At 48.0% G+C, this 143434-nt stretch overlaps 1 protein-coding gene across 5 annotated transcripts; it reads left to right on the top strand.

The window, feature by feature from the left end:
• The first annotated feature begins 32353 nt into the window (after positions 1–32353).
• RGS9 (regulator of G protein signaling 9) lies at positions 32354–101217 on the top strand. Of its 5 annotated transcripts, XM_027625656.2 has the most exons (20): positions 32652–32728; positions 33678–33773; positions 42698–42794; positions 45074–45124; positions 46375–46481; positions 46686–46737; positions 47001–47059; positions 48451–48527; positions 54363–54444; positions 60791–60862; positions 68614–68643; positions 69369–69430; positions 71327–71440; positions 74490–74605; positions 78535–78622; positions 80479–80617; positions 82983–83068; positions 85292–85409; positions 94437–94915; positions 96471–101217. In XM_027625656.2, exons 3-20 carry the CDS (start codon positions 42719–42721, stop codon positions 96619–96621), a joined length of 1959 nt encoding a protein of 652 aa, XP_027481457.1. In that variant the 5' UTR covers positions 32652–32728; positions 33678–33773; positions 42698–42718; the 3' UTR covers positions 96622–101217. The 5 variants fall into 5 exon arrangements, with proteins under 5 accessions (XP_027481454.2, XP_027481453.2, XP_027481459.2 ...); XM_027625653.2 differs by lacking the exon at positions 33678–33773 and having other exon boundaries at positions 32354–32728; positions 60791–60853; XM_027625652.2 differs by lacking the exon at positions 33678–33773 and having other exon boundaries at positions 32354–32728.
• Positions 101218–143434: the final 42217 nt, after the last annotated feature.

Below are 143434 nucleotides of genomic sequence, written 5' to 3'. Positions count from 1 at the left end.
GAGGGCTGGTGTGTGGGAGACCTGCAGAGGGAGTGCCAAGTTCAAGGAGGGGCTGACCCAAATCTGACGGTAGCCTGGGATTGTACAGACCAGGTTTCGCAGCTGGGGTTTTCCTCAGTTTCTCTTCATCAGTGGCAGGTGGAATTGCCCCGCCTGGGTGCTGTGAGGGTGCACCTGCTGGCGGGAGGGCTCAAAGAGGCTGTGGAGAAGTTGGTTCATTCCACCGACCTGGAGTCCAGGCCCAGTGGAGTGAGACGTGTGGCCAGGGAAGGCCTGGAGTGAGAGGCGCTTGAGAGAGCACGAGGGAAGGAGTGGGAAGGTCTGGAGGCAGCTCACGTGGCCAGGAGCTGAAACCCAGGTTTCGAAGGAGGCGTATTTCTGGGTGAGGACAAGGTCCAGGGTGTGGCTCTGAGCGGGGGTGGCTGAAGTGAAGGGGCAGCCAAGGTCCTTGGGAATTCATGAGACTGGGACATCGGATGGGTCACCTGGGGAGGGGGGAGGATGAAGTCACACAACCTGAAGAGGAAAGGCAGAATACAGGGGAGGAGCCTGGAGGCTGCTATCTGGCGAAATGAGCCCCAGAGGAGGAGGGCTTCTAGCTTGGGGAGGGGTGGTGGTGGGAGGAAGCAGGAAGCCGCTGCTCTGGGCACGAGGGAGGCGGTAGGGGAGAAGCTAGGGAGGGGGTGCCCTCGGGGGGGGGGGGCCTCGGAGTTCCCCAGGCAGGCAGAGTTCTGCAGGGAGAGGCACTGAGGGGGGACGGAGGGGAGTTTGTTTAGGAAGGGGGCTTCCGGAGGGTGGCAGAGATGGGGAGGGAGGTGGGTCCTGGACAAGTGTGCAATGCAGGGGCAGGGTGAGGCCTGTGAGGAAGTCGTTGGAGCCCCTGGCTATGCCCCTGGGGATGCTTGCCCTCCAGAGGGGATGTGGCGCTCCCGCTCCCTCCCGGCACCAGGGGCCAAAGAAGAGGAAGGAAATGCGACTCTGACGGGGGCTGCAGGGAGACGTTCCCGAAGGGGGGCTTCAGGGCTGCAGCGACTGCAAAGGATGTGGAGGAGGAGATTCAGGCAGAGGGAGAGACCAGAGCCCAAAGCAGGTTCAACACGTGCCCAGGAAAAAAAGCAAGTCACCTGAACTGACTATAGAACAGGGTCTCAGGGAGTGTTGATGCGGGTCAGCCTTGGAATGCCAGGAGCAGGGCTGTGGTCCTTCTGTGGGAGGCAACTGGGAGTCACGGAAGAGTTTGGAAGAAGGGATGCTAGCATGCTAGCAATCCTTGAGGAAGATAAATTCTCAGGGTTTGAATCAAAAACAAGCCCTCGGAAGGGAGACAGAGGAGGCAAAAGGGCAGCTTCTGTTTCCAAGGCGGAGGTGCCAGCTAGTGTTACTGGGGCAAGAGAAAGCGAGCGGGGAGGGCGGGGAAGGGAGGCAGAGAAGCTGAGTTTCCACCCACGTGGGAGCAGAGAGAAATAAGAGGGAGGGGAATGGGGTCGGGAATGAGCCTGTCCACCTACAGAAAGGGAAACCTGTGGATGTCAAAATCCTCACAGGTGCTCCCGCTTTCATTTCCTTTGCTTATCCAAGATCAGTCACCTTCCTGCGCTCTTCCAGAAGGAGCCTTCCCTGGGAAAGCCAGAGGCAGAAAGCAGCTGGGCGGAACTCTGGAAAACCCCTCGCTTTGGAAAGTCACAGTAGGACAGACACACTGGCTCGAGCTCCCCCATCAGTTCCTCAGGAAAGAGGCTGTCTTCTTCTAGAAGCAGAAGGAAGGGCTGAAGATCCGGAAGACTGAGTCTGTGCCTGTCACAGAAACACTAGGGACACTGAAACCCTGGAGGCGGGGAGACGTTGGTAGCCAGAGTCCCCTGGGGTCATCAGGCTGGTGTTCATCTGGGCCGAAGTAGCCGGGTGCAGAGTGTGGAGTGTTCACTCTGGAACCAGCCTGCTTGGGGGTGGGGGTGGGGGGGAACCTCAGCTCTGCTACTCACTGTTCAAGGCTTCCTGACCTGAGCTAGTTATTCAAAGCCTTTTTGACTCAGTTTCCTCATCTGTAAAATGGGGTTCATAATTGTAGCTTTCTCATAGGGCCACAATGGAGGAAGAAAACTTCAGGCAGGGAGAACAAACTTTCCCTACCATTGGGCTACCCCAAGTCTCTCGTGTCTTCACTCCACAGACATTGATACCAAGCTTACAGGGGGGATTTGCAATGCAGTATAAGAGTTATGTATTGGGGCGCCTGGGTGGCTCAGTCGGTGAAGCATCTGCCTTGGGCTCAGGTCATGATCCCAGAGTCCTGGGATCGAGTCCCACATCGGGCTCCCTGCTCGGCAGGGAGTCTGCTTCTCCCTCTCCCTCCGCCCCTCCCCCTGCTCTCTCTCTCTCTCAAATAAATAAAAATATTTTTAAAAAAAGAATTATGTATTAACTTCGGGACTTTGGGGCTGGACTCTCAGGTTCAAATCCCACCTCTGCGACTTCCTAGTTCTGTGCCTGTCCCACCAGCTCTGGATGCTCACCCGAGCAATGGGGACTGGGTCCCAGGACCTCACTCTGGAGGTTGTCAGGAAGATGAAGTGAGGGGTCTTGAAAATACTGATGATAGTGCCTGGCTCATAACAGGTTGATGTTACGGACATCTGTTCTTGCAGTCACTAGTATTCGGAAGGCCTTGAGCGGGTTTTGAAGGAGGAGCTACGGTTTCAGCACTCCAGGGACAGAAAGACCCTCTTGTCACCTTAGGTAAAGTGATTGCGATGACATTTCTGTGCACCCAAGGATGGGCGACAAAGTCAAGGGACAGCAGGGCCTCTCCAGGGCTGGACCTGAACAGACAGAAACTGAGGTTCCTTGGACCACTTGGTCCCTCATTTCTGTTCTCTGCATGTCTTTCTGAATCTCATTCTTCTCTCATGGGTTGATTGAAAGCCTGCTCTAGGCCAGGCGTGGTGCCAAGGGCTGGCTCTAGCTTCAGAATAGAAGAAGCAAGCTCTTGCCCTCAGGGGGCTGACAGTCCTGTTAGGAAGACAGACAGCATGGAGAGAAGCACATAATTATCTACCATGCTGTAGTGTGTGTCAGAATTTTCTTCCCTCTAAATGCTGGATAATATGCTGCTGTTTGTGTAGACCCCATTTTATCTATCTGTTCATCCATTGATGGACACGTGGGTTGCTTCCACCTTTGGGCTATTGTGACCGAAGCCGTTATGAATGTGGGTGTACAAATCCAACCCTTTCCTTTAACAAGTAAAAAAAAAATACACACACACACACACACACACACACACACATATATATGTATATATATATATTTAAGGAAAGTGGACCCAGAAGAGACATAATGGAAGGACCTAAACCAGTCTTGGGGGTAGGAGTCAGGGAATATTTTTTGCCGGAGGAAGTCACCTATTGGCTGGAACCCAAAGGATGAAAAGCTAACCAGGTAAAAGGTAAGTGAGGAAGAATTTCAGCCACATGTGACAGTCCTGTGGCAGAAGGAGGCTTGGGTTTTCCAGAAGTGGAAAAGGGGCCAGTGTGGCAGGGGCATAAAGATGAGGAGAGGGACACGGGATGGGTCTAGGGGTCATGTAGCACTCATTACAAATAGGCTTCTTCCTAAGAGCTACGGTGAACAACTGATGCCCTCAAAGCAGAAGGGTGAAATCTCTAACATTAAAAATAATCACTCTGGTCACCACGAGTGGAAAAAATTGGAAGCTAGAAGTAGGTGTGGGAGCAGGAATGAATGTGACCCAGTTAGGCACCATTGTAGTTGCCCAAGCAAGAGAAGCTGGTAGCTTGGATTTAGCTGGTGGCAGGAGAGATGATAGAAGTAGGTTCTGAAAGGAACACTAAGGAGACAGTCAACATCACTTGATTGATCAGATCTCAGGAGTAAGGGACGAAGAGGTATCTGTTCCACTCCCAGGCTTAGGGGATGAACAAGTGGGTGGGTGTTGGTCTTATTTGCTGAGATAGGGAGCAGTCAAGGAAGCACAGGTTTAAGATGCATGGGGATTATTCACTTACTTTTGGACATCACAAAGTTGAGACTCCCAAATGACATGTGGGGTCAAGGTGAAGCCGTGTAAACAACATAGGGCATGGGGTTCTCAGAAGAAAGGTCTTGTGTGACATTAGGTATGGCCGGACAGGCAGACTGGACCATGTTGATGATAACAAAAGTAGCCATCAATAAGTAATAGCTATTACTGTGATCTTCATTTATAGTTGGTGACAATGAAACACGGAGAGGCTATGAGATTTACCTCGGCTCAAACAACTCATATATAATAATGCTGGGAGTGTAAGCCCAGGCAGTCAGGCAATAGCATCTGTCTGTTTGTTCTGTGATCCTGGGGTGCTAGAAGAGTGGTGTGTGCCTGGCCCAAACTTTTCCTTTTATAAATGAAAAAAATGAAGAATAAGTCACTTGCCCCAGGCCACCCTGGCTAGCTATAGCAGCCTTGGGACCAGAATCCACGTCTCCTGCCGCCCAGTATGTCCCTTTTCATTTCAAGACATTCAAACCCCTTTTCCCAGATTAGGTATTATTAAATTTTTAAAAAAATTGCTTTTCTCTCTTTCTAAACTTTTGGTAGTGAGCATGCCTATTGACAGTGGAAAAAAAGAGACTTGTTAAAGCAAGGACATCAATATTATTTAGCAGAACCCTGCTAAACCTGGCTCTGGTTTAAGGGAGGCACATTTGTGGTGTTTTATGGGGAAGAGGTTCAGAAGATGGCACAGTCTTGTCATATTTGCCTTTGACAATTTCGGGCAAGGGTTTCCGGGAAATTTTCTCCCTGGACCCATTGTGGGAACTCCACTCCTTAAGACGGAAAGAATGGAAGGGAGACTTTCCTAATTATAGGATGGCATGCTGGGGATGATCAGGAGGTCTTACTTAGGTCAGGTTATTCTGAAATCCCTGAAGTCCCCATCCCTCCCTCCCTCCTTGCCTCCCTTCCTCACCCACCTCAGCTGGAGATGATGGAGGTGCAGGGAGGAGAGAGGAGATCCAGGCTTGCAGAATGAGACATCCTTCTACTTTCAAGCTAAGCGGATCGATTCAGATGGACAGAAGTACTCTGATCAATTGTCTTGTAAGGAGAGCAAGATGTTTATCAAAGTCAAATACATTTCCCCCGGACTGTCATCCCTTTAGCAGGTATCATGGACTAAAATAAAACAATGTGGGTTTGATTTCAATAGACTTACTTATCTTGAAGAGTGTTCAGATCGCTCATTTTTTCCTTTCTCCCCTCCTTGTGCCGTTCATCAAAGCCACCTCCCACTCATCATTTCATAGATTATTTATTTGTATCTCAAGTCACTTCAAAAAAGCTGTGGCTTACCAAAAGAAAAAAGTCCAGACGATAAAACCAAAGGTATGTGAACTCAATTAGGAAAACAGAGTGGGGAAAAAATTAAATGTTAATTCCTGTCGCTCCAAGGGAGGGTAATGCCAGATTGGGAGCGTTCTGCTGGTCAGGATGTGAAAGGAAACATGATACACATCTCTCTTGATCAGGGAAAAGGAAACACTGTGGGGTTTTTTTGTTTTTTGTTTTTTGTTTTTTTGTTTTTTGGAGAAGACTAAATTTATGTTGGTACTACACTTTGAAATTTCTCCTAGGATACATAGTAGGGGAACAGGATGGGCAATATCTGGACAACAGTTTTTGGATCAAATCATAATTTTTTCAAAAAGAAATTCACATGGCTAGTTCTTATGATGACTTTTGATAGGAGTTAGAAATCCTGATACTGGAGTTTAGCCCAGAGATGCTGATTCAGCGTGGGCATTTGATCAACTTTTGAAAGCGCCCCGGGGTTAAGCTCAGGCTGCTGAGAACTTTTGGGTGCAAATGTGATTTTCTAATGTAGTAGCCATTCTTTTGCATCTTTGTTTGAAAACGTAAACAGTGTGTCATCAATGTTGTCATCCAATCATTCTGATTTTTAATGTATTTTGGGTGAATCCTATGACATTCAACTAGACATTTTTTTTTAAAGATTTTATTTATTTATTTGAGAGAGAGGGAATGAGAGACAGAGAGCACAAGAGGGAGGAGGGTCAGAGGGAGAAGCAGACTCCCCGCTGAGCAGGGAGCCCGATGCGGGACTCGATCCTGGGACTCCAGGATCATGACCTGAGCCGAAGACAGTCGCTTAACAAACTGAGCCACCCAGGCGCCCTTCAACTAGACATTTAACCCCTATGCCTACACTGATGATTAAGGGTGACACAATCATTCAGATATGAATCCACTTAAGTTAGCTCTCATTTGATTGACTGATTGATTGATTGACTTATACCCCATCTCTTTTCACAATTAAGTCAATGCAGCATACAGAAGATGCATAATAGGGCATCTGGGTGGCTCAGTCTTTAAGTGTCTGCCTTCGGCTCGGGTCATGATCCTGGGGTCCCGGGATGGAGTCCCACGTTGGGCTCCCTGCTCGGCGGGAAGCCTGCTTCTCCCTCTCCCACTCTCCCTGCTTGTGTTCCCTCTCTCGCTGTCTCTCTCTCTGTTAAAAAATAAATTAAAAAATCTTAAAAAAAAAAAGAAGATGCACAATATACAATGGTGAATTATAAATTAAAAATTGGGACAAGGAAAACAAATTAAATATGGAGTCAAGACCAGGGTGGATATAGGGTGAGGTTGGCCAGAAGGAAGATATGATGGCAATAAAGTCCTTCTATTGTTACAACTTGGCTGCTATTTGCTTAGAGCTTCCTGGAAGAGAGGAAGCAAAGTTCACTTTTTTTCCCTCTGGTCCACAAATGTCTGGCTGAAACACAACTATACTGTGTTTCCATCACTCTCCTAATCTGTAGCCACCACCTCCACCAAAAACTAAGGATGATATCATTTGCTCTTTGTGACCCAACAATAGCCACCCAAGGCTTCAACTTCTAAGTTCTAAGAGCTCTGGGGGTTTCTCCGCATTGCTCTGCGCTGCTTTTGTTCTCAGATCTACCCCAGGCTCCCACTGCCTGCTTCAGGCTTGTCTCCTTCATACTTTCAGCTCACCTAACGCTTTACCTCCGCACGGGCCTGATTCGTCCTGGGGGCTTCTCTTCAGATCTGACCATGTCTACTAGTCTACTAGCTGGCTCAAGTGGCCATTTCGGAGAGTGCTAATCTTGTTCCCCAGGTCATCATTTTATATGTGGCCATGTTACAGTTTGCTGGCCAGCCTCTGGACTGGTGGCCTGGATCAGGTACTGTCTCTGATCAGTTAACCATGGGTCAGGTAACACGGTCCAGCCAAGGTGGGGGTGGGGGTGGGGCTGTGGAGGGAGCCGTGGGTGAAACAGTTTTCCCTGCAATGAGATGCAAGTATGGCAAGTGATCAAAGACTTCATCTATTCATCTGGGAGAGGGATTGAGCATAAGCTTGGGAACACTGGTTGCCCTCCTGGCCCTGTTACATCAGATTACAAAATAGACACTTTTGTCTTTATGAAAAATCTTCTCTGCTGAGTGGCTCAAGTCATTCTCTTTGGAAGTATGTTAAAGGCCCTGCAGTGAACATTCTTTTTATTTATTTATTTTTAAAGATTTATTTATTTATTTCGGGGGTGGTGAGCATGGAGCCTGACACGGGGCTTGATCTCAAGACCCTGAGATCACAACCTGAGCCGAAACCAAGAGTCCGATGCCTAACCCACTCTGCCACCCAGGCGCCCCAACAATCCTTTAAAAATATCCTAGGCAAGGGCGCCTGGGTGGCTCAGTCGGTTAAGCGGCTGCCTTCGGCTCAGGTCATAATCCCAGGGTCCTGGGACGGAGCCCCGCATCGGGCTCCCTGCTTGGCGGGGAGCCTGCTTCTCCCTCTCCCTCTGCCTGCCTCTCTGCCTACTTGTTCTCTCTCTGTATCTCTCTGCCAAATAAATAAATAAAATCTTAAAAAAAATAAAAAAAAATATCCTAGGCATATGGATTTCTGAGTGTGTTTCACTATAATCCCTTCCTTGCCTTTTCAAAAAATGTCATATTGATTTATAGTCTGTGGAACAAGTCTCTTTAGACCCTTGCCACTCAGATGGAGGTCATCAACTGGCAGCCTGTTGGAAATGCAGAATCTCAGCCTCACACCTAAATAAGAATCTGCATTTAAACAAGATCCTCAGGGGACTAGTGTGGGCATTAACGCCTGAGAAGCACCTTGTAGAGCAAACTTTGGGAAGCAAAGTGTCTTGCCTGAAGTCCCCCCATGGGTCAGGAATAGATCTGTGATCAGAATCCAGGTCCTGAGCCCTGGTCATATTCTCTCTCTGATGCCCCATGACGTCTCCCACAGCTAGGAAGTGAGGTGGCTTGATTAGAGTGTTTGTTAGAAGAGTAAATTAACATGAGATTAGGGTGATCATGTAATTTATCATCCAAACGTGGTCACTTTGAGACCACAGGAGGAACTATTTCAGGAGAAGAGATGCCAAGTGACATAGGTGGTCATTCTACAGACCTAAAGGTTTTTCTAGTTTACAGTTCATAACTGCTAACTAACCTAAACAACATAAATATCCAAAACTAGATGATCTTAAAGTTCTAACTTTTAAATAAAACCCAGTTCTCAAGTAAACACACACACACACACACACACACACACACACACACACACAGTCTCACTATAATAGATAAATCATGACTTAACATAATCAAGAGAAAAGGGAGCCCAAATCAACAAAATAGAGTGGAGAAACATTTAAAAGGATTCTGTAATTATTTCACCAAAACCCATTCCAGTTAAGTTGAAAACCTGGGTGATATGAGTGCTTTCCCTGCTGTCTGTCATACACCAATGCAGTGGCCTCACTGGGGCTGGGAGCTATAGAGCTCATGGCTTTTTGTCAAGTCATTTCCCTGTGAGTCAACAACCAGACTTCAGAATTTGGTTTCTGAAACCGTTTTCCAGCACTTTAAGTCAGAGCTAAGATATCTGGGTAGCTTGGGAGGAACTTGGTTCTTCCACCAGGATGGGAAGCAGATTATCTGCAGAACTGGTCTCTGAGCGTGCCTCTTCGGGCAAATGCCCACCTGTCGTCTTGTGACAGCAGCTTCAGGGGCCACGCCCCAGCTGGCCGGCTCTAGCAACGAAACACAGACTAGGGTTTGACCTTGAGAATCCCGAGTCTCAGATCTTGGAGGTCTCATTCTGTCAGAGATTGGTTAATTCTATCCCCTCCCTTTACAGATGAAGAAATTGAGAAGAGGGGAAGGAAGGTAACTGCCAAGTTGAGCCTAATTTCATTTCAAGTTCTGTGTTTACTACTACACTCTCTTTAAGGATATTAATATTAATAATAGTAACAAGTGATAGCTAGTCATTTGTTTACTCCTTCATCTCCCCTTAAAACCCCTATGAGGCAGACAGTCATTACATCATCCCCATTTTACAGAAACTGAAGCACAGAGGGGTTAAGTACCTTGCCCAAAGACACACAGCTAGTTAGTAAATACCAGAGTTGAGACTTGACTCCAAGTAATCTGATTCCAGGGTCTACATACACCCTTACCTCCATTTTCTACTACAAGAGTTCTCATATTATTCTGAGATGACATATATCTCTGATTATGTATATAAGGGAGCCACCAGGCATGGTAATTTTAAAGAAAGTGTCCCAAGAGATGAGAGAAACTATGGTTTACCTGATATTCTCCACGTGTCAGTCACTATTCTAAGTGCTTTTACATGCATTAGCTCAGTAATCTTAAAACCAAGTCGTCCCCATCCCCCCCCCCAAAAAAACACAAAGAGGAGGGTGCTCTAGCCTCACTGATCAGATGGAGAAAATGAAGTCCAGAAAGTTTCCATAACTTGCTTGAGATGCTAAAGCTAGGGGAAATCCAGGGTTCACAGCCAGCCCACCTGGCAGGTGAGCATCACACTTCACTGCCAGTTACCTGGGCTCTTCATTCTGACCTCAAAGCTCTTGAGAGACAGGTGTCATTTCTCACTACTCAGTCGCTTTTCTCCAATTGGATAAAGAACTGACGCTCAGAAAGTTGAAGCAACTTGCTGAGGGCCACACAGTGACTCGGTGGCAGCCTAGCCAGGGATCCAAACCCCACGGTATGCTGTCTTCACTTCCCCAGGTTTTAGGGATGCGGTCCAAGCCTTGCTCTCTGCGACAGATGCGCCCACTCGCGGCGCGCCAGCCACAAGCCGGTCTCACCTGAGGCTCCGCGGGGTCCCACCCGGGCCAAACACCGCCCCCGGGCGGCAGGTGGGCGCAAGCGCAGCGCATGCTAATGAGCCCGCGGCGCGGCGCGCCGATTGGCTGGCGCGGATGCCAGCGGCTTTCCCGGGGCGGGGGCCGAGGCCGAGGAAAGGGGCGCCGCAGGCAGCAGCCGCCCCCGCGCCGCGCTCCGGGCCGCCCTCTTCCCCCCGGGACGACAGGGCGTGTGCGGGGCGCGCGGGAGCCTTCGCCGGGGGCTTCCCCTGCTGCGGTCCGCTCGAGTTCTGGTTCGGCGTTCGTCGCGGGTCCAGGATGACGATCCGACACCAAGGCCAACAGTACAGGCCGAGGATGGCATTTCTGCAGAAGGTGAGCGCGGTCCGGTGCCCTGGGCCCTGGGAGGTGCGCGGGGTCCCAACTCTGGGAAGTGTCCGCGGAGATGCTGGGGAGGCGCGGGGCGTGTGGCCGGGAGGGGAGGGCTTCCCTGTGGTCTTCAGTGACTGATGTGTATTGTAATAACAACATTATCTGTTCAGGTTTCCAAGCTTCCCGCTGGTCCTGAACAATCAGCAGAGGTTGGGCGGAATGTTGGAAGGTGAAGAGCTTCATATGCGCTCAGGTGGGACTGTTCCGAGGGTGTTCTACACCCTTTCTCCCAGGGTTCCCACTAACTCCGGTGATCCACAGGGTAACCTGCACGTGAATGCCCCCTGTGTGGCCCTCCTGCCTTCCCCGGGCTCACTTCCCCAGCTACCTACTGCTGCTTCCTGGGGTCAGCCCTCTCACCAACACTCAGAGGTCCCATAATTATCCCCATTTTACAGGTAAGGAAACAGGTTGTTAAGGACCAAGACTGGAAGAACTGGTGTGATACAGTGAAGCTGGTCTCATTACAACAGTAAAAACATAAAGTGTGCAGCCTGCAGTGGGTCGGAGTTTCCAATTCTGTGTGAGGAGTAGGGGAGGGCACCCCCAGTCCAGAGAGCCTTGAGGCTGAGCTTAAGGGACTTCTGCCGGAGAAGGGCAGAAGGAAGACCCAGGTGGTGGGGGTGGCGTGTGCCAGAGCCGAGGGGTGTGTGTGTCTGGGGTTGGAGGCGGGTTGTTGCTATTGCTGAGCTTATTATACGGGGGAGTGTGAGGCTGGACAGGCAAGCAAGGACAGATCATACAGATCTGTGCCTTTCAGAGGTGGCCTGATTTCCCCCAGAAGGAGCCACAGAGGAATTTGGAGCAGGTGAGTGATGTGGTCAGATTCAAGTTCAAGATCAAGGTCGAAAGGCCAGTCTGATATGAGCCAGGGGAAAGATGGGATGTCTTCTTTTCCCTGAGCTAAGAGAATTCACCCAAGTCCTTTTGTGCTCACTACAACTCTAGCTGCCTAGGAAGTGACACACTTATCAAGGGTTGGGAGAAAGGTTACTGGTCAGAAGGTTGCTTCTTTCTCCTCCAGCTGCCATGCCTCCATCTTACTCTTGGGTAGCCAGGCCCACCAGCCCTGCCGCCACCATCTCTGATTTCGGTTGCAGGGCCTGATGACTGGCACCCCACCAGGGAGGGCTCCTAGGCTTGCTTAAGATGTGGCAGAAAGAGGGGCACCTGCGTGGCTCAGCTGGTTAAGCTACTGACTCTTGATTTCAGCTCAGGTCATGATCTCAGGGTCATGAGACTGAGCCCCACGTCGGGCTCCGTGCCGTCCACACAGCGGACAGAAGAGCGTGGCTAGGCGGCCTGCTATGGCCGCCGGCACCCACAGGGCTCTGTTCTGATTCCAGCCTGTCTCCTGTGTCCCAGCAGCTCCGTCCAGCTAGGGGTGAGGGGGACAAAACGTTCCTCCAGGCCTCTAAAATGTTTGTCTCTTCAACTTAGGGAGACAGTTGGGCCTGGGCAAGGACTACAAGGAGTAGGGATCTTAAGGAGGCTTGGATGGATTTAGAATTGCTCGTGTCATCTCTATATCCCTCCATGTGGCACACATGGAGCATCTGCCGTGTTTCAGACATCGTTAGATACTGGGATAGCAACGACATTCAAGACATGGTCCCTGCCTGCAGACGGCTTCTAGTCTAGTAGGGGGAGACAGCCACACACACCAATCCAGTGGCTCATCACAGGTGCCACGAGACACCTGGAGGGTAGAGGAAGTGCCACAGTGTGCACATTCACTCTATCCTGGGTGCAGTATCATGAAAGGATTCTGGAAGAGTCTGTGGTGCTTTAGCTGGCTCTTGAAGGGCGCGAGGGTGTTCTTGAGGCAGATGGGGTGTCAGAAGAAGGCGAGACATGGGAGCGGGAGGACATGCATTTAGTTGTGGATTTACTGCGTGTCAGTCATTGACCAGAGTCGGATGGTGATGGCCAACAGGCAGTTCCATTTCCAGAAGGAGGTTCTGGAATACTTGAGAAAGGTTCTCGGTGATTGTTGAGAATGAAACAGAAATGAGGACTTTTTGAGGCTGGACACAAGCTAGCGTGGCGTGTGGGACTTGCGCATATAGACTGTGATTCGCAGCCGTGGAGTTGGGGCGTGAGTCCCTATGGTGAAGAGAGTGCAGTGTTTTGGGATCCTATTACATCTTTGCACAACAAAGGATATGATTAGTATGGTCCCCAGGAAGCCCTCTCTGCTTTACTGGAATGCTCTGTTCCCTGACATCTTATGGAGAGTGACAGCCACTTAATGGGAGGAGAAACCATTTAGCCATTCTGACGGGTGTGAGGTGGTATCTCATTGAGGTTTTGATTTGGATTTCCCTGATGCCGAGCGATGTGGAGCACTTTCTCCTGTGTCTGTTGGCCATTTGGATGTCTTCTTTGGAAAAATGTCTGTTCATGTCGTCTGCCCATTTCTTGATTGGATTATTTGTTCTTTGGGTGTTGAGTTTGATAAGTTCTTTATAGATTTTGGATACTAGCCCTTTATCTGATATGTCATTTGCAAATATTGTCTCCCATTCTGTTGGTTGTCTTTTGGTTTTGTGGACTGTTTCTTTTAACGCTATTGCTTTTGAAGTGCTTGTAGTGATGGTCTGGGATTCTCTGAAGTGCTCGATGTCATACCTCAGTCAGCGGGACTCTGAGAAGGGAAACGCTAGGCTTGTTGTGGGGTCAGAGAGGCCAAGGATGACTTCTTTCTTGCATCATTTGTTTGTGGCCTCAGGAATTAGTCGTGGAGAAGTCAGGATTCTAGAGAGCCAGGAGGCTGTGGTCTGGACAACACTGTTTGTGTGTGTGTGTGTATGTGTGTGTGTGTTGGCAGTGCCAGAGTCGGGAAGGGCCAGGGGGTCTTCACTGTGTCTAATGAAAAAAGGTACCTCAGGAGGGATGCACACAGAACACAAAGATGGGGGGGCAGAGAAATGCCCCAACAATACCCTTTCTGGAGAGCTTTAAAATCAAGGTGTGCTTTCTCTTGTTGGTGGGCAGTGTTCACTGAAGATGAGGAGATGGCCAAGATCACCTCTCTGAGACTTTAGGAGTCAGTCCTATGTTTTGCGCGTCAGATTTATTATGACTCCTTTTTTAGGGAACCACTTAAGTGAATTTACATTGGAAAAGGTCAAAGGAAAATGATTCTGGACCCTAATGGAAAGACTCTTGTCTTAGTCTGTTCAGGCCGCTGTAACAAAATGCCACAGCCTGGGTAGCTTATAACCAACAGAAATTTATTTCTCCTGGTTCTGGAGGCTGGAAGTCTGAGATGCCAGTTTGGTCGGGGCTGGTGAGAACCCCCTTCCCACTCCCATACTTTGTGTGGCGTCCTCACATGGTGGATGGGGCGAGGGAGCTTTCTAGGGTCTCTTTTATAATAAGGGCACTAATCTCATTGACGAAGACTTTATGGAAGTAAAACTAGTGAATCACCGAAGTAGTAATTAGTAAAAGTTGATTGTGCCCACGCCAAAGAGATAGTTTGCAAACAGGGAGCTCTCAGACCAAAGCGTGGAATGAGGCTCAGGGACATATTGTTCTAAAACAGCTTAGAATGCGTGAAGGCAGTGATTTTTTCTTTACAGTGATTGGTTATATCAAAAATTTCATAAATGATAAGGAAGTTGACAGTGCTTACCTCACACCAACCTGGGGAAACAGTTCACATGTTGTTTGTAATTTCCAGAGGCATAAACAAGAAATGACCCAGGTCAAGTTAGCCTTGCAAAAAAGCTAAAACAACCTTTGTTTGTATGACTAAACTTTTTTTTTTTTTGCCTCAGGAATTTTCAAGGCTGGTCTTCATTTGTTTTGGATTTTAACAGTTTCCACGTATGACGGTTGGGGGGACACAAATATTCTGAGCATAGCAGCTCCTGAAGGATATACATGGCACACACCACACACACACACACACACACACACACACACACACACACACACACACACACACACACACACACACACACTTCTCTCCCCAGCAAGACCTCCCTTTATACAAAGTGTGACCTTCCTGCTGGCAAGAAATCGGCCTCTTTTATCCCTGGGGTGTTTAAAAATAGTTCTTATTGATCCGCTTTGAAGGTTAGTTTCAAATTCTTCATAGACTGGTTATTTTTTTTTTTTAAACTCAAAGGGAAAGAAAGGAACCTGCTGATATTTTTATCAGAGAAGTTTAAATTTCTAACTGACCCAGTGGGTAAAACTCCTCTATCTGCTGCTTAGAACCCCCCTCCCCCCGCCCGCCCTCTCCCCAGACTCTACCAAGAAGACGGCCGTTTCATCCAGTGAAATACAGTATTTTTGGTAAAAGTTATTTATAACCTGAGAACTTATGAGTGAAAGGGGGAAGTATTCAGCCGTGTCATTAGAAACCAACTCCAGCTTGACTGTGTGTGTGTGTGTGTGTGTGTGTGTGTGTGTGTGTGTGTGTGTGTGTGTGTTGGGGAAGAATGCACCTCTGGCTGGCCCCACGAGGAGGGACCCCCACAGCCTGTGGCTCCCCAGCCCCCCATGTCCAGGACAAGCAGCCTCCTTCCAGCCCTCCCACTCCCTTGTTCTGTGGGTGCCTGGTTGACCCAGCAGCCAAGATGCTGCCACCCTTCTGGAGCCATCTGTGAGCCAAGAAAGCGTCCCTGCAGATGAAGCATGCAGTGAGTTTCGCACAAGGAGCCCGGGGTGCCCCCTGGGCCCCCAGCCCTTCCCACAGCTGGCTATGTGCCTGGCACTGTGTCTGGAATGGTTTCAACTGACAATGCACCTGATTCCAGCCCGTTTCTCAGGATGGTGGTTCAGCTGCAAATACTGGTTTAGCAACAGAAGGAAATAGGCATCTCCCCACCCCCCCCCACTTCCCCCCCCACCCCCAGCCCCTCGCATTGATTTAGGACATTTTTCCACACTCCTTCCATCTTTGGGAAGTTGGGGCCTTCCAGCCTCAGGAGCAGGCTGGCTGAGTAGGGGATGGCAGGTAGAATTTCTCCAATTCAGGGCTTCCCTGCCCGATTCTTCTCCTCCAACGCAGCCAGGTCGGGGTACCTGCCTTTCTCTCTCCCCGGCCGCATCACGGGCTCCCTTCAAAGTCCACTTCCTCCGGGAAGCATTCCCTGACCATCCTGATCATCCCTGCTCCCGCTGAGGTCCTGCGCAGTTTGGATCTGTGCGGTCCGTGTGGGGCACACTTTATCCTGTGCTTGGCGTTGATCTCTGGCTGTGTCCTGCTACTCCAGCTCCTGGAAGACAAAGATTATGTTGTTTCTTTTTAGCAATCGTAGAAGTGGATCCATAAGAAGGATTCAGTTACATTTCTCTCTCTGGATTAGGTTGTCTAGCTACATTTTTCTTTTTTTTTAAAAGATTTTATTTATTTATTTGAGAGAGAGAGAGAATGAGAGATAGAGAGCACGAGAGGGAAGAGGGTCAGAGGGAGAAGCAGACTCCCCGCTGAGGAGGGAGCCCGATGCGGGACTCGATCCCGGGACTCCAGGATCATGACCTGAGCCGAAGGCAGTCGCTTAACCAGCTGAGCCACCCAGGCGCCCAAGCTACGTTTTTCTTATGTAGCTTTGCTGGCTGGTCCCTGAAGGGCAGATTGTGACGATAACTTCTATGGCTGGCACCCCACCCCAGCTGTCTCGGCTCCTATGTTGCTTTAGAGAGTATCTGTTTCATAGTCAATGTTTTCATTTGCTCTTCACAACTACCCTTTTAAATAGATGGGACAGGAATTATATTTTTTTCCCTCAGTGGATAAAAATACTGAGATTCAGAGCGGTTAAATGACGGTCCCAGGGTCACAGAGCTGACCCTGAAAGCTTCTCTTTTGCAGGGAAGACCCGTGGTCCCATTGGGACCGCAGGTACATTCATGCACCGATAGGGCCTTGTGAACTCAGGGCTCGTACAATGTTGCGTAGAGTTAGGATGAATTGCGGGAAAATAGCTGCCACAGGGGCACCTGGGTGGCTCAGTCGTTAAGCGTCTGCCTTTGGCTCAGGTCATGATCCCAGGGTCCTGGGGTCGAGCCCTGCACCGGGGCTTCCTGCTCCGTGGAGAGTCTGCTCCTCCCTCTGCCTGTCACTTCCCCCTGCTTGTGCTCACCCTCTCTCAAATAAATAAACATCTTTTTTAAAAAAATAGCTACTGCAGGATTGAAACAGTTAAATCGAGAGGGAGCCGTGGCTGGCAGGGGTCCTCCAGGTGGAGATGTGTCAGGCCAGACCCAGCGGCTATGGGGACGGTGAGGAGGACCGCGTTCGGGGGCAAGGCAAGCCCTCTGTCTTACTGTAGTAACCTGCACCAACCCTGATATTTCCCGCCTCCCTCCCTCCCTCCCTCCCTCCCTCTGCTTTGGCTGTGCGCACCTCCTGGGATGCCCCCCTCCCGCCTCCCTCACTGGAGCTCCAGGCTGAGCCTGGATGTCCACGTGTCTCGTGGATGCTTCTGGGCACCTGTTCCAGCAGCGCAGCACACACTGAAGTCTTGCTCTTCCCAAACAGGCATTTGGGTTTCCTATTTTGGACCCTGATGCCTCCATCTGCTTGGCAGGGAGGCTGGAAACCCTGGAATCCTGTTCTCTTTCCCTCACCAAGTTGTCCCTGGTGTCCGAGGACAAGGGTCCACACCTGCAAGTGCTTCCAGCCTCCGCTCCGTCTTGTCCTCGCTGCTGCTGCCCGGACCGCCGCTGGGACCAGCTCACGGGGCCCCCACCTCGGCACGCCCCCGTTCTCCTTACCGTCTATCAAACAAGGCAAACCATGATGCTCCTTCCTGAGAGCTCCCAGGGGCCTGGTGCTGCGGGCTGAATTGAGTCCCCCCCCCAGGGTCCCATGTTCAAGTCCTCACCACCAGGACCTTGGAATGGGACTGTATTCAGACGTTATCTTAGTCTACTCGGGCTGGCAAAATAAAATCCCACAGACTGGGGGAGCTTCAACAGCAGAAATGTCCTGTCTCCCCATTCTGGAGGCTGGAGATCAAGGTGTTGGCAAGGTGGGTTTCATCCTGACAGCCCTCTCCTTAGCTTGTAGGCAGAGGCCACCTGGCTGGGTCCACATGAGACCCCTCTGTGCATGCCCCGGGGGGCAGAGGGAGGCGGGGATTGGGGGGGGGCTCTCCGGTCTCTTCTTGTAACTAATCCTATCTGAGTAAGGCCCCATTCTTCTGATCTCATTTAACCTTAATTACTTCCTTCCGGAAAGGCCCCATCTCTAAATACAGTCAAACTGGGGATTAGAGCTTCAACATCTGAGTGGGGAGTGGGGAGGTCACAAACATTGAGTTCCTAACAGAGACAGAACCTTCAAAGAGGTGATTAAGTTAAAATGAGGCCATTAGGGTGGGGCCTCATCCAATGTGACTGGTGTCCCTGTAAGAAGAGGAGATTAAGACAGAGAGAACCAGGGACACTAGGCAGAGGGATGGCCACCTGCCAGCCAAGGAGAGAGGCCTGGAAGAAACCCACTCTGCGGGCACCCTGATCTCAGACTTCCCAGCCTCCAGAACCCAGAGAAAATGAATTTCTAAGTCACCCTGTCAATGGTATTTTGCTCCGGCAGCCAGAACAGACCAATACACATATGAAATGACATTTGTGGTCTTCTGGGTCCTGGATCCCTCTGCTTCTTCCCCACGCACACCATGCCCTCGTATGCTCTCGGGCCTTTGCACACATTTGCTCCTTGGTCTGGAATGCCCCTTTTCTCTGTGGCGAGGCAATACATTCTCACTGAGTAGCCCCCGTGCTCTCCTGTTAGAACCAGGGGCCACAAGCAGACGCGATGTGTGTGGCTCCCAGGCTGAAAGCAGTGAAAAGTACGTGTGTACACCCCACACTGTTCTCTTCCCCTGCATCGAGATCAGGAAAGCAGGGGCCAGTAGTCAGGACCAGGGATGGTAGCAGCCTGGATCTCAGAGTCAGGACACTGAGGGAATGCCTTGGAAGGGAGCCCCTGGAATTCACATTTGCATAAGAGAAATCAATGTTTGTTGTGTTAAGCTTTCAATTCCACAGTGCAGTCCTGACTAATACAGCCTCATTTTCTGCCCAAATCCCCCTCTAAGTCCCCGTTTAAATGCTACCTCTTTTTTTTTTTTTTTTAGATTTTATTATTTATTTGAGAGAGCGAGAGAGCAAGCACAAGTGGGGGGTGAGGTGGGAGGAGGGGCAGAGGGAGATGCAGACTCCCTGCTGAGCTAAGCAGGGAGCCCGATGGGGTGATTAGATCCCAGGATCCCTGGATCATGACCTGAGCAGAAGGCAGACGTTTGACTGGCTGAGCCACCCAGGTACCCTGCTACCTCTTTCTTTAAAAGCTTTCCAGAATCAACCCATGCCCAGTCAGAACTAATCACTTTCCTTTGTACTTTGACATCATGTGTACCTTATGTCTATCTGACAGTGCTTAGTATCCTGGCTGGTTTATGTACCTGTAGAGTTAGGGACACGGAATGATTAAGAGGATGAATTCTGGAACTGGACTGACTGGGTTCACATCTCACATCTCAGCCCTGCCATTTATCAGCAATGGGACCCTTGGTGAGGACCTCGGTTCCTATCTGTCCGTCTGGTACCTACCAGAGTACCTGCTACAATGATTAATCATTCAGTAGTACCTGCTTGTTAGCCTCCTTCTGTTTTGTCTTGCAGATTGAAGAATTAGTAAAAGACACACAGAGCCAGAGATGGGGACCAAAGTGTAAAGCCAGAGGGTCCCGTGATTACAGAATCAAGGGCCCTTGTAACATAACGGGTGGTATAATCTATGGCACAGGCCAGGGCCAGCATAGACTACAGTTCCCTACGAATTAATTCAAACTGGAGGAACAGAACTCAGGGGGAGGGAGGAAGGAAAGATGAATTCAGTGTCACTTTTTGAAATCACTTTCCCTGAAGTCATCATTTTATGCGTCTATCAAGAGACAGGCATACCTTGGAGATATTGTGGGGTTGATTCCTGACCACTGTAATAAAGCAAACATTGCAATAAAGTGAGTCAAATGAATTTTTTGGTTTCCCGGTGTATGTAAAAGTTATGTGTACACTATACTGTGGTCTAGTAAATGTGCAAGAGCATTATGTTTGAATACACAATGTACGTATCTTAATTAAAAATACTTTATTTAAAAAGACTTTATTGCTAAAACATGCTAACTCTCATCTGAGTTTTCAGTGAGTTGGTAATCACTGATCACAGATCACTGTAACAAATATAATAATAATGCAGAAGTTTATGGGGCGCCTGGGTGGCTCAGTCGGTTAAGCGTCTGCCTTTGGTTTGGGTCATGATCTCAGGGTCCTGGCATCCAGCCCCTTGTCGGGCTCCCTGCTCCGCGGGGAGTCTGCTTCTCCCTCTCCCGCTCCCTCCGTGTGCTCTCTCTCTCTCAAATAAATAAATAAATAAAATCTTAAAAGAAAAAGTATGAAACATTGTGAGAATAACGGCTGTGACCCAGAGACATGAAGTGAGCAGGGAGGCCACCAACCTTCAATTTGTGAAAAACACAGTATCTGTGAAGTGAATAGAGTACAGCACAACAAAACAAGGTATGTCGGAAGTTTTATGAATTTTTTTTCTACTGTGATGAATTACCTTGATTGATTTTTAGAATATTGAATCATCCTTGCATTCCTGGAATAAAACCTAGTTGGATGCTTGATTTTTAAAATTTTTTTTTTAAAAAGAGTTTATTTATTTTTAAAGATTTAATTTATTGATTTGAGAGAGAATGCGCACGCACGGGCAGGGGGAGGGGCAGAGGGAGAAGCAAGCTCCTCCACTGAGCAGGGAGCCTGACATGGGGCTCGATCCCAGGACCCTGAGATCATGACCGGAGTTGAAGTCAGACACTCAACCAATGGAGCCACCCAGGTGCCCCCGGATGCTTGGTTTTATTTGCTAATATTTCATTAAAGATTTTGCATCTAATTCATGAATGGGGGCTTTTTGTTTTTTGTTTTCTTTCCTGACACCAATCAATTCCCCAGTTTTCTGACACCAGCTGGGTGTCTAACAATTCAATTCAGTTCTGAAACTACCTGCAGTTAGTGTCAGACTCCACAGGTTTACGATCTCAGTCCTACAGGACTGTCCCCACTTTAGATGCCAGTCCAAGTCCCAGGTCACCAGTACTTCCGATGACTGGCTATCAATTAAGGCTTCTATATAAACTTTTAAGATTCTGGTGGGTGGATGAGATTTACTCGTCTTACGGCCACCCGTGGCAAGCCTTGCTTATTAGACCTACTACCTACTAATCTGGGGTTTGCCTTTTCCTTTGGTCTCTCCTTGCCTTCTGTGTATGGGGAACAGTTCCAGATTTCACCCAGGAAGCTCCCAAGATTTTGAACCAACAACAGGGCCAATAGGAACTTAAATTTCAGAAAGAGATCAAATATATAGAATGGAATCAATCATCAATAGAAAGGACAAAGAGACTATCTATAAAGATCCCACATCCAAACTTGGTGACCTGGCTGCAACTTCAGGGAGGCACAGCTGGATAGAGGCTGTGAACAGAAAAGCTTAAACCAAGTTAATTGCATTAAACTCTAGCTTGAGAAAATACGGGGAGAGCATTTCTGAAAGGGATATTAAAACAGGGAATTTTTATCTTGTCTCTAGCACCACAGGAGAGAGTGCCTTTTACTCATGAAAATAAATATCTAGCCAATCTGACAGGTGTTTCTGTAGAGTGAAGACACCAGATGCCATTAAACTTGGATATCATTCTCCTTGTTGATTTCATGCTATTTGTCTTCAATACAACATACCATAGTATAACAATCTGGCCTCCCATGTAGATCTTCCTTCAAGAAGGAACACACTGTTGGCAAATAAAATTATCCAGATGACTGAAAATTATATTTTTCACTAGAAAGGAATTAACTCACACTCTAGGTTTATACATTAGTCCCATTGAGTTTGGTTAGCATTAGTGTGTCTTCTGGAGCCTTCTGCTTATCTCTGTGCAAAGTAATGAAACTAGGTTTCTGGCCCTACACACTGCAACAAGGGCACTCCAACTTATTCTCACCCTCATCTTTAGGTAGGTTTTGCTAGAAACCACAAATTCAGTAACATACTAGGAAGTTACTTCAAAGCTCTCCCTGACAGAGGTTTGGGCCAAACATGTGAAACTACCTCATGAAGAGCTTCTGTTGTTACTTCAGTAACTAAGCAATCCTGAGCAAATTTCAAGACAATCCTTGTATTACGTTTTATTCTGTTAGGGCAAGTTTCCAGTGAATGTCACTTAATGTCATACGTACAAACTCACATGGTTTTTAGCTACATTCTATTTAAAGTAGGTCCTTCTAGGAGTCCATAAACAGATTTGCTCCGTTTGTCATTAAGAAGTCTTAACTGTAGAATTTCTGTTGGGAACAATTCATGTCCCCCCCCCCCCCAAATAATTGTTCCATTGGTTTATAATTGTATATTGATAATATTTGCTCAATAATGAGGTATTATCTACTGTCCATGACATGTAAGAGGAAAGGCAAGGAGCATTTATTTCCTATTCCAAATGTTACATGGTTTGTAGTACTTTGTTAATTATGGACCATTTTCTCAAACGCAACTATCCTTACTGAAATCCAGTCAGATGATTTTCAAAAAAGTACTTTCTGAAATGTCTTTTGAGAAGTGAGAGTGCCTTCTGAGTAGGTCTGCGCCCAGGTGAATGATTTCTTTGTCAGTATTTCCCAAAATTTGTTCTGGGAAAAACCGCACTGGAGAGATATTAATAGGGTGTTACTCAAAAGTTTCTGTGGTCAAAATGCTTGAGACACACCAGGCTAAACAAAGTTAGACAAGTTCCCTTACTGCAGGGCTTCTCAGAACAATTTACTGTTCTGGACGCCTGGGTGGCTCAGTCGGTTAAGCCTCTGCCTTCAGCTCAGGTCATGATCCCGGGTCCTGGGATGGAGTTCCGCATTGGGCTCCTTGCTCGGCGGGGAGCCTGCTTCTCCCCTGCCTGCCACTCCCCCTGCTTGTTCTCTCTCTCCCTCTGACAAATAAAATCTAAAAAAAAAAAAAAAATTTAGTGTTCTATTATTAACTGTGCTAAGAGACCATAGTTCAAATCCAAACTTATTTGTCCATTGTGCTAAACACATTATGTGAAGTATTCCACAATCTAGTAAAATAGTTTCATCAAAGAACCCATACCACTGTACAATCACACACAGGAGATGGCAGACATCATCCTCACTTTATTTTTTAGAATTAATTACTTTTTATCCTCACTTAAAATCAAGGACAATCGAGTTCAAATGTTTAGGCAGTCGGCCTGTTGCAAGAAGAGAAAGAACCAGGCCTGTATCCCGCAAGTAATCTGCAATGGCGAGCGTCCCATTTCCCCTTGGTAAGTGGCAGTAACATGTCCTAAGAGGTCTTTCTTTATTCCAAGCCTTCACCCTCCTCTCCCACAGGGAGGGTATTCCGACCTCCTTCCAAATTGCCCTCTGCGTACTCCCCCTTTACCCCGTTCTTCCCGGGCCACGGTTCCTCATGGTTCGACCCAAGCCAGGATCCTGTCTCCCGTATCTGGCCACAATGGAATACTAAGGCACTTATTTTTGTTTTAGTTACTTAGCTGTTTTAAATGGACAAGGGGGTCGTTCTCTCTGATACACGGGAACGAACCCTAAACTATGTATTTTTCAGTTAGGGTGTCGCCATTATTTTCTACAAGCCAGACGGCCTCGAGAAGGCATCAAAAAGAAACAAGTCCACAGCTCTGGGTATTCGAGGGGCCGATCCCGAGGCATCACTTCGGGGAGGGAGGCCCCGACGCCACGGCTTCAGGGTGGCCCCTCCGGGAAGCCTTCCTCCCCGCCCTCCAGACACGCGACGTGCGGGACCCTCCGAGCTGGCGCCCCGCGGCCCCGGGCCTGCCTTCTGGGGCCTGCGCCCACCTCGCTGGCGTACCAGAGCCCGCGGCACAAGACAGCACCCAGCTCACCCCCTCCTACCCGCCGCACCGCGTCCGCTGCGGCAGAGCCGGAAGTGGCCCTCAGCGGAAGTCTGTCTTCCGAGAGTCGCGTTTCCTCTCTAGGAGCTTGGAGGTATCATCACCTCTATGATCTGGCCCCGGGCGGCGGTATGGCGGGACGGAAAGGGGGGTGCCGAGCCCGCGGGGTAGAGCGTCCATCTGTGTCTTTGGGACACCCTACTGCCCTTTTTTATGTGTTCATCTGGCAGCACTAGTGGCAGAGAGTTGGGAATTGCCATAAATGGAGATACGGACTCACAATGGGGCACCCCCGAGTTCTCAACAGTGTTCTAGCTGTTTTTTTTTTTTTAAGAGTGCACTTAATTAATTAATTATTTACTAATAATTAATTTACAACCCAGAGATCAAGAGTGGCATGTTTTTATTAGCGGATGCGCACGTACCTTTTTTATTGGCATGAAGTCTAACTTTTAAAACAGTAACACAGGTGAAGGGACCCTGAATAATTTTTTTTTAAAAAAAGGCTTTACATAGGAAGTACCTTTTGAACTTGAACCCCAGGCAGGGGCTGGACCTGCTGCTCCTCTCTTCTCGGAGACCCAGCCCTTTTGTCCTCTAACACTGCAGGGATGAGTGGGCACACCTGTCCTTCCCCTCACCCCTAGGGCCCCACCTGGCTCATCTGTTGATTCAAAGGTTCGTGTTAACCCTCTTATTTGGATTTTCTGCTCTAAAAGGAGAAAGGGAAGACTATGCAAATATACATACAGAATCTAGTAAAATTAGAATTGTCTGGGTTTATTTTTAAAAAAGATTTTATTTGAGAGAGAGAGAGAGTGTAGGGGCAGGGGGAGAGAAAGAGGCTGACTCCCCGCTGAGCAGGGAGCCCAAGGCGGGGCTTGATCCCAGGACCCCAGATCAGGACTCCAGGGGAAGGCAGACGCCTAACTGACTGAGTCACCCCAGGTGCCCCAGAATCGTCTAGGTTCAAATCTAATAGCATCTAACACAAATAAAGGCATGGTGAATTAAGTTCATTCCGGGTAAACAGGATGTAAAGAGGCAATCCTGTTGAAAAACTACTTGGCATTCTACATCAAGAGCCATTTAATGTGTTTTAGGTTCTGATCAGTGAGATACCATCTGTGGAAAATTCATCCCAAGCAGATAATCCAAGAGAAAGGAAGAGCTGCACTCCTGAAGTGATTCTGCAGTGGACAACTGCTGATTTTGCTTGCCCAACAACCAGTCTTCTTCTTTTCTGATTTTAACACTACGATTTTTCTGTGGGAAAACACCTAAGCCTCAGTCTACTTCTGGGGTGGGCACGTGACCCAGGTCTGGCCAATCAGGATATCCCAGCCTGGCCGGAGGTAAGGTAAGGCTCGAAGTCAGAACCGGGCTGCCAGGTTCCCAGTTCTGGTTCTGCGGCTTAGTAGGTTCATGGACTTCAGCTTGTTATTTATCTACTGCGTCTCATTTTCTCATTTGTTGAATGGGGATATGGATGATAGACGTCTGCTTCATAGCGTTGTGGTGGGGACTAATGAGTGAAGCTGGTGTACTAATGCTTGTTAGGTACGACTGTTACCATTGTTTGCCTCCAAGCAAACTCTTACCACCCTTCCTTTTTTAGTTTTCCTTTGCCTTCCACATACTGCAATGTCATCTACTGCATGATCCCAGAATTATATTTTATATCTTTCCTTCCCACTGGAAATACCCTGAAGGCAGGACTGTATTTTATTCTTTATACCAGAGGTGCTTAAGCAGTACCCACCCCAGAAAAGGTGCTCAATAAGGCTTAGTTGGACAAAACTGAACACTTTCCAATACAGAACGGAGAAATCAGGAACAGTTCATGAAAATGTAATAAATGCTAGACGCTGAAAGGGAAGTAGAGAAAACCACATGAAGTCAGAAAAATTTCCTTACAAAAAATGGTCTGATTCCTAGGAATTACAGATTCCATCTTTTCTTGGTCAGGGACTTGTTCTCATATAATGGGCAGATGAGTTCCAGCAATAATAGACTGCTACCTAAGGCGGACTTTGTGAATTATTGTTTCCTTTTCCTGATTTAGGGACACATCTCTTCCCTTGGAGATTGTCAGGAGAAATGACCATTGCCTTTAGAGAGGTCAAATCCATCCTCAGGATATCAGATACCACCCTGTAAACCCAATACTCATATGCAAAATTCACACAGATAATACAAAGTGGACAGGGAGCTTAAGGGGGGAAGGCTTCATTAGGGGCACGGAAGGGGTTGATCAGGCCAGCCAGGAAACCTTTCTCATGGGTGAATGCCTAATCTCTGATGGTGACACTGGGTGAGTAATAGCAGCATCCATTTCTCTGCCATATGGCCTTGGAGTCATACCCATCTGAGACTCAAAAATTCTTAGAGTTGGAAGAGATGAACAGGTTAGTTTACCACTAAGTGTACTGTAGATCTCATCTTCAACATCTTAGACCATGAACACTCCAATGTCATCCAGTTTCCTGGTCCAAGAGATAACCTATTAAGTTTATGGGACAGTTCTGGTTGCTAGAAAGTTTTCCCACTGAGTCCTAATGTCGAAAACTGACCTCTGTGCTCTGGGAGCTGAAATGTAACAGGAAGACAGAGTTTGGGGATAAAGAGGAACGATAGTTTTATGACTTTGCTAGGCAAAGGAAAATGTAGCAGGCTAATGCCTTCAAAACTGCAGACCCATCCTTTCAGATGTTGCCTTTCCTAGGGAAACCAAGGGAAAAGCAGAAGGGGCAGGGACTTTGAAAAATCCCTTGTTTTGGAAAGCCTTAAGCAAGACGTTTGCTCTCTGCTGCTCTCTGGTCTCTTCACGAAAGGCAGTGATGGTGGCTGGCAGCAGGAAGAGGGGCTGGGGACCTGGGCTGTCGTGCCTGAGCCACCCACACAGGCAGGGGGAGAGCCTGGCTGTCAGTAGAGGACCCCAGGCTGCATGCATTTGGTTTCAGAATCCTCGAAGGATGGGCACAGCAGGTCTGACAATAGAAAGGGACTTCAGTGAGATTAAGGCTACTGGGGTGCACCAAGTGATACATTTTCCTGGGGTCTCTTCTCCTAAAGTGGGTCTTTCTTGCCTCTCACTCCCACCCCTCTTGATCACTTGCAGGAATGGTTGGGGGTGTGTAGATGGTAGCACTCAGCAGTTTTTAAAATTTATTTATTTATTTATTTATTTATAAGATTTTATTTATTTATTTGAGAGAGAGAGAGAATGAGAGATAGAGAGCATGAGAGGGAAGAGGGTCAGAGGGAGAAGCAGACTCCCCGCCGAGCAGGGAGCCCGATGCGGGACTCGATCCCGGGACTCCAGGATCATGACCTGAGCCGAAGGCAGTCGCCTAACCAACTGAGCCACCCAGGCGCCCTAAATTTATTTATTTTTTTAAAATTTCAGTTCAGTTTAGTGCATATATAGTGTATTATTCATTTCAGGGTTAGAATTCAGTGATTCATCAGTTGCATAGAACACCCAGTGCTCATTCCTTCACGTGCCCTCCTTAATGCTCACCACCCCGTTACCCCCTCCTCCCACCCTCTCCCCCCCCCCCAGCAACCCTCAGCTTGTTTCCTAGAGTTAAGAGTCTCTTATGGTTGGCCTCCCTCTCTGTTTTTAATCTTATTTTATTTTTCTTTTCCTTCCCCTATGTTCACCTATTTTGTTTCTTAAATTCCACATATGAGTGAAATCATATGGGCACTCAGCACCTTTGAATGTCTGTTACATGGAATCCCATTTTTGGGGTGGCTGGTTTAAGTTCACAGGGGCGTTGCTTTGCAGGGAGCACTAAATCCCACTCCGTCTACCTTGGGGCTGATGGAGATTTATTCTACCTAGAATACTAAAATCATATGATTTTAAAATAGAGGACTTCTGAATTCATCAAATTTGATACTTTTTTTTAAAGATTTATTTATTTATTTGAGAGAGAGAGAGAGTACATGAGAGGGCGGAGGGTCAGAGGGAGAAGTAGACTCCCCACTGAGCAGGGAGCCCGATGCGGGACTCGATCCCGGGACTCCAGGATCATGACCTGAGCTGAAGGCAGTCGCTTAACCAACTGAGCCACCCAGGTACCCAATACTTTCTTATTACTAATAAGAAACTAGTGACTCGGAGAGATTAGGTGACTTGGTTAGAGATTAGGTGACTTGATCCAACTAATTCATAGTGACAGAAAAGGGACAGGTGGTTGCCTAGGGACAGCAGGGGGAGGGATCACAAAGGACACTTCTGGGGGTTCCCTATCTTGATCATGGGTGCGTTTTCACAGGTGTATACATATATCAAAACTTATAAAATTGTACACTTTAAATACAGTGCTTTTTGGTGTATGTCAATTACACCTCAATAAAGCTGTCTCAAAAAATCACACATCCTGTGAGAACTAGAGCAGGGCCCAGAACACACATCTTGTGCCTTGAGGCCTTCACACCTCCCCTTAGCCCCAACACTGTCTTAAAACCAAAGCCAACTTCAAGTTGTGAAAAATGCCTTTTCTCTTAATGTCATTTTAAAAAATTCCACAGTTCCAAATTTTCTATAATGTAAAATAATAACACCCTTCACCAGAAAGTAGCAGATGTCATTCGAGAAAGTTCCAGTGTGACCTGGTCCGTAGATAGACCGCAGGGTACCCCACAGAGTTGGGGGGGCAGGGCAATGTGTGGTTTTGTTCTGTTTACCTGTTTATCTCTGGTGATCCTCGTGAAAAGTATGATCTCTGGATGCATCCAGACAATGTAATTTAGGATAAAAAAGGATAAAGGATGGGGTCTTCATAGGACTGTACTTTGTGATGTACTGTACTTTTGATGGCCCCTAGTGGGCCAAGATAATTTCTGAGAAATCCCTGGATGAGGAAGAGGCAGGGAACCTCCCAGAAAGGTTCCAAGTCCTTTTTCTTTTTTCACTCTCCCAGACTGAACAGCCAGGGTCACCAGGTGTGGCCAGCTTGCTGAGGTCTAACATAGCTTCTTTGTGGAGAAGGTGAAAGTACGGTGAGAAGGGGGTGTGTGCCTCACCTGCACTTCGCTTTATTACGGAACCAGAGCTGACCAGTGGGTGCACCAAGAGATTCTGTCCCTCTGGCCCGGTATGCTCACTGTGGGAAAATAAGGCCCTCTAGTCTTCCTACAGAATACATTTTCATGAGCGATTGCCTCTCTAGCAGGTGCTAGGAAGAAACATTCATGCATGGAAGAGTTTTTTTCTCTAAATGAGCATAGGATTGCACATGTAATACACACTCGTAACAAATTCAAACAAGACAAAATTATATGAAATGCAAACAAGGGGTAGAAAAGAGCAGTGGCCCGGGAAGTCATATGAGTTCGACGTGACTTCTGTCTGAGTCAGGGAGACAACTGTGTAGGTAGGGAGGTGCTGTTACTGAGCTGTTCAAAGTGCTTGGGGACACAGGATCAACTCTGAGAAAGATCCTCTGGGCTTCTGCGTTATCAAAGACATTTAACACGTCATGCTGCTTCTTTATGGTTTACCTACTCTGTGTCCCTCCCACCTCTCGAATCCTTTGCCCTTGTCTGCGTGGTTCTGTGCTCCAGGAAGCTGACCCTAACAGGTGCATTACCCAGGCTCCACTGCCCCCGGCTTCTGGTCAGAACTGAGCAATGGGAGGCACCAGGAGGAGAGCAGGTCAGAGTATTTATTCCTCTGGCATCCTATCTAGCCATGGCTGTGTCCCTCCAAGATGACAGCCCTGCAAGGCAGCCCCCTCCATCAAGGCTCTGGCCCCCCAGCCCTTTGTTTCTGGATAATAGCAGTGGTTTCCATGGTTGTCAATCTCTGGGTGCCTCGACCTCTTTTAGGGGTTCCCTTAATCCTGCCCCACCTCTAAGAAGACCCTTTGTGAAGTCTCTGCCTGGAAGTGGTCTGATATACCCATCATGTGGGAATGAACTGTTGAAGATTCTGTCTCCCCTCCCAGTCTGGGAGCTGGGAGCCTGGCTTTCTAAAGTCTTACCTCCTCAGCACTGAGCGCAGTGAACTGAACTAAACTGTTGAGCTGGCCAGGGACATTTTACTGAGAGATGACCTTAGACCTGGGTTTTTAAGGACACTGCGGTATGGATGACCACGTCATTGTGCCTGGACAAGGTTTATCCTACAGGGGACAAGGTTAAGGCCCATGTCGATTACACTGAATAGTATCCAGGGCAACATGACCCATCTAGGGTCTGAATGACACCCTCTTGTTAATGAGGAGGAGGCCTTTGATGACAATAGTGACAATGATGATGATGGAATGCTCACTTACCTGAGTCCTGGGAGGATTTCAGTTTTGTATCACATCCCTCTACCATGCTGCAAGATAATATTTGCTTTTGGGAGTCAATCCTTTTGTTGAGGTATGGTTTACAGACCGTGCCATGCTCCAATTTTAAGAGTACAGTTGGATGAGTTTTGACAAACTTATTTACCTGTGTTACCACCATTCTCATTGAGATACAGAACATTTCTATCACTCCAGAAAGTTCCTTTACACCTCTTTCCATTTAATCCCTGACCCAAAGCCAACCATTGTCTGATTCCTGCCCACCTCCCTCTATCCAGTCTCCTGAGACCTTGTGTCCAATGCACTCCTTGCCACCCCCCCTCAAATGATGCTAATCCTTGCCTCTATGCATATTCTTTTGCTGTTCTCTAATGTGCCTGCGGCAATCCCTTTTTCCTTTAGGACTCCTCTTCCAGGAAGTCTCCCTGATTTTCTCTTCCACTTGGGCTAGATAAGGTGCCTTTCTACAAAGTTCTGTGTTGCATTGACTGGATCTCCATGATATATAGATTCGAATTATAACATATTTTTGTTCAAGTATTCTTCTCCCCCATGAACCTGTGAGCTCCTCGAGACAGGGACTGGGTCATATACTGCTCTAGCACAATGCCTGGCATGCAATAGTTTGTTGTTTAAATGAATAGGCAAATTAAATCAATTCTATTTTTCAGGACACTGTCACTAAAGTCTTGACACCACATTATGTTTTAAGCCCCTTTGGTTGCAAGAAACAAGGACTGAAGTTACTTGAGAGGATTTGTAGAGATGCACGTGCCCTTGGAAAGGCAGGGAGCCAGGTTAGCTCTAGGGACCTCACGGCCCCTCCTCTGCTCTCAGCCTATTTAGTTTCTTTGCTTCTTTTTTCCAATGGGCTTCCTCTGCTCAACTTTCATTTCTGTTGCCTTGTAACTTCACCTTCACGTGGCCTCAGCTTCCTCTGGCCCTGACTTTACCTCTGTCCGGCTCAAGTTGACTTTTGTGAAGGTAATAGTCTAGCAAGCTCATCTAAGCTTTTCAGATCCATATCATGGCCACAGCCTGAGCAGGGAGTGGCTGCCGGCTCACATCTTCAGCATCCCTGGTCCAATGAGCTAAGGGAGGGTGGGTCCCACAAAGCAAGGTTGCTCCGTGGGCAGGGCCTGATAGAAGGGAAGGAGAAGACATTGGCAGGCATTATGGGGTCTCTCCTATCTGATTATTAAGCAAGATCTCATGTATTTTTCCTGTTTTTGCTCCTGAACAATTTAAGTTTTCTCATCCTTGATTTTATGTAGGAAAGCCACTTTTCTCTTTTCCGCTTAGGGTTTATAGAATCAAGGAATGTTGAAGCTGGAAAATAATTCATAGTTCATCTGCTCCAGCATATCTCAATGTGTGTTCTACATAAGTCCAGGCCCAAAAGACACTCTATTAAAAAAAAAGTCATATTTGGATATGGGTATTCCAGCACTTTTCTTGGGTTGTAGTTCACACTAGGAACAGAGTTCACAGTGGCCTGGTTTGTTTCGTAGGATCTCTGGTCTTCTGCATGGATGGACACCTACTGGGTCCTGGATTCTCCAAAGCAAAAGGGAGTGGTGGGCCACTCTCAGAGGGGACCAGCCATGAAGCCCTTGAAATTGTTTGCAAACTTGAGTCAGTGTTGTGTGACTGTGTGTGTTGTGTGTATATGTGCATGCATGTGCCCATGAGCATGTTTCCTGAGAAAGTGTCTATAGCTTTCATTTTACAGGTATGACCAAAAATATGGATAAGAACCATGCTTTAAAGGGACATTGATTGGTGTGCCTTTCTGAGCCAAACCCCTCATTGTTCTCCTTCCAACTCAAACATTTTGTCTGCCACAATCGATCGCCATCCAGCTAGTATGAAAAAATAAGATGCTTCACAGACAAAGAGTCTCGCTGATTACTTAGTAAGGTCATTTTTCATTTTCTAGATATGAAAACACTAAGGACCAGAGAAGGAAAATATAACTTGCTTAAATCAGGCAGCTGGCCCAGTAGTGACTGCATCTTTCCTGTCTCCCTTCCTCCCTCGCTCCCTCCCTCCCTGCCTCCCTTCCTTCCCCTCCTTCATTAACCAACACCTCACCAATCCACTTATGATTTGTTTCCCTAGACATTGCTAAACATTTGCTGAGGACCGAGCACTGTGTTATACATTTCCCCATTAAATGATATAGCAACCCATCTGTTGGATATGACCATCCCATTTTTCATTTTTACCTTTCAGGTAAGGAAATTGAGGCTTAGAATTTAAGAAACTTGCCCAAGTTTGCCCAGCTAGCTAGTGGCAAAGCTGGGAAGGGAAAGACCATTTTTCCCACCACGCTCATTAGTGAGGTTGCTTTGTCTCACTTCTGCACATAACAGACTTCTGCCCCAGGTGAAAAGGCCACTATCTGCGACAGATGCGCCCACTCGCGGCGCGCTAGCCACAAGCCGGTCTCACCTGAGGCTCTGCGGGGTCCCACCCGGGCCAAACACCGCCCCCGGGCGGCAGGTGGGCGCAAGCGCAGCGCATGCTAATGAGCCCGCGGCGCGGCGCGCCGATTGGCTGGCGCGGATGCCAGCGGCTTTCCCGGGGCGGGGGCCGAGGCCGAGGAAAGGGGCGCCGCAGGCAGCAGCCGCCCCCGCCCCGCGCTCGGGGCCGCCCTCTTCCCCCCGGGACGACAGGGCGTGTGCGGGGCGCGCGGGAGCCTTCGCCGGGGGCTTCCCCTGCTGCGGTCCGCTCGAGTTCTGGTTCGGCGTTCGTCGCGGGTCCAGGATGACGATCCGACACCAAGGCCAACAGTACAGGCCGAGGATGGCATTTCTGCAGAAGGTGAGCGCGGTCCGGTGCCCTGGGCCCTGGGAGGTGCGCGGGGTCCCAACTCTGGGAAGTGTCCGCGGAGATGCTGGGGAGGCGCGGGGCGTGTGGCCGGGAGGGGAGGGCATCCCTGTGGTCCATTAGTGCTGCTTGGTGTTATTAAATGACTTACTTGACCTGTGTGTGTGTGTGTGTTAAAGACTAAAATGATTAGGTTTCCACGTAACCTGTTTGTAGTGGAGAATCTGAAGCAGGGGCGATGGTCCGCTGGAAACTGGAAAACAACCTGTTACTCTGGAGAGGAAGGTGCCGGAAAGCATTTTAGCCGAGGCTGTGTCAGATTACAGACAGAATCCTGATATTATCATAAGGTTCCCAGATGTTGAATTAACTTTTTTTTTTTTTTTTTTTTTGCTGTTTTTCGAATCCCACATTGCAGTATTTCTAAGTTGGAGTGTGTGTGGTGTGTACACATAGACCACAAAAACGGTGTGATTTGTAGGATAAAGGGACACCCTGCTCCCAGAGCCCCTAGATTCCTCATTCAAGTATGTGTACTTGTGTATCTCGGGTCTGTCTGTGTTGGCAGAAGTCAGAGTCTTTCCCTTCCATTGCAAAGGCTTTCTCAGACCATGTGGCCAGGCACCGGGTATCCATCCCGTGGACACTTGGGATGTGGCATGTACCTTGTGGGGTTATGTGTTGGGTTCCGACTGGCTCCTTTTTGTTCTGGACTTTTGAGATAAACAGTGTCAGAGGAGATGGACAAAGGATTAGGTCCCAGGTCACTTGCCCAGCCTTCATCCCTTCTACAGCCGTATTTCACAGTGCAGTGTCAACCCTTTTAGGCTTATCTTGTTGAGTAGAATTAGCTGAATGCTTTGTGACAGTTAAGAGCCCGCTTTGAGCCCTTGGAGCTCAGCAGATTGCTGTAGTTGGTGACCAACTGTCCTGATTTGACCAGGACTTCCAGTGCTAAAACCTGGGCAGTGCCAGACATGATGGAGACAGTCAGTCAACACGTGGACCGCCTACTTCAAGAAGCTGGTGCATATTCCAGGTAGTAGAGGTGTGAGGCTCATCCATAAAAAGAATCCTCAGAGCCTGTATCGCAGACACCAGCTCCTAAAAGCAGAAGAAACCACCGAAGTCTGATATCTGAAAGCCATAAATCATCTTCCAGGATTCTCCTAGGCAGCTCTGGCTTGGTGGCTCAGAGAGCAATGGTCTGGAGACATTCTGTTTTCTGAATCTCGACACTCTATTCCATCATGACTGTTATCTGGTAGATTTTCCTGTCTTCACCTGGCCTTCTGGCTGGTGTCTGGGTTTCCAGCCTCCCTCCACACCCCCCAGCCTGCTTACCTCCACAGTATGCTTCATAAACGCATTGATTTTCTTTCTTAAGCTAACGCTGATCTCCTCAGCCTAAAACCCTCCGCGGGCTTCCCATGTTCATGGGATCAAGTACAACCTGCTCAGCCCAGGCACTTGGGATCCTGCATTGACCCATCTCTCTTTCCCTCCCACCGACCTGACCTCCAGGGAAACAAAACAAAGCAGCCACAGTCCTGTGCCCTTTCATACCTCAGGCTCCTTTCCTGGGAAAGCCCTTTCTGCCCTTCTCACCTGCCAACTTCCCACTCTTCCGCTGTGAAGGCCGGTTCTCCCCAGCCCCTGGAGCTGAGCCACTTCCTTCGCTGCCCCACAGACTGCCCACACCCCCAGGACTTCTCTTTCCCTTTGCCTTGTGGGGAGGGACCTGCCTGTCTGTGTGTTCTGAGGTCCCCAGTCAAGTCCCACCCAGAGCTCCTTAGAGCAGGTCTCAAGAGCCCTGCCAGGGGGTCCTTCACGATGAGCCGGCTGAACTAGATGTCCGGCCTTCTGGAGAAGGACCCAGACCAAAGGAATGTGGACATGGGTGCAGTGTCATTCACTACTCAAGGAATATTCAGTTAAATGTTCAGTGACTATAAAGTGTGCTCTGTCCCCATAGTGGGGGCGTACTTGCATTATCCCAACCGGTCCACAAGTCAGACATTATCATCACCATTTACAGAGAAGGAAACTGAAGGTCAGAGAGGTGACCTGCCCCAGTCATATAGCCACTAAGGGGTGGAACCAGGAAAAATACAGGACTGACCGTCATCTGTTGCCAAAATGCGATACTATGCTATGAGCTTGGGGCAGAGAGGAGGCTGTGGGAAGGCCTGACTTAAGTGCATGGGGGATGTGGAGCCGAGAGCCGAAGGATAAGGGGGGGTTCTAGGCAGAGAGAAAGAGAAGGATGTTCCAGGCAGAGGGAACGGCATGTGCTCAGTGTGTGTGTGACGCACGGTGGATGGCCCCCTATGGCTGCCACACGTGTGGGTTCCTGTACCGGGGCTGGCCCGTCCCCTCTGTGATGTCCAGATCACCATCCCCGCCAGTACCAGTCGCCGCTGCCCTTGGGAAACACCAGGGCATTGACTTTCGTGGTGCCACATGGAGAAGCCTTCTGTTAGATGCTGTGCTTCCTGGTGTGGCTTCTGGCGTCTGCTTTTGCTTGGGAAGGGAGTGCAGAAACAGAAATATTAGGAGGTGTGGGCAGAGCAGGATATCTCTTGCTTGTATCCTTCTTTCATTCAACACAAATACATAATCGTGCACTTATGTGCTGGGCACCGTGCCAGGGGCTGGGGACCCTGTGGGGATTAAGATACAGACCCTTCCCCCCAGAGCTTAGAGTCGAACAGAGAAAGACAGATGCATAACTAAGGAGAGAAGTGGTCTCAAGATCGTGGCAGACCTTGTTAGAGGAGATACACACACACAAAGGTACGCATCTACAGGTCGCACAAAGTGGGGGATGGTCAGTTCTGCCTGGGGTGAGGGGGTCAGGTCACAAGGGGGGTTGTAACGGAGTTGAGGTACAAGAAATTAGTTTTCTTTGCCAGGAGGATGGGAAGATGAGCAGATACAAAGAGGCAGATACAAAACAGACGTGTCAAACAGCACGCTGGTGTGGGAGAGCCATCAGGGGCTGGGTTAGCAGGAGGTGGTTGGGTGCTAAGGCTGCTAGTTAAGAAGGGCCCAGACCTGGGGGCTTTGGACGTCGTGCTGAGGAGTTGGATGCTTTCTGTGTTCAGTGAGAAGCCGTTTGAGGTTTTAAAATGAGTCGGTTTACGTGCTAGAAGGATGATTCTGGTTCGAGGGTCCGAGTGCTTCTCCACACTGGCTGCACTTATAAATAGATCGATATCAAGTTTCCCGTCCTTAGAGTTTCTGATTTACTTACCAGGTAGTTAAGTCACTCAGTGCCGCCGAGCCCAGGCATTGGTGTTTTTAAAAAAGCTTCTGGGGGATTTGACTGTTCAGCTGAGCCGAAAGATCCTGGGGACGTTTGGCAAGATCTGGAGACATTTGGGGTTGTCACATCTGGGGACGAGGGTGCTGCTGGTGTCCAGAGGGTAAAGAAAGGCAGGGGTCCTGCTAGCCATCCCTCAATGCACAGGAGAGCTGGCCCCACAGCGAGGAAGGGTCTGGGCCCTAATGTCAGTAGTGTTGCGGTTGGGGACCCTGGGCTGGAGGACGACACACTGGGGGCTGGAGACGTGCCCGTTGAAAGGCAGATGCCAGGAAGGCAGAGCCTGATGGTCCAGAGAGGAGGTTCAAGGGGCCCATGAGGCAGGATTTAGTGGGGCAGGTAAGACACACCTCAGAAACAAAAGCAGAGTCAACAGAAGTTGGCTGCTGTTGTCTGGGGCCATCTAGAATGCATCCTGGGCCTTTGACCAAGGTGGGAAGAGCAGCAGAACTTGGGGAAAGACCCCTGAGTCCCGATGAGGGCACGGGGCTCACGAGGGTGTGCAAGACGGCGGAGTGACGCGGTGGGGCGTCAGCTGGCCTCTGTGTGGCCCTGCTGGCTAGCGGGGGCACCTTCCTGTCTGTTCGCAAAACGACCCGGTGGTTCTGGGTCACTCTGCCCCTCTTTGTGTAGAGGAGGACTGATTATTATCATCCCCCTGGGAGCCTTCTCCGGCTGGAAGGAAAATTCCAGGCTCGGAGATCTTGCACAGCGAGTGACAGCTCCTTAATGTGAGGAGCGGTGTGGGCGCGGAGGGTGGGATGTCGGGGCGTCAAAGCCATCGTGGCCTCTCCTCTGGGATGTCGGGGTTCCCTGGCACGCCTGCAGTCACATCACAGCACGTTGGCTTCTGAGAGAGGGGATGTGGGGCCAGCACGCCCCACCCCCGCCCCGTCCCCCAACACAGGGTCCCAGGCGGCCCAGCACCCCCTGGCCGTGAGCCATGTATTTGTGCCTGGGAAGGAGATTTGGCTGAGTCTGGTTGGGAGTGGGCCTTGACATTTGATGGTGGGGAACCGGCCTCTGCCTCATCTTCCGGGGACGCCCACGGGACACCAGGGGGAGGTGTGAGAGTTGGCAGCCTTTTGGAGTAGAAAGGCCAGGGCTTCTCGCTGGCTCTCCGGAGAACTTGGAAACGGTTGGGATTCTCTTGGAGTGGATGAGAGAATGCAGAGTCTACTCTTTTTTTGGGGGGCCGCCATGACAAAGTACCATAGGCTCTGTGGCTTCAACAACAGATATTCATTTCCTCACAGCTCTGGAGGCTCGACATCCAAGAGCAGGTGTCGGCAGGGCTGGTTTCCTCGGAGGCGTCGCTCCTTGGCTCGCCGATGGCCGTCTTCGCCCCGTGTCCTCATATGGCCTTCCCTCCGTACGTGCCCATGTCCTAATCTCTTCTTATGAGGACACAGTCGTATTGCATCAGGGCCCTCCTAATGACCTCATTTTACCTTAATGGCCACTTTAAGACCCTCTCCCCAAATACACTCACATTCGGAGGTACTGGGGATTAAGGCTTCAACATACAAATTTTGGGGGGACACAGTTCAGCCCATAACAGAGTCTTTCATTGTCTCCTTGGGTGACTGGGGAGACCCCGCAGAGGAATTTATCTGAGGAATGTTCTAAGGAAAATTGATTGGAACTGCACTGGGCTGAACGCCCTCAAAATGTTCTCGAGGTTCATGTGATGCTCCCTCCTCCCACCGGCCCTTCTTTTCTGTGAACGGTGACACACCTGCTGGAGAGAAATGTGACTCCCCTCATTGTGTTTTTAAAATAACTCTCATTATTCCTCCCCTGAAGATTATTTTCAAACTCTTTATAACTGGATTTTTTTTTTTTTTCCTTAACATGAAGAGAAGGAATCCAATCCGCTGACTTTCTCTCGGAGGAACTCAGATTTTTCACTCATAAGGCAATTTCTCTTTCTTCTCCAATATCTGGGCCCCCTGTTTCTATGAAACATGGCTGTTTCATCCAAAAATTATTTTGAACAAATATGGGATTTCATCTGGCAGCTAATGTGGGAAAGGGGAGGCCGAAGCCCGCACCTCAGAAAATCAGTCACTTCTTGGAGTAGCCTATAAATTTGCGGAAGGAGTGCCTCCCGCCATCTGTTGCTTCTTGGTCCACCGTGTGGAGAAGTGCTGGGCTCGCCCCTTTGCTCCCTTACTGCTGGAAGCTCTAGGCTGACCCAGTGGCCAAGACGCTACCAGGCCCTGACCCTGCAGAAGGCCAAGGATGGCAGCTCTGAATGGAGCCAAAATGGATAGTTTCTGTTCCCGAACAATCTGTGAGCTGAGAAAGTGTCTGGGCAGGTGCAGCCTGCCCTCAGGCTTGTTCCCCTGCGTGGCCCTTCACCTCCAGTGAAGCTGGGTCAGTCTCTGTCGATCCTTCTTTTTAAAATTGTATTTTATTGTGCTAAGAACACTTACTGAATCTACCCCCTTACGTTATGAGGTGTACAGACCATGTGGCAGAGCAGATCTCTAGAGCTTCTTCACCTTGCTTAGCTGAAACCTGATGCTTGTTGGTTGGCAACGCCCCCCGTGTCCCTTCCCCCAGCCCCTGGCACCACCATCCCAACTCTTTGATTCTGTGAACTTAGGTATGCCACGTAAGTGGGATCATGCAGTCCTTCTGTGACGGGCTTATTGCCCTTAGCAAAATGTTCTCCATAGCAGAATGTTCTCTGGGTTCATCCTTATTGATGCAGAGTTTCCTTCTTTTTAAAGGCTGACCAGTGTTCCATTGTGTGTCTCTGTCACATTTTCCTTATTCATTTGTTGACAGACATTCAGGCTGTTTGCACGTCTTGGCTGCCATGAACATGACAGGGCTAATATCTCTTTGAGATCCTGATTTCAAGCATTTTCAGTATACACCCAGGAGTGGGATTGCTGGTCATTCTGTTTTTAATTTTTGGAGGAACCTTCGTACTGGTTTGCATAGCAGCTGCACCATCTTGCATTCCCACCAGCGATGCACAAGGGTTCCAAGTTCGATCTCTTCACTTTCCTGCGTAGAGAAGCCCAGGGCCTCCTCAGACCATCTGTCCTCCCTCTGTACCCCCTTAGAGTACAGCCCCATCCCCACAATCTAGGAAGATCCTGTTCACTCTCCATGAACATTTTCTGGAGATCTTCTCAGCCATCCTTCTCGTCTCTTGGTTCCTATTGTAGTTAGCACCTTCCCCTTTATTTGGTGCCTAATTCAGCCTGCACTTGCTATCTACTAAATAGCCTGTGCATAGCACCATACTAAGTGCTCTTCACGCTTAATCTCAGATAATCTTCGTGACATCCGTCTGGTGATAGAGGTACTATTGTCATCTCTATTTTACAGAGAAATGAGTCCTAGTGAAATTTAGCAATTTACTTAGCTTCTACATTGAGCAGGGATTTGAACTGGGCTTTTTCTGCACCCAGATCTCTAGCATGTATCTTAGTTAACTTTTTATTTTCATATAAATATCTTCCCAGTCCTCTGTGGACTAGGCGAATGTATTTTACCTTGCTGTATCACCCCCCACAGTGCAGCACACTTAATCATGCTCAATAAATACCTGTATTTGAACAGCGAGGAGAGCAGGGTTTTTATTTGCAGGCATCTAAACACAGCCTGCATGCAAAGTTTCAAAGATGCATTAGTTATACAAAAGCTACTAATATTAATGATTCCAACCATAACCACTAACATGAATCTCTCCTAATAAAGTATATATCTTTTTTTTTAAAAAAAGATTTTATTTATTTGAGAGAGAGAGAGAGAGAGGGAGAGAGGGATGGGAGGGAGAGGCAGAGGGAGAGGGAGAAGCAGACTCCCCGCTGAGCAGGGAGCCCAACACGGGGCTCCATACCTGGACCTCAGGATCACAACCTGAGCTGAAGGCAGACACTTAACCGACGGAGCCACCCAGGCGCCCTGATAAAGTATATATCTTTATGAGTATATAACATGTCTGTCCTTGTAAAACATTTTTACACAATTAATGAGATTCTAAGAGATTGCAAGAGTGTGTTAATTACCTGGGCATAGACTATCGCTGTCCCCATTTTATGGTAGAGAAAGGACATTCAGAAAGGTCCAGTGAAATCCCACAGTTAGTTAGAGAAAGGAAGCCCCATGGAGCTGTGAGAACCGTGGGTTTCTTTTCTTTGTACCACAGCCACCATGCAATGTCTGAAGGACTGGTAATTGTAAAGGGCTCTATGGAGCGCGGGAGTGTTATTTTATTTAAAAGCAGGAGAATAATGATGAGATAACCAAGTGAGTTAAATTGGGGGGAAGCAGGTGAATCAGTGACCTGTTTTGGTTTGCGTAGCGGCTGGAACGTGGCCAGCTTGGGTTTGAGATGCAGCCCTCCAGGAGGATACATCCAGCTGTTTGCAGGAGAGGGTTTCCGGACAGAGAAGGACGGGGAAGGTTTTCATTCCTACTTGCCCATTCATACTCTGTGCTTCTGCTCCTGCTCTCCCCGGAGCCATTTCCCCCACTTTCTGGTGCCTGATTCCTATTCATCTTTTTAAGATTCGCTCCAGGAGTCCCCACTCCTGACCCTCTCCTGGCGCTGTTGTGTTCTTATCATACCCTGAACTCACCTTTGTCACTGTACCTCCCATGTTGTCCCATAATATCCTTGCACCAGTGAGCTCCTTGGGCTCGGGGACCACATCGCCTTATCTTTGGTTTCCCAGAGTGACTGCCTGGTTGTTGAATGGCTGACTGACCACAGTAAGCACATGGCAGGCTGGGAGATGTGTGGTTTCTTCAGGAGTGAGGGGTTTTCTAGGGGAACAGGAAGCTTGAAACCTTGGATACATGAGGCTTTGTCAGTGCCCATGATAAACATTGACAAGAGACACATGTGGGTTGTCTTTTTTTAACTGTGCCATCCCATCCAGTTTGTTTTAAAATACCCTTTGGTTGATTTTACTTCCATTTAAATTTTTCAAGCAGAAAACTATTTTTTATTAATAAAATTAAAAAAAAAAAAAGAGCACCAGGGCCATCCTTGTGGATGGATGTCTTCCTGCAGAAAGTTCGCTCTCCCTTGGACAGCTCACTGGTTCGCTTTGCTTCACCTCTCTCCGATGCTCGTGACTAATTTGTATCTCTGACCCTTATCTCTTTTGCACTTGGGGCATTCATTGCCTGTCACCTGCCAGACACCGTGGCGAGCTCAGTCGGCATTCCAAAGCAGGAGCTTTTGCTTTCAGAAGGTGCACCTTCTTTTTGGCACTTCCTACATTTTCTATTTTGGGAACCGGCACCTCTGAGCATAGGAGTTATAAACTTTGCCATCCTCACTGAACAAGTCAATCACTTGCAAGTACAGTTCACTCGAGTTAACTAGGGCTCTAAAAGGGGTGCCTTCCTGTCGCCCCTGCCATTGCCTTCATTTACATATTAACTCGTGCACCAGCTGCTTATTGCGTCCCAGCTACGTGTCCGGCACTATGCCAGCATGCACGATAACAGCATCAGGCCGTAACGGACAGAAGACCTGCCCTTGAACAGCTTACCTTCTAGGAACAAAGGAGACACACAGTAAGCAATGTGATCGATGGGCAGATAATTTCCCACGTTAGAGGGTGAGTGCTCTCGAAAAAGTGAGTAGGGGATCAGGAATGGCAGGAGTTCAAGGTTGTAGTGTTAAGTAGGATGGTCAGGGTGGGCCTCTTGGACATGTTAGCTGAAGAAGCTGGTGAGTGAGTTAGTTCCATAGGGAAGAGCAGTCCAGGCACAGGGAAAAGCCAGAGCAAAGGCCCTGGGGCAGAAGGCTGGGTATGTGCTTGGCATGGGCAGGGAGCAGCAAGGTGGCCAGTGTGGCTGGATCGGAGGGAGCCAGGTGGGCGGTGGTGGGGGGAGAGTCAAGGGAGGAAGGGGTCCCAACCACATAGACCAGTAGGGGAACTCTGCCATTGCCTTGAGTGGAATGGCCGATGCAGGGTTTCGAGCAGAGGAGTGACACCTTCTAAAATAATTGAAAGACTCTCTCTGGCTGCTCATCTGAGAAGACACCATGGGGCAGAAGTGGCAAGCAGGGAGCCCCGCCATTTCTTTCTGGGACCATTGCAGTAGCTTCAAATGGATCTCCCCCCTTTTCTCCTTCTTGGCAAACTTCCTCATACTTCAGCGTTCTTCACTGTCGTGGGCCACATTTCCCGAGCTTGGGCGGAACCATGCCACTGCCCAGCAGTCACTGCGGGAGCCCAGTGCATGCCCCGGGAGTGGCCTTCGAGGCCTGTTGTGATCCGGCCCCTGGCTGTCGTTCCTGCATCATCTGCCCCCCTTGTCTGTCCCTCTCTCGCCCTGGGCACCGACGTCTGTGGCTTCTCACTTTCTGTCCAGCAAAATCCTCGTTTTTTTGAGCCTCCCCTTCTCCTCTGAGCCTGTGCAGAATCTCCAAGTCTGGGCACACCTCTCCGAGCTCCTGCACCCAGCGAGGGTGTTTGTGTCTGTGAATCACATGTTGAATCTGGTTGTGTTGGAATTACTCAGTGTCCAGGCGGGTCACAAATTCCTCATGTACTCCCCTTCCCATCTTTTGCTCCCTCGGTGCTGCAGAAAGGGGCCTTGCTTGGCTTTTGAAACAGTTCTGGTCAGCCAGTGTTTTTGGTTCTGTTTTGCAGATCGAAGCCCTAGTGAAGGACATGCAGAATCCGGAGACGGGGGTTAGAATGCAGAGCCAGAAGGTTCTGGTCACCAGTGTCCCTCACGCCATGACAGGTAATGTATCTTGTGACTTAGTCTTGGCCTGGGACCATCCACATGCAGGGGTTGGCAAACTGTAGCTCGAGGTCCAAGTTCGGCCCGCGGCCTGTCAGCAAGCACGGATGCTTGATGTGTGGCGATAGCTAGCAACTTCCCACATTGTGTCACTTAATACCCACAATCAAGTTCGGGGTCGATGGGACCATCTGCTTTTTGCAGATGGGGCCGTGGACAAGTAGAGAGGTTCAGCCACTGGTCCCCCGGTTACTAAACTCGCACATGGCTGAGCTTGGATCTGACCTCAGCAATGTGACTCCAGTGTCCGTCCCCTTATCTGCTGTCAGTATGCATAAGCTACTTTCTTTCCTTGCACATAGGGCACACTTGGTTCCCGGGTTTGGGTGAGGCTGCCCACCTGCCGTGTTTTTTCGTCTTCCTCCTGTGGGTGAATTTTAGCTGCCATTGGAACAGGACTCGGGGGAAGCCTTGGGTCATGCATCAGCTCTGATACAAACAAATTGGGTAATTGGCACGCAACTCCTTGGGTGGCAGGTGACCCAGGACTTCTGGGGATGAAGGTGGCTGATCTGGGAGCCTGCCACGCTATTCCACAAACCACGTGGTGCAGACGCTGGTGGCCTGTAATCTTATTCGATCTATTTTAGGAAGCAGTCAAGTGGATGAGAAAACCCTCGGCTCCTTGGTGGAGAGCGCTAATCAGTCTGCTGTCTGCCTGGGTCTCTCTCTCTCTCTCGGTCTGCCTACCTCTGAGTAGCATTCAAGGAGACCCCAGGTGGAAAGTCTAAAACACCCAGTCCTAACTAGGAGTTTATGTAGGATTTGAGATGAAGAATTTTGCTTTAGAACAGCCAACCAGGGGTGAATGAAACTAAGAGCAACAGACGAGAACCCACTGAAAGCAATAACAGTGGGCATGTGGGCATAGACAGAGGTAATTTCTGGACACTTGTGCCCCCAGGCGTGGAGAGGAAGATGAGAATTGCAGGTTGTCCATCCTTAGCCATGCCATGGGCAGGTAATTAAGCCCAGACAGTGTGTGAGTGGGTCACAAGGGCCTTCCCTGGAGGGGCCCGGAAGAAATGCCCCTTCGCTACCACTGAGGAGGGAAGGATTTGGAAAAGTTTAGCCACAAGGACACAAGCAGTGGGGTCGCAGACCTGACTCCTCCTTCTTGGTATGTTCTATGGGCCAGTTCCCATGCAGTCAGGGCCAAGCTTGGCCTTTGTAAAGCAGGCTGAAGTTGCTGGAACACGTGGTCATTGGCGCTTGCAGGATGGCGTCTTGAATTGGAGTGGTTGGTTCCAGGGCATCTTGTCTGTCCTCGGAGTTGCTATCGCCCGCCTCCTCCAAGGAGCCTGTTCTGCTTATGGGGCTGCAGGGCCCGGGGTGAGGCGGAAGCCCACAGCTTCCCTGCGGTCCAATGACAGTTCTGGATTGTTGGTGGAACTTGGCTTGCTTTGGCCCTGAGATAAAACTGAATCCCTGGGGAATGGGTGGGAGGGGGCATGCTGGTTCTCTTCTGACCTCCCCTGATCTCCTCCCTGTCATCCTCTTCTGCTTTTCTTCACACCAGTCTTCACTCTGCATTGTCCCCAGCCAGCCCCTAAGACTTGCGGAGCCCAGGGCAGGACTACAAGTGGAGTTCACATCCCCTTGTCCGAAGTTATAAATCAGCCCTCAGAGTGTTGCCAAAATACGTCCCATCCTCCTGCTTTGACCAAAGTACCTTCACAATGACCTGGGAGGCCAGGTCTGAATTTGGCATTTTCTGACTCCTCGGAGTTCCACCTGGGAACTTGGGAGTCCAGGAGAACCGTCCCCTCACCCTTAGCTCATCCCCATGTTTCCTCCCATCTCTTGCTCTGATTTACCTTCATGTGACCAGGCTCCATCTGGAGCCCCACAGACAGCACGCCCTTAGGTCTGATTTTATTCCAGTGTTAAGACTTAGGCTGTTTTACTTCCTATCTGATGACTGATAGTCCATGCACAAATTGTAAGAAAATAAGTACTATCGAGGGTGTGTGGGGGACGTTTAACGAGAAATCTGGCTGGAGTCAGATCCTGGATGACCCTGCATCATGGGCTGCAGGGTTTGGAGTGAACATAGTAGGGGGCAGTGGAGGGGAGTCCCTGAAAGCTTGGAGCAGAAGAGGGACGAGATCCCAGCTGAGCCCAGCGGAGACCAGTCAGGCAACAGCGTGGAGGAGGGTGTAGAGGTCAGGGGATGTGCTTAGAAGCTCTGACAATGGCCAAATACTTCTGGTTTGCAGGAAGTGACGTTCTACAGTGGATCGCCCAGCGCCTTTGGATCTCTAATCTGGGTGAGAGCTCGTCCGGCACCCCGGCAACAAGGACAGCTTTGTGTGCAGCGCCCCCAGAGAATCTCTGGAGGGTAGAGACTAAGCAGAGGCTTAACCTTTGTCTCTGAGAAGTTGACATCAGAGAGACAAGGCATTCATGTGTAAAACAACCCAAATTGAAAGTGAAGGCATGACAATCAGGGGGGAAAAATAATTGTTTCATACAGAATATTGAGAGCACGTGAATAATTGGTAATTGGGGAAGAATCGGCCAAGACAGAATTCTTGGAGGGGGTGATGCACACATACAGCTGGTTTCGAAAGAAGGGATGCTTGTGAATTGTGGAGGGGAGCCCCGAGGGTTTGTCTTCCTGGGGGAACTGGCAGGAGCTGTGGTGTAGAAAGGGAATGAATGAGACAGGGAGCGGGAACAAGTGGAAATTGGGAGAAATGACCTCAGCTGGGTGTGGAACTTCCCACTAGCAAAAAAGGCTGTTGCTACAACAAGGCATAAACCATGAGACCTGACGACGGAGGGAGTGAGACATGAAGAAGGAGATACAGGGAGAAAGTCTTCTCAGGCTTTGGAGGCTGAGATAGGGGATGGGATATGGGTTGGGGCCTTGGGCCTGAGCGCTGGAGGGATGGAATTCTCTCTCAGTGATGGATGGGAAGACACCTGCTTCACTGGTGCCTCTGAGAAAGAGCCAGGAAGGTTTTCCTTTAACTGATGCAAATCCAGAAACAAGAGTGTGTTTCCAAGCTCAGTGAAGGTGGGTGGGAATTAAAGTCAGGTGAGGGGGAGTGGAATCTGGACCCGGGATGCAAGCAGAATTGAGCTTGGGATAGAAGTTGACAATAAACTTGGCCTCCTCTTTGCTCTCCTCTTTGAGTGAGGAACTTTCTGTAGGTTAGAGACATTCCCTGCTCCTGGGGACTTCTCCAGACCCAAAGGGCCCAAAGAAGCTTCTCCAAACACCTGTAGTGGACCACCTGTGGTACCCATTAACATTTGGGTTCACTGGCTCCCCCTGGACTTAGGAGTTGTCATTCTCGGGGGTCAGGCTGTGGGAAGCTTCCTCTTACCATGCTCCCCAGCTGATATTTGCCCATAGCCAAGTTCAGGAACCACTGTCCTCACTCCTTGGATGAAGTGCTGTTAGGAGGGGGGCACCTCTCCTGGAGTTTGGGGTGCTGTGTGGGGGTCGGGCAATGAGCTTCTGCCTTCTGTGTCTGCTCTTGACTTCCGTGTCTTAACTGTCTCCTCTCAGAGGCACAGAACTTGGGCAGCTTTATTGTCAAGTATGGCTACATTTACCCCCTGCAAGATCCCAGGAATCTCGTTCTCAAGCCTGATAACAGCCTCTACCGATTTCAGGTAGGTCTCTTGGCCTTGACCTTGGTGTTAATATGGGATTAATCTTATCTGAGAAGGTAATTGTGTGGTTTCATATCCTCACAGATCAGAACTTTAGAAATGGTAGGCGGGCGAAAGTAGTTTCATCTCAAGCCACAGGCCTGGGGTCCCAGGGGGACAGTCACAGCCCAGTGTTTAAGCATGGCTTCCTGGTTTCTTTTGTAGACGCCGTATTTCTGGCCCACCCAGCAGTGGCCGGCTGAAGATACAGACTATGGTAAAACTCCAGCCCCCTGTGCTTTTGGTAGCGCTTAACATGCTGCTTATTTACTTGCCGCATTTTGGTGACATTTGTCTTGCTGTCATCATGACCTTTATGTCAGTTCACATCTGTATTGGGAGTGTTCTCAGGGAAGGGAGCAGGGGTCTGCTGAGACTTCTTCCCACCAAGCCAAGCACAGCAGCCTCATGCACGTAAAGGCTGCAGATGCAGTTTTAAAATACGATGATGATGGAAAATGTCATTGTTTTCTTTTCCAGCCATCTATTTAGCCAAGCGAAATATAAAGAAGAAAGGGATTTTAGAAGAATATGAGAAGGTACAGAGATGCTTTCAAGTACAAGTTGTTATATTTGGAATAAAGTCTTGAGCTATTTTTTTTTCTCTTCCCCCTTTGCTACGTCATATGTACCATCGTCATCCATCCATCCATCATCTATCCATCCATCCATCCATCCACCATCCTTCCACCATCTATCCACCATCACTCTATCCTTAATCCATCATCCATCCATCCATCCTCCCATTATCTGTCCACCCATCCACCATCCATCCATCCATCCACTATCTATCCAACCATCCATCCACCATCCATCTATCCACCCACCCATCCACCCTTCATCCACCATCCATCCATCCATCCATCCATCCAACCATCCATCCATCCATCCATCCACCAACCCATCCACCCTTCATCCATCATCCATCCATCCACCCACTGTCCATCCATCCATCCACTATCTATCCAGACATCCATCTACCATCCATCCATCCACCCATCCACCCTTCATTCATCATCCATCCATCCACCCACTGTCTATCCATCCATCATCTACCATCCATCCACCATCCATTCACCCACTCTCCATTCATCCATCCACTATCCATCCATCCATCATCATCCACCATCCATCCATCTATCCATCCATCTATCCATCCACCATCCATTCATTCATCCACCATCCATCCCTCCATCTATCCATCCATCCATCCACCATTCATCCATCTATCTGTTTAGAAGCAGCTCCTGAAATCAATTCTTCCCCATGTCAAACTTCAGTTTCTCCTGCTGTAATTTAAGCTCTTGCCTCAGTGACTACTGGACACACAATAGCTACTACATTCTTTTTGCTGTCCTAGAACATGAGACAATTAACATGCATGGTAATGGATATTATGTGATGAACAGATTTGAACTTGAGTTTGTGATGGGAAGACAATAGTGTAGCTTTTGTTTTAGGCCAGATGAGTCAGATTTCTCAAAGAACACACCCAAGCCTTCAAAAGCCTAGATTTCTGGGCAGACAGCATTAATCTTGCTGTGTTTTTATTATTTACAGACATATTTTTGGAAGAGCCAGCATCATGCCAATGTTAGGACTTGTCTTTGTGCATTTGTGATGCTCTGTCATTGAATACTGGGTTTCTGAGTTTTCTCCCACTCTGTTCTCCTCTTCCTAATCAGATTTGGGATACATTTATTAAAAAAAAAAAATCCAAGCCAGGGTGTGGCTTTTACTATAAAGGCTTTTTGAGAATTTGGTGCTACCCTTTGAATGCATGTCTTTGCAAAGCTGGAATGGGAGATCATTTGGCTGGGGCTAGGTTGCTGCAGGGCCAGAGGCATGCCCTCATTGACTTAGAGCTCTCTGCCCTCTGCACACAGCGTATGTCATGGGGCTTAGTGTTCTTTTCGTTTTCCATTTCTAGGAAAATTATGATTTCTTGAACAAAAAAATTAACTACAAATGGGACTTTGTCATTATGCAGGCCAAAGAGCAATACAGGTAAGCAAAAGATGATGTCTGTCCACTGGTTGTCCTTCCTTCTTTGTTTCCTTTAATTCAAATAAACCTTTATTGGGCATTATGTGTCAAACACTGGGTTAGGCCTGGGGAGTATAAAGGCACAGTCTGGGATCAGGCGGATGAGGAAACAGGCCATGATGCTACACCGAAGTGAGTGCCTCACACAGGGGTTTCCAGAAGGAGCTGGAGAAACAACATTGAACCTGGAGGCTGCATAGGAGTTTCCAGGTGAACGATGGTGGTGGTGGATGGAGAGGAAGGGCGAGATATAAGGAAGGATCTTCTAAGCAGACAGAACCAGAGTCTGGAGTCCAGGGAACGCCTACTTGATGCAGTTCTGTGTGGCTGGAGCAGAGGCACCATGGTCTAGACAAGCGGACACACAAAATTAGCCACTGCAGACACGAAATCTGAAATTGGAGGCAGGCTTTGAGTCAAAGGCATAGAGTCAAAGGCTTTGAGTCCCAGGCATAGAGGCTGGGACTGACAGAAGTGAGACCCGAGATGTTAGCAGGAGTAGATCGTGAGACTGTTTTGTGCAAAGGGCCATGGGGAGCCGCGGGAGCCATAAAAAGATCTTAAGCGGAACCACTCACTGCAGCTCTCATTTTGCCTGCTGTCCACTTCAGAACTAGAGCCGGAAGTCCCTGGAAGGCTCTGCCTTGTGTCTGAGAGCCAGATGTAAATGTTAGAGAGAGTGAATCAGTCAGGACAAGGTCAGGTTGTCATAACAAACAGCCCCCAGGTCCTGAGAGCATGAAACCACAGGCTCATTTCTTGCTTGTGTTACATGTCCACTGTGGGTTGGTGGGGGCCCTGATGTGCTTTGTGCCCACTCCAGAAGCCATGCTGAAGGAGCAGCACCATCCAGCCTTTGCCTGTTGCTGGAGCAGAGGGAGGCAGAGCCTGTGCGGGTCACAAGTGATGGATGTCACTTCTGTTCACAAATCATTAGCCAAAGCAGCTCCCCATATGGTTGTGCCCAACTTCAAAGGCATTTGGGTAGGGATGTACAATCCTACCGTGTGCCTGTGACATAGGGGAGTCAGGAATATCCGGAGACTGATACCATATATTACCAAAATGGGTAAGTCTGGCTGGCCCAGGCTCACTCTGGCAGGTCCAGTTTCTGGAAGGTCTAGAAACGGGTGCATAGTTGGGCTGGACAGTGGACTCTCATCAAGCAGCCTTAGGATTGGAATAGTGGGGATTAGTTAGGGCTCTCTAGAGAAACAGAAACAGTAGGATATATATGTATGTATGTATATCAAGAGATTTATGATACGGCATTGGCTCACACAATTACAGAGGCTGAGAAGTTACAAGACCTGCAGCTGGTAGTCTGGGGACCCAGAAGAGCTGGTGGTTTAGGTTCGTCTGAAGGCTGGCAGGCTTGGGGACCCAGGAGCTGATGTTTTAGTTGAGTCTGAAGGCAGGAAGACTGATATCCCAGCTCAAGGCCATCGGGCAGGAGGAATTCCTTGTCATTTAGGGGAGTATCATCCCCTTTGTTCCATTCAGGTCTTCAACTTAAAATACCCCCATCTGAAAATACCATCAGGGGCACACCCAGAATAATATTTGAGCAAATATCTGGCCATCCCACAACCCAGTCAAGTTGACACATAAAATAAGCCATCACAAGAGGTGAGCGCTGTTATGCAGCAGTGCTGGGTCCGGAAGCACAAAAATTCTAATGGCAGATGGCTTTATTGCCTTGAAGGGGGAATATCTGCTCTGAGGCTTGGGATTCAGGTAGAGGAGCATTACTCAGAGACCTGGCCTGGGCCTTTCACCATTGACATGTTTCTGCTTAGGTATGTTTGAGACAGAGCAGTTGGGGGGAATGCTCTAACTTCCCATCACTTGTATTTGTTCATAAGGCTTCATGGGGTGAGTCCTGTGTACTGTCTCCTTTCATGTTGGTGAGAGGGAAGTGCTCATAGCAGTAATTCTTGTCACCCTTACATCCACAAATGGGGAAGTGAGGCTTAGAGAGTTTAAACAGTCCATGGCAAGGTCACTCTGTGAGGTAATGGTCGAGACTGGGCTAGTATTACTTAGTTCCAGTCAGTGCACCAGTTTTGATTTTCTGCTGGGTTCCACACTGGGCTGGAACCCTTTCATCCTCCAGCTCTCTGCTCTGAGCAGGATAGCCCAGTGATCCTGAGGACTGCAGACCCTGACATACGCCTTTCAGGACACGCTAGCTGCCTGTTACAGCTCAGGGCTATTTTCAGTGGCTCCCACAGGCCCCACCACTCGTGCCTTCGCCTCAGCCTAGATAAAGCTCCATGCTGCCCGTGTCGTAGGACATCTTCTCCTCCATCACTTCTAGATGCCTTGGGATGAGAAATTCATAAAAGGCTCTCTCCTTCTGAGATCCTGGCTTTTCTCCACTAATTCCATTGCTTGACTCAAAGCCTGCCTCCAATTTCAGATTTCGTGTCTGCAGTGGCTAATTTTGTGTGTCAACTTGTCTAGACCATGGTGCCTAGATAGCTGGGCCCTAGATAGCTGGGCCACCACCAGTCTGAGATGACACTGTGAAGTTATTTTTTTTTTTAATTTTTGAATTTTAAGCAATCTCCACACCCAGTGTGGGGCTCAAACTCACAACCCTGAGATCAAGAGTCTCATGCTCCACCGACTGAGCCAGCCAGGTGCCCCTGTGAAGGTATTTTTTAGATGAGATTAACCTTTACATCAGTAGACTTTGAGTAAAGCAGATTGCCTCCATAGTGTGGGTGGGCCTTACTAATCAGTTGAAGGCCTTGTGAGAAAAGACAGGATTTCTGAGGAAGAAGGAGTTCTGTTTCCAGATTGCCTTTGGACTCAAATTGCAACATCAGCCCTTCCCTGGGTCTCCAGCCTGCTGGTGTGTCCTGCAGAATTTAGACTTGCCAGACTCCTCAATGTATGTTATTCCTTAAAATAAATAAATTGTGCCTCTATCTATCTATCTATTTATCTATCTATCTACGTATCTATCTAGTCTACTGTTTCTGTTTCTCTGCAGAACCCTGATTAATACAAACACAGGGTCTTAGCACAAAATTAGGTTGGCCGTGTACGCTGGCTCATGAGGTAGCCATTTTATTATACTGAACCTCTACACACAGACCTCTTTTCTGAACCCAGACTCAGTATCCAGCTACTTAACATCTCAGGATGATGTCACACCTCAAACTTAACTTGTTCATAATGGAATGTTTCTCTCCCTCATACACCAAACCTCTTCCTCTAGTGTTACCCACATCAGTGCAAGGAACCCCATTCACCTCCTGCCTCTAAGCCCCCATGCCCAGTGTCTAGTAATCTGGTCCTGTTGCCACCCCTGGCAAAATTCCTTCTGCCCCACCTGCCCCCTTCTGTCAGCCCCCACCTCCCTGCCCTGGTTGAACCAACCTGTCACCCAGGCTGTGGCCATGTCCTCCCAAATGGTCTCTCTGCTCCCATTTGCCCCCATTTTTGAAACTCAGATAGGGTCCTGTCACCCTTCAGAGAGAGATCTCTCAGTTCGAATGTCACATGCTCAAAGAGGTTTTGTTGATTAGTTGTTAGTGAACAGAGATCATCCTAAGACTTAGTAGCTCAAAATAGCAACAGTTGCTCTGTTATTTTTCAAGGTTTCTTTTGGTCTGGAATTTGGGAAGGGCTTCGCTGGGCAGTCCTAGATCTGAGTCTCTCAAGTGGTTGCAGGCCAAGGGCTGGAGCTGGGGGCCTGTAGCCCTGGCTGGGCATTTCTTGTCCTTGTCATGGGGCCTCTGGGCCTCTCCGGGTGCCTTGGGCTTCCTCACAGCATGGTGGTACTGGGGCAGTCACATTGCTTACAGGTGGTTGGAAGCCTCGAGGGCAAACATTCCAGTGAGGAGGTAGCTGTCTCACCTTTTATGGCCCAGCCTCAAAAATCACAGAGGGCCATTTCTGACATACTGCGTTCGTTGAACAAGTCCCAAGAAACCCACCTGGTTTCCAGGAGTGGAGGACATAGACCGCCCCCCCCCCCCCAATGGAAGGAGTGTCAAAGAATTGTAGACATATTTATTTATTATTTTTTTCAAGATTTTATTTATTTATTTGACAGAGAGAGACACAGTGAGAGAGGGAACACAAGCAGGGGGCGTGGGAGAGGGAGAAGCAGGCTTCCTGCAGAGCAGGGAGCCCGATGCGGGCGATCCCAGGACCCCGGGATCATGACCTGAGCTGAAGGCAGATGCTTAATGACTGAGCCACCCAGGTGCCCCAAATTGTAGACATATTTAAAAAGCACCACAGTGGCCCTCCCTGATTCTGCATTAGAGCACCTGAACTTTTCCTGAGAGCTCATCCTGCAATTTGTGATTTTCTATTTCCTCTTTGTTCAGTGTTTAGACCAAAAGCTACTCAAGGGCATGGTATATGTGTTTGTGTTCGCTCAGGCCGCCATGACAAAACACCACACACCGAGTGCCTTAAACAACAGACATTTATTTTCTCGCAGTTTTGGGAGCTGGGAAGTCCAAGCTCAAGATTATGGCAGGGCTTACTTTCTGGTGAGGACTCTCTTTCTGGCTTTCAGATGGCTGCCTTCTTGAGTCCTCACATGAGAGAGAGAGAGAGAGAGAGAGAGGGAGAGTGTCTCCTCTTTCATCTGTCACAGAAGAGCCGCAGAGCAAAGCCAGAAAGGACCATTATTGTCAATTAGCGACCGACTGTATTTACCAGGCTCTCCAGCATGATGGAGACTCCACAGTGCCCTGGGCCGTCTGTGGCCCATCCTCCTGAGGCCATAGGGTCGTTAACCTGGTGGAAAATGCAGTTAGGCTGGCAAGGGGACGTTGAAATGACAGTGTTTATATTTAATTTCCAGGGGAGGTTGGCAAAACAGCCTGCCGGAATGGCACTCTCCACCCATCTGGCTCTCTAGATGTGATGATGTTATTCACAATACACTAGTGGGCCCATAAATCTGCCGTCTCTGTCTTGTGGAGGGCATGTGCGTCATCCCACGTTGCCTGGGCATACAAGCATCAGCGTGTGAGCGCAGGTCACCGTGGAAATGGTGCTGAAGGGGACCCATGGCATGATCATTAACGTGGCCCGGCTTCCCTGGGAGGAGAGCACAGCATCGTTTCCTCTCCATCGTGGGGAAAGGGGGAGACAGAGAAAAGAGGGAAAATAAATAACCTTTTACGATCATCAGTGAGGTCTAGGAAAACCCTAACTTGGCACAAAGTCTCTGAAGCGACGGAGCGGCCCGGATAGAGGGGAGACACATGGACCACCCCCCAACCCCCCGAGGCCCCGCATTTTTCCCGGCACTGAGCGTGGCCGCGGCCTGCTGCCCACTTGTCCAGATGTTGACGATGTTGTTTATCGACGCAGGGAAACATGAAGCCAGGGGGTGAAATGTCAGTCCAGAATGTCCTCCACCTACTGCAGTGGTGCAGGTTGTGGAGGTCCGATGCTGGGGCCGGTCACACTGGGGTGGCATGTGCACAGTGCTCTGCTCTCAGGCAGAGCTGGACCCTGGGGCCTGAAGCGGGTTCAAGTCCCACTCTGCTCCTTGCTGACAGTGTGACCCTCCGAGGGGCATATTCGGTCTCTCTCTGCTGTAGTCCCTGGAGCTGCTAAGTCAGGGAGATGAGGTCACTGGGAGGATTAAATGAGTCAGTACTCATGTGATGTTAGTGTTCGCTGTGATTATTATTACGGCAAACACAGATTATTTGGAGAGGTGGGGAGAGTCATCTGGGTCATCAGGAATGGGGTACCTCACTGAGCAAAAGATGTGAAGTCTTACTGGCCTTTATGTGGCTTTTGGCTTTTCAGGACTGGAAAGGAAAGGACTAAAGCAGACAGGTATGCACTGGATTGCCAGGAGAAGGCGTATTGGCTGGTCCACCGATGCCCCGTGAGTATTAGCCTTCCTGGCTTCCCCCATCTTATTCCTTCCCCACTCCCACCCTGTACTCACCATCCCTTTTGCCAGCTCATTTCCTGCTGGGGCTGCAACTAAGTCAGCAGGAGTGTGTTGCTCAGTGTTGGGTTAGCCCCCGAGCGCCTCTTTGTGGAAGAGGAAAGGGGCTGCCTGGATGGAGCGAGCTTATGGCTCGTCTGGTGATGTTGGGTCTAAGCGAAGTGACCTACGGGAGGAACCCGAATGAGCTTGCCTTTTATGAGGGCTGATTTTTTTTTTTTTTTTTTTTTTTTTTTGCCATGACACCTTGGAAAAGGATTACAAGAAGAAAAAACTAGAAGGCAGGATTCCCATAAAATGCGGTAGAAACTGGAAGTCTGCACAGCCCAAGCCAGGCCTTGCGTCTCTTGCCCTGCTCCTTTTCCTTTTCCAGCTCCATCCCCAGCAGCTGAGGTGGGAGGAGGTGAGGAGTGAGTGTGTGCTGTGCCTCACAGCTTAGGGCACATTGTGTCTCTGGCTCAGGGACTTTTTGGGCCCCAGAGGGACAAGCTGTGCATAAGTGATGTGACTCGATTACGGCTCATTATCAGGAATAGTCACCCACTGGGGTTACTTCTGCGGCCTCAGTTTCCTCCTGGGGCAGACCCGGGTGCTGCCTACGGGTCACTGAAGGTGGGAGATGTCAAAGGGGTTCTGAAAAGTGCAGGGGTCAAAGCAAATGTTGTTCATCTTCCTCCTTTAGTTTCCCTGCTGTTCAGCTGTCCAAGTTCTCAGAACCAGAAAGTGAACTGGGTCAGTCACGGTGCCAAAGCTTCTGGATTTTGGAACTTTGAGCTCATCAGATTTTGGCCGTTTTGCTCATTTTCTTTCTAAATTCAAAACAGTACTCGTATGGTGTTCCATATGAGTGGGGGTGTTGGTTTCCATGCCTCGTTGCTGAGGTTAAGGTCCTGGGGTTGATCCCCAAGAAGCTCGTGTGGTTTTGCTTTGTTCCAGGATTCCTCCTCCAGACAAATCAGTTAGCTGATGCCTGACACAGGTCGCTGGGGCTGGGTGAAGGAGTACATGGCTGGGACGACAGGGTCCTAGAGAAGTAGCCAAGCACAAGGCCCCCCGCCCCCCCCCCCCCCACCCCATTGTAGCTCAGGAGTGAGATCTTTGTATGAGAAAGTCACTGGCATGGTTCAGCCTGCCTTCTGTCGTCTGTTCCTGAAGGGGGAGCCTGGGGGCGGGGAATAAGGGCACATGGTGGGGAAGCCCCTCATTCGGCAAGATGCCCTGGTGCCCGTGGCGCTCGTGATGGGGGGATCCTGCTCCTTGCAGGGAACGGCTTCCACGTTACCTGCAGAGACTCCGTGGTGGGGAAATGCCCACCTGGCAAAGTGGCATAGACTGGCTGTGCCCAAGACCGCCCCCCCCCCCCACACCAGTCTCTCTCCTCCCCTCTGTCCTTGCCACCAGCAGGCCCGTAGGGAACCAAGTGCAAAGCAGATGATTGGAGTTCTCCCGACTTCTCTGGGGGCAAGCTCTCAGCCCCCATACTGGCCAAATCGACGGCTGAGTGGCTCCTCACAGTATCATGCAGAAGTCCCTAAATTTGACAACGCAACTCTATGGTTACTGCTTCCGCCATCACCTGCCCCGCCTCCACCCCCTCCCCAACTGCAGCCGCTTCCTCTCCCTCCACCTCCACCACCACGATCATCATCATCGCAGCTGACCTGAACTGAGCACATAACTGTGTGCTGGGCACTGTGCTAGGCTTCACTCTGCGTTCGTTCTCTTGTTTCATCTCTGCAGCCCCGTGGGGAAGGTGCTATTATTAGTCCCATTCTGCAGATAGGGAAGCTGAGGCTCAGGGGTGTTGCCAGAGTTGCACAGCTAGTGAGGGTCAGACTGCAGAGCGCTCTCTCCCGGTCCCTGTGCTCTTCTGCCTCCCACCACAAATGGCACGTGATGTCTTAGTGCATCGAAGGCCTTTCTGTCACCTCTTCGGTCCTTAGAGCATCGCATGAATCCCTCTGCTCTAACAAACATGATGCTAGGGTTCAAGGGTAGCCAGTCTCTCTTGGATAGCGCTGGGGAGCCAAGTTCTCAATGAGGTTCTGATGTCCCCGGAACCGTCGTAAAACCCCACAGACACAAAACCATTTTCACATCCAGTCTCTGCAAGTCCTGCTCTCCTGAGCCCAAACTGGACCAGCAGTCCACGCTGAGGCTGGGGTGCATCTGGCTCCTGCTCTCCCGGACTCTCTTAAAACACCGGCAGCCTCTCGGTGGAGCGTTCTGTTTGAAGAGCATCCTGTTTGAAGTCTGTCTCAGCCTAGAAATTGAGCAGTCTCCCTGACAAACCCGTGAAGCCCAGGAGCTTAGGGGCTGTCAGACTGTCTCCAGGAGACCCAAACAAACAGTCAGTTTGGTGGGAAAAAAAAACCAGCCAGGCAAACAAAGCTTTTGGCTCTGTGGAGCGTTGAGCAGCTGGTATGTGGACTGTGTAACCGACTGTTGTAGTGTGGGACATGGCTTGCTGTCACGCAGCAGGTCCCCTGTTCCCTTGTCTCGTCATTGATCTGTGAAACCTTCACGGGCCCTGACTCTGTGCTGGCTCAGTTTGGTGCTGGGCGTAAAATAACAGCTAAAAATCATCAAGCCCCGGCTACGTGCCCGTGGTAAGCTCTTGGTGTGGACGATCCCAAGTACCTGGTGATGATGCTGGCGAGTAGGGAGTCTCCCCATCCCCAACATTCAGATGGGGCGATCAAGGCTCAGAGAGGGCCGGTAGGCGGCACAGTGCTGGGATGGGAAATCCACGTCTGTCTGATGCACTGCTGCTGTAGGCGGGGCACCCACATGCGGCCCCTCTCCCAGCTCCAGGGGCACAAAATCCAGATAGCTGTAACAGGCGAGCAGCACCTCCCGGAGGTAAGGTGAGGGGTGATTGGTTAAGGGAGTGGGGAGGAGTGTGGTGCCGGATGCTGTATCAGGGACATGATCATGGGCAGAGGCCAAGCCCTGAAGTGGATGGTGGTGGCTGAGGGACGTGACCCAACCCCCATCCTGAGCCCAGACGCTGCCGGGGACTCAGCATCCGGGCACTGGGGACAGGGTCGACAAGGGGAGAACAGTGAAGGAAAATGATGTTCCTCTCCTGTTTTTTTACCCAAATGAAACAGAGTGCAGATCTGGGCAGGATGCAAACCACAGTTCATTGTGTAAATCAATGGTTCCCTTAAAGAAGTCATTCGGGGGCCTTCCGTGCATCTTTGCTGTGCCATCTGCTACTTCTGTGTCTCCTGAGGGTAGGGTCTGCTGACGTAGGGACCACGGGTGTATGGAGGATATGGTCCAGGGATGGCGGCACGGTGTGCTCTGCATCACAGGGTCGCTTGTCTGAATATCATCCAACTGGCCTTCGTGCCAGCCACCAGCACTGACCCTCGCCAGGGAAGAAGGTGTCTGCCTTCCGTTTCCGGTTGAGGTCGGGCTAAATGTCCAACAACAGAGAAACTGCAAAATAAATTTAAGTAAATAAATAGATGCATTTAAATCTTTAAATACGAGATGATATCCACATGAAGGAATATCAGGAAGCTATTAAAATTGTATTTTCCAGGGCCCTTTATTGACCTAGGGAAAGTGGTCCGACATATAATGTGATGTCATAAAAACAGGTGGAAAACCCATGTACTCTGAGTCAAATGAAGAAAGAAACCGACATCTATTTGGTGGGTGTCCGCCCTGTGCCAGGTGCTGGCTAGGCAGGGGGGATGTTTGAATGATGAGCGAGGGCAGACGGTGGCCTGCGCCTCCAAGGAGCTGACAGTCTGGTGGAGAGACGGACATGGACGCGATTGCACACGCAAGTGTGTACAGGGAGGCAGGACAGTTGGAAAGAGGCAGGGGTCCTGCGTCAGCTCCGGGTCTGGGACTGATGTTCCAGCCAAGACCTGCCTCCCACTGCAGCCCCACCACTGTCTTTCCCCTGCTTGAGTCTGTTTATGCAGCTATTTAGAATTTTATTATTTGTTTTCTGTCCCACGCACCGGAAGCGTCTGAGCTGATACGTTAGGGAAAAGAGTGATGATGAAGGAGAACAGAACAGGAGAAGGGACAGGAAGGACGTGGTAGAGGGCCCCCAAGCAGTGTCCATCGGCTCCTGGCCTGGCGCTGCTCCGGAACGCTGATTCTGGGAGTCTTCCAAGGCAGCAGAGGCAGAAAGTCAGCCCCCTGGGCGGCTTTGAGGTCAGGGCGCTGGGATGGGACCATGGCTCAGTTGGAAGCAACTGAGACCTCGGAGATGCACGGAGGAGGCAGGAGACAGGGCCGCCAGGAGGGCATGGGTGGCCGCCTGCAGAGTGGAGGAAAGCCAGGAGGGGATGGTACTGGACGGACTGGCAGGGTCGTGAAGCCCACTGGGTGGCTACAGCTCTCAGAGTCAAGGCCGTCTGGTCTGGGCAGCTGGGGGTGGCCCTGTGCTGATTGCTGTTAATGCAGGTGCACCTGTGAGCACGGGGGCAACCAAAGTGATATCAGAGCGTGGGTCAAGTTCAAAGGAAAGATTTGGAGAGCTAATTCAAGACTTGAGCACACAACTGCACCAAAGCTGCTGAGGTTGTAGGGGCCAGGAGTGTGGGCTGTGTGTGTGTGTGTGTGTGTAAGTCTGTCCTCAGTTACCCTGGGGGGATTTCTTTGTACCAGATGGAGAGGACAGTTCCTAGAACTCACTTGAGGGAAAGGCACACAGATTCTGATGACCCCCGCCCCCTGCCCCCATGCTAGGTTCCATCCCGTTGAAGGCTGGCTTGGACTTCCATATTGTCCCTCATAGCACTTGTCACAACTCTGATTTATCATTTGTGTGATAAATTGCCGAGTGCCTCTCCCACAAGACCAGAGGTGCCTTGAGATGCCAGCTGGGGATGCCCAGAAGTGCCCCATTCCCCACAGGCTCCCAGGCTGAGCACAATGGCCGTCATAGGAAGTGCGTGATAAGTATTTGTTGATGGAGGTCCTCGGGTGTGACAACTGGGACAAGAACAGCCACTCCCTTCCCCTGTCTTTCTCCCCACTGATTTTTTTCTCTTCCTTGCCTCCACGGTGTGCCCAATATTTGCCCCCATGGTAGCCTGCTGAGCTAAGTTGGCAGATGTAGCAAGTAAAACAGAGGATGCCCAGTTAAGTTTGAATTTCAGATACACAGCAAACAATTCATGTCACACTATTTTTATGCTTATTGTATATTTATATTAAAAGCATATGGAATATATTTTTATGTAAATCATGTATCAAAATTATTTGTCATTTGTCTGAACTTCGAGCTTAACTGGGCATCCTGTATTTTACTTGGCAACCATACCTCTGAGCTGAACATGCAGCTGATCCTAATGAGGTTCAATCTGATGGGGAGAAAGCTCCGTGGCCTCCTGCCTCAGTGTAGTGGGCCTGGGTGATCACATGTGTTGGGAACTTGATGGTGGCCTGCACCAAACTAACAGAGAAGGAAGTGAAAGACCCAACTTGCTGGCCAAGGAATAGGGAGAGACCAAGCAAGACTGGCTGGAGAGTTCGTTGCCTGGTGGAGAAGGGGACTGGTAAAGACTGAGGGCCCCACTTTGGGCCAGGTGTTTTCATATGCCTTCTTTAAATGACTACAAGCCCTTGCTCAGTAATTGCTACCCTTTGTTGAATGCTTTGCACATCATCTTGTTACATCCTCAGCAAGAACTTGACAGGTAGGAGGGATCATCTCCATTTCTCAGGAGGGATAGCAAGTGTAGAGAGAAGTAGTTTCCAAAATCTTCCTCACTGCTAGGAAGTGGCAGATCCAGGATTGGAACCCAAAGGTGCTGACTGAAGCCTGGACTCTCCAAAGCACTGCACTGTAGGTGGGGGGCAGGGGGAAGGAGCACTGCCAGAGGAGTGAGAGTCCCATGTACTAATCCCAGTGAACTCTTGAGTTTGAGTTTTATCCATCCACCCTTCTATCCATCCTTCTATCCATCCATCCATCCATCCATCCATCCATCCATCCATCCCTTCCATCTATCCATTCATCCACCCATCCATCTATCTACCCATCCATTCACCCACCGCTATACACACCTATCCACGCACCCATCCATCCTGTGTTGGGTTCTGAGGATGCTGTGGTGGTGGAACAGCTCCATGAAGTTTCTCAGCTCACCCAGAGGGTCTTACAATAACTCTGGTTCCCTATGGGCTAAGCCACAAGCCCTTCTCAGCTCAGTCTCATAATTGGCAGTTTGGCCAAGACCCAAAGTTAATCAGAAACTGGAGATTCTTCCAGGGGTGGTTCTTACATTGTTTTTATTCCATTCAGCCGGGAATGAACAACGTGCTGGACTATGGCCTGGACCGAGTGACCAATCCAAATGAAGTCCAGGTAAACCAGGTAGGTCTCGGCTGCGTACTTTGGGCAGGGCCTAGGTCAGGTTCTTAGGCTGGGAAGTTGTCCACACGACTGTTGTCTGTTTGTATCTGTTGGGGCAATGATGTCTCACCTTTGGGACTTCCAAAAAGATATCTTGTGATTCCGGTGTCAGGGGCAGGGCCATGACAAGGGTCTTGTGTGATGATAGACGAGAGAATGTAGAGTGCAGGTCAGAGCAAATGGGATCTATGTGGATGGGCTTCAGACTTTGCCGAGGCAGTTCCTCTTTTGAAAATCTGGTGAAAGTTATGAACCCATTCCGTCCAGATGCCCAGACAGACATTTTGCACATAATTTCAGCCAGTTCTCTGATCTCCTGGAGACTATAGGCCCCAGGCTCAAAACCCTTGAATCAACTTCGGGTTTAAACCTTAATCCACATGACCCAGAATGTCCCACTTTCTTTTGCATCTCAGTAGGGTGGGGCCTTTGCAAAGATTCTCTTATGCTTTTAGTTTTAGAAGGACCCTTTCCCCAAATAGGCCACCATTTATGATGGGTGGCCATTTTCCTAAGACAATTTTTTGTTTAGAGGAATGCAGTGCATAAGCTGCTGAAACAGTGGGCATCGAGGGTAGGGTTTCTCAAACATGGCACTATTATTTGGGGCCAGATAATTCCTTGGGGGGATTTCTTGCATGTTGTGGGATATTTAGCAGCACCTCTGGACTCTACCCACTGGATCCCGGTAACTCCATGCTTTTCCCTGCCAGCCTCCCAGCCCTAACAATCACAAATGTCCCCAGACGTTGTTCCAGTGTGCCCTGGGGAGCAGAATTGGCCGGGCCGAGAATCATGGAGCCTAAAACACACTTGACCTAGACTTAGATGGTTCCATTGCTTTCTCTCTAATGTTGTCCATGGGCAGCAAGGGGTCAGGGACATTTTAGCCTCATGTGTCATCTCTAAGCCTTGGCAGTACATAAAGGCGTGAGTGGGAGGTGAGAAGAATATGCCAGAAAGGAGGAAGAGGGAAGTCCACTGGGACCTGGAACTCAAGATAGCTGTGGGGACCCCCACCAGAGCAGAGACAGAGGCATGGGTTTAGGAATGGAGTCCATGTGGAGAGGGGACATTGAGTCCCCAGAGGGCATCCCCTGGGGCATTGCTAGGTCCCTTGCCCACAACTCAAAGTGATCCTGCCTTTAATACATGCATGGCACTGTCAGCCTTCACAGCCTTTTCCATGTTCCCCTCGTCAAATGACAGATAATTGCTGAGGCTTGTAGGCTTGGTTGCTATGGAAACAGAATCATCAAGGAAAATACTGAACCGGGGTGGAAGATTTGCTTTTTTTTTTTTTTTTTTTTTTTTAAATGGATAACTGGCATTTCTGGAAACCTCTGTGGTGTGGAGGAGGGGAGGGTACAGGTGGAAAGCACATCACGCTACTCTGACCCTAGCCAGCTGGGATTTGGCTTACCTGTGTGAGTGTGTGTGTGCGTGTGTCTGTGTGTGTCTGTGGTGCAGGGGGCCTTACACTCCAGCTCTGGGAGGACAGCTGAGGAGCTGAGGTGCTCCATCCTCCATGCTATTTGGGGGTAACTTCCAAGGAGCCTGGCCAGACCCCTTCTCACTGAGAGAGCATCTTCAGGCTCACAGGGGGTCAGGCTGGAAGAAGAGCATACCTTCTGGCACTTACTACCCACTTCTTGCCAGACGCTCAGAGTCAGAGCACCAGACAGTGCGTGAGGCTGGGGGCTGTCCCTCCCGTGGCCATGTTTGACACGGGGGTGCTTTCACTTTGTTTACCCTTCATCTCTCTCTGTTTCTCTCTCTCCCGCCAGCTCTCTTTCTCCTGTCTGCACTCTGGCTACTCTGGAGTATTCTGAAGAATAAAGAACCGTAATTCTCATGAGAGCACGGCCTCTCCCTCTCTGCCAGCCCCAGTGTGTGTCAGGCCCAGCCACTGGGGGGATGGAGGCTGGTGCCATGTTTGATGTGTTGGCAACGTTTCCCACCGACTGACCAAGTGGCCCCCGATTTTCCCAGTTTATCTGCCCTGAGGGGAGAGGGTCGAGAGGACGTGAAGTGTCTCCATGAGGCCTTGGGCATGCAGACGTTCTGGATTTTTGTCTCATTCCAGAGAAGATCTCTCCTTGCTGGTTTGAAGAGAGAGGCCATTTCTGAGAATTAGTAAATTCTTGAAAAGATGCCTGTTTTCCTTAAATAGAGGCAAATAACCCAAAAGAAATGAACACCAGCAAGCGTAAGAAAGAGGCTGTTTGGTTGGCGGTGTCCTAGGGCTCTGGGTGACCCACCTCCTCAGGCTGGTGGCCACGAGTTGGTGTGGCTGCCCAGCCCTGGGAGGAACTGCCCGTGGTCCCAAGGCCGCACCCAGAGAGCATGTCTTCTCTCAATTCCCCTACCTTGAGGCACACATAGCCCCCCATCTTCCTTTTATTTCACTGAGGAGACAAAATGGCAGCTGGGCACTAGCCATGGGTGGTGGTATGCCTAGGGCTGGCGTTTCCTCTCCTGACCCCGACAGGATGACCATAGTCATTTTGTGATGAGGGCCAGTGTGGGGTGTTGAAGAAAGCTTTGATCTCACCGTGAGTCCCAGCTCAGCCGCTCCCTGGACATGTGATCTTGGACAAGCTCTTGAGTTATTCATAGCCTTAAGTTTCCTTACCCATAAAATGGGAATAACAGTAGCTCCTTCCTCTGAGGATTAAATGAGGTCATTTATGTGAAGTGTCTGGAATGGTATCCAACATGCAGAGGCGGTCCACGGACAGTAGCTGTCGTTATCCTAATGGTCGCCATGCTGTGAGAGGTCACTTCTGGGATGGTGCAGGAGAGGGTCCTGGACTTTTCTAAAAGACAGAGAGGGAATGTGATTGGAGAGGGGAGGGGCAGCTTAGGAAAGAGACTGGACTTTCAGATTGGGCCCAGGTCAAATTCCTGGTTCTGTCATTTATTGGCTCTGTGACTTCCCAGGTCTGTGACTCTTGCTCTTCTCTGATCCCCATTATTCCCTGCCCTCCGGCCCCTGCCCCCTACCACACCCTTCCAGTCTGCACCCAGGGTCAGTATCATGGGGGGATGACCTGTGCACTGGGCCATAGCTCCGCACTCAGTAGGGCCCTGCACTTGGGCTAGTGTTCACCTGGCACCGCCTTAAAATTCTTAATGCTTTCTTTGGACGAGGGGTCCTGCATGTGCATTTTGCAACGGGCCCTGTAAATAACGCCGTCTGTCCTGCCTCCAACTGATCCGGAAGCTCGCGGCAGGACAGACTACCTCAGGGGATTGCGACCTCAAATTCTTGTCTCTTTGGGCAGGTCACTTCTTCCCATCTCTTGTCTGCTTTGCATTAACTCCGTCAGTCCCCAGATTTCCTGGATTCTGACTTTTGACCCTCTCTCTGCTCTCAATGCCTATATTCCCCGATTCCTCATGGTTGTCCCCATCTTGTGTTTCACTCTGTGGCTTGCCCGACCCCTCACCTCTGTTTCAGCACACATTCCTGCCTGGCTGCCTGGTCCCAGGTCCTTGCTTGTCCCTCCTCCTTGCTTCTACACCCCTGTCTGCAGTGGCCCCAGGCCCTCCCAGGGTATGCCCTGACTGACCCTTCCTGCCCTGTGACAATTGTCTGCAACCTGCACCCGGGTTGGGAGGCCAACAAGCCAGCCACAGAGCTGTGTAAACAGGCTCTGGAGGCATCCCTATTTGGGTAACTCCTATAAGGGGAAAAGAGTAAGTTAGAATTCCAAGAATGCGTAGCATTTGAAGATTCCTTAGGCAGAGTATCTTAGTGTAGCACAGTGTGTCACTCGGATGAGGAATAAAGAAGTGACTTCCCTCCAGCAAGGCCAACTGTTGGGAAGGCAACGGGTTTGTGCATGAATTACAGGGAGAAAAAAATGTTTATTTCTTATGTTGTCATGAAGTGGTTGTCTTGAATTGCTTAGAAATGTGCGCGCGCGCGCGCGTGTGTGTATTTTTTAATGACTTCACTTTAATGTCTTTTTTATGGCCTTTGGCTAAGTAATAACAACATGGACAGATTTATGAGATTTAGCAAATAAAAATACTGGATGCTCAGTTGAATTTGATTATCAGATAAACCACAAGTAACTTCTTTAGTATCAGTATGTCCCAAATATTGCAGGGGCATCTTGTGTTTTATCTTGTAATTAGGGTCTACACCACACTGTGCCTCCTCTCAGCAATAGTGTATGAACCCTACTCAGTAGCCACAATATGTTGAGCCTCTGCTCTGTGCCAGTCACCTCTCTGTATTATCTCATTTAATGCCTTCCCCCTTTTGTGATCCCCGTTTACAAAGGAGGAAAGAGGCTTTGAAATGCTAAATAACTCATCCAAAGTCAAGTCAAGCCAATAAGTGGCAGAACCAGGAATTTGACCTGGGCCCAGTCTGAAAGTCTGTTCTCTTTCCTAAGCTGCCCCTCCCCTCCCCAATCACATTCCCTTTCTGTCTTTTAGAAAAGTCCAGGACCCTCTCCTGCACCATCCCGATGTCCACACACCCTTAACAGGACAGAGATGCCCTGTAGGTCCATCTAGAGGAAACTGATCCCATAGAAAGCTATTTTTAAAGCTAGAAACCAGTAAAATCCATGTGGGAAATCCAAGGCAGAGGTGGGGGAAGCCTCCGATTCAACCAAATCCACTGCTGTCTGACTCCCAGAGGGTGGCTGGTAATCCCGGAAATCTGAGAACAGTCAGCAAACCGCACCACCAATGCAGAAGCCCTAATGGGGTAATACAATCAAATAAAGTGAATTAAAATACGAAATATTTTAACACACCGAAGACTGAGATAATGGCCCCAGAAACATATTAGGCTAAAAGCCAGGCCATGCCAGGTAGAGGAGAGATGAGAGAGTGTGTGTGATTGTGGTTGACTTGCAGGGTGGCTCCCCACGGAGCCCAGGGAGGGACAGGCGGACTGAGAATCTGGCTCATTTAATCTCTCTTGGTCCGCTTAGGAGTCCCATGCTCATAGGAGGTTTGATCTTGGCTCCTGGGCACTTGGCAGGAGGGTGTTCAGGCACTCTCGCTGCTGAGCACAAGCCTAGTATGATTGCAATCTTTACTATTGTTAGTGTTTTTTCTTCCTTAGCTTTATTGAGAGGTTACTGACATATAACATATATAAATTTAAGGTGTACAGTGTGATCATTGGAGCTATGCATATATTGCAAAATGATTACCAAAATAAGGTTAGTTAACACCTCCACCCCTTTGCATAATTAGGATTTTTTTTTTTTGAGTGTGTGGTGATGACATTTAAGATCTACTCTCTTTAACAACCTTCAAGTATATAAAACAGTATTGTTAATTAAAGTCACCTTGCTGTGCGTCAGATCGCCAGATCTCATTTCTCTTCCAGCTGGGAGTTTGTTTTTCTGTCATTAGTGTTGATTAAAGAGTGTTTCCTGTCTTTCTGTTGCATCTTGTGATTGGGGCTTTAGCTCTCTTTTTGTTTTAATTTAATTTAATTAGTTTATTTTTTTTAAAGATTTTTATTTATTTATTTGACAGAGAGAGACACAGCAAGAGAGGGAACATAAGCAGAGGGAGTGGGAGAGGGAGAAGCAGGCTTCCCTTGCAACAGGGAGCCCAATGTGGGGCTCGATCCTAGGACCCTGGGATCATGACCTGAGCCGAAGGCAGATGCTTAATGACTGAGCCACCCAGACACCCCACTGTTTTAATTTTAAATTAAATGGCCGGACAGAATCAGTCCACGGTGTAGCACTCGTGGCTTTAAGGCAAAGAAGGAACTGGTGAAGAGCGTAGGCTTTTTTTCTGAGGCTCATGGATCACTCCTCAGCTTTGCAAATGGAAAATCTAGGCTTGAATCCTGGCTCAACCTGTTGCTGAGCAGGAGGTTTTGAGAAAGTTGCTGTAACATCTCAGTGGTTAGGTATCCGGAGCTGAAAATCCGAATAAGAAAACTTTCCTCCCTTAAACTTTGTAAGGGATCAGAGAGGTGTAAATTGCTTTGCACTTAATTGCTAAGTGGTTACTATTATAGGCAGAGGTCCGGCATCCGCTTTGAACAGAAGGTGTAGACCAGTAGATATGATTTTTAATCTACTTGAGTACACTCTAACAAGAGAGTCTGATTGTATTAGATTGGAATGCAAAGCCACTCTGGTCCCAGGGTCCTTTTCTTTCTGAAATGTTAGTCTTCTACAACAGTGCCTTATGTCAAGAGACAATAGAAACAGATAATCAGTGCCGTTGCCAAAATATGGATCATTTGGGGAGTGTCTTCAGCTGTTTAGGTGGAAAAATATTCTATTAAACTTAGAATACATCTCCGTTTTTCTAGGCATCCAAGCACATGGCAGTTATCATTTATCTGAGGTTTCTTGAGCATCTACTGTGCACCAGAAATTAGGCTAGAGGCAGGGATGGTCGCCCTGCTCTTAATGGTGCCTGGTGGATGATACATATATGAAATAGAATGGCACAAACAAATATTTAATTACAGTTGTGGTAAGTGCTATGTAGGAAGAAGTTGGGGTGTGTGTGAGTCCAAAACAGAGAGACCTACATTTAATTTTCAAGATAACTCTCCCTACCTCCCCCACTCAGGAAAAAGGGTTTCCTATGAAAAGCAATTACATAAAAGCAGTCCAATGAAGCAAAATGAAACCCCGCGTGGGTTAGTAAGGAGAGTTTTGTATGTGACATTCCAGATCAGACCCTCCTCCATTCCTTGTCAGTGGGCTCACTCATGGGCCAGTACTTATTTTACTCACTGGCTAAGGGAAATAGTGTCCTCCTTGGGCTTCTGATTCTCTTCCCAGTGAAAATCTGGTTGTATTCAGCTGCTTGGATGCTGGCAGCCAGGAACGAAGATGATCAATTTAAAGTATGAGAGTCAGTACCAAGCGGCCCCTGGACACAACCAAAGCTAGAAAAACCAAGACTGGAATCACCAACTGTGCCCAATTTCTGAGAGTTGCATGGAGCTGAAAAGTGATGCTAAGGAAGCATGTCAGATTATAAAGGGTTTTAGTAGGAGGCAGGTCTGAATGGTTTCCAGGAGCTTCTAAGAGCCTATACATGGAGTCTCTTTTGAGAGCCAGCCTTTCTCTGCTCAATCACAAAAAATCCAGAGAGAGGATGCAGCTCACCCCAGGCATGAACCTGCTTCAGCTGCTTCAACAAGATGATAGGACCCACCTGATATGATCTACATTGGTACAGCTCCACTCTAGGGCTTAGCTCTTGGTGGGCGCTGGTCTCAAGTTTTTTAATTGTGTGCTTTATGTTTGGCAATGTGGCTTTTCCCCCCCAATTTGTATTGGTCAAGTTGTTATGAATACCCAAGGAATGGATTTCACCATTCAGAGCTCTCTCCTGGGAGGAAAGAACAAACTTTCCAGCTGCATACTTGTTTCCCAACTTTGTGTCTCATCCCATTTAGGATGGTTCTGTAGGCACTATGGTAGATTGGGACCAATCCCAAGCATAGTCTTGAATTCATCTTGGCTTTTGGGAGAACAGCATACAGTTATAGTAGTAAATCATATGCATTCCCTCATCAGAGCCTTAGTTGAATTAATTCTCCAGTGGCGGTGGTCGTGGGGAAAGCCTGTCTTTTAAGTAAGAAAAGGTGAAACCGTTTTTTTCATGGGTAAGGATTTTTATTTCTCAAATGGGTACTTGAACTGTAATGACTCAATGGCATCTGTTTAATGGTTTCTGCTTCTTTGTTTTTACAGAAACAAACAATCACTGCTGTCAGAAAAGAGGTAATTAGTTTCCTGGTCCCAGGGAAGTTTGATTTTCAATCTTCTAACAAATTATATGTACTTTGGCTTTACGCTCTGCCCTCAGTAATGAAATGAAAAACCATGTGTAATGTTCAAACAATTATTTCTAAATTAATGAACCGCACAGAATGACAAAGCATCTTTTGTAAGATCGAAATGGATCGGTGCTGAGGCTCAGGATATGAAACACCATCAGAAGGCCCAGACCTGACCTACGTGGGATGGATGCCACAGTGTCTGCCTCCCCACCCTGGCCCCTGCTCCTACAATGACAGGGCCGTTCAGAATCTCTCTGAATAGACACACTACCTATTTTGGCAAATCTTGTGTCCAGGGCCCAAGACAGAGCCCTGGAAGGCATTGGCTCTTGAGGTTAGCCCTGCTCTGTGAGTCAGGGGCACCTGAGGGAAAAGCCCAGCATCTGTCCCCATGTCTCAATTTAATGCTCCTTAGAACTTTTTGTATTTCCAATTGGTGCCTTTTCCCAGACTGATACATGATGGGTTATAGAGGCCTCTAATTTGGATTTGGGGATCACCTGTCTACTGTGGCCCTCTGTCCTGTTAGTACTGTGGTGGGTGGCTTGAGGGGGTGGGATGGCAGGGAAGTGGCTTCTGGTTCTGGAGGCCACGTGTAAGGGCCGGTGTTAGTGGCACTCAAGGGTGGGGAAGTCGGGCATCCTCCAACCACTGTGTCTCTTCCAGATCATGTATTACCAACAGGCCTTAATGAGGTCCACTGTGAAGTCTTCAGTGTCCCTTGGAGGGTATGTCTCTAATTTGTTGGTCTTGCTGAGATTTGAACAAGAGGTAGACAAGAGGAGAGCCTTCTGCTTTAAGGCAAACTTGAGCGGTTGTGGGCTGACATAAGATCCTAAGGAACTCTGAAGGATGAAACCAGTCTTCTAAGGATTAAATTCCTAGGTCCTCAGTCTGCATGTGTCCAGGTCTCATCTTGGGTTAGGCAAAATCAGGGATGGGTGAGGTTTTATACAAGCCTCACCTTTCTTGGAATCCACTAATGTGTGGATGGACAAGGTGGGAAGAATAGAAAGTTCATAGACTGGACCCTGTGGGGGATCCACAGTAGCCCGTGTTCCTATCAGCAACCACTCAAATTTATTAGAGATATGTGAGTTACATTTACTGGTTCAATGTATTATTAAGTGTCCACTGTTAATCTTTGAGTCAAAATCCAGTTACAATTAATTGGAAATTTACATTTGACGTATTGAACACTCAGGATACCTTGATCCAGTCCCCCATACGACTTTACTGGGGAGACACAAAAGGATTTAGTGCCCCCCAAATGTAAGCAGTTATCCTTTTAAAATGTGCAATTCATTTTAGGACCACCTTGCTAACTAAGATTTTCCTGCACACATGGCTTATTTCTGGAGAGGCACAACGTGACTACTCATTTATTTTGACTGTGTGAGACTTGAGTAATGGTACTGATCAAGATGGAAGATGTTATATTTTGCCCAGTGCCTTTCTTCCAATATGGTTAGGAGTTAGGCTCCTATAAAAATCTTCAAATATCTTTTTACATCTTCCCAAATCGCTAGTTTGCAAAACCACCCACCTGAGAAAATGTGCCCTGACCTCCCCCACATTTTTCAACCACTTCTGTCTCCAGCTGCTGAGCTCCATTGGTCACAGAGGAGCGTGTACCCATATACTCAGTGGACACTCACCTTTGGGTTATAACGATCATCATTGTTTTATGATAAAGTAAAACCCATCTGCAGTGTTGTTCCAGAAACCCAGTTTAATGAAACCAAACAGAAAGCACATTGAAGGAGACTCCAAGGCTATTGGATACTTCTTACACCCACTTTCCAATTTTTATTTGTTTTAGTGGTTCATTACCAGAATTTGACATCATTTGTGGTTGGACCTGAGGCCAGTTTTCTTTTTTCTTCCCTTCAGCTGCTCTACTGTAAAGGTCTTGCTGAGAAATACAAGAGGGTCTTGGGAGAAATGAAGCCAAGGGGCTTGAGTTTGTCACAGAACTATAAACCTAATGCTCTGGTATATCTCTAGGGCATGGATTCTGTTCTATCGAAATCTCCTAGCTATGGGCAGATGTTAGAGTAGGTGTCTCATGTGTATACCATACTAGGAAATGTGTTGCCTAGGAAGGTCTAACTCATAGAGAAGGAATTAGCTCTTGCTCACATATGTGAATGTGGGGTTCACACGTCAGTGAGACCACAGGCTTTGAATGATGAATCTAAGTTCCCAAATGTAGAGGTTCTCCTGACAAAGGGTGGAATCTCAGAGAGACCATGGCAACCTCATGCTTCCAAGATGGCGCCAAGACACTGGTTTGAGCACACGCAAACCAAGTCGGCTTTGAATTTGGAAAACTCCTGATATAATATAAAGAGGCCTTATTTTAATGGAATAGGTGCGGTAGAGAAATTGCAAAGGAATTGGATGGGAAGACGATGTTTCATCTCACGAGTAGAACAGGGACAGATCCTGTCAAATACCTGCCAATCCTGAGGGCTATTAGAGCGTTTTTCTAAGAAGGCAGTAATAAGTATGTAACTAAATCGATAAAGAGAAAGGAGGACAGGCTGGTCAATCAACCTGAGTATTGATTTCGTCTCTTGGTTGTTGAACTTCTAGGAAATTGTTTTCCATTTGCTTTTCAGGATCGTCAAATACAGTGAGCAGTTTTTGTCCAACGACGCCATCATGTCAGGCTGCCTCCCCAGCAATCCTTGGATAACAGATGACACCCAGTTCTGGGACTTAAATGCCAAATTGTATGTATTTGAAAAAATAGCTTTTTGTCTTATAATTCACGTGCCATACAATTCATCCAATTAAAGTGTGCAATTCAGTGGTTTCTACTATGTTCCTAGAGTCGTGCAGCCATTACCACAGTTAATTTTAAAACATCTTCATCACCCAAGTAAGAACCCCTCCACCCCCCAAAACCCCTCCAGCCCTAGGCAACCCCAAAACTACCTTCTGTCTCTATGCCTTTGACGACTTGGACATTTCGTATAAATGGAATTGTATAATATGTGATCTTTTGCGATTAGCTCTTTTCCACTGAGCATAATGCTTTCAGGGTTCATCTGGGTGGTGCAGTGGATTAGTACTCCATCCTTATTTATGGCTGAGTGATATTCACTGTAAGGAGATAGACTTTTTAAAAATCCATTCATCAGTTGATGGACATTCGGGTTGTCTCTGTCTTTTAGCTGTTATGAATAATGCTGCTGTGAACATTCATGTCCAGGTTTCTGTGTGGACGTATGTGTTCATTTCTCTTGGTTGTGTACCCAGGAGTGGAAATGCTGGGTCAGATGGTAACTCTGTATTCACAATATATTGCTTCTGCAAAGAAAACGATCTTTTTTATGGCCTTGCATTTTTGACATCTAATGAGAGGAAAAATAAAGTCCTGGAGGGCAGAGCCCTCCACCTGCCTTGGCAGTTACACCACTCACTCCTTTGCTCTGTTTGTGAATTATAAACAGTTATGGCTCCTGACAAAGGCGGAAATGCAGAAAGAAAGCATAAGCCAATGAAGGAAGAAGAGAAGGTGTAACAGTCACATCAGGGGGAAAGATGGAGGAGGAGAGGAGGAAGGAAGCGGCTGGTGGGAGTGGATAAGGCAGGTGGGGTGATGGGAAAGATCGAGAGCATCAGGTGCATATCACAGTTCAGGTCACCACCAAAGTCATTACCACTTAAGGCAGGAGGACATGCAGGTAGCACAGCTAAGTAGAGAGACATAGCTTTCCCATAGCTTGGGGAACCCTTGCACCCATTCCTCCTGGCCTGCTATGGGCAGCTGATGGGATAAGGAGGGCTCTCATCTGGAGTTTGGGGTCACCTGTCTACTAGTGTCCCCTGCAGAGCCGAAGACTCTAGAACCACCCTCTGGAGAAGCTTCCCTCCCACTCTGGGGGTTCCAGTTATTGTGGTGGCTTTCTGGAGCCTACGCCTGCCTCCCAGTGTGTCAGGGCAGAGAAGTGACCTGAATCTCCTCGTGTGCAAGGATGTGCAGAATTCAGCTGTCCGTGGAGGAGACGGCGGAGCCACCTGGCCAGGAGAAGGGTTGTCCCAGGAGGGCTTGGGACAGAGGCGTGGAGAGCCGCCGGATTTTAAATGAAGTGGAGAATATGGTATTGAAGCGTGAGGCAGAGATTTACTGGGGAAAAGAACACGGGAGGTACCAAATGCCCCACTGAAAACAGGAAGCCTTGTTTGGAATGGGTGAGATCTTAAAGCTGTATTAAAATCACCTGGGAGGCTTAAAAATGAAAAACAAACAAAAACCAATGTCCAGGGGCGCCTGGGGGGCTCAGCTGGTTAAGCGACTGCCTTCAGCTCAGATCATGATCCTGGAGTCCGGGGATCAAGTCCCTCATCGGGCTCCCTGCTCAGCGGGGAGTCTGCTTCTCCCTCTGACCCTACCCCCTCTCTTGCTCTCTTTCTCTCTCTCTCAATAAAGAAATATAAATCTTAAAAAAAAAATCCCAATGTCCAGCCTTCACCCCCAAAGCCTCTTAATTGGCCCAGGCTACCTTCTTATCCTCACCAGTGGTTTCTAGAAGCTGCCATTGACTTCAGTGAACAGCCAGAATTCCTAACACCAGTTTGGAGCTTTGGTTCCCAGTGTGGTCCCTGGACCAGTAGCTGCAGCATCCCTGGGGAGCTTGTTACAAATGCAAATTCTTGGCCCCACCGACCCCTGTGAATCCGGAACTTAAGGGATAGCACCCTGCAATCTGTGTTTGTCTGAGTCTTCCAGGTGATTCAGACGCATGCTGAAGTTTGCACATCACTATTTTTGTCCGTTTGTTTTTTGGATCTGCTTCTTGTGTGAGCCTTGGTCTTCTCAGCAATAACACGGGGTTGAGAATGGTCAGCTCACAGCGTTCTATTAAGGACCCGGTGACGTGCGTGTGAAGCACAGTGCCTCCCAGGCAGTGACATTCTGTAAATGGTGGCTCTTAATGTTAGTACCGGGTTGTTACTGTTTTCACGCTCTTGTCAGAGAAAGCATGAACTTGCTTGGCTCATTTAGAGCCCATGAATTGTAGCTGGCCGCAGTTCTAGCTGCTACATTACTGGGAGGTGTGGTGTCGTGGACTTGGAAACCTTTGTTTCCGAGGGGCTGTGTTGGGTTCTGGAGAATTTCATAAGGAATAGGAGAAACGCCAACTCTTTTCCTCATTTTCTGGAATGTTAGACCTCAGCCAGCCACGCTCTACTGTCCTACCTGGGAGCGTCGAGACCTTTCCAAACAGGGGAGTGGTTTGGGACTTGCATCTTGGATCGGGCTCTGAGGGAGGGTGCCTCGGTGACAGTAGGGTCTGCCTGGGGCTCGGGGCCTGCAGGCAGGTACAGGAAGAATCATCGACTCCTCCTAGATGCGCCCGTGCTCCCGTAGTGATGGGGCGTGGGGCGGGGTGGCAGTGACCCCAGCACCCATCACCGGTGTTGCTCCGGAATTTTCTTCCGGTCTGGTGGGGTGGCCTGACTGACTCTGCTGGCCAGTCTCCACGGGCCTTGGAGGGGGGCATCTGTGTTCCTTTGCCCTGAAGCAGGCCGGAGTGTGAGGCTGTTCGCTGTGAGCATCCTTCTCACCTCTGGGGTACCAGCTTTCCAGATGAGTCCCAGGGGACTTATCTGAGGCTGCACGTTCCTAGCAAGTAGTTACATGGATTGTCCGTCTGTGCAGGGATTGAGGGGGGAGGACTGGGTTGAGCCCTGGGCCGTGGGACTCGTGAGCTTCGTGGGGGCCTGTGCCTCGCATTGAGTGTCTGGTGCATTTACAAATCATCATCCTTGCAGGGTAGAAATCCCAACCAAGATGCGGGTGGAACGATGGGCCTTCAACTTCAGTGAATTGATCCGAGACCCCAAGGGCCGACAGAGCTTCCAGTACTTTCTCAAGAAAGAATTCAGTGGTGGGTCTTTTGACTTTTTAATACAATTTTTTGCTTTTAGAAACACTCCTGTCCCGTCTGGTATAGGGTTTCGACGATTTCTCAGTAGGTGTTTTCCCAGCTCTGTTGCTGTGTGCTCTTCTTGGACCTGTCCTTTCCATCTGTTCCAAGAGGCCCCACAGTCGGGGTGGGGGTTGGGGTGGGGGGTGGGGGGGCTTGAATCCGCAGACGAAATCCATGCAGCTAATGCAGCGCGACTCGCATCTGCAAGGGCTCCGTCCCCTCTGGCTGTTCTCACTTCCTCATGCTGATTCTGGGGTCACCGGTCCAAGAGTCCGTGTCCCCCGCCGCCAAGTGCACACTTTCCCTTTTTGTCCAGCAGCTTGGTTTCCTTCAGCTCAGCGCTTCTCTGCCCAGGTTGTGCATTTGATTCACCTGGGGGTATTTTAAAAACATCTGCCAAGATCCCATCTCCAGATGCTCCTTTTTAAAATTGGTTTGGGGTGTGATCTCCGCAGGTGCGAGAACGCCCCAGGTGATTCTCATATGTGGCTGTGATTGAGAACCACTGTCTCAGCTCCCGCTCTGCTGCCTACACACAGGACCTTAGGAGTGTGCCGGTCTTAGTGGGATGGGGGGGGGGGGGCGCATTTTATACTCCGTCTCCGGGTGTCTCAGCATGGTAGGGAGGCACTTGTAACTTGAAAATTAAAGGCACGATTAAGACCAATTTCATCAGGCTGAGCATTCAGGTGGCTTCTCTTTTGCTTTGCAGATGTGCTTTTATATGGGACTCATTCATTTGCTTACTGAATTCCCAGCCCTGCAGAGCATCATCATATTTGAACCTCCATTCTCAGCCGCTTGCTCCCAAGACCCATTTGTCTATGGGGTTTCACCTGAAACTAATCCCAGGGGACACGCCATTAGCCTGTTGGACTGCCTGATGCAGCACATTACATTATAATATGGATTCCTGACAATCCTTCTCTCTAATCAAGCCTAATTGCCATGATATGATAAAACCCAGAATAGATGGTGGGAAAGGCAAGTGCTTTTGGCTAGGGCCCGGAGGCAACTCCAGAAGAAGAGGCTAGGGTGCCATCTAGTGGCGAAATGACACACTGCATCCTGGGCTTATCCCACCCAGGGCTTGGTTACCAGTGAGAATCCCTTGAAAAGATTTCCCTGTGTTATTAAAATAGTATTTCTGGCGATCTCTTTAAGAGATTCCCGAATTGTGAGTTTTCTAATTTAAATAACATTAAAAAATTGAGATCTACTTCGCATACCATAAATACACATACCATGTAATTCTCACGCCGTAACCCTTTTAAAGTGTACAGTTCCGTGGTTTTTAGTGTATTCACAAAGCTGCACAACCATCATCACTATATAATTGTACACCATTTCTTACCACCTCATAAAGAAACCCTTTACCCCATTAAAAGCCATTCCCTCTTCCTCTCTCTTCCTCTTCCTCTGCCGCCCTCCCCCGCTTCCCCCTCCCCCACAGTCCTAGGTGACCACTAATTTATTGTCTATCTTCATGGATATGCCCGTTCTGGACATTTCATATAAATGGAATCATGCGATGTGTGGCTTTTTGTCTTCTTTCACACAATATAGTGTTTCCAGGATTCATCCCTATCAGGGTATTTAAGGTAATATCCCATTGTATGGATAAACCATGTTTCGTTTATCCATTCATACTTTGGTGGCCCTTTGGGTTGTTTAGACTTTTCGGCTCTGGTGAATAATGCTGCTTTGCACATTCATGCACACACTTTTGTGTGCTCGTTTATTTTTTTTTATTTATTTATTTTTTAAAGATTTTATTTATTTATTTGAGAGAGAGAGAATGAGAGACAGAGAACACGAGAGGTAAGAGGGTCAGAGGGAGAAGCAGACTCCCCGCCAAGCAGGGAGCCCGATGCGGGACTCGATCCCGGGACTCCAGGATCACGACCCGGACCGAAGGCAGTCGCCCAACCAACTGAGCCACCCAGGCACCCCTCGTTTATTTTTTTTTAAAGATTTTATTTATTTATTTGACAAAGAGAGACATAGGGAGAGAGGGAACACAAGCAGGGGGAGTGGGAGAGGGAGAAGCAGGCTTCCCGCCCAGCAGGGAGCCCGATGCAGGGCTCGATCCCAGGACCCTGGGATCATGACCTGAGCCGAAGGCAGACGCTTAACGACTGAGCCACCCAGGCACCCCTAATATTTTATGGTAATAAAATATTCATCACATAACATTGATCATTTTAACCATTTTTAAATGTATGGTTTGGTGGTGGTCATTACATTCACCTTGCTGTATTCCCATCACCACCATCCATCTCCAGAGCTTTTTATCTTTCCCGAATGAAACTCTGTCCCCGTGAAGCACCAACTCCCCATTCTCTCCACCCCCCAGCTCCCAGCGATCACCATTCACTGCTCCGTCTCTATGAATTTCTCTATGTTAGGTACCTCATAGAAGTGAAATCATATATCTTTTCTGTCCCTCTGGACTGGCTTGTTTCACTTAGCTTGCCTTCAAGGTTCATCCATATTGTAGCCTGTGTTAGAATTTTATTCCTTTTAAGGCTGAATCATATTCCATGGTATGTATATGCCAAGTTTTGGTTATCTGTTCATCTGCTGATGGACATTTTTGCTCCCACCTTTGGCTATTGTGAATAATTGCTCATTTAATTTTGACCTTAAGCAATGGCTTATCTTTTGCATGGGTAAGGCGGTCTACATTGCACTTGATGTGAGACTGATTGGCTGTCACTTAAAAGCATCGCTGGTCTGTCTACTCCTGCCCGTGATCTCAGTCCAAAGAACACCCTGAAGTTCATGTTGAAGAGAAAGGGACCTCTCTAGAGCGATGGGACAGACGTCCACTAGTTGAGAATTATGCTGCTTTTTCCATTCCGACGCACCCGGGAGCTTTCCAGCAAATACTATGAAAGGGGAGGAGGAGGTGCTCTCGTCTGTGTCCCCACCCACAGCATGCCGTGACTCACACACATGCACACACGTACATAGCATGCACACACGTGCGCACGCTCACATGCAGCCACTCGCTGTCCCACTGGTGTGGTCATCTTTATTTTCTCAGGCAAAAATGACAACCTGGGATGATTGTACCCAAGTGCTCACACCCCCTGTGGGTGCCGTGGAGAACTGAGTAGAGAGCTTGAAGTTGAAAGGAAGGGAGGGCTCGAGAGGAGACCGGTTTTCCTCCTGGGCCCAGAGGAGCTGAGTCTCCGTGGCTCCGGTGACTCTCTGTGAAGTCCCGCAGCGGCTGGGCCTTCCCCGAGAGTCAGTCGGTCAGCGTTGCTCCTGGAGCAGCCTCTCTGTAAGGACCCCTGGCTGGAATATGCCCCGTGGGGGGCTGTCAAGCAGGGGTCTGCGCACGCAAGGGAGGCAGAAGTCATGTGTGCTCACGGAACGTGAGCAAAGTCAACAGGGGCCGCTGTGAAGAAAGCCTATCGGGTAGCAAGCAGGACTTGTTCACAAGCCTATCCTATGCTAACTTGTTCGAGCAGGCTTTGCTCCAGCCAAACTCCAGGACAGGGAAGGCTGGGACAGTCCGAGGGGTTTGTTATGAGCTCTGACCTGTGCGTCGCCCGGAAACGGCCCGCAAGCACAGTAGATGCATACAGCTGCAGACGTGGTGGGCTCCAGTCTGGTTCATTTCAGAGACCATGCGTGGGGCAATCCCGGGGTTAACAATGTTCTCCCGGGCTCTGGAAGTAAGACGTGGCTCCTTCTCTCGAGGGGTGTTCTGTCCAGCCTCACGGGGTGCCCTGGCTTGTTCTGCAGAGGGGAGATGCTCCCTGGGCCGCGGGGACTGAATTGGCCTCAGCTGACCCATCTCTCTTCTTTCCTCTTTTCTTCTCCCGCCATGTTTCCTGCCTGGCTTTCATCTGCGTGGACCCCTCCTTCCCGTGCAGGGGAGAATCTGGGATTCTGGGAAGCCTGTGAAGATCTGAAGTACGGAGATCAGTCCAAGGTCAAGGAGAAAGCAGAGGAGATTTACAAGTGAGGACTAACCAGATGGTTGGGAGAGCCTCCCCGTGGACCACACCATTGCGTTGGAGGTTGAGATGGAATGGGAGGGACCACATTCCTGGTGTCAGCCTCAGTCGCTGCACCTGCCATGCTCTCGATAGATACCTCCCTGCTTAGGCTTGTGGCTTCCTCCCCCAGAAAGTCTGGGGAAGCACATGATGTCACTGCCCTGCTCCGAGGGGAATATGCTCAGGAGTTCAAGCAAGCTGCCCTGAGTTACAGTGCAGTGCTTTGTTTTTGACTAACCCCCCCTTCGATGTCCTGAGAGGGGTGTGCGTGTGTGCGTGTTTGAGAGTGAGAGAGGGACAACAGGCGGGGTAGGAACACCTCCCATCCCCAGCCATCTTAGGGAAGCGAAGACCATAAGGGGAGGGAGCTTCCTCAAGTCTCTGGGACTGTGCACACAGCTTGAGGTACAAATGTAGGCCCGTTTCTTATTTTGCATGTAATGACTCTAGACCCCACTAAGTGTAGCAGTGAGTCTGTTCCACTCCAGGCCTGCTTCTCCCCGAAATTGCCCTCTGTGTTGCCCACGAACCCAAGGTTCCAGTTCAAAGGGCCAGACCTGCCTCTTCTGGCCGGGTGGGAAGGAGGGGGAGTGGTGAGGAGACCCCCAGTGCCGTGGAGCTGCGGAGCCGCGGAGCTGTGGGCCCGAGCACTCGCCCCTTTGGACCTCTGGTGTCCTTCTAACCGACTCAGAGCGGGCCACTGCAGCTTTCGGGAAGGTGCCAAAAACCCCAAAGGGAAGAGCTGAGGGCTCACTCCTCATACTTGGAGGTTCTTGCACTTTCTCAGGAATGTGCCCATCTCCTCCCACAGGGAGGGGCTGCGTGCACAGAGAGAAGGGGGGGTGCAGGTGGGCTTGTCCTTCCAGGAAGGTCCTGTGACACCCATGCTCAGAACAGTCGTGCTCGACTGCCTTGCACACCACAACACACACACACACACACACACACACACGACTCCTGACTCCAAAAATCCCCTATAAAAAACCCTGCTGCCTCCGACTTTCTATCAGCTTCTTCTCCCCAGCCTCCTCCGTTATGTCGTCTTCATCTGAATTCCACAATTTTAATGTACAGCTTCGCAGTGTGGCAAAACATTCACGTATTTCTAATCCTGAAACAAGTTAGAACGGGAAACGTTGGGGAGCCGTGCGGCTGAGATTGCATTCTCAGTGGGGCCATCCGCAAGGATGCCCCGGTCGTCCACCCCCTGGGTGCTGGGACTGTGTGCTGCCTCCTGACTCAGCATGTGGGATTCATTTCTGACTACCTCTAGAGTGCCTGGCTGGCTCTGTTAGCAGCTCTTGATCTGGGGTCAGCGAGTTTGAGCCCCACATTGGGTGTAAAGATGATTTGGAAAAAAACCCCAAAACCTAGGCATTTCTAAATGCACCTAGACTGGGCCAAGGGAGAGCAGAAGGCCTAGAACACCTGTTTGGAGGTGTCTCGGTCTCGTTCCAGGTGGGCCCCAAATCCTCATCAACAAGGCAGAAGGCATTAAGTTGGAAATTGGATTCTTTACTCTAATGGCTGGTGTTGCCCCGCCAACATTTTGCTCCCTCTCCTACAGGTTAGGAACACCAGAGTTCAGTATTCACCTTCTGAAAACTGGCGTGACTGTTGTCTTGCTTCTAAGAAATGTCGCTTGACAACCTGTTCAGACTCTTCAGTGTCTCCTAAAAAAAGGCCTGCTTTCATTCCCGGGCACCTGCCTCATTCCGGGTGACCTGAGTCACGGCGATCCCTCCTTCACAGGCAGCCGTGCACTTTCGTTAGCCAGCTTGGTCGAGCTGCTGGCTAACATTTTGCTCCCCACTCCAGGCTCTTCTTGGCCCCAGGGGCGAGACGGTGGATAAACATAGATGGCAAAACCATGGACATCACCGTCAAGGGGCTGAGGCATCCCCACCGCTACGTGCTGGATGCGGCACAAACGCACATCTACATGCTCATGAAGAAGGTAGGTGGGCTCTACATGGATGCTGATCTGGGGCCAGGAAGCCCTTCCCTTCTCGGGGACCTGGAAAAGTCTTTAGATATGGGAACACAGGGAGATGCCGTGTGGCTTCTGCTTTGCCGGTGTTGGGGTGCAGGATTGTCAGTGGTCTCTTCCCCACAACCACTGGTCTGGAACCTCCCTCCTCCGGCCTCGGCAGCTGGGATGGGGGCGGGGACCACTGACGGTTGCTATGTGTGTCCTTAGGGGCTGTCACCCGGCGATCCCCCGGCGATAGTGGTCCAGGTACCCCTGCCATTGGTAATGAGACGTTGCTGGAATAGCTCTTGTTTCCTGAGGGCTTGGGAGTGGCAGTCATGGTGCAAAGCATGGGACTTTGTGTCAAGGACCACCCAGGGAACAGGACTTGCTTCTCCAGAGTCTAGTTTGTCCAGAGTCTCCTCGGGGGTGGAGTCGGGAGTCAAACTGTATTTTCCTGCCTCCGAAGGCTGACCTCTTAGTCTCTACCATCAAACTGTGAATGGTGGCAGTTCTGGTGGCCCTGGCCCGAAGGAAATATCACAGGTTGGGGGTGGGGGTGGGGCGTTTAGTATGTGGAAGAGACAAATAGGGCGTGATTATGGTAAAACCGAGCAGGAATTCAGGTAGCCTTTCTGGGTTATTAATAAAAAGTGAACACGGTGGGAAGTTTTAGGAAATTGTTAAAAAAAAAAAACAAAACCTGAGACAAAAATCAGTCTCTTTCTTAAGAAACAGAATTTGGGGCTCAGCCTTGGCCTAAGAGAGGTTGCCTGGTTTGGTTCTTATTTGGTGTCATAGTAAGACTTTGTTCAGGGGGTGCCTGGGTGGCTCAGTCGATTGGGCAACTGACTCTTGATTTTGGCTCATGTCAGGACCTCAGGGTCATGGGATCGAGCCCCCACATGGAGTTCTGCGCTCAGTGGGGAGTCTGTTTGAGATTCTCTCTTTCCCTCTTTCTCTGGCCCTCCGCTTGCTCGCAGTCTCTCTTTCTCTCTCAAATAAATAAACAAATCTTAAAGAAAGAAACAAGACTTTCTTCAGTTGCTTTAACTTCACATTACTACTTATTCCTCGTACGGTAAACTATCTCTAGAAACTTTCATTATGTGATGACGGTTTGTTTGAGTGGCAAATTTTTATTAGCATCCCTTAATTATATTTTTTTAATTTAGTTTTGATATATACTGTGTTATAAAGAAATATTTTTACTTTGCTTCTAAGATATGTAATAGTTTAGAATTTTCACCCAGTCAGATTAGCCACTTTTCTCCACTTGCTTTCCATCAGTGGGGTTTCTCTGTTTGCCTTGCAAGAAGATTCACAGGAAGGTTCCCATAATAATGGTCTTCCTTCAGGTATTTTAACATATGTTTTGATTCTTAAAAATGTGGTTTTATACAACCGTCCACAGAGACACCCAGGGAAGCCAGACGCTTGGCAGAATTAAATGGAGTCGTGGGTAACTTAAGAACGGTGTATATGCTTAGCAGACTCTGTGTGGCGATAAGCTGTGTCCTATGGCAATACATTCATTGTGACCCAGTGATCCGTAATCCCCACTCCCAGACTCTGTCCTGGTTCTCATAACTTTTAGCCACCACTTAGTCTTCAGAATGGGACCGTTTCGATAAACTTAAAAAACTCTCACTCCCTGGGTTGTTGCTGTGGACATTGTCCCATATTTGTTAGAACGAGAGTTTTGCGTTCACTTGGAAGTGACAAGCATTCATGAAGTGACTTCTCTGAACCTGCCCAACGTCCCAGGAAAGATCCACACAAGAGAAACCTGACTCTTCGTCTTTTTTTTTTTTTTTTAATTCTCTTGCTTTGATACCTAAATTCAGGGCAAAAAGGGGGATGTTTGTGGGCTTTGAAGTGGGTTCCGTGCTCATAGCAGCTCATTTTTTTTTGGAAGGAGGTAGTGGGGTGGGGGGGGAGGTGAGATACAGGTGTCCTGTCATCTCCTGCTTACCTCACGGAAGACCCCCAAGGTGGGTTTTAGTGTGGGGGATTATGGACCACAGTGCAGCCAAAGTACCGCAGAACCCACAGAAGGTTTGTGAAGACTCCGATGGTCCCAACCTGGGAATTTCTGATTTCGGAGGCCTGGGTGAGCCTGAAGACGTGTGCTTCTAACAATTTGCCAGTGAACTTGACGCTGCCAGTTCGGGGACCACACTGGAGAACCATTGCTTTAGACACACATCTGAATGCCTCTCACACAAGGATATGGATCCCCTGAACGTTGCCATCTCGGTGCCCAGGGAGGACTTGAAAACTGCAAGCACAGTAGTTTGACTTGACACTTCCCCTCTCTTAATTACCATTTCTCTCTTGTTCCCCCTAGGATTCTTATGCTCGCTACTTAAAATCTCCAATCTATAAGGAAATGCTGGCCAAAGCTATTGAACCTCAGGGAACCACCAAGAGAAGGCAAGTGGAGAGACCTATAATTTGCTGGTTGCCTGCCGCTTTGTTTGCAGGGAAGGGAGGGTCTTTTTCAGCCAAATGGCCATGATGGAGATGTGTGCCTGATGGAAATACTGGGGACTGGGAAGGTTTTCTTAGGGGTAGGATTGCCTTGTTGGCTTCATAAAACCCTAGGAAGATTTCCTTAGTAATTACTGTGAGTAAAGTTTTGTGACCCTGACACGGGTTTGAAAAAGTGCTGATTTTCCCACCAATCCTGACCCCAGCGCAAACAGAAGCATCTCACTGGTTTGTTAATTGCTACAATTCCTCACCTTGGAACTGCTTTGTGGAAATTAAGTTAGCCACATCCTTGTATCCTTGGAAAGTCCTAAGACCTTAGAGAGCATAGCAGACTCCACCCCCAAGAAAAACGGCCGACTCATGGGGGAGATGAACACTGACATCCTGAGTGTCCTTGTTGACGCCAGGGACCACCTTTTGGCGAGTGCCCTGTTAACTGGCTCGTGCTCACCTTCCTCACTGGAGATGTGGGTCATCCCAGCTGGCCGAACCCATGGGCAAAGGATGAAATGTTCTGAGGGGCAGTCGGAACTCTTTTCTGGGGAGGAAAAAGAAAACTGTAGGGACTGAGGATTCCAAAGAGGAACCAAATGACAGCTTGAACAAAGACATGGGACTTTGGTGGAGGTTTTTCCAGCGCCAGCGCGTGGCCTGTCCCCCCATAGTTAGTAAATGTTCCCGTTTGCCGGCTCAGCTCACACTGGGCCCTCTTCCAGCATCACCAGTCAATTCAAAAGAGGGGTGATTGGACCAGAGCTTTTATCAGAGGAGCTTAAAAAAAAAAAACAAAAACAAACCCAACTTGGTTTCATTCTTGAGGATAAAGGCACTGTTATAAAAAGGAGAGAAAGGAGGTCTCTGTGGTGCTATTCTTCTTCTAGGTTTACCAGGGAAGGAAGGGAGTTCAGCATCCCTGGGAGCTTGAAAGCTTCTCCTTTAAGCCACAAGAAAGGGGCATAAGCGCTCCAGAAGTTCTGCCAGAAAGTAGTAGGGAAGGAAGGAGAGTCTTGTATTTCTCTCTCCAGATATTTTCTCAGTTGGGGCCGACCTGAGAAATCAGCTGGGATCTTTTCTGGAGCACCCCAGGTGCCTGGCAAGAGGCCCCAGCTGCACCACTTGGCTTTGGTTGGGGAACTGTGGTCTGAGAATGTCCCTGCGAGTAAGAAGACATGTGCGAATGCTCTCCTACTAAGGGAAGCTCAGCCTGTAAATATGTGGGGATTGCATTGGGTGTGAGTTTGTCCCAAGGCTCGAGGGCGGCAGGCAACATGTGAACCTTAATTTCTCTAGAACAAGTTAAATTGAGCTCCAAGCTCCCCCTTGGCAGGGCTGGTGGGAGACCCAAGTTCAGGACTGATTTACTGGTAGGGGAGCCCTCTTCTTCTTCTTCTTCCCTAGGGTAGATACAAGAATTCTCTGGGCTTTTGTAGTCCAGGGCTTTGGGGAGGTTCTAGGTTTTAAGTCCACCATTGCTGCTGAAATGCTTGTTTTCCAGGCACGTGGGTGGCTCAGCTGCTCCCCATTGCCTGCATCACTCAGACACCCAGAGCTTTGTCCTGGTGCTCAAGGCTGTGGTGGACAGAGTTGGGTCCCAAGAGCCCATGTTTGACTTCTTTCGAGGTTCTGACTCAACCGGTACATGCACCCAGCACCACCAGCCCCCCAGCCCTCTCCAGGCCTCTTCCCCCTTTCTCTGTGGGCCCCACCTCGCCCTCTTGGACAGCCCAGCTCTCTCCCTCCTTCCCAGATCCTTGGCTTTTGAAAACAAATGCTCCAGCTCCCTCTGAGGCCAGAACCCTTGGGCTTCCAATATCAAACTCCCCTTATCCCTTTCTTTCAGGAAGAGCCCACAGGAGGTTAAGCAGACACATTGATTTCTAAACATTCTAGAGTGTATGTTATCGCCACCACAGGCATTCCTCCTTGGGCCTAGCCAGAAATGTGATGGCAGCTGGTACTCATCTGGTCCATCCTTAAAAGGAGGAGAAAGAGCTAAGGTTGAACACGCCCCTGAGGTCCCCCCGCCCTTGGGGCTCACCAGGAAAATGAGGGAACAAGCCCAGATTCTGGTCCTGCAGCTCCATGTCCCACTAGGGGCTACTGTGTTCCTGCTGGGTGAGCTGGGCGGCTTTCCACCAACCGCAGCCCTGTCCTTCCTTCCAGCTCCAGCCTCCCGTTTATGCGGCGCCACCTGCGCTCCAGCCCGAGTCCCGTCATCCTGAGGCAGCTGGAAGAAGAAGCCAAGGCTCGAGAAGCTGCCAACACAGTGGACATCACCCAGGTCATGAGCAAGCTGGACCGTAGGAGCCAACTCAAAAGAGAACTACCTCCTAAATAAATCTGCAGTTCCTGGGGGTGGGGGTGTGCATTTGGGAGAGGCGAGCAAAGAAAGGCAGGGTCTGTCGGAGTCTAGAGGATGCGATTTCCCGTTAGTGGGGCAACCAGGTTCATCCCATATTCCCCTGACCTCCTTCACGGTGGATTTCCCAATGCCTCGGCAACTAGAGCTCTTTCTCCTGCTCCAGCTCACCAAGCGACAGGGTCAGCAGTGGTGGGGGGAGGTCACCTGACTCAGTTGCTGTGTGACCGCCTGTCTCACTGTGGGGGTTCTTGTAGTGGGAGCATAGAGAAAACAGTCTGCTTTGTGTACCACCATTTGCTTTGGAGAATGAACGAGAAGGCCCCCCTCCTCCCTCAAGTCATCGTGCTTTCAGGTACATCGGTTTCAAATAGCTTAATGAAGCTCCAAACGCCACCTCTCCAATTGAGACTCTGCTTCTAAAGCAGTCTGGGGTCCCTCCGAGGGACTAGCTGCAGGGTCCCCTAGAGATGCACATCCCCTGGACTCCCCTGTTATATCTTCATGGAGAGGCCCTGCTAAGACGTTGCTGGTGAGCTTGTTCTTGGTCACAGTTATGGAGGGTCCTTCCCTTTTGTGTCCCCATCCCCTGATACCTGCTAGGGGAATATGTAGCTGGTAGGGATGAAGAACTCAGGCCGGAAGCCTCCAGAGCAGTCAAGGGGAAGTGACCTTCTGAGGAGCATCAGTTTGGATAAAGGAAAGGCACTGATGTCTTCATTCACGGGAAGAGAGAGGGTAGATATTGGGACCTTTTCAAGATGAGTTAGGGTCAAAGATAATACTCTTTCGGATATTTTCTAGATGTTGGTGCGTCCCTCCTGTGTAGCTGTAGCCTAGGTCAGCCCTGTGGTCAGGGTGGAGGGAGAGGACAGTTCCCACTCTGACCTTGGGAGGACAAGATAATTTTTGAAGTTAGCCTCACCTCGTTAAGAACACAAAGGAGCTAGAACAAGTCAGCGAGCAAGGGGCCAACACTGCACAGCAAAAAGACACATATACTGAGAATCCACTATGCACCAGGCATTGGTGAACACAGTGGACATGGTCTCCGTCTCATGGAGCTTATAGGCCAGGACTGACAAACAATAATGAAGCCGACCATATCAGTACCTTTGCTGACAACCACAAAGCTAGAGCGGCATACAATGATCAGTATTTATTGCTCATGGGTTTAGGGTCATCTGTGTGGCTCTGTTGATCTTGGAGGTGACCTGCCTGGGGGCTTGGTCTGTGGGAACCTGAGCTGGGATGAGTGGAATGATTCCTCTCTGCTTCTCATGTCTCCTGTCCTCCAACAGCCTGGCCTCAGCATGATCTATGGTGGTGGTGGAATTGCAGAGGAGTGAGTGGAAATGCGTAAGAGTCTTGAGGTGTAGGCTTTAAACCAGTGCGTGGTCTTCTACCTCATGTTCTTGGCCAAATCAAGTTTACAAAGCCAGCCTAGAATCAAGCGGTGAGGAAATAGACTCTGTCTCCTTAGTGAGAGAAATTTTAAAGTCTTGTTGCAAAAGATGTGGCAAGAGGAGGGGATGAAGAATCAGGGCCATCGTTGTAATCGACAACCCAAAGATGTGATAAAACCCGTACCAGGTGTTAGAAAGGAAATGGAGATGGTGCCATGATAAGCAAGAGGGGCGTTGCGTCCACTAGGGAGGCCTCTCTTAGGCAGTGACAGAAAAGAGGATGAGAAAAAGAGGGCCATACAAAGTGTGTGGGCAGGCAGGGAGAGCTTCCCAGGCAGAAGGGACCGCAGGCGTAAAATCCCACTGCGGGGAAGCAGCTTCGAGTGAACTGTAGGGCCAGGCGAATGGAGCGCAGGAGAAATGGTTCAGCATGAGCTTATAGAGGTGGGCAAGGCCAGGTCATCAGAGACTTTTTAGGTCATCGTAAGGAGTTTGTGGCTCTTGGTTTTGTGTTAGCAAAATGATCCCATTTACTCTCTCCATTTTCCCTAGTTGTAGACTAGCTTACACTCTGGAAGGGCAACCAGAGGTATGCTTTGGTCATCTCTCTTTTGAAGAACGTCAGAGTCCTCCAACTCAGGGAGGGCACCCCAAGCAGAAATCTTAGTTAATGGCCATTGTATATTGAGTGACATCAGGCGGGGCCATGTCTCATCGCTTGGAGCCTAATGCCTGAGGCCTGCCGGGTTCTGCAGAAACATGTCTTACGTGAATGAATGGAGGAAGGAAGGAAGGAAGGGAGGAAGGAAGGGAAAGAGCTGTGCGTTTGGAGACGGCCTCTCGGTCTCTGGTTCTACCACTAGCCATGTGGTCTTGAAAAAGTCACTTACTGTCTCTGCTTCCTGATTCGTGAAGTGAGGGGTTGGGACCGGATTCTTGCTTCTTGAAACAGACTCTGTGAGTTCCAGGAAGGTACCCAGCCTGGGGCCTCCATTTTACTTGAGGATTTGGAATGGGATGAAACAGGTAATTTTCAATTTTTGCATTAAAATAATCATGAATATATTATGAAATAGAATGCAACATGGACATTAATTTTTTAAGATAAAAATTGAGACATCAGTGACATTTCACACTTGGCCGTGGCAGGTTTAAGCTTTGCCCTCAGACTCCTGGGGGAGGATGTTTACTCGGCTCTCCTGCTGTTTGTCCTACTTTCCTGGGGAAGCTGGAGAAACATGAAACCAGAGATATATATCCACTACCCCTTCTAGTTACCCCCAAGGGGCTGAGATCACATGCCCGGCACAACGGTGGTGGGGATGGTGGGGTGTCAAATGCATCGTGAATTTTTCACGTTACAAACTATGGCGTGTTCACCTTTGACTCAACCATCTGCCATCCCACTCCCCACACGTGAGCTGTGTCTGCCTGACAGGTCTCCCATCCTCCAGCCGACTACCAAGGGCTCTGTATCAGGCCCATGGTAGGGACACCACACATATCAATGGAAACCTTCTCAGTGTCAGACACACAATGATCCCACCGTCTAATGAGAGACACAGGCATGTAACTAAAGTTGCTTATCATGCTTATGGGATAAATGTGTAAATAAGTATTGTGATACTGCCCATCTGAAGGAAGGCAGGAGATAAAGGGCTTCACTCCTGGATGGCAACAGTTCCATCCCACGAGTGTTTCCCAAACACCTATTCTTTGTAAGAACCAGCGAAGGGTCCTATGGCAGATACAAAAATGGACGAGAGGTTCTCCGCCCTTGAGGGGCTCACAAGGGTGTATGGATACGGATGGCTGCAGCTGAAGCAGAATGGAATCGAGGCTGGGGTGGCGTACCACACCCCAGGAGAGAACAGAGATAGAAGAGGATCGTCTGTCTGGCCTGGAGGACTGGGGTGGGGGGGGGGGACTCCACCAGGACGTTCTCGTGTTTGGTAGTAAAGGAGCCACAGGGCCCTGCCCAGTTTTGAGAGGCTTCCTAAGAGCGTCTGCTGCTGGGCTCCAGCAGATAGCGGCTCTCCTGCTAACTTTGTTTCTGTTGGCAGACATAACAGCAGCCCCGGGAGGTCTGTTCGAATCTCAGATAGCCTCAAAAATAGTATTTGTTTGGACACTATTATTGATATATTTAAATGATTGATATTCTGTGTTATCTGTGTACTTAGGCACCATCTTAATTCCTTAATGCCATATTTTAAATAGCTTGAGTTTCTCTACCCATGGTGGTGTATATCTTATGCTAGAATATAAACTATGGGGTAAAGTACCAGGATTTCCTTTGTAGAATTGCATTTTTAAGCTTGATTTTTAGAGAGAGGACTGTTCTTCTTGTGAGGGTTGTGGTAATACAATGGCTAGGGACAATAGGTAGGATACATCGGATAATGCCTGGCATATAATAAGAGCTCAATAAATGCTAGCTGCTATTATCAGTATCACAACCATTATCACTGTCACAATCATCATCCTCGCCATCCTCCTCCTCACATCACTGTGATCACCACCACCATCATCACCATCACCACTGCCACAAAACCACCACCATTATCATCACCATAAGCATCATCACCACCACCACTACCCCCATCATCACCACCATTGTCACCACCATAACCATCATCATCATCATCACCACCATCACTACCATCATCATCACCACCATCACCATCGCCACCACCATAACCATCATCATCACCACCATTGCCACTTCACCATCATCATCATCACCACCATCACCATCACCACCACCATCACCATCACCACCATAACCATCATCATCACCACCATCACCACTATCACCATCACCATCATCACCACCTTCATCACCACTATCACCATCATCACCACCATCACCATTCTCACCATCACCATCACCACCATCACCATCATCACCACCATCACCCATCACCACTCTCACCATCATCATCACCACCATCACCAACATCACCATCATCATCACCGCCATCACCATCACCATTCTCACCATCATCATCATCACCACCATCACCATCATCATCACCACCATCATCATCACCATTCTCACCATCATCATCATCCCCACTATCACGACCATCACCACCATCACCACCATCACCATCACCACTCTCACCATCATCATCATCACCACCATCATCACCACCATCACGATCACCATTCTCACCATCATCACCATCACCATCATCACCACCATCACCATCATCATCATCACCACCATCACCACCATCATGATCACCATTCTCACCATCATCACCATCACCACTATCTCACCATCACCATCATCATCACCACTATCCCACCATCACCATCCCTAGTAGCATATGGTCTCAGAGTAAGCTTGGGCTTTCTTGCATCTGTCAGTGCGGTCCCGTACAGTGCTTCATTATTCTTTGTTATTTAGGGCATTTCCTGAGGTGTGTTTACAGCTTCGTTTCCCTAAACCATTTTACTTCTCTCCTCTCTCAGAGTCTTGCAGTGTGGCTCTCCCCACTCTCCAGCGGCCATTAGGAGATATTTGAAGGGAGGAGAGTGGGCACTGATGTCATGTCCTCTGTCTATGAAGGGTTGACCAGCAACAGTGCGGTTACTGGTCCGTCCTTTGGTTCCAAGCTTCATGGCTACAGTAAGGGAAGGTCTTGTGCTGGGCTGTGCCAAACGAGATGGTAGGAAGAATGATGTGTTCACACTTGTGGATTTTTCTCCAGGGAGCCCACTTTGCTTATTGGCTTTTGGAGGCAGTGGGGAAAGGGAGAGCAAGGAGGGACCAGAGGGGGCGCTGCGAACACTGCATGCTGAACCTGAGCGTGGCTCACAGGACGCGGGAGCCCAGGTGGCCACGAGGTCTCCCTCAAATTCTCAGCCAGTTTCTAGGCAGAAAATGAATCGCATCTCTTTGCACCGCCTGCTTTGCCTTCCATCGAAAAGCCTGTGATCGTGTTCTCGTGTCAATGTACCCACTCCATTTCATGCTCCTCTCCCTCTTCTGCTGGCTCCTTGCATAATAAAACAGCAGCACAAGATAAAACAAACCGAACTCTCAGAGCTTCACTGTGTTTCTGCGTGTCACGTTTCTTTGCCACGTGCCTTGCATGCCGCTGCTTTGCTGCCTCCCACCCGTGGTGGGTGTGGCTTGGGCTGGAGGGGCGGGGCTAGGTCCCTGTGGGAAGGGCCGGAGTCATGGTGGGATGGGCTCAAAAAGGTGTCCCACTTCAAGCGGCCGGGGCCAATGGGGCTAATAACTACTTGCCCAGAAGAAAGGACCTTCTCGGGCCAGGTAAGTCAAGCAGGACAGTGACTACATCCTCACCTGTCCTGTCATTCATCCAGGAAAATAAAGTGCTGAGGGAGGTGTGGAATGAGGAGGAGGGCACAGACTTCGGGTGGAGGGAGGTAAACGGAATGGCCTGTCATAAACTGTATGATCTTGGTCAAGTTGTCATCTCCACGAGCCTCAGTTTTCTTATCTGTAAAATGGGGGTGATAACGAGTTCATCACAGATTCTGAGAAAGTGGGATTCAAGGTAATGAACCGGAGGTGGGGTGTCCTCAATTTATTGCCACTCTATCTCTCTTAACAAGTCTGTCTCCTAGTTTTGGTGTTTCAGCCCACTCTGCAGGACCCCAGGTCCTATCTGAGTCCCACAGGCAATGGGATGGCCGTATGGATCAGTAGACAGAGCAGGGGTTCTGGGGTTACACACTCCTGGGATCGAGTTCTCATTTAGTTGCTGTGTTAGTTATCAATTGCTGTGTAACAAAGTAGGATGGACCCAGCTGTTTATCAGCTCATAGTTTGCCAAGTGAGGCTGGGCTGGGTCCTCTGCTCATGGTCTCACACTCAAGGTCATGCTTGGCTGTCATGTTCCTATCTGGGGGCTCTTGGGAAGAGTCTGTTTCAGACTCATTGAGATTGTTGGTGAGATTCAGTGTCTCATTGTAGGATTGAAGGCCCCCGTTTTTATTTTGTTTTGTTTTGTTTGTTTGTTTGTTTGTTTTGCTGTTAGCTGACGGCTGTACTCAGCTCCTAGAAGCTTCCCTAATCCCTCTCCAGGTGTCCGCCTTCCACTTTCAAAGCCAATAACGGAGAATTTCTCCTTTGTTGAATTCCTGCTGTGCTTCCAACCTCTCTGACGTCTGTCTCTGGCCTCTAGACTCAGATCTGAAGGGTTCATGTGATGAGGTCAGGCTCGCTCAAATGACCCTTTGTTAACGTCACCTATGCCATGGCACGTAGCCTGGCCACGGAATGGCTGTCATGTGACATTTACAGTTCACACCAACCCTGGCAGACAGGGGCAGAATGTAGGGGCCACGTAGCAGTCTACATACCACAGCCCCTGGTGGTTGTGAGAGCCTCGGGAGGGCGATGAACCACTCTGGGCCTCAAATTTCTGTTCTCTAAAATGGGGGAGTTATAGATACATAGATTACCTAGCACATAGTAGGTGCTTAATAAGTGACAGGGTCATACTCTTTCCCCCTAACCGTTGTCTCCTGAACCCTTAATTAGAGCAAGCTTTCCCCTTTGTTGTTATTCTTTTTTAAAAAAAAATTATTTATTTTAGAGAGTGAGTGAGAGAGTATGTGAGCAGGGGGAGGGGCAGAGGCAGAGGGAGAAGCAGACTCCCCGCCGAGCGGGGAGCCCCATGCGGGGCTCGATCCCAGGACCCTGGGACCACAACCTGAGAGGAAACCAGGAGTTGGACCCGAATGTGCCACCCAGGCGCCCCTCCCCTTTATTGTTATTCTTGTCTGCAAACTGTGTTCTGGGTGGAGACCCTTGTCCCCATAGAAGGACAGAGAAGCACAGTGCAGGGCTCCTCAAACTCACTGGGCATGATAACAAAACCGTGACCTCGGGTGTCTGGTAGAAGATGCTTTCCCTCACTTGTACCCCCTGAGAGTCTCCTTCAGTGGGTCTGGCTGGGGCCGGGATCTGCACTTGCAGCAGACACCCGGGGTGATTCTGAGGTGGGCTAATATGCAGGCCCCCCTTGGGACGTGCGACTCGTTGTTACACGTGTGAACTCTGCAGCCCACGAGCCTGGTTTCCAAGCCTGCCCCACCGTCCCCAGTGGCCTGTCCTTGGGGCTCGTTTTTTGAAGCATTAGTTTTCTCATCTGTAAAATGGGCATAATGAGAGTTGGTCACCTCACCGAGTGGCTCCGGGAAGGAAGTGCAATGATCCATGAAAAGTGCTCAGCCCAGAACCTCGTATTTGCTAATTCTCACTGCATATGAATAATGCCAGTTATGATGAGTCTGTTTGCCCTGGGGCCCCAGGTCTGGGCCTTGGCTCTGGTTGGTTGGCCTGTGGGTGTCGGAGCAGAGGAACAGAATCAGCGACTCCCAGCTGCTGTTTCAGGATGGAATGGAGCTGGAGCTTCGGGGAGCTGGTGGGGGAGAATGGAGACCGTCCCCCTGCCCCGCCCCGTGACAAAGACTTCTGTGGCCTCCTGGCTTTTCTTTTCCTCCAAAACTGTCCTTGGCTATGCCTGCCCTTTCCTCTTCAGGTTGGGATCGGCTCACTCAGGTGACCTGGAAATCAGGCCACACCCCAAGGAAGCCAGCAGCCTCCAGCTCAGCGCCTGGAGCTGCCCTCCTGGGGCCCTGGGGCAGTGCTCCGGCCCCAGGGGCAGGCAGGCTTCTCTAAGCCGGGCGTCTGTGTGGCCGTGCCAGGTTCCAAGAGGGTTTGTTGTTCACTGACGTCAGAGGCAGTGTCGCCCCAACTGTCCCAGAGGGTGCCCCTTCCCCGCCAGGACCAGCACACCCTCTAGCTGGGTTTCGGTGTGGTGCGAGGCCACAGCCGGCCTTCAGGAGGGGGCCTGACAAACTGGGCTGATGGCCCCTTGGAGGCCCATCTGTGGAGGAAAGGGACAGCAGAGAGCCTCCCTGAAAATTCCAGTTTTAACTTTGTCAGCTCAGACAAAGCTCTCTTGGGCGTCTTTGCAAGAAAACTGCCTGGCCCAGGATTCCTGCCCCCCTGCTCCCTGACTCCGGGGCCGCGGGAGCCCAGGGAGGTTGAGAGTCTTTCCCTTTTCTGCTGACATGTCCAGGCTCCACACTCAGCCTTTCTTTCCGGCCACCCTGCTCTGCTGCAGGAGGCACGGGCCAGTGCCAGGGCTGGGCCATCCCCAAGGGATGGCCAGTAGGACATGGGCTGGGGCTCAGGACCAGGTGGGTGGTCTCAAGCCTGGCAGAGTCAGTGGGGCACACGTGGGTCTTCTGGTATCACGTCCACTGCTCTGTTACACGTGTCTAGATGCCTCCAGTCCTCAGTCTGGGAACCAGGGATGGAGGAGGGGTGACATGGCATGTAGTGGGTACTAAGCATCGTTCACTGGGGGATGGGAGTTGAGGGGCAATTGGAAATCCAGCTGGCCATGCCACAGCACTCCAGGCCCAGAGGAAGGTCAGTCTGGGATGCAACTGCCCAGCTCCGGGCACCGGAAAGGGGCTAAGTTAGCAGAGGGCCCCCGTCCATCAGCCCACGCCACTCACTCTGAGCTCTCTCTTTCCTTCCCTGCAGCCGGGCCAGCACACTGCTCCCAGTCCTCACCTGGCCGTGTACACCGGGACCTGCGTGCCCCCTTCTCCTTCCAGCCCCTTCTCCCCATCCTGCCGCTCCCCCAGGAGGCCTTTCCCTTCACCGGGCCGCTTCATCCGGAGGCCCAGCAGCGCCATCTGCCCCTCGCCCATTAGGGTGGTCTTGGAGAGCTCTGAGCAGAAGGGGGAGGCCAGCGGATCCAGTGCCTGCCCCGGGCCCTCCGACACTGACAGGAGCGAGGCCTCAGCCGCCGAGCACCCCTGGCCCAGGCCCCAGCCCAAGTCCCCGCCCAAGGCCCGCATGGCTCTGTCCTTCAGCAGGTTTCTGAGACGGGGCTGTTTAGCTTCACCCGTCTTTGCCAGGCTCTCACCCAAGTGCCCCCCTGTGTCACACGGGAAGGTGCAGCCCCTGGGGGATGCGGGCCAGCAGCTGCCACGACTGAAATCCAGGCGAGTAGCGAAGTAAGAAGCAGAAGGGATTGTGCTGTGTGTGTGCATGCATGTGTGCACATGTCTGTGGGTGTGCACACACGTTTCTGTGTGAGCATGCATGTGTGCACATATGCCTGTGTGTACGTGTGCACCTTTGCACATTTGCCTGTGTGTGTGCATACATGTTTCTCTGTGTGAGTGTGCGTGTGTGCACATATATCGGTGGGCACGTGAGTGTGCATGTGTGTGCATGTATGTCTGTGGTGGGTACCGGGGCTGTGTGGCTTGAACATGGTCTGGAACTGGGGGCTGGTGGGTTGGGTAATGAGGATTCTAGGCTAGCAGACACGAAAGCAGGCTACTCAGCCTCTGGATAGTTTCCAGAAACTCGGTGTTGTCCCCCCCTGCTTCCTGAGAAAGAAAAGGAACCTGTGTCTTTCTTTTCCATCTTTTCCATCTTGCTCCCTCCAGGGAGCCCCCACCCTGCCTCATCCCCTGAATGTTAGTCTAATGAACCCACTGCACCTTTAAAGGGCAGGAAGGCTCAGTGGCGGCCATGGGAACCACAGGGGGTGGGGGCTCCAGTCCCCTCCCTGTCTGAGGTGCCCTCACCTCGCCTCGCCACCCCCACCCCTGCATTCACCTGCAGACTCCCAGAGGGGCTTGCAGGGATCCCTGCTTCCACAGTCGTTCCTGTGAAAACCACAGTACCCAATCTCTTCTGACAGGTGGCCCTCTCGACTCCATTTTGGGTGGTGCCACAAGCCTGATTTCTGAGAACCCCAAGTGCCCTGAGGCACCTTACCCGGTGCAGAACACTCTGAGGGGTGCTCGATAGCTCCCAGACCAGTGGAAGAAAGGAAAGTTGTAGACAATGCAAAACAGAGAACCAGCCCCCACCTTTATTTGGTTTTGGGGAGACGGTCAGGAGTATCCCTGCGCCAAGCAAACTACTCCTGTGTTTGGCCTTGCCTGGTGTGAGAAAGGAACGCTCCCTGCAGAGGTCTCAGGTTGCCATGGATACCTGAGTATTCCCCCGCCTCTGCCTCGCAGTGTGCTTGGGGGACAGCAGGGGGCAGAGGTGATTACTTCTCTGCTGCCTCTGTCAGTCCGGGCAGGAGGAAGGCGGGTGGGGATCAGAGGGTGAGCCTGTCTATCGATTCTTCCCAACTAACCCTGCTCAGGGAATGTTCTAGCTTCGCGGCCACTGCCATGCCCCATACATGGGCTTGGGGCTTTTAAGAGGCTCTTGGCTCAGGGACTACCTCTTCATCAGAAGGCAGTCTAACTAGATTGAGGATTAAGCGCAGGCTTGTCCTAAAGGGACATCCTGAACTCACCAAAACCGTAAAAATTCAGGCCCCTCAAAAATGAAGATAAAGCGTCTTTTGACTCCGCCTTAATTCAGCAGAAAAATATGAGTCCCTTGCTACCGCCAGTTACAGAGATCCACCGAACCATTTGCTGCGCACAAAGCTTTTGGCAAATACACCTGCGAGTCACCCTTCTCTGGGGATGTCAGGGTAAGGTGAGGATTTGGTGTCCTTCCTGTCCCTATGCACTTGCTTTCCTTTTGTGCCTGAAGCTTTTTCCAGATCAAAATGGATGTGCCTACGCAGAGTGGAACCTGCCTGATGGACTCAGAGGACGCTGGGGCAGGAGACGCGGGTGACCAGGCCATAGAAAAGGAGGTCATCTGCCCCTGGGAGAGCCTGGCCGAGGCGAAAGCTAGCTGAGCCGGGGGCCCTGGACGAAGAAGACGCTCCTGGCAGACCCTGCCAGAGGGGGCCGTGGGCATGCCTGCTCTCGAACCAGAGTCCATTACGATCACATTTGGGGGCCAGAGAGACAAGATGGGATGGATTATGGGGAGGTGTGCGCTGGCTGGGGTCCTGATGGCAGTTCCTACCCTTCCTCCTGACCTTCCCTCCCTTGGGCAGAAGAAAGGTATGGGGACCAGACAACTTTACTTGCTGCCTTAAAACCGATAAAAGGTTAACTTGTAAGAGTCTTTTGGATCGGAATGTTAGTGTGTGCCTGGTTTTATTAGTTAGGAGCTGTTACTTACGAGTTTATGTGTTAAACTCATTTCTTCTTTGGTTTTAGGGACAAAGGGACACTGAGTCACTTCTAAGAACTCCCTCCCTGTCTAAATTGGTTTGTACATGTCACTTTTATCAATGGAGCTCCCCATAGTATGGCACCATTCAGGAAGGAGGTGTTGGGGAAAAGCATCTTTCTAGAATGCCAGGTGTGTTGTTCAGATCCACCAAGAAGTAGAAACAAGATGCGATTAGATGGGCAAGGGATTTTTTGGGGGAAACACCTACGAAGGATAAAGAGCGGGAGCTGAAGAAGAAGAGGGTGAGGGCCTTTGGACCATGGGCAGGGCTGGCCTCTGGGGAAGGAGGAGCGGGTAGGGAGAGTCTCAGATGGCAGTGCAGTTCCAAGAAAGTTTTGGCCACACCACTGGGGTGTCCCTGAGGCAAAGTCACATTGGAGGGGTCCTATGTCTGGCAGGAATGGTTCTGCCTTAAGATCTCCACATGCAAGGTCACTGGCTGGTGACCCCTGGGGAGATGCTTGGCCCTGGCACGGACACACTGGTGGCCCTTGGTCCATATGCTCCCTGCGGCAGGGGACCTGAGCACACATGTTCCTGTAGGCTGCATGTAACCCAGTAGGCTCCCCTGGAGGTGGTGCCCCCACCCTCTTCTCCCAGTCATTATTCAACAAGTATTTGTTGAGCACCTACTATGTGCCACGCCCTGTGCTAGGCCCTGGGGTTGCAGCTGTGGGTAAGACTCCTGGCCTCCTGGAATTCGTCTTGATCAGTTGTTCTCAACCAGGGACAGCTTTGCCCCTAGCGGACACTGAGCAGTGTCTCTAGATGTTTTTGGGTGTTAAGACCGGTGCGGGAAATGCTACCGGCATCCGGTAGGTAGAGGGCAAGGATGCTGCTAAAGTTCCACAAAGCACAGGATAGTCCCCTACCCGGCCACAAACAAAAGATGATCTTGTCCAAAATATCAAGTGCCCTTGCTGAGAAATCCTAGAATAGAGATTACAGGTTAGGCCTTGTGTTGCTGGCCATGTGCCCCTTGTCATTGGTTTCTGCTCAGAGCCCTGAAGTATTAGATGAAGGGGTCTTGCTGGGATTATGATTGGATTAAACAGTGGGTTGAGATTAAGGGCTACATGGTAAGAAAAACAAAACAAACAGAAAAGAAAAACAAAACAACAAAACAAAAACATTTCTTAAAAGTTGCATGGAAAGTTCTCACAGGAAAAAAAAAATTCGAATGGGTTGCCAAACCACTCATCATGCCCGTCCCCCTAATCCCCAGCTTCATCAGATTTCAATTAGTAGATCAAAGCCCCTCACTTGCTTTGAACGTTGGACAACTTACCTTATTGAGCCCATAAATCCTGCAGCTACTGAGTCATCTGTCCTGATACTTCTAGAGATGAATGGTGGCTAGGTGCATGGCCAAAACCAGGACTTGCCAACCATGCAGGGAGACCCAGATGATTTTATACTGAAAGAGCCTATCATTTTACATTCTATGGAACCCACTCCTTGGGGCTCAAGAGTCACTCATTGAGGGGTAAGGAAATTTTCTTGCAGAGAGTACACAGAATGGGCTGGATCTGTGCCCAGACTTGCACCCTACAGCAATGGGTTTCCACTCCTTAAGCCCCCAGGGTCCTAAAGAGAAACCAAGCCCACCTGGATCTTCAGCATCAACTACTGGAGACTACAGGATTTGCTGATTGGATTAGGTGAGGTCCAGACTCAAGGGCAGTAACAAAGAGACCCCAGAAGGAAGGAAGGGGTTCAAACATGAAGGAGTTTTTGACTCTGTCACATAACTGCCCAAAGGCGGGAGGCGGACTATGGTGAGCAGATTCCAGGGAAGAGAGGAAATCTAAGGGCTCCACCCAACCCCTAGTCACTGGCATGGCTTATTCACCTTGTCTGGATATTAGAATCTGCTGGAACCTTGAAAGATCTCGATGCTCAGGCCACACCCAGTCCAATCAAGTCAGAGTCTCTGGAGGTGGAGCCTTGGCATCAAGATTTTTAAAGAAACTTTCCCAGATGATTCCCATGTCCAGACAAGGTTGGGAACCACCAGGCTGGGGTAGTGATTGAAACTGGTTCATGGCCCCCACATCCATGTTCACGCTCAGAGAGACAATAGGAAAAAAGAAAGTGGGGGGGGTCTTGAGTTCACAACCTAGAAGTGGTAGCTGCCGTTCCCACTCGCACCCCATTGGTCTGTACTTGTTCACGTGGCCACGCCTAGCCGAAGGGATGCTGGGAAATGTAGCCTCCCGTTAGGCCAGCTTGTCCCTAGGTAAGCTTCTGGAGGTTCCAACAGTAGGAAGGAAGGTGGGTAGGACGGATATTGGTGGAGCTTAGTCTTTCCCCCACTATTACACAGTCTTGGTGGAAGAAGTGGAGAGTGTGTGGTGGAAAAGGGGAGAAAGTAGGAGGTGGGGCAAGAGAAGCTGAGAGTGGCTGATCCGTTTGTGTTTGGCCAAATCTTGGGTCAGTATCTACAAAATGCCTCTTCTCTATTCCGTGGCTGGGTGGCTTTGCCTTCATTCAGAATGAATACCAAACCCCAGGCGAGGTGCTAAGAGTGCAGCTGATTCTCTCATGGAATTCTGTTATTGCTCAGAGGCAAGCTGGGGAAGTCAGATCTGCAGGTCACCGGTAGACACAAGATTACCCCTACCCTGCCCCTTCCCAGTGTGGCACAGCTCCTCGATTCCTTTATCTTCGAGCTTGGGGCTGCTAACTCGACCGTCTTCATGGGGTTATTTGAAGACACATAAAATGCAATGACACATATAAAACTTTTTGCCTGTTCAGAACTTTATAGGGGGCAAGAAGGAAACAACTTTATCCACCACCCATTCCCCCCCACCTCTCCCTCCCTGTAAACCTACACTGTGAGTTAGTTTGGTTTTCCAACCCTGGCTGAAAGCTCTGGCAAGTCCCATAACTTTCCTGATCCCTTCCGGTTAATAAATCCTCCAAGCACTGTCAGTGACAAGAACCATCTCAATGTAGCTCTGTCCGCATGCAGTTCAGATGTTAGTGTAATGAGCAAAACTCAGAACTTCATCCAGAGGTAAAGTTCCTTCTCTCCTCCCCTTGAACTGAGCCAGGTTGGGGAAGGGGGTCAGCTTCTTCTCTCTTTCCTGTCTTGCTCTGCTTTTCTTCTTCCCCACTCACCATGTAGCCCGTGGCTCCTGGAGGGGTGGGCTGGCGAGCCAGGAAGTTCTTAGTTGACAGACACAAAAAGCATCGGTCATGGTGCTTGCTGGGATTCACCTGCGGGCTCTTCCTTAGCTGGGGTTTTCTTGGATTCTTGGGGTCTTCTGGTCCCTTCCTTGGTCAGAAGGGACCACGAGTCTCCTCCAGCCGGCTGCATGAGGAATTCATCCCATGGTCCACATCTCGGCTGTGATTACATCCCCTGTTGCTGGGGCAAGAGTCAAATGACTGTGCGCCAGCTCCCTTCTGTGTAGACCCTTCAGACCCTGGCATCCTTGCCCCAGTCGGGCAGCCCTGCCCTTTTTCCTCTCCTCTCTGTTGCGTGGCTTTACCTGATCTCAGCTTTCTTCTGGTTCTTTCCCTCTCACTCTGACTGCACAAGTCAAGCCCTCTAAGTGACTCATAAAACTCCTTTCTTAGCTTAATAGCCAAGGACCCTCTTCCCCAGGGAGTGGGTTTGCAAGAATGACTTTGGACCACCCCTGTGGTAGTCCTGCCCACGTGTCCAGCACTTCACTGGGACCTGGTTGGCCAGTGGTTGGCACCTACCCTTTTCTTCTTGGCCTTTGGGGCCACAGCAGAAATGGAGACAGAACGAATCCTATTTTAACATTCCATTTTATTTGTCACACTTTCACGAGCAGAGCAATGTCTTTGGGAGTCCTAAGGTGGTTGTGCCTTTGCCTTCTGGGGAGGGGACCCTTGGTGGCTTGTTTGAAGCTATGAATGCGTTGAGCCTGAGAAGAGACAGTGCTGCCCCTTGCTTCTTTGCTAGGAAAGAAAAGAAGAAATATCTTTAAGGAGTCTGTACCAGCCAAGTACTGCAGGGTCCCCTGGTGCAGAGAAGGTGAGCAGGGGAGGGTCAGAGGATGTGGGATCTCCACTCACCTCGGCCTCAGAGGCCCGGCCCTCTGCTCTGGGCATCATCTCCTCACACTTCACCAGAAGAGGGAGTCCACGGCTCACAGATCCCCAAAGAGAGGTGGCTGAGATTTCCCCTCAGCAATCCAGAGCCCAGCATTGGAGAAGTCAGAGGGGTCTTGGAGAGAGGTACAGATTGGGGGCGGCGGGGGGGGGGGGTGCTCGGGGCAGCAGGAGGGACTGGGCCTCCCCTATGAGCTTTGTTCTCTTGTCCCCAGCCCTAGAGCCCCTGGAACTGGCAGAGGTGGGGACCTTGCGAGAGAAGCTTCTTGCTCACTGCTCTTGGCTGTTCCTCCCCACCACCCCCCGCAGGGTTCTCCAGGATGCCGTGCTCTGGTGGGGACGAGGGCTGATGCTCTGTTCCTACTGACTTTGGGTGTGGGTTGACATTCTGCAGGAAAGTCCCACAGAAAGAGACTCTCTCCCTTGCTCACAGACCAGTGATAGAATTCCACTTTTTGAGGGACTTCTTTGTGCAAATCTCTGCCCCGTAGGACTGGGAGCTGATGGGGCCTCATTCAGGGTCTGCTTCCTGGCCCCAGTGATCTGTCAGCCCCTCTGTTAGGCAGGTGAAGATGGAAGCCTGGGACAGGCAGAGGGGCCACAGCACGGTGATATTTAGGGCAAATGCATGGTATCAGAAAACACGGTTTTCAACTTCTCTGCTGATGGGAGGGACCTGTGTGTGGCCATATGAAAAGGGTCCAAGGGAGGAGCAGGTTCCTTTGCTTCTCACACAGTGGAACAAGGGTATTTAAAGGTCCCTGTGAGTAGGAAGGGTATAGTAGGGATAGCCGGCTTGGTGTATCAGCACCCATCACATCCAAGAGGGAGAGGAGTCCTGCCATGTGCAGAGAAGTGTGTGTGTTCACCTAGGTGGGACCACATGTGTTCACCGTGGGCCGTGGGTGCATGGAACATCTGTGTGGTGCATGCAGGGGATGCTGTGGATGGGGGGGCTGATGCCGGCTACGGAGGCCACACTACGAGCACCCCAGCACAGCAGTCACTCGACGGTGAACTTGGAGATCACGGTACATGTGGAAAGCACCACAAGAATGTTCTTGAGAAACTAGATGTTTATGAAGAATGCCTATCTCCCTGACCCAAACATTCAGGGAGAGGTGGGCACAGTGTGTTAGACCAGGGGCCTGGGGTGCAGTGAGGGTCAGCGGACAGGGTCAAGGCCATGCTCTGGACTGGTCCCAGCACATTTACAGTGGGTCTCTTCTTGGAATCTTCCAGCTTTGGTAACCCCTGTTTCTCCTCCTCAACTCTCCATCTAAGGGAGTTAGGGATCTGGACAGCCCTGGTTCACAGGCTGGCATCTAAAGACTCACCCCATGAGTTCCTGCTTGAATTTTATCCTCAACTACAGAGCTGTTGGGGGACAGCACCACTAGCCTCATTTGAAGATGTGACTTCCCACTTACATCTGGTAGAAACACTACCATTGACGTCTAGTGCACTTGATTTTCTTTCTCTCTGTGTATTATATTTAAAGTTTGGAATTAAAAATATGCCCAGAATTAACTCATGTCTACCTTTTGCCCTAATTACTCGTGATGTGTTAAAAAATCAAGGCATCTGTCAGCAATTTTTTTCAGTAAGTATTTGTTATTAAATATTTTAGAGCTTGCAGGTTACATTTGATTTCTGTCACACATTCTTCTTTAAAAAAAAAACATAAAAAATGTAAAATCTTGGAGGACCTGGATGGCTCAGTTGGTCGAGTGTCCAACTTTTGATCTCAGTTCAGGTCTCAATCTCAGTGTCATGTGTCATGAGTTCAGGCCCCGCATTGGGCTCCATACTGGGTGTGGAGCCTACTTAAAAAAAAATAAATAAATAAAAAGTAAAATCTTTCTATACCTGACAAGGAGTTAATATTCAGAATGTGTAAAGAACTCCTACAGCTCAACAACAAAAATACCTCCAACCTGATGAAAAAATGAGCAAAGGACTTGAATAGACATTTCTCCAAAGAAGATACACAAATGTACAGTAAACATATGAAAAGATGCTTTAATATCACAGATCTGTAGGTAAATGCAAATGAAGACCACAGTGAGTTACCACTTCACATCAATTAGGATGGCTACTGTCAAATAAACCCCCAAACCGCAAGTGTTGGCAAGGCTGTGGAGAATCTGGAGCCCTTGTGTGCTGCTGGTGGGGCATAAAATGGCGCAGCCACCAGGCGCCTAGGTGGCTCAGTTGGTTGGGAGGCTCAGTCGGTTGGGCGTCAGCCTTTGGTTCAGGTCATGATCCCAGGGTCCTGGGTTCGAGCCCCACATCGGGCTCCTTGCTCAGGGGGGAGTCTGCTTCCCCCCTTCCTCCACCCCTCCCCCTCCACTCATGCTCTCTCTATCTCTCTCTGTCAAATGAATAAATAAAACCTTAAAAAAATGGTGCAGTCACTATGGAAAACAGTATGGCAGTTCTCAAAAAGTTAAAACCAGCATCACTATAGGATCCAGCAAGAAAAAATACTGTATGAGTCCACTTATGTGAAGTCCCTAGAGTAGTCAGATTCACAAAAACAGAAAGTAAAGTTGGGGTTTGCCAGGGGCTGGGGGACGAGGGGATGGGAAGTTATTGTTTCAAAACCTCCCATTATTAAGCAATCATTGTTTAACCGAGCTTCAGTTTGGGAAGCTGAGAAAGTTGCAGAGATGGATGGTGGTAACAGGTGTTTAACAATGTGACTGTACTTTCCACCATGAAACGGTACACTTAGGAATGGTTAAAGTAATGTTTATGTCATCTATATTTTACCACAATAAAAAATATAAACAGTGTTCCTACCACGAGGACCATCTAAAAACAGGCTGCTGACTGGATTTAGCTCCAGGGTCAAAGCTTGCCAACTTTTGTTCTGTGTTATGAGCTTCATTATGGTTTTTTGAAAAATGAGTCATTGTGATTGTTAGTATTGTGTATTATGGTGAATGCTTATGTAGCTTCAGCTTCACATTTACCCAGCTCTTTGCTCACCTCTGCCCCTAGTGCCCTACTTTTCCCTTTCAAGTCCTGTTTTCTTTGTACTGAAGTTCATCTTTAGTGATTCTTTAACTGATGGCTCAGAGAAGCAAATTGAGTTTTCTGCTCGAAAATGTGCCCTATTCTTATCTTTCTCATTACTATTAAATGATTGTTTGCCTGAATAAAGAAGGATGGGTTGAGGAACACCTACCTGGCGGGCTTAGTCGGTGGATTATGTGATTCTTGGTCTCAGGGTTGTGAGTTCAAGCCCTGCATTGGGTGTAGAGCTTGCTTTAAAAAAAAAAAGGGTAAGAGTAATTTCTAAGAGTAATTTCCCCTCTGCACTTCAGATATTATATCATCATCTGCTGTCCTATCTTGCTGCTGATGAGACATCCAATTGCTGTTATTTTATAGATTTCTTTTCTACTTTGCTTCCGAGCATTGGTCTTTGTCTTGAGCATTCTGCAGTTTTCCTGCAGTGCGTCTAGGTATGGATGGGCTCGTGGGTGTCCTGCTCTGGTGGTGCTTCCTCAGTCTGAGGGCTCAGGTCTGGTTTTCAGTCTCAAGATTCTCAACCATTGTTTGTTCAAATGCTTCTCCCTCCTCCACCTTCTCTCTGTTTCTCTTTTGGCAGCTCCTATTATATGTTTGTTATACCTTGGACTGAAGTCCCTCCTTTTTTCTGAGTCTCCTTTTCCTGTCCTGACCAGCTCTTCTGGGATCCCAGCTTGATGGAGGGGTCTTAGGTCAGGTCCTCCAAGTCTCTGGGCCCCAGCAGCCCCCTACTGCTCTTTTTTAGGGCCTTTGTCATTTTTACCTTCATTCAGTATGATTTCCACATTTTGTAACAGGGGAGTCCATGTTAGCTCAGTTGTCTTGTTGCTGGAACTAGAAGTCCACCCAGGACCTTCTTTTTACCACAACACAGCCACACAGCCACCTCTCTCTCTCTCTCTCCTATTATTATATACATATATTTCGTGTGTGTGTGTGTGTGTGTGTGTGTGTGTGTGTGTGTGTGTATTTCCCTCTTCATTGTAGCTCCATTTTAACAGGGACCTCTGGTTCAAGGAAATGCAACTCCAAACTTAGAATGGTAGACACCAAACGTGTTGTGGATATAATTTGGGGGCAGGGAGATTTACACTCAGTGAATATTTATGAGGTTGACTCTGGGTGTGGCCCTGCCATGAAATGTTTCTTCACTCTCCATCATAAACACACAAATGGATCTATACCATCTGCCTTCAACATTCCATCCATCCATCCATCCATCCATCCATCCATCCATCCAACCATCCAATCATCCATCCAACCATCCAATCATCCATCCAACTAATGGGATCCCCTTGGACCCGCTGATGTGGCATGAAGCTCAACTTAAGCTGAAAACATCTAAACGAACAGCAGACATAGAAAAAAAGATATCTAAACTTTTTTTTTTTTTCCTGTTAAACAATGTCTCTCAAAATCCCCTCTCTGGGAGGTTTACAGTTAGAGAGGAGATGGACCTCTTGCACCTGGATGAGAAGTTACATAAACAAAACCTCACCAAAATTTTCTATTCCTTTCATTCCTTTTGCTTGGTTTCCCTACTTGTTTCTCATTACTTCCCACCATTTGCTTTCCCTTGAAATCCTAACCCCTCTTCCTATTAGGATGATATATAAGCCCTTAACTCTAGCTGTTTGAAGAGACATTTCTTTTTTTCTTTTTTTTTTTTAGATTTACTTATTTATTTGAGAGAGAGAGAGAGAGAGCATGCATGAGCTGGGGTTGGGGGGAGGGGCAGAGAGAGAGAGGGAGAAGGAGAGAAGCAGACTCCCCACTGAGTGTAGAACCCAGTGCAGGGCTTGATCTCACCACCCTGAGATCGTGACCTGAGCAGACGTCATGAGTCGGCCACTTAACTGACTGAGCCAACCAGGTGCCCCAAGAGCCATTTCTTTGTGTGCTCTCATGCATGTTAATAAACTTAGTCTTTTCTCTGTTACTCTGAGGATTAATCTCTGTTAATTAATCTGTTGGTCTTTCTTTTGTCAGTTAATTTTCAGGTTCCCCCAATCCCTGAACATAAGTTGGTAGAGGGAAAAACTTTTTCTTCTCCTAACATTTCTATCCATCTTTCCTTCCATCCATCCAACCATCCTTCCATCCATCCTTCTATCTATCCATCCTTCCATCCATTCATCCATCTTTCCATCCATCCATCCATCCATCCATCCATCCATCCATCCATCCATCCAAGTTTCATCAAGTGCCTACTAGACAATTTGTATGCTGTCATGACTAAAGTTAGGTCCTGCTCCCAAGGATTCATAGTTGAGTTGGAAAGCATACTTTTAAACTAAGAGTCAGAGTACACTGTATTGGCAGGGGGTGCAAGAGCATGACAGCTAGGAGCATATTGCCTGGTGTACCCTACTCTCGTCTGCTGCAGGACAGATCCAGGTCCCACTCTCTCCTAGCCGAGTGACCTAAGCATTTTATTAAAGCCCTCCAAACCTCAGTTCTCTCATCCATAAAATTGAAATCAAGGTAATACCTGCCTTATACAAGGGCGTGAAGATTATGAGCTAATTTGTGTAAAAAGCTCAGATCAGTGCTTGATGAATATTTGCTATTTTTATATATGAGGTGGTACTGAAGGAAAAAAGAACCTCTAGAAAATCTTATTGGCCCCATAATGTGGCTCTGTGTATATGTTGGGCTAGTGTATGGAAAGTTTTAGTTCCCATGAGGGACATGTAGTAGGAAAGGCCAGGAACATATAAAAATAATCTCAGAACACTCACCTTCAATAAAATGCAACAGAACATGGTGAGATGTTATCCATATGAAAACGAGAGAGTGCAGAATGAAGGAGACATCCACCTCAGTAAGAAGCTGACATAAAATATCTTCTGTGATCCAGTTCCTGGAGACCCAAGGAGCAAGGAAGGAGCAGAGCATATTTCAGCCATCAGGGAAACTTGGCTACACACCCCAAGAGGACAGCGAGCTTTGTACCCAGTAGGGTCCAAACACCTGACCCACATCAATAACTTTTATTGTGTTAATTAGACACTAGAACGACCTAGATTGCTGAGTTCTCTGCTTTCCTATAGAGCCCCAGCTCTGGTCCTTCCCTGGGTCAATCCTAAATGTTTTCTCATTCTCCTTGGGCTTTAAGGCAAGGAGATTTTGAAGCATTGTAGTAACATGGCACTCCTGGGATTTTCGGCCAAGCCTCTAGACTACTTGAGGGCATGCCTCTGTCACTATGTCATGGTTGTCATTGAATTTTATTTGTACAGCTCATTACTCTCATCCCAATAAATGTCAGCAATGGGAACTCTAAAAAGCAGGAGTCATGACCACAGCCTCATCTTTGTCCAGAGCCCAAGGCAGTGCCTCACTCAGTTTGGGATGTGGGGTGTTGAAGATGTTGGATCATCTATTAAGATAAAAATCTCCTGATTATTCAGCAAATGCCCACTTATATCACTTTGTAAATTAAGGCTAATATTGCGAATCAGTGGCCTTTTTACTACTTTTTTTCACATCTCTAGTATTTTTGTTGAAACAGGATGAAAAGTCAATGACTTCATAGGAGTTACTGGCCTGAGATTTTTAGTGTCTTTTTTTTTTCCAGAAAAAAATCCCTACTGGTAACTTTACTGAAATATTAGTCATACTGGATTAGGGTGGGCCCTGAATCCAAGAGGAGATGACGCACAGGGACACACACCGCCATGTGAAGACAGGCACAGATGGGACCGATGTGGCTGTAAGCCCAGAATTGCTGAGAGTTGCTCAGGCCACCAGAAGCTGGGAGGGGCAAGGAAGGAGCCTCCCCTAGATCCTCCAGACGGGGCTCGGCCCTGCCGACACCTTGGACTTCTGGCCCCCAGAAGTGGGAGAGAATAAATTCCTGTTCTTGTAAGTCATCCAGTTTGTGGCACTTTGTTACAGGAGCTCTCGGAAACTAATATATTATGCTTATAACATGGCTTGGTTTTTCTATAAATGAACATTAAGTTGTTTCCAATTTTTCATGACAACAATGTTGTCACGAACACCGGGTGCATTCCCGGGACAGAAATGAACAAGAGGAAATTGCTGGGTTAAAAAGTGTGCCTGTGTCACAGACCAATCCCCCATGCCAGATTGCCTTTTTAGAAGTCTATAGGCACTTAGATTTCTACCAAGACGAATGTACCAGGGCAATCATTTCCTGAGAGAGCTGATATTGACACTGTGATCATGTCTGTGCTGGTGTTTACTTGGTCAGCAGTGAGGCCACGGGGAGTCGAGCACATTCTTCTAGAGCCCAGGGCTCGAGGCTGAGAATGCCAGGGGCTGTGGTCTCCCTGCACCCTCCTAACCCTGGGAAGACGGGACAGTGAGGACAACCACAGCCTCCCTGCCTGTCTTCTGGGACGTTCCAGCCTTGCTGGGGCTTTGGCTGTCTGTTTGGTGCCCCCAGTCATTGATCGGTGTCTGGTGTTCAGCTTAATGGGAAGTGAGGGACTCTTTATGATGACCTCAGTTGCAATATACTTTGTGTTGTGTCAGTGTGTGATTTATCTCCTGGAGAGATGCTTACGTCTTCAGGATTGGGTAGTACCTCAGTCATCTTTGTGTGGATGCAAAAGGCAGAGAGGAGCCTGGGTTCCTGGAGGGGAGAGAAGCGAGGAGCTATCTTCAGCTTCCGTGTTAGGGTTGTATCCTTGAGGCTGCCGGTGCCCCCATGGCTTTCCCAGCAATGTACTTTATGTCTGGAGACATAAATGTGACCACCTCCTTTCCTCCCCATATCAGGTCTCAGGATGTCAGATACCAGCTGAGGCTGTCCTGACCACCGCCCCTCCACAAATGACTCAGGTTCCTCAGGTACACCCTAGACCCTCATTGTGGGGAGACCCATCCTGAAGAGGCTGGCTCCAGGCTTGGGGAACTAGAAGAGCAGGTTCTGCAGATGACTGCTTAAAATTCACGTTGCCATAGCAGCGTGGCATTAGGCCACTGGGTGCTCTGGCTGCACAGAGCTTTGATCTCAGGGAAGGCAGAGTTTCTTTTTTTGCTCTTAAGCTGGTTCTGAGGGGACACTGCCTTGGGGTCAAACTTTGGCTTTGCTCCTGGGCCTGGAGATTGTCCCAGAAGCAGAAAGTCGGGGACAGGAAGACAGAGAACGAGGCTTTCAGAAGTTGGCTAAGCTCTGAGACTGAGATTCTGGTCTGGGGGAGTTGGCTTGAAACCCTCAGGGCAAGAGATCTCTGGTCTGAAGAGAGAGCAGTTGGATGGGTCTGTACTGAGGGGATGTGCGTGCCCCGCTGGACTTAAGAGGAAAGCACAAACGTGATGATTTGCATGTGTTTTTCATAGCAGAGCTAAGGAAGAGGTAGATGTGGCCTGGCTCAGGGAGTCTCAGCAACACCGATATTTTAAGGATTCATTCAACACACATTATGAGGACTTACTGTGTGGTTATTGCTGGGGGAGCAAGGATGGCTCGCATGGCTTCCACCCTCAAGAACTTTCCAAGCTATCAGGGCACTAAAACATGCATTAAAATAGTACAAAGCAGAATGATCAATTGCTTAGAGAATACAGAGTTTCAGAGTGGGGAGAATCACCCCACTGGTACCATTGGGGTTTTCATAGGTGAGTTTAGGTTGAACCTTACATGACAAGGAGAGGAAAAGGGAAGCATTCCAGTTGGAGGGGACCATGAGGACAATGGTATGGCAAGGGGAGAGAGGGGGGATGTGCTCAAGAACAGTGAGGATTCCATTTTATTAAAGGAACATAGGAGAAAATGTTATAAACTTAGGTTGGTCCCAGGGCTGAGTTCAGGAGGAGACACTTCAGTTGATAGGCAATGGGGAGCCATGGGGAGCTTTTGAGCCTGGAGATGGCTGACTGGAGCTGCACTTTTGAACAATCAGTCTGGGGGCAGGGATCAAATGGACTGAGAAGTTTTTGAGATCTCCCCAGGACTGCAGCAGGAAGGGGACTGAGCTCTGGTGACAGCAATGAGGTTGGAAAGCACAGTCCAAGGAGATGAACAGACCTGGAGTGTGACAATGCAGAAAGGACAGGGTGAACTCTGGCTGAGATATGGAACCCAGGGCGCTAGAGAGTGGAGCGGCCATGGGAAGGGACTGGGAAATCAGGCGGGAAGATAAACTCATGACATTTCTTGCACATTTCTCCCCACCTCCTCCACCCATCACATGTGATGAGGGGCATACAGGTGATAATATTATTTTTCCTTCCCTCCTACATATTTATGATCATTTATGTTCCATCTGTATCTCAGTGGTTCCTAAACCACACCACTAAAAACTTCTTTTTAAAATATTTTATTTATTTATTTGACACAGAGAGAGAGACAGCGAGAGAGGGAACACAAGCAGGGGGAGTGGGAGAGGGAGAAGCAGGCTTCCCACAGAGCAGGGAGCCCGATGCGGGACTCGATCCCAGGACCCTGGGATCATGACCTGAGCAGAAGGCAGACACTTAACTGACTGAGCCACCCAGGCGCCCCACCACTAAAGACTTTTTTATACCCCATTCCACCCACATTTACCAGATTTGAAAGGAGTTAAGAAAGGGTGTTTCTTTAGTATTTTCCCATTTTATTAATTAAAAGTTACATAGCTCCCAATCAGACCTTCTGATCCTTAGCTCTTCTGATATTTTCAGGGTGCTGCAAGAATTTTCACACTGCTGGAAAATTGATGTGAGAGATGGAAGGACCGGGGATAAAGCTAGAGGGGTAAGCCAGATCATGAATGCCATTCTAAATATGAGATTTTCCATGAATACAGTGGAAAGCCATCAAAAGATTTCAAATCAGGAAGGATAGGGTACAATTTGCATGTTTGAAATTTTTCTCTAGCAGCGATGTGAAGGGAAAATGGATTAACTGAATTAAGGAAGTGGCAATGGAGAAAAACAAAGGTTTGAAAGATGTGTAGGTGGTAGAGTTAACAGGACTTGGGGGACCATTGGGATACGGGAGAGTGAGGGTCAAGGATAAGAAAACAGTGTTTGGTAGAATTGGATTCAGGTCAGGAATGTGGCAAAGTAAGGTCATGTGGGTTTCCAAAGAAGCAGTCTACACAGAGACAGAGCACCATATGACAGAAGGAATATACGTCTTCAGGGACATTTACTAGCCAGGGTATAAATTCATTAATTCAAATATCAATGCCATAAACAATGATTGGACATTAGATATACAGGAAATTGTCTCTTCCCTTGAGAAACTGAATGTCTCCTTAGGAAGGCAGACATATAAATAAATGTCATTACAATCTACCATAGTAACAAGATATACAAAGTTCATTTTGGTATACTTCCCTCAAGTTAAATTTTTGCATATATAACACTGTCTCAAAAATTTTACTAAATCTTTCTGCTGTCCCTGCACCAATATCATATTTTTCTCATTATAGTAGTTTTGTACCATCTTAATCATTCTTTCTAAAAAAAAAGATTATTTTAGAGAGAGAGAGAGAGAGAGAGAGCAAGCACAAGCTGGGGGAGGGGCAGAGGGAGAGAGAGAATCTCCAGCATACTCTCTACTGAGTGCAGAGCCCAATCTCAGTATCCTGAGATCATGACCTGAGCTGAAATCAAGAGTCAGACGCCTCACTGACTGAGCCACCCAGGTACCCCTTATTCTTTCTTTCCTTCTTTCTTTTTAAAAATAGATTTATTTATTTTAGAGAGAGAGAGAGAGAGTGAGAAGGAGGTGGAGCAGGGGGAGATGGAGAGAGAATCTCCAGCAGACTCCCTACTGAAACTGGAGCCCACGTGGGGCTTGATCTCACGACCCTGAGACCATGACCTGAGCCGAAATCAAGAGTCAGCCACTTAACAGACTGAGCCAACCAGGTATCTCTATTCTCTTTGCTAAAATAATGCAATAATAATAATGCAATAAGAGTTGAGACTGGAGCTAGAAAACAAGAAAAATATTATTTGTAAATAATACAATTATAAATACAGAAAACTCAAAAGAATCACCTAAAGTTACTTAAATCAATTAAGAATTTAGTAAGAGGATTAAAGACAATAATTCAAAATTCAGTGACTTTCTGGTTTACCAGTGTGGTAGATTTATTATTTGTGTAAAATTTTTCTTTCCTTCCCCATTCTTGCAATGACTTCCCTAGAGTATATACTTCCCTCCCTGTGAACCATGTGATTTGCTTTGACCAATGGGAGTGGGGGAGAAAGTGAGAATGTGCCAACTCCTAGCTGAGGTCCTAAGAAGCACAGCAAGTTTCCAACAAGCTCTCTTGGACTGTCTGCCCTCCAGTCTGAGAAAAGTGTATCCCAGGTGACCCAAGCTCTTTTGGATCATGCCCAGGAATGAAGGCTAGAACTCAGACAAAGCCTGGAGCCCAGTCATGTCACCTAATTCTAGACAAGATCAGACAAATTGCAGCTACAGGGTGTGAAATACATGTTTGCAGGTGCAAGCATCTGAAAAGCACCTAAAGCACCCCAAGCCTTCTAAGTTATTAAACATGCAGAATGGTTAAGTGAATCATGGTACTTCAATGTTGCAGCCATTAAAATTATTTTAATGGATGACATTTAATGATGTATGAAAACGCTTATACTATGATAAAGAAAATAGCAGAAATATAAAACTGACTATACAATTGCTTTTAGCAATAGAAAAATGCAATTAAAAGCTAAATTGTGTGAGGAAGATGTTTTGATGGCTTATCTGAAGAGCAGGCATTATTTTTCCCTTTAGAACAGCGGTTGTGGGCGCCTGGGTGGCTCAGTCGTTAAGCGTCTGCCTTCGGCTCAGGTCATGATCCCAGGGACCTGGGATCGAGTCCCATATCGGGCTCCCTGCTTGGCAAGAAGCCTGCTTCTCCCTCTCCCATTCCCCCTGCTTGTGCTCCTGCTCTCGCTATCTCTCTCTCAGTCAAATAAATAAATAAAATCTTAAAAAAAAAATTAAGAAAAAAAAGAACAGTGGTTGCAAGTTTTAAGTCATGGGTTGAATTTGGTCCACAGTCATATCTGGCACAGTGTCTTACAAATAAAAATTCATCTTCAATATTTTATTTTTTTATTATTTATTTATTTTTAAAAAGGATTTTATTTATTTAACAGAGAGAGACACAGCGAGAGAGGGAACACAAGCAGGGGGAGTGGGAGAGGGAGAAGCAAGCTTTCCGCCGAGCAGAGAGCCCGATGTGGGGCTCGATCCCAGGACCCTGAGATCATGACCTGAGCCGAAGGCAGATGCTCAACAACTGAGCCACCCAGGTGCCCCATCTTCAAAATTTGAAAACTGAGCTAATTTACATATAAATTCTGATTTCCATGTCCTCTTGAAAATGCCAGGTCCTCTTGAAAATCTGGAAGCAATGTTCTCCCATGGTCACTCCCAATGTGAGCTGAGTAGCAGCTCCCTCAGATGGGAAATGTGCCTTCCCATGGTTTTTTTTCTTACATGGTACCTCATTCACATTACCTGCTTTGCCCCTGTAGGCGTTTGCTTATGCAATCCCTCATTACACACTGAATTTAATCCTTGGATTTTGTCAGAGCATCAAAAGCTATTTCCCTCAACCACATCACTTGGGCTCCTTGTCATCATCTTATGGAATTCATTATTATCATCTTTGCAGGAAGCCATTGAGGATGTGGTTCTCTACAAGCCACAGGAGAAAATGTTCTCTGCACTTAATGCCAGAAAATACTTCTCCTCCTTGGTCATGACTTTTTTTTTTTTAGATCTCATGGATGCCATGAGTCATATGACCAATCATGGCTCTCTCAGTGCTGGCTTCTGGGGAGATCAGAGCCAAATCTTTCATAAAGTACAATGTATCAGAACCATATGATATACACTGTATGTATAGAAAAAGAAAGGAAGAAGATGCATTAAAGCATCAACAGCAATGTTGTAGGTGGGTTTCCTAAAAGCAGACCCTGAGATGAGGATCCACGGGCAAGTGATTTATTATGGAAGTGCTTCTAGGAGAAACCAGTCAAGCAATGGGGAAAGCAGGACAGGGAAGGGGAAGAAGCCAAGAAAGGATGGATTTCAGAAGAAAGGAGAGTAACTTCAGTATCTTCTCACAGGGGAATTATGAAATGTAAGCCATGCTTCACAGGATTTCATGCTTCTTTCCATATAATCACCCCAGGCATTTCCACCTTTCTGTACATTTGGTCAAAGTCCACCAATTTAAATGTTAATTTCATTCAAAAAACATCTTCACAGAAACATGGAGAATAACTAACCAAAAACCTAGGCACCATGGCCCAGCCGACTTGACACATAAAACTAACCATCACACTAGGACAAGTCCTCGTTTCTGACTTGGTGGGTGACTGGTTGCATGCTGTTTTCTAGCTGGCATATTGTGCTTGCATTTATCTTCCAATCAGATCATCAGCACTGGAAGGGCTTGATTCCCCACAGCACCAAGCACGGTGACTGCCATCCATGATAAGAAATACATTTTACATGACAGAGCAGACCTTGTTGATGCTCTAGATTCCCTTGGTCTATTCCAAGGTCATCACAGAAAGTTCTTCTGCATTCTGACAGCTGCGCTATCTCTCTGCCAGAAGGTGTCCCTGGCCACGAGGACATACTTGGTTTATGTGTGGGGCATCCCAGAAGTGCTAGGGAGCTAATGCCCAGGTGAGACCCTAACCGATGGAGGATGGATGTTTCTTGGCCAGTGCTTCAGGAGGACATTCTGAGGCATTTCCACGGGGTCTCATAAAGGGTCCCCGGAGGGTTGAGCTCCAGTGGCTCACAGTGGTAGTTCAGTCATTAATGCATGTTTCATTGGCTTTCCTCCTTTCCTGTCTCATTTACTTCACTACCTCATCGTACTTTCTGGAATCATCCCCCTACCCCCAAATAAGCTACTTGCCCCAAAGCCTTGTCTCAGGCTCTCTTTGGATGCAAGGTGGTGATGATATATCGTGATCTGGTACGCCTATCTCTGAAACAGAAGTTTCAAGAAACAATACTTACTCAAACCCATCGAACAACTCTGATATTTTCTTTCCCCTTCTATTCTGCTGGACACGATCCACTAACGTGACTTGATGACCCACTCATGGGCCTCTGTCTGCAGTTTGAAAACCACCATCCCAGAGGGTGGACATATGAAAGAGAACTGGGTCTTGGTCATAAGGGCAATTTGATAGTTGAACTCTTCCTGAGGGGGCACAGTGAGCAGCTGACTTTAGCTTGGGGGGCTTCTCACAGCCTGTGGACGTCTCCTTTTCATCAGATTTCAAACCAATGCTTCTGTCAAGGGCTACTTCATTGGCCTCTGTTGACCATCCTGGCATGCATCCAAACAGAAACAATGTCCCCCTTTTCTCTGAATCGTCCTTCAGGTCACCTCCGACCAGAGCTGGGAGTGAGGGTGGGGAGAGCAATCAGGAAGGAGGAGGAGGAGGGGTGGATGTGGATTTTCAAAGGTCAGCTCGAGTATGGTTAGAGAACGCTTGGAGATTTATTCCAAGTGCCTTTCCTGACTGGAAAAACAATAAAAGAAAAAAAAAAACCCAAACCCACAAGTGGGGTGGAAGTTGAAGAACACTTTAATTCATAAGGGAAAGGGCTTGAATAATTGAAGCAGCCGCCATGCCAAAGATAATTTCAGCCCTCTCTCTACCTCACAAAGACATTTAGCATTGATTGAGATCAAAGTATCTAGAACCCCTGCTGCTAGGCTGAAAGGCAAAACTCACAGCGGCCTTTCTCCGCTCTGATAATGTCGTCTTTATGTAGTTAATAAACTGCACACTTCAGTCAAACTATATCATTACAGAAGACTTAGGGAGCTAATAATTTAAAAGCAAAGAGTTGCCTCTGTTCTTCACTTTGAACTAAACAACATTCTGTTGAATGAGGAGGACATCAAAGTCTTGTCACTATTACCAGTGTGGATTGAGCAGAAGGCCGCACAGAGTGGGTACTTCAGTCATCAAGAAAAAAAAAAGAGAGAGCGAGAAAGAAAGAGAAAGATGAAAGATATTGGCTTATCAACCCAAAGGCAATACCAGGTGTTTTATTATTATTTTTTTCTAGGATGCAAGCATCAGGTGGTTTGCTGAGTGTCCTTGTTAAATGGATATACGTGAACTGGGGCAGACTGTTCATTTTTCACGTTGGCCCCGTTCTGAACTTTGTCTCAGCTACCTTTGTGTTCACCTTCAGCCTGCCTACCCCTCTAGCCACTTCCTGGTCCCCGCAGTTCTGTTTCCCGGCTTCCATGGTCCATCTTTGGGAAGGGCAGTAAAGCCATGTCTCCCTCTCATTCGATGGGCTCGTAGGTCATCGAATGGCTTGCTGGCCCCTACTTTGCCTCCAAGACTCCACTGGCTGGCTGGGGATGGGCATCCTGTACACATGTATTTGGGGAGATAGAACCATTTGGAGTAGGGGCTTTCTGTGACTGAGAACCCCATTCCACCAGCACACACCCCCATCCTACCCAGCTCTGTGGAAGGTAGTTTTAAAGAGTGACATTATGTATAGCACCTAAGACCTCCCACCTGAGCACCTCTGCACCCACTATTGGAAGAGTCTCTTAGGACGGATTCAATGTAAGGGGTACTCATGTAATTGATGTATTTATTGAAGGGGGTTCTTGGAGAAGTAACTTTGAGGAAATGAAGGAGGCAGGATAGAGGAAGAAGCCCAACAAAGATGTAGCTCAGCTGAAGTCTGGTCTTTGCTCATCCCTTGGGGCACTATGGGGCTTGAATGACTCCATAGGTTGTCCCACCTTGAGGTGAGGGGCTGGCCTTTGTACCCTATATCAATCAGCCATCGGCTGCAGGCTGCTCTGGGGGCAGGCTAACATTCCAGGTTCTTCCTAGGGATGTGGCTCCCGTAGGCAAAGGGCAATTCCCCAGATAATGGGGCAGCTGTGAACCCTTTGCAGTCAAGATGGACCACAGCTGGGAGGCAGGGGCAGCAGCCTGACCAAGGGGCCCTGGGCAGGGTATACAGAGGGTTAGTCAAATTAATGGTCAGAAGACTTTAGAAGATGTACATATCATTTAACCCAGCCATTTAGTGTCTTGGTTTTAATCCCAAGGAAAACACGGATTTGTGAGAAGCTGTGCTATTTTTTTAAAAATTTTTATTGTTATGTTAATCAACATACATCATTAGTTCTTGATGTAGTGTTCCATGATTCATTGTTTGTGCATAACACCCAGTGCTCCATGCAGAACGTGCCCTCTTTAATCCATCACCAGGCTAACCCATCCCCCCACCCTCCTCCCCTCTAGAACCCTCAGTTTGTTTTTCAGAGTCCATTCTCTCTCATGGTTCGTCTCCCCCTCGAACTTACTCCCCTTCATTCTTCCCCTCCTGCTATCTTCTTTTTCTTTTTTCTTAACATATGTTGCATTATTTGTTTCAGAGTTACAGATCTGTGATTCAACAGTCCTGCATAATTCACAGCACTCACCATAGCACATACCCTCCCCAATGTCTATCACCCAGCCGCCCCATCCCTCCCACCCCCACCACTCCAGCAACCCTCAGTTTGTTTCCTGAGATTAAGAATTCCTCATATCAGTGAGATCATATGATACATGTCTTTCTCTGATTGACTTATTTCACTCAGCATAACACCCTCCAGTTCCATCCACGTCGTTGCAAATGGCAAGATCTCATTCCTTTTGATGGCTGCATAATATTCCATTGTGTATATATACCACTTCTTCTTTATCCATTCATCTCTCGATGGACATCTTGGCTCTTTCCACAGTTCGGCTATTGTGGACATTGCTGCTATAAACATTGGGGTGCACGTACCCCTTCGGATCCCTACATTTGTATCTTTGTGGTAAATACCCAGTAGTGCAATTGCTGGATCATACGGTAGCTCTATTTTCAACTGTTTGAGGAACCTCCATACTGTTTTCCAGAGTGGCTGCACCAGCTTGCATTCCCACCAACAGTGTAGGAGGGTTCCCCTTTCTCCACATCCCCGCCAACATCTGTCGTTTCCTGACTTGTTAATTTTAGCCATTCTGACGGGTGTGAGGTGGTATCTCATTGAGGTTTTGATTTGGATTTCCCTGATGCCAAGCGATGTGGAGCACTTTTTCATGTTTCTGTTGGCCATTTGGATGTCTTCTTTGGAAAAATGTCTGTTCATGTCTTCTGCCCATTTCTTGATTGGATTATTTGTTCTTTGGGTGTTGAGTTTGATAAGTTCTTTATAGATTTTGGATACTAGCCCTTTATCTGAGATGTCATTTGCAAATATTTTCTCCCATTCTGTCGGTTGTCTTTTGGTTTTGTGGACTGTTTCTTTTGCTGTGCAAAAGCTTTTATTCTTGATGAAATCCCAATAGTTCATTTTTGCCCTGGCTTCCTTTGCCTTTGGCAATGTTTCTAGGAAGAAGTTGCTGCGGCTGAGGTCGAAGAGGTTGCTACCTGTGTTCTCCTTTAGAATTTGGATGGACTCCTGTCTCATGTTTAGGTCTTTCAACCATTTGGAGTCTATTTTTGTGTGTGGTGTAAGGAAATGGTCCAGTTTCATTCTTCTGCATGTGGCTGTCCAATTTTCCCAACACCATTTGTTGAAGAGACTGTCTTTTTTCCATTGGACATTCTTTCCTGCTTTGTCAAAGATGAGTTGACCATAGAGTTGAGGTTCCATTTCTGGGCTCTCGATTCTGTTCCATTGATCTATGTGTCTGTTTTTGTGCCAGTACCATACTGTCTTGATGATGACAGCTTTGTAATAGAGCTGGAAGTCCGGAATTGTGATGCCGCCAGCTTTGCTTTTCTTTTTCAATATTCCTCTGACTATTCGGGGTCTCTTCTGGTTCCATACAAATTTTAGGATTATTTGTTCCATTTCTTTGAAAAAAGTGGATGGTATTTTGATGGGGATTGCATCGAATGTGTAGATTGCTCTAGGTAGCACTGACATCTTCACAATGTTTGTTCTTCCAATCCATGAGCATGGAACGTTTTTCCATTTCTTTGTGTCTTCTTCAATTTCTTTCATGAGTATTTTATAGTTTTCTGAGTACAGATCCTTTGCCTCTTTGGTTAAATGTATTCCTAGGTATCTTATGGTTTTGGGTGCAGTTGTAAATGGGATCGACTCCTTGATTTGTCTCTCTTCTGTCTTGTTGTTGGTGTATAGGAATGCCACTGATTTCTGTGCATTGATTTTATATCCTGCTACTTTACTGAATTCCTGTATGAGTTCTAGCAGTTTTGGGGTGGAGTCTTTTGGGTTTTCCACATACAGTATCATATCATCTGCAAAGAGTGAGAGTTTGACTTCCTCCTTGCCGATTTGGATGCCTTTCATTTCTTTTTGTTGTCTGATTGCTGTGGCTAGGACTTCTAATACTATGTTGAATAGCAGTGGTGAGAGTGGACATCCCTGCCGCGTTCCTGACCTTAGGGGAAAAGCTCTCAGCTTTTCCCCATTGAGAATGATATTCGCTGTACGTTTTCCATAGATGGCTTTTATGATATTGAGGTATGTACCCTCTATCCCTATACTCTGAAGAGTTTTGATCAAGGAAGGATGCTGTACTTTGTCAAATGCTTTTTCTGCATCTATTCAGAGGATCATATAATTCTTGTTCTTTCTTTTGTTAATGTATTGTATCACGTTGATTGATTTGCAGATGTTGAACCAGCCTTACAGCCCAGGGATAAATCCCACTTGGTCATGGTGAATAATCCTTTTAATGTACTGTTGAATCCTATTGGCTAGTATTTTGGTGAGAATTTTTACATCCATGTTCATCAAGGATATTGGTCTGTAATTCTCCATTTTGATGGGGTCTTTGGTTTGGGGATCAAGGTAATGGTGGCCTCATAAAATGAGTTTGGAAGTTTTCCTTCCATTTCTATTTTTTGGAACAGTTTCAGGAGAATAGGTATTAATTCTTCTTTAAATGTCTGATAGAATGCCCCTGGGAAGCCATCTGGCCCTGGGCTTTTGTTTCTTGGGAGATTTTTGATGACTGCTTCAATTTCCTTAGTGGTTATAGGTCTGTTCAGGTTTTCTATTTCTTCCTGGTTCAATTTTGGTAGTTGATACATCTCTAGGAATGCACCCATTTCTTCCAGGTTATCTAATTTGCTGGCATAGAGTTGCTCATAATATGTTCTTAGAATTGTTTGTATTTGTTTGGTGTTGGTTGTGATCTCTCCTCTTTCATTCATGATTTTGTTGATTTGAGTCATTTCTCTTTTCTTCTGGATAAGTCTGGCCAGGGATTTATCAATCTTGTTAATTCTTTCAAAGAACCAGCTCCTAGTTTCGTTGATCTGTTCTACTGTTCTTTTGGTTTCTAGTTCATTGATTTCTGCTCTGATCTTTATTATTTCTCTTCTCCTGCTGGGTTTAGGCTTTATTTACTGTTCTTTCTCCAGCTCCTTTAGGTGTAGGGTTAGGTTGTGTATTTGAGACCTTTCTTGTTTCTTGAGAAAGGCTTGTATTGCTATATACTTTCCTCTCGGGACTGCATTTGCTGTATCCCAAAGATTTTGAAGAGTTGTGTTTTCATTTTCATTGGTTTCCATGAATTTTTTTAATTCTTCTTTAATTTCCTGGTTGATCCATTCATTCTTTAGTAGGATGCTCTTTAGCCTCCATGTATTTGAGTTCTTTCTGACTTTCCTCTTGTGATTGAGTTCTAGTTTCAAAGCATTGTTGTCTGAAAATATGCAGGAAATGATCCCATTCTTTTGGTACCGGTTGAGACCTGATTTGTGACCTAGGATGTGATCAATTCTGGAGAATGTTCCATGGGCACTAGAGAAGAATGTGTATTCCATTGCTTTGGAATGAAATGTTCTGAATATGTCTGTGAAGTCCATTTGGTCCAGTGTGTCATTTAAAGTCTTTATTTCCTTGTTGATCTTTTGCTTAGATGATCTGTCCATTACAGTCAGGGGGGTGTTAAAGTCCCCCACTATTATTGTATTGTTGTCAATGTGTTTCTTCGCTTTTGTTATTAATTGCCTTATATAATTGGCTGCTCCCATGTTCGGGGCATAGATATTTACAATTGTTAGATCTTCTTGTTGGATAGACCCTTTAAGTAGGATATAGTGTCCTTCCTCATCTCTTATTACAGTCTTTGTTTTAAAATCTAATTTGTCTGATATAAGGATGGCCACCCCAGCTTTCTTTTGGTGTCCATTAGCATGGTAAATGGTTTTCCACCCCCTCACTTTCAATGTGGGGGTGTCTTTGGGTCTAAAATGAGTCTCTTGCAGACAGCATATTGATGGGTCTTGTTTTTTAATCCAATCTGATAGCCTGTGTCTTTTGATTGGGGCATTGAGCCCGTTTACATTCAGGGTAACTATTGAAAGGTATGAATTTAGTGCCATTGGATTGCCTGTAAGGTGACTGTGACTGTATATTGTCTCTGTTCCTTTCTGATCTGTGCTGCTTTTAGGCTCTCTCTTTGCTTACAGGACCCCTTTCAATATTGCTTGGAGGGCTGGTTTCATGTTTGCAAATTCCTTTAGTTTTTGTTTGTCCTGGAAGCTTTTTATGTCTCCTTCAATTTTCAATGAGAGCCTAGCTGGATATAGTATTCTTGGCTGCATATTTTTCTCGTTTAGTGCTCTGAAGATATCATGCCAGTCCTTTCTAGCCTGCCCGGTCTCTGTGGATAGGTCTGTTGCCAATCTAATGTTTCTACCATTGTAGGTTACATATCTCTTCTCCCGAGCTGCTTTCAGGATTTTCTCTTTGTCTCTGAGACTCGTAAGTTTTACTATTAGATGTCGGGGTGTTGACCTATTTTTATTGATTTTGAGAGGGGTTCTCTGTGCCTCCTGGATTTTGATGCCTGTTTCTTTCCTCACATTAGGGACGTTCTCTGCTATTATTTGCCCCAATATACCTTCTACCCCTCTCTCTCTTTCTTCTTCTTCTTTTAGTTCTTTTATTTCTCCAGAAAGGGTTTCTCTAATAACTTCCACGTTTTTTTCAAGCCCAGCTAGTATCTTTAAAGTCATGATTCTGAACTCTAGGTCCGACATCGTTCTAATGTCCGTATTGAGTAGGTCCCTCGCTGACGGTACTCTCTCCTGTTCTTTTTGCTGAGGTGATTTTTTTCGTCTTGTCATTTTGTCCAGAGGAGAATAGATGAATGAGAGAACAAAATGCTAACAGGTTAACAACATCCCCAGCAAATATACTCTATACAAATCAGAAAAGACCTGAAACCAGGGGAAAAGAAAGGGAAAGAAAGAAAAAAGAAAGAGAAAAGAAAGAAGGAAAAAAAAAAAACAAAAAGAAAAAGATAAAAACAAAAACAGAACAATACAAAAAAAAACCCGAATATGATCAAATATGATCAGCCTATTGCATAGATCAGTGCCACACACTAGATTTTGGGCGTATTTTGGTCTGTTAGAAAAAAGTGCCTCCTAAAATTTTAAAGGAAGAAAGACTTACATATGTACAAAATAAGGGTTGAAACAATGAAGGGATGGAGGATGACTATAAAGATGAAAATTATAAAAGATTTTATAAAAGGAATTGATAGGATAAGAAGTTGTTTGAAAAAAGAAAGAAGAAAATTTTAAAAAAAAGGGAGAGAATGTGATCAGGCAGGAGACTAGAACAAAGCCATACACTAGTGATTTAGGGTATATTTTGATCTGTTAGAAGAAACTGTATTTCAAAATTTTAAAGAGAGAACAATTTATATGCCAAAAATAAGGGTATCTACTATGAAGGGATAAAATATGACTCTAAAAATGAAAAAAAAATGTTTTTTTAAAAAAAGGGATTGATAAGATGTTGGTTGAAAAAGGGAAAAAGAAAAAATAAAAAAAACAGTTAAAAAATTAACTTTGAAAAACTAATGAATCATGGTAAAAAAAAGCCATGAATTCTATGTGCAGTATTCCCCTAGCGCTGGAGTTCTCCCGTTCTCCTTGATCGGTAAACTTGGACTTGGCTTGCTGGCTGTTCTGCTGATCTTCTGGGGGAGGGGCCTGTTGCCGTGGTTCCCAAATGTCTTTGCCGGAGGCGGAATTGCCCCGCCCTTGTCGGTCCGGGCTAAGGAAGCTGCTCGGGTTTGCTCTCAGGAGCTTTTGTTCCCTGCAAGCTCTCAGCACAGCTTTGGAGGACCAGGGTGAAAATGGTGGCCTCCCAATCTCCGCCCGGAGGAGCTGAGAACTCGGGGCCCCGCTCCTCAGTGCGCCCCCAGAGAAAAGCAGTCACTCCCATCTCCCCGGTCTCCGGCCGCTCTCCGTGCTCACCCGGCCTGTGACCGAGCGTTTCTATCTCCGGCACCCGACCCCAGGTGGGGTCTCCAAACCCAGCAGATCCCTGCGGTGCGCTCCTGCGCCGCTCCTCCCGGGGGAGGGAGGGGAGTCACCCCGGCTCTGCCGCTTGTTGGGTCCCTGCTGGAGGAGCAGTGGCCCGACTGGGCCGCGGATCACAGTTTATGGCCACCCCGAGCTGAGAGCCCGCGCCTCGGCTCCGTCTCTGCAGCCGGCTTCCCCGCTCCGATACCTGGGAGCTCTGGCGCACTCAGGCACCCCCGGTCTTTCTGTGACCCCGAGGGTCCTGAGACCACACTGTTCCGGGAGGATTCCACCCCCCGCTTAGCCACTGGAGCGACGTCCCTCAGCGGAACTGACTTCCAAAAGTTCCAATTTTGTGCTCCGCGGCTCTAGCACTTGCCAGAAGCGGCCGATGGAGGCCCCCTCCCCCGCCATCTATCCTCCCGAATATCGCCTCACATTCACTTCTCCGCACGTCCTACCTTCCAGAAAGTGGTCGCTTCTCTGTTCAGAGAGTTGTTGCTACTCTCTTCTTCGGTCTCCTGTTGAGTTCGTAGGTGTTCCGAATGGTTTGATCCCTATTCAGCTGAATTCCTGAGACCAGACGAAATCCAGGTCTCCTACTCCTCCGCCATCTTGCTCCGCCCTCCGAGAGAAGCTGTGCTATTAACACCACCATCACTTTCATCATCCTTCCTTGAACATGAGTTTGCTGAGCACCTTACATATATAATCTCATTCAATTCTTTCAATGATTCTGTGAGGTATTGCCAATGATCTCACATCAGGACGCCGGGGCTTGGAGACGTTTTTACCCTTGCCTGCAGAGAGATGTGTACTCCTGGGATGTTCATTGCAATACTACTTACAGTAATAAGGATTTGGAAATAACCTATTTCTCCAACACTGGGAAGAGGAAGGTGAATAATGATACCTCCATACTGTGGCATAGTATGCAGTCAATCAAAATGCCATAATGACACAGGGCTGGGTCCCTAATGCATTGTTAAGTGGAAAGGCTGAGCCACAAAGCAGCATCCCACTGGCGTGTGTGTGTGTGTGTGTGTGTGTGTGTGTGTGTGTGTGTACACAGTATTTCTAAAACATTAAGGAATACTTTTGTATCTGCATTTCCTTTTACCCTTTGCTGAACCTCCTCCCTACCCACTATCTTTGGTATTAAAGTTCAGCTGTTTGGTGCTTGTTGCCTCAGGGAAGGGATGTGAATAGAAAGCTGTGGAAAAGGAAAGTCATCAGGAGCCAGGGGCATCAGCAACAGAAGACACGGTGGATAAACTTTCCCCCTACCCCCCCCCAGGAAAAAGTCCTCTGGGGTTGAGAGGGGGTGGGGGTAGGGCTGGGGGTTGGGGGGAGAGGGATGGGGATATGCCCGGGGGGGGGCGGGGTGTCAGTGGGGAGAGCTGCTGAGAGCTAAGATGCTAGGGGGCTTCTGAGAAAAAAGTCCAGAGCCTTGTTTATCACTTGCTGGAGGCTGCACAGAGGTGGAGGATACTTCAAAGGCTCCAAGAACCAAGGGGACCTGAGGCCAATTCCTGAGAGGCATTTGACCCCCTAAGAAGGAATACTGTGGGGAAAGGGTCCTGTGATTAGACCTCAGCTCAGTTTCTGCGACATACCCTGGCTTGTCCCCATGCTCCAGGGGACCCACTAGACAGAGGCACTGGACCTGTGGGGCCTGCAGAAGGGAGTGAGGGGCTACAGGCAGCGAACCGTCTAGATGGATGCTTAGATCCATGGACCAGACTCCCTTACCCCTGACTCCCTCTGCTCAGCATCCTTCTCATCTCCTCCACCCGCCGTGGGAATTTAGAGAAAACCCCAGGGAAAGGAGAGGGGTTGAACTAGCGAGACTGAGTTCCTGCCTGCAGTGAAGCATGGGCTCGTAACAGAAATCAAGCTGAGCTAGAGGAAATAAAGATTTATTTCTTGTCCACCTGAAGCTCACTAAAACACAGGAAAGGAGTTGAAGAGCATACTGCAAAATTATGATTTGGTGGTTATTGCTGAGTGATTTCTGCTTTCTTCTTGGTGCTTTCCTGTGTTGTGTGTGTGTGTGTGTGTGTGTGTGTGTGTGTGTGTGTGTGTGTGTGTGTGTTTGCAATAGAACATTCATTCATTTTGAAATTGGGGTGGGGGGGAGATTTTAGATCCTTCCATGACAACAATAACTCACATTTACTAAGGATGGAAGCTCAATATGCCGGGCGTTGGGATGGCCACTTATTTTCTTTTTTAAGGAAGCGTTTAGTATTTTATTTTATTTTTTATTGAGGTATAACTGACATACAACCTTCCATTAGTTTCAGATGTACAACGCAATGATTCGACATCTGCATAGAGAGAGAAATGGTCACAAGTGGGCTGGTCACTTTATGTCATCCCGTTCATTCCACACCACTGCCCTCCGGGGTAGGTACTATGGTGAGCACATTTTACAGATGAGAAATTTGAGGCTCCAAGAAGTTAAGCAGCTGACCTCACGTGGCAGAAATGTGCTAACAGTACGGGTCTATCTGGCTCCAAGTCTTTTGCTCTTTCCATCATGCCCCATTGTCTATCAGGGGAAATTTTCTGCTAAACACGAAATTAGCCAAAGCATCTGGGATGGGTTTAGGGATTCCAAGGGAGCACAGGTGCTGAGCAGAGCTGGCCTTGCCAATAAACAGAAGAGTCCATACAAAGGGCTGGCCAGCATGGGGCCTGAGGACACAGCTGTCTGTACAGTGTGAAAGGAAAACTTGCCATGATGAATTATATTGATGTAACAATGAAAGAATCGTTTTTGAAAGAATTGAACTGTTATTAAAACACAAAGGCACATGAATTGCATCAACATTGATCTGCTCAATGTAATTTCTGAACTAGGCAGTATTTTTTTAAGGTACGTTCTCATTGAAGTTTGACATAAATAGAGAAGCTCACACAGAGACCCGGTATACAGCTTGACGAATTTTCTCAAAGTGAGGGTGCCCATGTGGCCAGCTCCCAGATCAAGAAACAAGCATTTCGAGAACCTCAGAAGTTCCCCCTTGTGCCCTCTGCCAGCCCTTTTCCCCCTCCATAAACAACCACCCTGACTTCTAACACTCGAGATTAGTTTTGCCTGTTTTTGAACTTTATGTATTTCAAATTTTCTGAACATTATATAAATGGATTATACAGTATATTTATGAGATTTTTCCATGGTGTTTATGTAAATTTTGTTCATGCTTATTGAGAGATAGCCTTCCATAGTCCACATTAATTTTGAGTGACTATATTGAATGTATGTGCATAGATACAGTAGAATTCACCCCTTCTTCTGCTGATGGCAGATGCCTCCAAGGAGCCATCCCTGAGTAGCCAGGAGTAACTAAGAAGTTACTCATAAGGGAGACATACAGGGTTTGTGGGGAAGGGGGAGTTTGTGGGGACTCCAAAGTGAATTTGGTCTTCCTTTGGGCAATATTTACTGAGTTCCTTCAAAAGTGTCCGGCTCTGGATGTGGTGCTGGGTGATAAATAAATATCGTTCTTTTCTTTGAAAAACTCAGTCCCGCTGGAAGATAGTTGCACATATAACTAGCAGTTACAGTATGTGATAGTAGACCAAAAAACATCCCTGTTATTTGCTTCTGCTTCAACTGTTTTCCATTACTCCTTTGCTTATAGAGCCCTGAGGTTTTTTTCCACGTGACCATGTTCTTGGGACAGGTGGGTCCCTCCCAGTCCCAAGGGATAAACCATGACTGGACCAAGCCAAGTGTAATCCCCATTTCTAGGAACTGTGTAGGGGTGAGCACGTGACTAGATCTGGTCAATGAGATATTGCCTCCTCCTTCCTGATTCGAGAATGGTTGTGTATAGACATGACACGTGGAGAGGAGGCAGCTATACTGGGACAAGACCAAGGATGAAAATTCAAATGCTGAGTTCTGTAATATGGAAAGAAAAAAGAGCCAGATTCCCGGAGAGCCTTGTTTAACTTCTGTGTCAACCCCAGAACAGCCCCTGCCCCGGACTTCCTGTGAGCAGAGATAATCAGAGCACTTTAGCCCCTGTCCGGACTCTGTAGCAGGGAGCAGGGCTCATCCCAGGGGATACATGTGTGTGGATGGCTGCAGGAGCATGGGGGAGAGAGGTGGGTGTTGACCATGGAAAGCACCATGGAAGGCATGGGGCAAGCAAATTTCTGAGTGAGTCATGGAGGATAAATAAGTGTGTTAGAGAAGGAGGGGTGGACAGGAGAGAAGCAATCCCACTCAGAAGAAAGGGTCTGAACAGGATCATGAGAGGCTTTGAGTGACAGGTTAGAAATCTAGTGAAACCTGAGCCCAGGATGCATGGGGGACAGATCAGAGCCTAGAAATTCAGTCTGGGGTGAGGCTGGGTAAGGGCCTTATGTGCAATTTTACTTTGAGGAGAACTCATTGCCCAAGCCTACTTTCATTTGGGCAGAACCTCTGGGTTTCTTCTAGCTCTGATTTTAATATTGACTAGATTTAAGATTAATTAAGAACCTTCAAGCAGGATGTCTGTTATAAATGGCAAGCTTATGTCCCGACTTAACATACCTCCAGCAAGGGAGTTCATAGGTACCAAAACAGTTTAACTACTTAGGTAGCCTCTGAGTCAGAATCCATGTCCTGCTTGCAGAGAATCTTCTCTACAGAAAGCTCTATGTACCTTGTGTGATTTACGTTTGCAATACGGCAAGATCTGGGACACGTATTTGCATATTTGGAGGTCTAGCAATGTGAAATACCTTTTGTGGAGTCACACAGCTAATTAGAAGAACAGACCAGATGACTTGCACATCTTCTGGTTCCTCTGCACCAGGTGATATCTAATTTATCAAAATCCCGAGCATGTGGGAGAGGCACCATGAGTGGTGAATACATCATTAACCCAAGGCTTCCAGCCTCCATCCCTGTTAGATTCTTCTATTGGTTATCTATTTCTGTGGAACAAAGTATGCCACAACTCAGTGCCTTAAAACAACACAATCATCTAATTTGCTCATGAATCTGAAATTTGGATAGGACTTGGAAGGAATAGCTCATCCCTGCTCCACGTGGCCTCAGCTGGAGTAACTCAATGGGGGGAGGGTGCTGAAGGATGCCCTTCAGAGATGGCTCACCCATATGGCGGGCAAGTTGGTGCAGGCTGTTGTTCAGATACTCAGCCTCAGCCAGATCTGTGGGCCTCAGTGCCTGTCCATATGGGTCTCTCCACGGGCTGCTTGGGCTTCCTCATAGTATGGTGGTCACGTTCTAAGCGTGAGCATCCCAAAAGAAAAAGGCAGAAACGCAGGGCATTTTTCAGACTTAACCTTGGATGTTACACAGGGTCACTTCTGACATACTCTATTGGACAGGCAGCTACCAGGCCCACCCAGGCCCAAGGGGACAGGGAGTATCAAGGTTCCAAAAGAGCATATGGGAAAGAAAATATTATTGCAGCCATTTTTATAAAGTGTGACTTACCAGGATCCTTTACCACGGGCTCCAGAATTATTTCACAAGTTCATAAACTTTATCTTTGATGAGGATAAAGGTGTCCTAGGGAAAAGTGGAGAAAAATATAGCTGTAGCCTGGGACACGAAAGCTAAGTCAGTATAGTGGCCAGGTGCCATTTTTGCGTTCTCTATATCCCTTCCTCCTGCAGCACATAGAACCCTCCTTGTCCATTTTGCCCATTCTCAGTCAGCCATTCCCATAATCCTGGCCTGACCAATCCGAATATTTATCCCATTTTTTTTCTGGTCACAGTGATTGGGTCAGGAATAGTCACCTGACCTAAGCCAGGCCCATGGGAGTCAGCCATGGAAACTCAGCCAGAGCTCCTGGGGAGTCATTGGCTCTAAGGACCAGGTAAACTTAGAGCTACTTCCTATGCAGCATCTTTTCTAAGGTGCCATGTGTAAGAGCCTGTCTGGATATGAAACCAAAACCCACAAGGCAAAGCTGAGAGGTGAAAAGCGAGAAAGATTTCTGATGATATTGTTTATGGACCTGGAGTTGACTGTACACAATGGCAGATCTACCTCTGGAGTTTTTTTTTTTTCCTTCTTTTTAAAGATTTTATTTATTTGAGAGGGAGCGCGAGCGAGCATGCGCAGAAGTTGGGGAGGGGCAGAGGGAGAGGGAGAAGCGGACTCCCCACTCAGATCCCAGGACCCTGGGATCATGACCCGAGCCAGAGGCAGATGTTTAACTGATTGAGCCACCCAGGCACCCCAGGAGTTTTTGTTTATACAATTGACCCTGGAACAACACAGATCTGAATTGTATGGGTCCACTTGTACATGGATTTTTTTTTCACAGTAAATGTATCTTCTCTTCCTTATGATTTTCTTAATAACATTTTCTTTTTCTATTTTCGTATATTGTAAGAATATGGTATGTAATACTTAGAACAGATGAAATATACAGTAATTGCTTTTTTTAAAAGATTTTATTTATTCATTTGAGAGAGAGAATGGGATAGAGAGAGAGAGCATGAGAGGGGGGAGGGTCCAAGGGAGAAGCAGACTCCCCGCTGAGCAGGGAGCCCGATGCGGGACTCGATCCCGGGACTCCAGGATCATGACCCGAGCCGAAAGCAGTCACTTAACCAACTGAGCCACCCAGGCACCCCTGTACACTAATTGTTTATGTTGTCTGTAAGCGTTCTGGTCAACAGTAGGTTAGTAGTTAAGTTTTTGGGGAATTGAAGTTCATACTCAGATTTTCAACTATGCCAGGGATTGGGAGCCCCTAACCTCCACCTTGTTCAAGGACCAACTGTGTGCACCGATAAATTATCAATGGGGCATAAGCCCGGTTGAGTTGAGTTTCTGGCATCTGCAGCCAAAAGTGTTCTAATTAACGTTGTTAGCTTCCTACATAAATATTAACATGGAGAAATTGAATTAGAAGTTTGCAATATTCTCCTTGGAAAAAGGATTCAGAGTTCCAAGGACATAAAATCACCATGTAAAATATCTCCTCCTCCAGAATGGACAAGTCAGAGGCAAGGCTGGCCTCAAAGAAACGACCTATGGCTAAGTAAGTCTTGCTTGGCTAAGGAAAGATGGGACACATTGGGTTAGTTCTGCTCTGGGTCTGATACCTGCTTCTGGTCATTTTTATTGTGGTATGGAACACTGGTCAGGATAGTAAATATTCATTAATCTAATAGAGTTTCCATCCATCCTTTCATCTATTCATCCATCCCTCTCTACATTTGCCCTTTAATTAAACACATATTGATAGAGTTTAAATAACTGGCACAAGGCTTTCTGAGAGGGAGGGCTTGAAGCACCAGGTCAAGGTTAAATTAGTGAGACATTTCTGTGCCTGGTAGGTGCGGCTCAGCCAGATGTGCTCTTTTTCATCAGATAAAAATAAGAAAATCTAACTTAGGTACTTGTTCATAGCCCTTTCGGTGCTATTACTTGATGATTCAAACAACTTTCAAATGGATAATAACTCAGAAGGTGATCTGGTTCAATTTTCTCATGCCTGGGATGGGCAAACCCAAACTTGGGGAGCTTGAGGGATTTGTGCCAAGACCTGTGATGCCATCACAAGTGGCTGGTGGGCCAGGAGGGGACTGAACACGCAGATTCTGGGGCGGTGGGGCTAGCAGAGAACCAGAGGCAGCTGGTGTGGTGATGGGCGCAGTGGGTGGGACCCATCCAGGCACGGAGAAGGGAGAAAAGAGCTGGGAGCCACAGAAGAGCCACCCTTGTGGTTTCCCCCGCAACAGATTGAAGCACAGAGCCTATCTGCATAGACTGCCCTGCAGGACGCGATTTCTGAGCGGTGGCCCCAGGAGCATGTGAAATGCCTGCTCAGGGCGGGCTCACGGAGGGTGCCTGACGGCTCTGCCCCAACTTCTCTCCTCCAAAACGGAAATTGTGGGCTTGTTACTGCTTTGCTCCGGACCAGGGATTATGGAGCTTAAACTCGCTCCTTCAAGCCATGTTCAAGTTTTTGACTTAAAAGGGAAATGTTTCATTTTAGGCCAAATGCATTCCCCCTTCTTTCCCCCCTTCCTGGAAAGAGAACAAAGCAATTCAAATCAGAAAACAGAGGGAACTCCGTGCGCACTGTCCACAGGGACCCGGCTCCCAACTGGATCCCACGGAATTTGATTGAAGTACGACTGAACCCTTTCGCATTTGTTCAAATGTCATTTAAATAGAAACGTTTCAAATCTCTGCCAAGGAACTGCCCAGGGGGTGGCGTGGAACCGAGTGGGGCCCTCGCTGCTCTGCGGGCTGCTGGGCCCAGAGACCACGGGGACGGGACCCAGGCGAGGCTGACTCAGCCCTGCTCACGATGGGGTGAGGGTAGCGGTGGGAAAGGAGAGGAGCGGGGGACAAGAAGGGAGGAAGGGGGTGGGGGGGTGGACTTTCTAGGCGGCTTTTACTGTACAGGTACACAGCATAAATGAGAAACCATATGTCTGCATTTTGGCATCTTTTTCCTTTTTCTTTATTTATTTTTGAAAGATGTAGACAAACCCAAGGCCTGGAAGGACTCGTGATCAGGAGAGTGGGGAACCTTCAAGGTTCGGCTTGTCGTCCTTTTAGTGTCCTGACGATTTTAATGTCAATGCACCATGCAGTGGCTGTTTTTAGCTTGTCAGTCTGGAAAGAGGATAACACCTCGGGCTTGCCTGGGTTTTGTCAAGGCAATTGGATTGGACTTGGTTTGGGGGGTGGGGTCTTGGGTTTCCTTACCCAGTGTGGTAAAGACGGCCGGTGAGGTCAGGGGTTTGGTACCCAACCCCAGGAGTCTGCAAGCATAGCCACAGTGGGCCCTGATGATGCCCAACAGGGAGGAGTCTGGGTATCTTATCCTCCCCTCAACTGTAATGGCTACCTTTTCATATTTTGTATTTTCTAGTTCCGGGTAAAATCTTGCAGCAGAAGAAATCTGTTACTAACAGCACTGTTTGAGAACAGTGGAAGCAGATATCTAAAAGGGCCCCTGGTTCTGATATTCTATGAGATCAAAATTAGGAAAAGATGAGAGTGGGGTCATTCCTTCATTCTTGGGGACCCATTATCGTGGGAAGGAATTAATTTACTCATTGGGACCTTCCTTCCCAAGACAGTAGGCTTACCTGGCTGTTGAAAAAAAAAAACACGTTGATAACAAGATATATAAGCAACTCATTCAGCATGTGTGACTCATGTCAAACATCATGATACAATTATGTCTGGTGCCTTTGTTTGTCCTTCAGTCTTTGCTAATGAAAGGGCTTTTCTCATCATTTCTCAGGATGAAGACCCCTTTAAAAAGCAAAAGGTTGTTGCAGATCCCCAACTAGTAGTGGTTGGATTTTCCTTATGTGCAGACAGAAAATATATAATGAAAGAAATCCACTCTAAATTTAATAATTCTTTTTTAAGAAAAGATTTTACTTATTTATATGACAGGGCACAAGCAGGGGGAGTGGCAGGCAGAGGGAGAGGGCGAAGCAGGCTTCCCTCTGAGCAGAGAGCCCAATGCAGAACTCGATCCCAGGACCCTGGGATCATGACCTCAGCCAAAGGCAGATGCTTATCTGACTGAGCCACCCAGGTGCCCTTAAATTTGATAATTCTTTGAAATAAGCTTGTATTTTATTACTACATCTACTTATGTTTGAAAAATCATTGCCATGTATGTGTTAGACATTATTCATTCCAGATATAATGATGAGTATCTAGACAATTTGAGAGTTTCACAGTTACTTCAGTGTTCAAAGATTGGTAAACATACCTACATACAAACTTGCTGTTGTATATAGACGAGGCATGGCAACTATGTGGAGTCTATGTCTCCAGGCTCCTATCCTGTGCCTACTCCATCATTTCATTTCTTTTTCCTGCTGAATCTGGAATTCAGCCTCAGAATCCTTCTTAACACTGTACTCTAAGAAATCATTACCCATCTACAGGAGCTGGTGCATGCGGTCACACATACACTCATTTCCTTCCTCTGAGATAGACTGCAAGTTTTTAGAGGGTAGGGGTCAGGGGATGCTTGCTTTGGCATTGTTCTGAGCCTAAAGACAATAATGAAAGACTTCTAGAACTTGGAAAGGATTCACATGGGCCTGGTTTAATCAGGCTGCTCAGTGACTTATGCAGAAGGATTTAGGAGACCCTGAGAAAGTGCAGTATTGGTGATCCTACAAGACGAACCTCTCCTGAGTCAAAATTATTAACCTAAAGTTGTATGAGAAGAGCAGTCTAAGAGTCACTAAAGTGAGTTCCCCTGGTCTTATATACCTTTGTTCTCTTATCTTAGAGAACCTCTTAAAGCAGCAGGATGTACTCAAAAGGATACATTTCCTTTCATCACGGTGTTCAGTCAAGAAGTATCTCTGAGGAGTCCCTTTCAATGAGAATCACCAATGGAGGTGGTGATTCTTACACCGGGAAAGGACCTGAGGTATGAAGGAGCTGTGCACGGTAACTTAGCCAAACACAGAAACCACAGACCTTCAGAGCTGAAAGAGACCACAGACTGATCATTTTACAGATGAGAAAACTGATACCCACATTGAGTGTTCACATAAAATTGATTGTGGCATTAATTAATTAATAATAATCTAATTTGGCACAATGAGGCTTCTATAACCTTGATCAAATTTCAGTGACTTTGGTTAAAAATCACAGAAGCTACACCATTTAATTTCAAGATGGTATGCCAAACCCAAATCAAATTCATTGTGCATCCTGACAATCTTGGGGATAGATTAGACTTGATGGAATTTAGTTCATTCCTTTGAAGTGGCCATGGAATAATGGATAGGCAAATGTAAAATGCTCCTTCATTGGGGTGGCTTGGACAGAAACCCTGTGTTATTCGGCTGTTATCACAGAGTCATGGCCATAGCAGCTTTCATTAGCCCGTGTAAGACAGTCTGTAGGACAGATATTGTCCTGTTCCCATTATCCATGTGCTAAGAAAGTTCCCTTACCTGCCCTACCTTTTCTTCCCCTCCCTTTTCAGATATTGAAGGCCATGGGATCAAAATCCCAGCTGCCCTTTTTGGAGGAATTGGCAAACCAATCCTAAAATTCATACGGAAATGCAAGGGACACAGGGGTGCCCGGGTGGCTCATTCGGTAAAGCGTCCAACTCTTGATTTTGGCTCAGGTCATGATCTCAGGGTCCTGGGATAAAGCCCCACATTGGGCTCCATGCTCAGCAGGGAGTCTGCTTGAGGATTCTTTCTCTCCCTCTCCCCTTCTCCACTCATGCTCATGCTCTCTCTCAAATAAATAAAGAAATCTTTAAAAAAAAAAAAGGAATGCAGGAGACCCTCTCAAATAAACAAATAAATAAATAAATATTTTTTTAAAAAAGAAAAGAGGGACCCCTGGGTGGCTCAGTCAATTAAGTGTCTGCCTTTGGCTCAGGCGATGATCCCAGGGTCCTGGGATCGAGTCCCACATCGGACTCCCTGCTCAGTGGGGAGCCTGCTTCTCCCTCTGCCTGCTTTGCTTGCTGCTCCCCCTGTTTGTACTCTCTCTCTGACAAATAAATAAATAAAATCTTTAAAAAAATAAATAAATAAAAAAGAAAAGAAAAGAAATGCAAGAGATCCAGAATAGCCAAAATAATCTTGAAAAAGAACAAAGTTGGGGGACTCACCCTTGACTTCAAAACATACTACAAAATTACAGTAATCAATCCTGGTGTAAGGATAGACCTATGGATCAATAGAATATAGAATAAGAATCCAGAAATACACCCATACATTTATGATCAATTGATTTTGAACAACTGTGCTGAGACAAGTCAATGGGGGAAGGAATAGTCTTGTCAACAAGGTTCTGGGACAACTGTGAATCCACATGCAAAATAATGAAGTTGGACCCCTACCTCACATCATATAGACAAATTACCTCAAAATAGTCAAGACCCAAACGTAAGAACTAAAACTTTCAGAAGAAAACATTAGTGAAAATCTTCATTACCTTGGATTAGGCAATGGTTTCTTAGATATGACAACACAGGCACAAGCAACAACAAAAAAAGATAAATTGGACTTTTATCAAGTTTCAGTGCTTCAGGTGTGACTGGGTGGCTCAGTCGGTTAAGTGTCTGACTCTTGGTTTCAGCTCAGGTCAAGGGTCCTGGGATGGAGCCCCGCATTGGGCTCCACACTCAGTGTGGAGTCTGCTTGAGATTCTCTCTCCCTCTCCCTCTGCCCCTCCCAATCGTGCTCTCTCTCTAAAATGTATAAATAAAGCTTTTAAAAAAAAAGATTAAGTGCTTCAAAGGACACTATCAAAAAAGTGAAAAGACAACCCACAGAATGGGAGAAAATATTTACAAATCATATATCTGATAAGGTCTAACATTCAGAGCTCTTGCAACTCCAGAATAAAAAGGCAAATAACTCAATTAAAAAATGAACAAAGGATTTGAATAAGCATTTCACCAAAGAAGACATGAATGGCCATTAAGCACATAATGTTCAACATCATTAATCATCAGAGAAATGCAAGTAAAAGCCACAATGAGATACGACTTCACACCCACTGGGATGGTTATAATTAAAAAAAAAAAAAGGCAATAACAAATGTTGGTGGAGATGTGGAGAAACATTGCTGGTGGGAATGTAAAGTGGTACAGCCACTTTGGAAAACAGTTTGGTAGTTCCCCCCAAAAATCCAATATGGAGTTACCATAAGACTCAGCAATTCACTCTTAGGTATATACCTAAAAGAACTGAAAACAAATGTCCACACAAAAACTTGGTACATGAATGTCCACAGCAGGATTATTCATAATGGCCAAAAGGTGCAAATATCCTACATGCCCATCAACTGAAGAGAACCAGAGGCTCTTCCACCATAAAATGAAATGAAGTACTGATATATGCTACAACATGGAGGAATTTTGAAAACATCATGTTGAGTGAAACAAGTCAGACACACTGGCTGCATATTATATGATTCCATTTATATGAATGTCCAAAATAGGCAAATCCATAGAGACAGAAAATATATTGGTGGTTTTCAAAGGCTGAGAGTTGGGGGTGGGGAGGGAGTGATTGCTAATGGGTACAGGATTTCTTCTAGAGGTGTTGAAAATATTTTGGAATTATAGAGTGGTGAAGGTTGGAGAACTTTGGGAATACACCAAAACCCACAGAACTGTATACTTTTAATGGGTGAGTTTTATGGTATGCGAATTATATTTAAATTTTTAAAAAAGGCCATGGAAATGAATTTGGGAAAGGGATTAGGAGAGTGAAGGGGGCAAGCAAGAGCTTAGCAGCATCAAGACTCACTTCTCTTGTCCACACTAGCATTTTTCATAATCCTCAAATGTGAGTGGGGCATGCAAGAGGTCACTTGTTCATAGTGACAGTGGCTCAAACTAGGTGACCAGAACGTGCATATTTTAGTCTTGTTTCTTCCATTGCTTAGTGATTTTAATCTGGTCGTTGGACATATCCTGATTTTCTCTTATGCATGTGGGTGGTTCGGCACAGAAGAAAGAACATGAACCTCACAGCCAGAATCTTGGTTCTGCCCTTTGCTCACTGGAGGACCTTGGGCAGGTTATTTGGCCCCATCAACCTGAATTTCCTCATCTACAACATGGGTTGGTGGGAAGACTCACTGTCAAGTGCCAGGCACCTGGTCTATATCCAGTCAACCTTAATGCCTTGCTTCTCCTTCTCCTCATCTTCCCAGAGTGCTGAGAGCTCAGTGTTTATACATGACAGAACGGGAGTAGGGGAAGGATGGGAGAAGAGGTAAATTGCATCCTCACAGGCCCTCACCCAGCCTCTAACAGGGAGAGAATCTGTTCACAGCCAAACCCATCAGGTTTAGATTTCCGACGAGGACAACTTCCCATGAGCTCTACAAGAACTCAGCTGGACCAAAGGCTCAGGGCTGGATGAATTTCCCAAATTGGCAAACTACCCTAAACCGGGTGAACTATAATGAGTTTCTGGGAACCCGAGCCTCTGTTGCTTCCTCTCCCCTCTACTGGAAAAATCCAGATTGCTTGCCAGATTCCTAGGCACCTGCCCCACTGCACCAGGTGCTGTGATATCCCTGGGTTTCTGTTAGTGACGTCCCTGCCACTCCCTGCTTACCATCAGAGAGAGCCGTCAGCAGATGTGGAAACTGAGTCCCATGGTCCCTTCCAGAAGCCAAGCCCCTTCTCTTCGCCCTCCCTCCACACACTCTGACCTGCAAGCTGGTTTTCTTTCTTTTTTTTTTTTTAATTTTTTATTGTTATGTTAATCACCATATATTACATCATTAGTTTTTGGTGCAGTGTTCCATGATTCATTGTTTGTGCATAACACCCAGTGCTCCACGCAGAACGTGCCCTCTTTAATACCCATCACCAGGCTAACCCATCCCCCCACCCCCCTCCCCTCTAGAACCCTCAGTTTGTTTTTCAGAGTCCATCATCTCTCATGGTTCGTCTCCCCCTCTGACATACTCCCCTTTTCTTCCTCTCCTGTTATCTTCTTCTTTTTCTTTTCTCTTAAAATATGTTGCGTTATTTGTTTCAAAAGTACAGTTCTGTGATTCAACAGTCCTGCACAATTCACAGCGCTCACCGTAGCACATACCCTCCCCAATGTCTATCACCCAGCCACCCCATCCCTCCCACCCCCAACCACTCCAGTAACACTCAGTTTCTTTCCTGAGATTAAGAATTCCTCGTATCAGTGAGGTCATGTGATACATGTCTTTCTCTGATTGACTTATTTCACTCAGCATAACACCCTCCAGTTCCATCCACGTCGTTGCAAATGGCAAGATCTCATTCCTTTTGATGGCTGCATAATATGCCATTGTGTATATATACCACATCTTCTTTATCCATTCATCTGTCGATGGGCATCTTGGCTCTTTCCACAGTTTGGCTATGGTGGACATTGCTGCTATAAACATTGGGGTACACGTACCCCTTCGGGTCCCTACATTTGTATCTTTGTGGTAAATACCCAGTAGTGCAATTGCTGGATCGAACGGTAGCTCTAATTTCAACTGTTTGAGGAACCTCCATACTGTTTTCCAGAGGGGTTGCACCAGCTCTGCAAGCTGGTTTTCATTCTCCTTCTCTCTCAAGCTGTGAAGAGTATCTCTCCCTAACACTTGTCAAAAATTAAAGCGAGACCTGCTTTCAAATGTTCTGTCTGTACTTGCTGGCCAGGAAGGCAAGTTTGTCTCTAAAGAATTTGCATTTACAATTCCAAATATGCACTTGTACTAAAACCAGAGAATGTCTCCTTGCTTTCAAGCTGGGTTTGGTGTGACCTCTAGGTTTTAATATTTTCAACAAAGTGTCATTTGACAATCCGAAGACATTCAGAAAGAGGAGAAGAGTGAATGTCCCTTCATACACCTGCCGACTAGATTGAGAGGCAGATGGGAAGCCTTAACCCAGAGCCATCTACTTCATTTTATCATTTGCTTTCACCCTTTATTTCATTTAAAAAATCTCTGCAGAAACGTTGCTGTTTTCATTTCTCAGTTTTAGCTTCTGTTTTGGTGAAGAGGGTCAGTGCAAGCTTTCTTAAGAAGACCATGGGGGGTATGTGTTTCTTAACACAAAAGCATCCAGCCGGGTGGGGGTTCCTGTTCCTCTCTTCATCTCTCCCATCCAGCCCCACACCCCATGCAGCCCCTCGCCAACGCCAACAGGGGGAACCTGATCACAGCCAAATCCTCCGGGTCTAGACTGTGTCTGAGGGCAGGGTCCCTCGAGTCCTGCAGGAACCCTGAGCCCTGGGCTCCTCCAGGGCTGCCCTCAAAAGCCTGCTGCACCAAAAGCCAGCTCTGAGTGTGGACGCTGGGCCACCCTGCAGACAAGGAACTCTATGCTCCTGTAGCAGGTACAGTCCCACGGGAGGCCAGGAAGAAGGTGTCTCATCTTTCAGAAGTCCTGTTGTTGGGCCCTGGTCTCCCTGTTCTTTAGCTTTGTTACTCCTTCTCCCCTCCAAGCTCGAAAGTCCCCCATCTTGACAAATACGTGGTGGCCACTCCACGACTCCTCCCATAGATCAACTTGTCACAATAATCAGTGCGCCGCGGGGTCACGCCACCTTGCCCTGTTTTCCTTACAAGTGGGCTGAACGGTGGGATTTCCCGCGACAGCTTCATTCAGCGCTCAGACAGGCCTGTGGGCGCAGATGCTGGTGTCTCCTAACCTCCCTCAGACCTCCCTCCCCATGAAGACCTCCCTCCGGTTTGGGGGTGAGAGGCCAGTCTTTGGAGAAACTTTCAGGGATCCACTGGCTGCCCAGTGCTCCCCGCCTCCCCGGGGGGCTGGCTGGGGCGTGAGGACCTGAGCTCACACTGAGCGCGCCCGGGGCCTTTGTGCAAGGCCTCACTGACTCCATGGCCACCCTCCACCTGTCAGCGTTCCCTTTCACACCCCAGGGAAGAGGCTCGCGTCCATGGTCACAAAGCCGGGAGGTCGTAGAGCGGCGGCCCGGCCAGAGGCCCTCAGAGCTCTGGGCATGCGTGTAGCCACTGCACCACCTGTAACAACAGACGTGACCCCTTGGAGGCCCACGAGACTCCAGCCGTCAGCGCGTGCTTTCAACTTGTACAAAAGTCTTTGCACGTTTCCCTCCGCGATCTCTTTTGCTTCTCCCAGGAGATCTCAGACGGTGTGGTTGCGGGAGACACCAGACTGCCCCCCAGGGACCCCACCAGGCACTGCGCGACCAGCTCCTGCAAGCGTGTGGGCAGCCACCCTCTCCTGAGATGCCCCCTGGGCTTAGAAAGGCCTTCATTTGAACCCTGAACCTATGGGACTCACTGGACCCAAGAGGAATTTGGTCAAATGAATCCCCCAGAGCACCTGGAAAAGCTGCTGGGCATGCAGAGCTTCTGGACAGCTCCCCCACTACAGTCGCCCCTGTTCCCCAGAGCAGGGGTGACTGAAGATGTCTGAAAATTCTTAGACGTGTGATCATGCGACATTTGATAAAAAAAAAAAAAAATTCATGGAGAATTACATTCTACTTCATCACATATTTGTTCCTTTTTTTTGTCTTTCTTTAAAAGAATTGTAGTGTGATGCACAAAATTTACCATTTTAATCATTTTTAAGTATACAGTTCAGTGGTAGCAAATGCATTCACATTGTTGGGCTAGTTCCAGAACTTTTTCATCTTTCCAAACCGAATCTCTGTCCCCAGTGGACAATAACTCCCCTCCCCCAGCTCCTGACAACCATCATTTGAGTTTCTGTCTTTATGAATTTGGCTCCTCTAAGTACCACATGGAAGTGGAATCTGAGTATTTGTCTCCTTGTGTCTGGCTGCTTCACTTAGCATCATGTCCTCACAGTTCATCCATGTTGTAGCCTGTGTCAGAATTTCCCTCTTTTTTAAGGCTGAATAATATTCCATTTGATAAATAAATATAAATATATGACTAAAACATATGTGTATTTACATATACATGCATATAAAATATAAAAAACAAATTAGTCACATCATAAAGTCTGTGGGGGCCAGAAAGAAAATATTTTAGGCTTTTTGGGTCATACGGTCCCTGTTGCAATCATGAAGCTATAATAACTCTGTGGTGGTAATATAGCCAGACAGAAAGGAATGGAGGTGTCTGTGTTTCAATAAAGCTTTATTTACACAAGTAGGCAGTGGGCTGGATTAGCCTGAGGGTAGTGGTTTGCAGACACCTGGTCTGGGGGTCAATATGGTACATAAATTAAGAGCAGAGACTCTGGCATCAGTGGGATGATCTAGTTCGCAAAAGAAACCATTTTCCTTCCTAGGGCTCACATGTTCAGCTGTGCCAAGACCCAACTGGTGTACTCTGTCCAGAACTCCCTTCAACACTGATCTTCGGGTCCTGTGGCTGGTCGGCACCCTCTGGCCAAACTCTTTCTCCCCAAATGACTGATTCTCTCTCTCAGATGACTTGGGTCCCTCCCAGTACTGACACCCAAGGTTTGCCAGGTATGTTTGTGAATGACTGAGTGACATTTGTGTATGAGAAGGTTGTTTGCCAGCAGGCCCTTGGTCCCTCTGCAGAACCAGATGGAGATAGACACCAGGAGATTGGGTGTTGCAACTCCAGGTGCCAGGAGGACCAGAGGTCGAGCCCCGGCCCAAACAAGAGCTCTATGTCTCTCTGCCCCAGTAAAATCTTTGTAGTTGCTTACAAAGTATCTGTGTTCATTTTCCGTTCTGGGAAGGGATTTTACCTGGGACACTTGGCACCTACGCTGGGATCCTAGGGATGCTGTCTCTAATCTGAGAATGCTGAGGTGTCCTGATGTCTTCCAATAATGTCTCAGGAGTGGAACATACGATCCCGGGCACCAAGCAAATTGTGCAACCTTGAAAACAAGATTTCCAAGTGGATACTTTCCTTTCTGCCTTCTGTTGAGCCTGAAGACATTCTTAAAAACAGCTTTATTGAGGTACATTTGACATATAATAAGCTGCACTTGAAATGTACAATTTGGCAAATTTTGACAAATGTATATACCCATGAACCCATCACCACAACCAAGAGGGTAAACATATTTCTCTCCCCCTAGAATTTCCTCGTGTCCCTTGTTAATCATTCCTGTCCCCTCCTGTCCTCATCTTTCTCCCAAGTAACCACTGATCTGCTTTCTGTCATAGATAAGTTGGCATTTTCTAGAGTTTTATATAAATAGATTCATATAGTATGTACTCCTTTATTGGTTCACTTCTTTTACTAAACATAATTATTTCAAGATTCATCCATGTCATTGAGTGATTAATAGTTCATTCTTTTTTATTGCAGATAGTATTCCACTGAATGCATATACTAAAGTTTGTTTATTCATTCCCTGTTGATGAGCATTTGGGTTATTTCCAAGTAAATTAGGTCAAGTTGGTTGATAGTGGTTGATAGTGTCATCCAAGTCTACTATATCTTTGCTGATTTTCTGTTTACATGATTTATCAATTATTGAGAGAGGCGTGTTTGAATTTCAAACTACAAATGTAATTTGTCTATTTGTCAATTTGTAATTTTCTCCTTGCAGTTCAATTCAGTTTGCTTTATGTATTTGGTAACTCTATTATTAGCAACATAAATGTTCAGGATTATTATGTACTCTTGATTAATTGATTCCCTTTATCATTATTAAATGAGCTTGTTTATCCTTGGTCTATAGCCTAAAAGTCATCAATTTGGTTACTTAAAACTTGATTTCACCAATTAAGACTGTGGGGACTGGGGTGAGTCCAATCCAATGTGGGAGGCCAAGTCACACTCGGGCTTAGCCTACTCTGATGAGCTGTGCAATGCACAATCTCCAGTTTCTTTCCCATGTTTCCCCACTGGCCACTCCCAGATTCAGGGAGGGGTAGGTTTAGGGCTGGGGGTCCAGGACTTGGAATATCTTGGCTTATCACTGGGCATACTCCCCAACCTGGTGACATATGAAGACCCAGGGCGTGGCAAGGAGGTCATGGTAACCTTGTTTAGACTCTAAATTTATTTTTAAGAGACAGTTTTGTTGGAACCAAGGCTCAGACTATTCGGTGTGTTCTCAGATGGTGCTAAAAGGATATACTGTACAGGGGTAATGTCCTAGGTTTATAATTTCCTGACTAATTCCACTGTAAACTTAATTGCCTTTTCTTTGGCTTTGAAGCCTTAAGACTCCCGTTGGCACCGGGCTTTCTTGTACACACACACACACACACACACACACACACACACACACCCACACACACACCCAGAATCCTGGCAGGAGGTGATGATTGAATATCCAAGTGCCAAGGCTCCTTGACTCATTCTCTAAATGGTTACTTCTGCCTGGCCCAGGAGCTGGACTCTCCCTCTTCAGGAGGTGATGTCAGGAAGAAGCCACTTTGCCAGCAACACACTGGAGCATTTGAAAGCAAATGCCCAAGAGTTGCTGCTTCCAAGCCCTGTCCTGAGTCCTACCCTGAGTACTAGGGATTCCAGCTCATCATCTTGTCTGCCTATGCCCACCCCTCAACAACGTAGGAGCTCTGCTGACTCTGCCAGATGCTTTACCTACGCTGT

This window comes from Zalophus californianus, chromosome 16, assembly GCF_009762305.2.
Source record: "Zalophus californianus isolate mZalCal1 chromosome 16, mZalCal1.pri.v2, whole genome shotgun sequence".
Lineage (NCBI taxonomy): Eukaryota > Metazoa > Chordata > Mammalia > Carnivora > Otariidae > Zalophus > Zalophus californianus.
Note: the sequence above shows the minus strand (reverse complement) of the source record. Positions and strands in the feature narration are given on the sequence as shown.

Bases quoted from the DNA above. Each gene is read 5' to 3' on its own strand.
- RGS9 (XM_027625652.2), top strand. From the start codon at position 32,471: ATGCCAGCGGCTTTCCCGGGGCGGGGGCCGAGGCCGAGGAAAGGGGCG. The intron at 46,482-46,685 runs GTAGGTCTCTTG...TTTCTTTTGTAG, and splicing joins ACAGCCTCTACCGATTTCAG to ACGCCGTATTTCTGGCCCAC. The intron at 78,623-80,478 runs GTGAGGACTAAC...TCCCCACTCCAG, and splicing joins AAAGCAGAGGAGATTTACAA to GCTCTTCTTGGCCCCAGGGG.